The sequence below is a fragment of the Bos indicus x Bos taurus genome, chromosome 1, assembly GCF_003369695.1.
Source record: "Bos indicus x Bos taurus breed Angus x Brahman F1 hybrid chromosome 1, Bos_hybrid_MaternalHap_v2.0, whole genome shotgun sequence".
Classification (NCBI taxonomy): Eukaryota; Metazoa; Chordata; class Mammalia; order Artiodactyla; family Bovidae; genus Bos; species Bos indicus x Bos taurus.
The window spans coordinates 21868743-22012921 of record NC_040076.1 but is presented as its reverse complement, the minus strand read 5'-3'; the positions used below and the strand labels follow the sequence as shown (position 1 = coordinate 22012921).

Sequence of the window (144179 nt, the reverse complement as noted above, 5' to 3'; positions counted from 1 at the left end):
GATTTGCTAAGGTTAAACTTGGGCACACACACTACACACATATACTTAACATAATCATTATCTTGGGAACCCCAAATGACCAATGATAGAATGCTATGAAATCTTCTATGTCTCTGCTGCTGCTGTGGCTGCATCGCTTCAGTCGTGTCTGACTCTGTGCGACCCCATAGACAGAAGCCCACCAGGCTCCCCCATCCCTGGGATTCTCCAGGCAAGAACACTGGAGTGGGTTGCCATTTCCTTCTCCAATGCATGAAAATGAAAAGTGAAAGAGAAGTCGCTGAGTCTTGTCTGACTCTTAGCGACCCCATGGACTGCAGCCCACCAGGTTCCTCCGTCCATGGGATTTTCCAGGCAAGAGTACTGGAGTGGGGTGCCAATGCAGACCTACATGACTATTACTGACTTTTTGGTAGATATATTGAACCTGAAATTATTAACTTGAATTCTCCCTCTTTTCTACATATTTTGTCCCCCAAAATGCTATTATCACTAAAAGTTTAACTTAGGTTCAAGTCAAATTAGTTTTAAAAAAATAGTAAGAGGGAACCATGTGTTAATTTTATATGATTCTGAGGATTTACAAATTGCTCTTAAATAAATGAACTGTTATGCATGGAAAATTCTCCCACTTACTCTTGAGGTAACCTATAGGATTAAAAAGGAATAATATTGCCTGCTTTGCTTCCATTCCATGTGAGATGAAATATTTCTCAGCAACATAAAAGTATTTAAATTTAAATTTGCATGTAATTGACTTAGATTGGAAACTAGAATTTTATATTAGCTACATTTATTTTGCTGTTAAAGAGTATTTATTATCCTGGATTGATAGGGTTTGATACCTTAAGTCCATTAGAAAATATTGTCTCTGGCTTTAAAATATATTCAGAAGAAGAAAGCTCCTAATTGCACTTCTATTTCTACCATCCTAATATAAGCAAGAATGCAAAAATCATTTTTCTACTGGATTACCGTATGTGTGTGCATGTGTGTGTATGTGTGTGCTCAGTCTTGTCTGACTCTTTCTGACCCCATGAACTGTAGGCCACCAGGCTCTTCTGTCCATAGAATTTTCCAGGCAAGAATATAGGAATGGGTTGCAATTTCCTTCTCCAGGAGACCTTCCTGACCCAGGGATTGAACCCAAGTCTCTTGCATCTCCTGCATGGGCAGGCGGCATAAGGGCCTCCTAATCCTTCTCCCCGTTTCCATCCTTGCTTCCTCTACATCTGCTTTTAACAAAGCAGGTCAGGGAATCTTGTTAAACAAAGATCAGGCCATATTATAATTCTTCACAAAATCTACAAATGCTTACTTCTTTCACCCAGAAAAAACAAAATTGAAGTCCTTACAGTGACCACAAGGTTCTGCATGATCTACCAGTCACATGCACACACATTGTCACTTCACTCAAGCCACACGTGGTCTCTCTGTGGTTCTTGGGGGTAGACTGGGCTTGCTCTTACTTTAGAATAGTTACCCTGGTCAGACCCAGTGTCTGAACTGCTCTTCCCCAAGTTAACCACAAGACTAATCTCTCCATCCTTCAAGCCTCTGCTCAAATGTCACTTTCTCAAACTCCTGCTGTTCTGTTTGCAACCACATCTGACCCTAAATCTGTACTTCGATTGCTGAACCAAACTTGAGTCCACTTGCCCAAGTGCAATAAAGCCATCTACTGACACCGACTTTCGTGAAGTAATGGACTTCCCTGGTGGCTCAGATGGTAAAACGTCTGCCTACAATACGGGTGACCTGGGCTCAATCCCTGGGTCAGGAAGATCTCCTGGAGAAGGAAATGGCAACCCACTCCAGTATTCTTGCCTGGAAAATCCCATGGATGGAAGAGCCTGGTAGGCTACAGTCCATGGGTCACAAAGAGTCAGACAGGACTGAGCAACTTCACTTTCACTTTGGTGAAGTAAAGTACAGTGTTTATTTAAAACACTGCCACACAAGTAGTAGTGCTGAAAAAAGCCTCAAACTCCATGATGGGTTTCAAGAAAGCATTTTGAAAGGTCAGGGAAGGGGTGAGAGTCCCAGGTCATGCACAATCTGATTGGTTGACGGTGAGATAACAAGGTGGTGTCACAGGGGTTATCATTATCAATCCTTAGGCTCCAGTGGGCTGGGGCTATGCGCTCATGGCCATCAAGTAGTTATCATCTTCCATCTCTAAAACTATTCAGGAAATGTGCATCAGATACTATTATCTGAATACTTCAGAGAGGAGCTAAAGCTGGGTTTAGGAAAGGCAAAGGAAACACAGATCAAATTGCCAACATCCCTTGGATCATAGAGAATGCAAGGGAACTACAGAAAAACATCTACTTCTGCTTCATTGACTATGCTAAAGTCTTTGTCTGTGTGGATCACAAGAAACCATGAAAAAATCTTTAAGAAATGGGAATACCAAACTGCCTTACCTGTCTCCTGAGAAACCTGTACGCAGTTCAAGAAGCAAGAGTTAGAACCAGACATGGAAAAATGGACTGGTTTAAAACTGGGAAAGGAGTGCGTCAAGGCTGCTTATAGTCACCCTGCTTGTTTAATTTATATGTAGAGTACATCATGTGAAATGCTGTGCTGCATAAATCACCAGCTGGAATCAAGAGTGCTGGGAGAAATATCAGCCTCAGATACACATACGATATCACTCTAATGGCCAAAAATAAAGAGGATCTAAAGAACCTCTTGATGAGGGTGAAAGAGGAGAGTTAGAAAGTTGGCTTAAAACTCAGTGTTCAAAAAACTAAGATCATGGCATCTGGTCCCATCATTTCATGGCAAATGGATGGTGAAAAAGTGGAAGCTGTGACAGATCTTATTTTCTTGGGCTCCAAAATCACTGCAAATGGTAACTGCAGCCATGAAATTAAAAGATGCTTGCTCCTTGGAAGGAAAATCATGACAAACCTAGACAGTGTATTAAAAAGCAGAATCATCACTTTGTTGACAAAGGTCTGTATAGTCAAAGCTATGATTTTTCAAGTAGTCCTGTATGGATGTGACAGTTTCACCATAAAAAAAGGCTGAGAACCGAGGAATTGATGCTTTTGAACTGTGGTGTTGGAGAAGACACTTGAGTCCCTTGAACAAAAAGGAGATCAAACCAGTCAATTCTAAAGGAAATCAACCCTGTATATTCATTAGAAGGACTGATGCTGAAGCTACAATACTTTGATAGCTGATACGAAGAGCTGAATCATGGGAAAAGACTCTGATGCTGGGAAAGATTGAGGGCAAGAGAGCAGTGGGAGACAAAGGATGAAATGTTGGGCTGGCATCATCAACTCGATGGACGTGAGTTTGAGCAAACTCTGGGAGACAGTGAAGAACAGGCAAGCCTAGGGTGCTGCAGTCCATGAGATCACAGAGAGTCAGACATGACTTGGTGACAGAACAACCACCACAGTGGGGGAGGGTTTTTTCCCGTGAAGGCCCCCTAGAGACTTTCAAGTCCACACATGCCGCTCTTTCTTTCCTCCATAAGACTTAGCATTTTCTCATACTGTATATAATTTCCTTAAATACTGTGCATATTACTAATTTTCTCTTTCCCCCCTACGGTAATGTAAACTTTGTACAGATAGGAAAATTTTGTTTCTGTTTGCTAATGTAGTTCATGTACTATGGGATATTATAGGTACATCATAAATATTTGCTGAATGAGTAAATGAGTTTGAAATTTTAACCATTTATTAAAATTTTCTTAAAACACAAAACTCTAGAGGTAAGTTGATGCCATTAGCTTTGTCATTTAACAAGGTTAGGGTCCTAATTCTCTGAAATGTCCTTCTTTTCCTTGTATTGATTGATTGCCTTGTAGCTTCACTATGGCTGCTGCTGTTCCAGGCATTTTATCTGTATTCCAGGCAGGAAGAAGGGCTTCACCGGTGGCTCCGTGGTAAAGAATCCACCTGCAGTGCGGGAGCTATAGGAGATGTGGGTTCTATTCCTGGTTCAGGAATATCCCCTGGAGGAAGTCATGGCAACCCACTGCAGTATTCTTGCCTGGAGAATCCCATGGACAGAGGAGCCTGGCAGGCTATAGTCTGTAGGGTTGCAAAGAGTTGAACACCACTGACGCAACTTAGCATGCACAGACGTAAGGCAGAAAGAAAGCCTAAGGAAAAAGGACAGCTCTCCCTAAGAAATTAAAAGATTTCTTTCCTATAATATCCCCTGTAGACTTCCAATGGCTTAAATCTAGCTGACCAGAATTGGGTCATAATGTCAAGTTGAGCCATCAGTTCAGTTCAGTCACTCAGTCATGTCCAACTCTTTGCAACCCCATGAACCACAGCACACCAGGCTTCCCTGTCCATCACCAACTCCTGGAATTCACCCAAACCCATGTCCATTGAGTTGGTGATGCCATCCAACTATCTCATCCTCTGTAGTCCCCTTCTCCTCTTGCCCTCAATCTTTCCCAGCATCAGGGTCTTTTCAAATGAGTCAGGTGGCCAAAGTATTGGAGTTTCAGCTTCAACATCAGTCTCTCCAATGAACACCTAGGACTGATCTCCCTTAGGATGGATTGGTTGGATCTCCTTGCAGTCCAAGGGACTCTCAAGAGTCTTCTCACAATACCACAGTTCAAAAGCATCAGTTCTTTGGCACTCAGCTTTCTTTATAGCCCAACTCTCACATCCATACATGACCACTGGAAAAACCATAGTCTTGACTAGATGGACCTTTGTTGACAAAGTAATATCTCTGCTTTTTAATACGCTGTCTAGGTTGGTCATAACTTTCCTTCCACGGAGTAAGCATCTTTTAATTTCATGGCTGCAGTCACCACCTGTAGTGATTTGGGAGTCCCCCCAAAAATAAAGTCAGCCACTGTTTCCATTGTTTCCCCATGTATTTGCCATGAAGTGATGGGACCAGATGCCATGATCTTAGTTTTCTGAATGTTGAGCTTTAAGCCAACTTTTTCACTCTCTACTTTCACTTTCATCAAGAGGCTCTTTAAAAAAAAAAAAAAAAAGAGGCTCTTTAGTTCTTCTTCACTTTCTGCCATAAGGGTGGTGTCATCTGCATATCTGAGGTTATTAATATTTCTCCTGGCAATTTTGATTCCAGCTTGTGCTTCTTCCAGCCCAGCATTTCTCATGATGTACTCTGCATATAAATTAAATAAGCAGGGTGACAATATACAGCCTTGACGTACTCCTTTTCCTATTTGGAACCAGTCTGTTGTTCCATGTCCAGTTCTAACTGTTGCTTCCTGTCTTGCATACAAATTTCTCAAGAGGCAGATCAGGTGGTCTGGTATTCCCATCTCTTTCAGAATTTTCCACAGTTTCTTGTGATCCACACAGTCAAAGACTTTGGCATAGTCAATAAAGCAGAAATAGATGTTTTTCTGGAACTCTCTTGCTTTTTTGATGATCCAGCAGATGTTGGCAATTTGATCTCTGGTTCCTCTGTCTTTTCTAAAACCAGCTTGAACATCTGGAAGTTCACAGTTCAAGTATTGCTGAAGCCTGGCTTGGAGAATTTTGAGCATTACTTTACTAGCCTGTGAGATGAATGCAATTGTGTGGTAGTTTGAGCATTCTTTGGCATTGCCTTTCTTTGGGACTGGAATGAAAACTGACCTTTTCCAGTCCTGTGGCCACTGCTGAGTTCAGCCATAGGGAACCTGAAAAAGGGGTACAAGATTTCCACAGTAGATTTAGATCAATTATGAATCACCAGGTTTAGGTGAGAACATAGCCAGTGGATCCCTTAAGTTGTGCCCAAGGGGAAAGGATATGAGGAGGCGATGAAGACGCTGCCAGTCGTGCTTTCACGAAATTTGCACTTGACCTTCTGAGCCTAGAGTAACACAGAAAAAAAATAATATAAAAGAAGACAGGAAGTGTTTGTTTCACTGAAGCTCAGAGAAAAGAAACAAAATTACAAGAGTTGGTGAATTAAAAAAAGGTAACATAGAAAAGCTTTCTTGAGTTTGTTCTTGGGTAGGAGAAGACAAATCAGGAAGAGGTAAAATTGAAAGTGGGGATAGTAAAAGAATATCAGCTTTATAATAAATGTAAACTATCAGTGATATAGCAAAGTTAAATTATGGCAAGGTTTTATACTATCCCTTAAGGAAAGTGAAAGTGAAGTCGCTCAGTCATGTCCAACTCTTTGCAACCCTGTGGACTGTAGCCTCCCAGTCTCCTCTGTTCATGGGATTCTCCAGGCAAGAATAAGGGAGTGGGTTGCCAATTCCTTCTCCAAGCCCTTAAGGAAATATATATTTAATAGCAGAAGAGACACAGAGTAAATAAACCATATGTAACATATTATCAGGTTTCTCCAGTGGCTCAGCAGTAAAGAATCCACCTGCAGTGCAGGAGACTTAGGAGACAAGGGTTGGATCCCTGGGTCAGGAAGATCCCCTGGAGGAGGGTATGGCAACACACTCCAATACTCTTGCTAGGAGAATCCCATGGACAGGGGAGCCTGGCAGGTTACAGTTCATGCGGTCGTAAACAGTTGGATACGACTGAAGCAACTGAGCATGAATGCATGCAATCTAACATCCCCTGAAAGGAGTTGGAGCTTTTAAGGACAGGTTGATCCCCAGTAACCTAATCTAATATTTTGATTATAACCATTAAGAACTGAGGCCCAGATACGTTAATTGATTTTTCTAAGATACATGGTTACTTTCATGGCCAAGAAAGGACAGGCACTGAAATCTTTATATTCCATTACTATGTATCCCAAATTTCATTATAGCATGAATACAGTCCCTTAAAAGAAAATCACCAAACAGCAGTTTGTTACCAAATAGCAAGATCCTTATTTTTCTCATCCTGGCCTTCCTGAGTCCAACTCTAGCTGTGTTGCTAGTAAGTAACAAAAATGCCTGCAAGATTTGAATAGGCTCTTCCAACAACACAAGAGAAGACTCTACACATGGACATCACCAGATGGCCAACACCGAAATCAGATTGATTATATTCTTTGCAGCCAAAGATGGAGAAGCTCTATACAGTCAGCAAAAACAAGACCAGGAGCTGACTGTGACTCAGATCATGAACTCCTTATTGCCAAATTCAGACTTAAATTGAAGAAAATAGAGAAAACCACTAGACCATTCAGGTATGACCTAAATCAAATCCCTTATGATTATACAGTGGAAGTGAGAAATAGATTTAAGGGCCTAGATCTGATAGATAGAATGCCTGATGAACTATGGAATGAGATTTGTGACATTGTACAGAAGACAGGAATCAAGATCATTCCCATGGAAAAGAAATGCAAAAAAGCAAAATCGCTCTGGGGAGGCCTTACAAATAGCTGTGAAAAGAAGAGAAGTGAAAAGCAAAGGAGAAAAGGAAAGATATAAGCATCTGAATGCAGAGTTCCAAAGAATAGCAAGGAGAGATAAGAAAGCCTTCTTCAGCGATAAATGCAAAGAAATGGAGGAAAACAACAGAATGAGAAAGACTAGAGATCTCTTCAAGAAAATCAGAGATACCAAAGGAACATTTCATGCAAAGATGGGCTCAATAAAGGACAGAAATGGTATGGACCTAACAGAAACAGAAGATATTAAGAAGAGGTGGCAAAATACACAGAAGAACTGTACAAAAAAGATCTTCATGATACAGATAATCACAATGGTGTGATCACTGACCTAGAGCCAGACATCCTGGAATGTGAAGTCAAGTGGGCCTTAGAAAGCATCACTATGAACAAAGCTAGTGGAGGTGATGGAATTCCAGTTGAGCTATTTCAAATCCTGAAAGATGATGCTGTGAAAGTGCTGCACTCAATATGCCAGCAAATTGGGAAAACTCAGCAGTGGCCAGAGGACTGGAAAAGGTCAGTTATCATTCCAATTCCAAAGAAAGGCAATGCCAAAGAATGCTCAAACTACTGCACAATTGCACTCATCTCACATGCTAGTAAAGTAATGCTCAAAATTCTCCAAGCTAGGCTTCAGCAATATGTGAACCGTGAACTTCCTGATATTCAAGCTGGTTTTAGAAAAGGCAGAGGAACCAGAGGTCAAATTGCCAACATCTGCTGGATCATGGAAAAAGCAAGAGAGTTCCAGAAAAACATCTATTTCTGCTTTATTGACTACCCCAAAGCCTTTGACTGTGTGGATCACAATAAACTGTGGAAAATTCTGAAAGAGATGGGAATACCAGAACACCTCACCTGACTCTTGAGAAATTTGTATGCAGGTCAGGAAGCAACAGTTAGAACTGGACATGGAACAACAGACTGGTTCCAAATAGGACAAGGAGTACGTCAAGGCTGTATATTGCCACCTTGCTTATTTAACTTATATGCAGGGTACATCATGAGAAACACTGGACTGGAGGAAACACAAGCTGGAATCAAGATTGCCAGGAGAAATATCAATAACCTCAAATATACAGATGACACCATCCTTATGGCAGAAAGTGAAGAGGAACTAAAAAGCCTCTTGATGAAAGTGAAAGTGGAGAGTGAAAAAGTTGGCTTAAAGCTCAACATTCAGAAAACGAAGATCATGGCATCCAGTCCCATCACTTCATGGGAAATAGATGGGCAAACAGTGGAAACAGTGTCAGACTATTTTTCTGGGCTCCAAAATCACTGCAGATGGTGACTGCAGCCATGAAATATAAGATGCTTACTCCTTGGAAGGAAAGTTATGACCAACCTAGATAGCACATTCAAAAGCAGAGACATTACTTTGCCAACAAAGGTTCATCTAATCAAGGCTATGGTTTTTCCTGTGGTCATGTATGGATGTGAGAGTTGGACTGTGAAGAAAGCTGAGCGCCGAAGAATTGATGCTTTTGAACTGTGGTGTTGGAGAAGACTCTTGAGAGTCCCTTGGACTACAAGGAGATCCAACCAGTCCATTCTGAAGGAGATCAGCCCCAGGATTTCTTTGGAAGGAATGATGCTAAAGCTGAAACTCCAGTACTTTGGCCACCTCATGCGAAGAGTTGACTCATTGGAAAAGACTCTGATGCTGGGAGGGATTGGGGGCAAGAGGTGAAGGGGACGACAGAGGATGAGATGGCTGGATGGCATCACTGACTCGATGGACGTGAGTCTGGGTGAACTCCAGGAGTTGGTGATGGACAGGGAGGCCTGGCCTGCTGCGATTCATGGGGTCGCAAAGAATCGGAGACGACTGAGCGACTGAACTGAAGAAAGAAAGTGAAGAGAAACTAAAAAGCCTCTTGATGAAAGTGAAAGAGGAGAGTGAAAAAGTTGGCTTATAGCTCAACATTCAGAAAACTAAGATCATGGCATCTGGTCCCATCACTTCATGGGAAATAGATGGGGAAACAGTGGAAACAGTGTCAGACTTCATATTTTTGGGCTACAAGATCACTGCAGATGGTGATTGCAGCAATGAAATTAAAAGACACTACTCCTCAGAAGGAAAGTTATGACCAAACTAGATAGCATATTAAAAAGCAGGGATATTACTTTGCCAACAAAGGTCCTTCTAGTCAAGGCTATGGTTTTTCCAGTAATCATATATGGATGTGAGAGTTGAACTGTGAAGAAAGCTGAGCGCCGAAGAATTGATGCTTTTGAACTGTGGTGTTGGAGAAGACTCTTGCCAGTCCCTTGCACTGCAAGGAGATCCAACCAGTCCATTCTGAAGGAGACCAGTCCTGGGTGTTCATTGGAAGGACTGATGCTGAAGCTGAACCTCCAATACTTTGGCCACCTCATGGGAAGAGTTGACTCATTGGAAAAGACACTGATGCTGGGAGGGACTGGGAGAAGGAGAAAGGGACAACAGAGGGTGAGATGGCTGGATGGCATCACCGACTCGATGCACATGAGTTTGGGTGAACTCTGGGAGTTGGTGATGGACAGGGAGGCCTGGCGTGCTGCGATTCATGGGGTCGCAAGGAGTCAGACAGGACTGAGCAACTGAACTGAACTGAAAGGAGAAAGCAGAGACATGTATCAACAAATTCTGGGGGAAAATTGGATAGGAAAAGGTCAGTGTTTATAGAATGGAAAACAGCTTTGACTACTGACAGGACAGCTGTTACATCCAGAGCTTGTATCCCAGAAAAATACTCAATTATCAAAAAGACATTCATTCATTCACTAGCTGCACATTGTTAGAATTTTCTAAAAAAGGCATAAAGGTTACCACACTTAAAAAGATATTGAATGTTACTGTTCTTTTATGGAAATTGATTCTTTTACTGTTTATTCAACTGTTCATTCAGTTGAACTCACTGAGGAGAAGTGTACTGCGAATATCGAAACGGGCTCCTTTTGGAGACAGTGAATCAGCATAAGTAGGCGGGAGCTCCGTTGGCACAAGGCTGAGAACAAATACTCTGGATAAAGAGCCCAATTTCACATCCAGGACACCAGCTTCAAGGAGTTTCATCATCAGCAAGTCTTTCCAAGTTCATTATTTGTGCTCAAGACATATAAATGCCCCATTTTAAACTTCACAACAGCAACAAAATGTACTAAGAAACCAGTGTAGGGAGAGCGGAGGAAAACCTGAAGTCTGAAGGACTAGGAAATGAAGTCACCAGCCCGTTTTCCTCCTTGACCTCAGGCAAATGATTGACTTTGAAACTGACAATGGCAGGCTTAGAGCTATTCAGAGTGTCAAGTGCCACCTGGTTTCATGTCACTGAACAGGTAACAAAGAACAGGAAAAGAGAGGCTGAAGTAATGGGGGAAAGTACATATCAAATTACATCTCGAAATCTCCGTCTTTCCCAAACAAATGTAAACACTTAGATGCATCTGAATCATTCATTTCGAAAGTTCAACAGAGCCTTTCCAGGGCAAGTAGGACAGATTAAAGCAACAATAACTCCTGCTTTGCTCAACTGATTTCCTAGATTGAGCTGACAAAACTGTTCTTGCAGAAATCTGGCCTTGCTTCCTTTCTCCTACAGAATTGAAATGTCTCTCTTGGTTATAATGCTGGAGAACCACAGCAGAATAGCCTGATAAATCCTAGTGAGGGGTAGGGGGCAGGAATCCAGAGCTGAAAGGTCGGAGTTAGGACTGCATGTTGACAGGTTTTATTTACGGTATTATGATAATTTCAGAATGAGTCAATCATCTGCCAAAGAGCATCATCACCAGTGTCTGTGTCTCATCATCACGTCCTTCCAGGTATGGAAATGGAGAAGTTGGGGCAGACTAGATTAACTGAAGCTTTGCCTAGGAGAATTGAGGAGGCTTCTAATATTAGATCACTGGCTTTGAGAAGTGGTGGTGGTGGTGGAGGAGGGGCTTGGAGGGAGGTGGAGATAAGAATTAATCAGGAAGAAAGGGCATGCAAGCAGAAGGAATAGTAGGTATAAAGGCAAATAAGCATGGATGGTCTTGGTGTGTTCAGGGAAGAGTGGGAAAGATCAATATGTTTGGAAAGAGAGATGTATAAGGGAAAGGAGGATAGGGAAGAGATAAAGACCACCAGGGAGTTCAAGGAAACAAGACTATAAAGACAGGTCACTGTCCAAACTGCTTTTCTACCTACTGGTTTCTCAAACCAATGTGATATGGCCTCACCCTCACCACTCCTCTGAAAGCACAGTTGTCAAAGTTGCTAAGGACCTTCTTATGGCTGAATACATAGGTCACTCTCAGGCCTCACTTAACTCATTGTCTTCAGTAGTGTACCAAAGGCTGGAAAATGAAAGCTGATTGAGTACAGGCAATAAGTAGGTGCATTTTCTGTAAACAATTTAGAAGCAATAATAAGAACTAACAAGTTTGTGTGCTAATTCACTTTAGTAGTGTCCAACTCTGTGCAACCCTATGTTCTGTAGCCCACGAGGTTCCTCTGTCCATGGGGTTTTTCAGGCAAGAATACTGGCATGGTTAGCCATTTCCTTCTTCAGGGTATCTTCCTGACCCAGGGACTGAACCTGGGTCTCCCTCATTACAGGCAGATTCTTTACTGTCTGAGCCACCAGGGAAGCCCCCAAAATGCCAAGTCTGGTCATTTTTTATTATTGCAATATACCAGCAATTAATCAACAAAACTCCCACTACTTTATAGCACAGGAAATTATATTCAGCATCTTATGATATCTAGTATCTTATAATATTCCAATGGAAAATAATTTGAAAAAGAATAAATATGTATGTATATATATGCATGCTAAGTCACTTCAGACGTGTCCAACTCTTTGTGACCCCATGGACTCTAGCCCTATCATGCTCCTCTGTCCAGAGGATTCTCTAGGCAAGAATACTGGAGTAGGTTTCTGTGTCCTCCTCCAGGGCATCTTCCTGACCCAGGGGCCGAACTCACTTTTCCTGCGACTCCTGCATTGCAGGCAAATTCTTTACAGCTGAACCACTGCTGCTGCTGCTAAGTCGCTTCAGTCATGTCTGACTCTGTGCGACCCCACAGACGGCAGCCCACCATGCTCCCCTGTCCCTGGGATTCTCCAGGCAAGAAATTGCAGTGGGTTGTCATTTCCTTCTCCGCTAGGGAAACCCATATGTGTATACATGTATAGCTTTGCATACCTAAAACACAACATCGTGAATCAACTATGCTTCAATTTACATTAAAAAATTTTTTTAGTTTTTAAAAAAAGAATAAAGAAACACTCCTCCCCAAAGCTCTTTTATTGATCTAAGATCTATGCTCACATTTTAATAATATACATATTATCATATATGTCTGTTATAGCATATTTTATGTATATTTGTAGGCACAATTAAAATAAACACATTTTTCTTACTTATCTTTACCAAGTATCATATTCTATCTGAATGTGAATTTCAGTATCCATAATTAAACCATTCACCCCAGACACATGTGGACCCAAGAGTGAATCCATAACGATTCAGAATCATTCAGGCGTGCTTTGTTCATTGTGTCTCCAACCCTATAGTACACGTATTCCCATGTTTTGAATTTGTAGACTCAAAATAAATGATAACAGCACAGAGACTGCAATGACAAATAGAAATTGAGTTAATTCTGTCATCTTTATGTTCTACATGTTAAGAGTTGTTATTCGTGTTTAAAATTGAAAATGGCAAAGCACATTATATACTCTGACATATTATTTACTTTCTTGGTAAGTACAAATTTTAAATCATACATGAAATAGTTGACTGAGTTTGCATAGTATCTTTAAGACAAGTTCATTTTTTTTTTTAATGGTGCTCTTTTTAAAATTACAGAACAGATCAAGAAAATGAAGATAATTATTGATTCTTATATGATGATGACTGAAAATAATTTCACCATATTGGAAGAGAGACTCCACCCTGGGTATTAAATGTACTCATTACTGATCAAGGCAATATTCAACACTTATGATCACACTATATTTCTGTAAATAGTCTTTTCTTTTGGTTTCCATAATACACAATTTCCCAGTTTTTCTCCCACTGTCCAGTCTCCTTTGTCGGGTTTTCTTCTTCTCATTTCTTAAAATAACATAGTTCTCAGAGTTTAGCTCCAGGAGGTCATCTCTTCATAAACATATAAGGTTCCCTGGGCAATCTTTTTGACTTCAAAGGCTTCAGCTATCAACTGCATGCTAACCAACCTCTGAATCTATAAAATCTCTCTCCTGAAATAGCTAGTTTATCCAACTCTGGACTGAATATCTTCCTTTGAACATAGCTTGAGGTGAAGTGAAAGTCGCTCAGTCCTGTCCAACTCTTTGCCATCTGATGAACTGCAGCCCGCCAGGCTTCTCTGTCCCTAGAATTCTCCAGGCCAGAATACTGGAGTGGGTAGCCATTTCCTTCTCCAAGGGATCTTCCTAACTCTTCCCAACCCAGGGATTTAACCCAGATCTCTTGCGCTGCAGGCAGATTCTTTACCATCTGAGTCACCAGGCAACATAACTCAGACATCTCCAATTGATTTGTCTGAAACAATTTTGTTAACTTTACCAATCATTGGGTAAAGTCTAGAAAGCCTTAATTTACCTTTCTCCTTTTTCATCCATGCCTACTCAATTAGCAAGGCCAATGATCTATCTCATAAATATCTCTTGTATCATCCACTTGTCTCTTCCCTCACCATCATTACCATTCCCTATGCTACCATCTTGGCACCCCACTCCAGTACTCTCGCCTGGAAAATCCCATGGATGGAGGAGCCTAGTAGGCTGCAGTCCATGGGGTCGCTAAGAGTAGAACACAACTGAGCGACTTCCCTTTCACTTTTCACTTTCATGCACTGGAGAAGGAAATGGCAACCCGCTCCAGTGTTCTTGCCTGGAGAATCCCAGGGACAGGGGAGCCTGGTGGGCTGCCATCAATGGGGGTCGCACAGAGTCGGACACGACTGAAGTGACTTAGCAGCAGCAGTTGCAGCATGCTACCATCACCTCTTGCCACAACTGCTTCAAACAGCTGTCTCGTGCATTGTAGACAGAGACCTTTCCCTAAAGTGTAAATCAGACTACATCACTAAACAGCCGAACATCATTTAATACAATTTGTGTCTTACAAGAGGCATATGAAGAGTCCTCTTTTTACCTTCAGAGCCTCATGTCTCAGCCACTCTGATTCAATTTCAGTTATTTTAATGCTTGAAATTCTCTTCTACCTCCAAATTACTGAGTATGCTAGTTCCAGCCTCTAAATTCCAAACAAAGTATAATTTCCTCTGTAAAACCTGGCTGCCCCTCAAGTTTGGGTTAGATGCTTTCCTGCTGAACCCTATCACAGCACCAAGTCTGTCTCTCCTACCAGTCTTTAGTAATTAGACTTCAAATTCCTTAAGAGCAGATATAAATCTGTCTTACTGAATTTCTAAGATCTTACACAATGCTGTCACAGTATGAGAACTAACAATCATTTTGTTAAATGAATGAATATATGTATGAATCACTTTTCCCCTCATGAGAATTTCTCTCTCTACTTCAGGGATCATGGCTGCTTTGTCTACAGCTTACAGTGTCCATAGCTCCATTTTTACTTACTTCATGCCTAGAAAACTTTTCCTATGCTTTATATTTATAAAAACATTGGTGATTTATTTCAGAATACATTGTAGTATAAAACATATGACATGCTAAATGAAATCTGGCAAGTTTTTTCCCTTACTTTCAGGAGGAAAGTGTGAATGGTAAATATATTTAAAGTCTACCATGTGGGAATGGAATGCAGAATCTTGTCGATGGTGAACATTAGAATTGTCCTTTCAATTTTATTTATTTTTTATCTTTATAGCTCCACTATATATTACAATTATTTTTAAGTAGATAAATAATGATTTTTTAAGTTTAAGTTTCAATATCAAGCTCTCAAAAATTAATAGAATGAATAGACAAAAAAGTACAAGGATATAGTAGACTTGAAAAACAATCAGAACCAATTCAACATGGTTTTTCCTGTGGTCATGTGTGGATGTGAGAGTTGGACTGTGAAGAAGGCTGAGCGCCAAAGAATTGATGCTTTTGAACTGTGGTGTTGGAGAAGACTCTTGAGAGTCCCTTGGACTGCAAGAAAATCCAACCAGTCCATTCTGAAGGAAATCAGCCCTGGGATTTCTTTGGAAGGAATGATACTAAAGCTGAAACTCCAGTACTTTGGCCACCTCATGCGAAGAGTTGACTCATTGGAAAAGACTCTGATGCTGGGAGGGATTGGGGGCAGGAGGAGAAGGGGACAACAGAGAACGAGATGGCTGGATGGCATCACTGACTCAATGGACATGAGTCTGAGTCAACTCCGGGAGTTGGTGAGGGACAGGGAGGCCTGGCATGCTGCGATTCATGGGGTCAGAAAGAGTTGGACATGACTGAGCAACTGAACTGAATTGAACTGACTGAAGATTTACACAATTTTCACCCCAGAGCAGGGTACAAATTCTATTCAAGTTCCCATAGACTATAAACCAGGAGACACTGGAACATATCCAGGGACATAAAAGAAGGTGCAAAAATTTCATGATCTGAAGAGACTGAAATCATTGTGTCGATTCTCTTACCACTGTGGAATTATGTTAGAAATCAGTATCAAAAGATACTTATCCTTTCCATTTTAAATCTGTGTATGAACAGAGGTGGTCATTTTAAGTGTCTCTTGGTTCTGAGCTGCAGGGGAGAGTTTGTAGAGGGGATCTTTCCTGATTCCAGATGAAGAGTTACACAAAAATTACCAAAGTTGAGGCATTTTAAGAAAAGGATGAAGCATTCATCACTGGAGATGCCCAACTAAAGTCCAATGCTTAGGAAGAGAAAAAGAGGCCAAGTCATATTTTCTAGCCAGCCTGACCTTCTCTTCATGTTTTTGTCAACAGCAGTGGTGCCTTCTGGTCCGGTGTTTACATGGAGATGAGAGGCAACTGGATGGATTCTCAGCTCCGTGCTGCCCCAGGCAGGGCTGAGAAGCAGCAGGTAAGAGGCACCTGGACGGGACTCCCCACGGGTCATCAGGGGTTCTAATCAGCTTCTCTCAGCCAGCAGATTTTTAACAGTGGGTATGTTCCAAATGTGTCAAGGCCTATTTTTCAAACATCACCGCAGATTCATTCGTTATGTCTTGCCTTTTTTTAGACCTTGACAATAAAGAGACATTTTTAACCAAGGAAGGGAAAGAGAAGCTAGTGTACACTGATGTTTTATGACATGCTAGGATACACAGTGAGATTAACCTATTTCTTTGAGATCTTTGGGGCCCCATTATCTGTGACTCCTTGTTATTTTCCGTTCCAGCACTGCAATTATATCTCCAAAGGGAGAGGATTCAAACCGCACGTTCACGTTTATGCGCTCTGAATTCTGACGCATTTCGAAGTGTGTACCTTAAGGGGGACTTTGAGGAAGTTCAGGAATCTGGACTCTGCTCTGGGTGTTTGTGTGTATGTGTGTGTCTAACTTAAGATATAAATAACTCAAGTGTGTGAATCTTTGCTTTCTTACTCTCCACAGGACAGGGAATGCGTCATACTTAAATTTTCCCACACAGGTAAAAAATAAAACAAAACCTCCGAGATCTCTAATGTATTTTGTGTCTGTTTACTGTACCTACCCTAGGAAGATACTTGAGGAAGAGCATTAGGAGCATTAAAATGAACACCTTTGTATGATGTTTCATTTATTTCCTATGCAGCAGACAAATGGTGTATCTACTAGGCAACTTAAAGCAACAGTAATTTACTCTCTCACTGTGCTGGAGACCAGAAGTCCAAAGTCAGTTTCATTGGGCCAGGACTGAGGTGTTCACAGAGCTACCGTCCCTTCAGAGGCTACTGTCCCTTGCTCCTTCCAGCTCCTGGTGGCTACTGGCATGCCTTGGCTTATGGCTGCATCACCCCAGTTTTTGCCTTCATGGTCACATTGCCTCCTGTTCTATGTCAAATAACCCCTTGGCTTCTCACATGTACGAACTCTTGTGATTGCATTTCATATCTATCTGGATAATCACAATATCTTCCCATGTCAAAAGCCTCAACTGAATTATACCTTCAAATACTATTTTATCATACTAGGACATGTTCAGAGGTTCCAGGGATTAAGATACGGACATCCACATGGGGGCCACATTCAGCCTACCATAGGTGGTGAATGCATCACCTTACTAAAAACAAATTTCTCCTCGGGTACAAGCCATTCAGGGGAAATTAAAGATGAGAACACCCTGTCACAGCAAGAATCAGTCTCCAAAAAAGTAAAGATATCTTATCCTCACTCTGATTCAGAAGTCAGTGAGAAGAGACTCCCTTGGCAGTCCAGAGGTTAGAACACTGTGCTTCCATTGCAGGGGACACAGGTTCAGTCCCTGGTTGACCCCTCTTTCCACGGGATTCTCCAGGCAAGAATACTGGAGTGGGTTGCCATGCCCTTCTCCAAAGCAACAATATAGAAGCGTTTTAATAAATTATAGAATATCGACAGCATGGAATATCATTTAGCCATATTAAGTTGATGTAAAAATTGTTAGACATGGGAAAATGTACCTGTGAAATTTAAGTGAAGGAAATCATGACAATATATATTTTGCATGTGAATCTGTAATTTGGGCAGGGCTCCCTGGAGACATCTTTTCTCTACTCCATTTGGCATCAGTTACAGCAGCTCAAAGGCTGCAATCATCTGAAGGCTGACTTATGTGCTTGCTCAGTCACTCAGTGTGTCGGACTCTTTGCAACCTCACGGGCCCATGGACTACAGTGCACTGGGTTCCTCTATCCATACTTTTCTAGGCAAGAATACTGGTGGGTTGCCATCTCCTACTCCAGGTCACTTACACATCCAGCAACTGATGCCGTTGGTCAGAACACCTCCAGGTTTCCAAGGGCCAAGGTCCTAAACATGAGAGCCAGGCAGAAGCTGTGTCATCTTTTATGACCTAGCCCTAGAAGCCATGCAACATCTTTTCATCACATTCTATTGATCAAGGTAGTTGCAAGCCCCTGCCAATTAAACACAGAGGAAAAATAAGACTCAGTATGTTGATGCAGAGGCAAGGTTTTGGCACCAGAAGATATGTGGTAGCCACTTTTTGAAAACACAGTCTGCCACGCAAGGACATAAGCTATATACAGAGCATAGTCCTGACAATGTTAAATACAAATACATGATTACTAGTAGATCAGAAGAAAGTCGTAATACCTTTTCATATTAATAGGGATAACTGACAGTATTTATGTCTTGGTGGTAGAATTACAGGTGATTTTTGTTTTTTCCTTCATGTAATTTTCTGAATTTCCCTAAATTTTATGAATAAATATAATTATTATGAATGAAACCATCAATATCCTTTTTAGAAATGAGAATAGGGGAATAACAGTTTACACAATATTTTCATACATAACACATCATGTGATCCAAGCAATAATCTAGTGGTCAAGAGGTAGTGAACAAATTTTCAGGCCCAAAATCTGAAGCTAAGACAAATTCATGCTGATTTAATAGTGGATTTGAACTTCAGATTCCAGTCTTTTGATTCCATAGTCTTCCTTTCCATTGTACCCTAGTTTGCATGACTTCTCCTTTAAAGTGGGCTGGAAACTGCAATTATACTTACAACCTTCTAGGGCAAAATCTCTCCTTTCTTCTTGCCCCTCATTCCCACAGTGACAGAATGATGAATCCTTCTCCCCTCTTTATGCCATCTCTTTTGCTCTAGAGGTAAGTGTTGGGAAGATGTAGAAAATTAGAAACTCTTGAGAAGTTCCTGAAAATGTTCATGGAAAGAAAGAACAGGAAAGGCACAAGTCTGGGATGGGGACTTGGGAGAGTTCTCATGCAGTGGGAAACATCAAGCAGGAGTACAGGGGTGACTTCGGATTCTGTTGCCTACAGGCTCAAATAGCACAGGTAGGGGCTGGTTGCGTCTTGATCTTTACATGGTGATGCTGAGACTAGATAGATGAGAAATATGGAAGCAGGATGACTTTCCTAGGACATCAGTTTCTGTAAGGAAGAGGAGAAGCTTCTGAGGTTGGACAAATAAATGAGTGAGTACCTAGTTCTAAGGGGCTTCCCTGGTAGCTCAGTTGGTAAAAAATCTGCCTGCAGTACAACCCAGGTTCAATCCCTGTGCTGGGAAGATCCCCCAGAGAATGAAATGGCAAAGCACTCCAGTATTCTTGCCTGGAGAATCCCATGGACAGAGGAGCTTAGCAGGCTACAGGCCATGGCATCACAAGAGTCAGACATGACTTAGCAACTAAACCACCACCACCTTGTTCTACAAGTTGATCATAAATAACTAAAGGATTTTCATAAAATAGGTGCTGCTGTAAGATGTTATGGAAAAACCTGACCGAACCTTTTTGCCAACCCAATATCATGATACTCTTCATGTGGGTACATGTTATTACACATTCATCAAAACCTATAGAGTGTATAAAACAAAGAATGAACCCTGCTATAAACAAAAGACTAGTTAAAATAATGTATCAGTATTGGTTCATCAGTTGTAACAAATGTACCACATGAATATAAGACAGTAAGAAGGGACACAGAGTGGGCAGCGGTGTGGAGGTATGTGGGGGAGCTCTGTTCTTCCTGCTCAATTTTCATACAAACCTGAAACTGCTCAAAAATTTAATTTTAAAAGAAGCATAAGGAAAAAAGAATAATTTTCCTGAATTAAATACCAAAGAGCCATTCAAAGTACTACAAGCCGAATATAAAAGTGGTGGCAGGTTGTTGCACTGAGGTTGGTCTGTTGGGTTTGATTGTGGAGCATTGCATGCAAGAAGAGTTATGAATCAGTATATTATCCTGGGTAGGATGTGAAAAGAAATTAAACAAAATTCTTGGAGAAAGAAAATAGATTTAGGTAAACTATGTTTAATAAGAAAGAAGAAAATAGTCTTTCAAAATAGCATGTGGTTTAGTCCTCAGGGCCAGAAATGTGTCATCCTATGGTTAGGAAAAAATGCTGCAGCACAAAGTTGCTAAGTAGGTTACCCCGAAGGCAGGTGGCTTTGAGTGCATTTATTTGTTGATCAGAAAGATAAGGAGGAGGGATTTACTTTGGGAATGGCACCATGAGGAGCTCTGCAAACCCATTCTCCAGCAAAACAACATAACTGGTAAAATTCATTTTAAAAACCACTCTGAAAATTTTCCTAAAGGAACACAGCAAATGAAGAAACATTATGTAAGAAAATCTATTATCTGTTGCTAACAACATCTGAGCCATGGCCTACTCCTTCCCCACTCCTGCAGCTTGTGAAAGTGCTGACTGCTCAGTCGTGTCTGACTCTTCGTGACTGCCTCCCCCCCCAGGTCCCTTCAAGCTGGATGTGGTCAAGAAAATGAGGATGCCCCTCTCCTGCTCTGTTAAGGGTGTCATTATCTCCTTGAAAGGGCCAGGTCACCAGCATTTCTCATTCTTGGCAACGTTCTATAAAACAGAGGCTACTGTTGCCTGAAAAACAAATACACCAACTAAACATTGACAGTTCTGTTTTATTCAGCAGACAAGAGGCCTTAAGCCCAGGAGGCACTGAGGGACTGCTCTGAAGAGGTAAGGGAGGAGCCAGGGTATATAGGAGTTTCTGTAAAACAAAACAAACAAATAAAAGCCCCAGGAAGTCAAACCATCAAAAGATTAGCTAGTTAAACAGAAACAGACACCTCTGTGGAGTCAGCTGAGTAAATTTAGCACTTTTCTATATGGGAAGATGCGAGAATCGGGACTCCTTGAAATCATTCCATTGATAAGCACCTTGACTATCTAGGGCCAGTATCCTGTTTTTCTCCATCCTGAATCCCTTCAGGGTGCACAGTTGGCTTGGTGGCTGCTGGCTTGGTGGCTATAACATCCTTTGTTTACTGATACAGCAGATGATATTTTTTGTCCACAATGCCTTCAAGGTGAGTGCCAATGAAAGTCAAGGAATTTCTTCCTCTACTGAGATTCTTCTCTAGGGGCAGGCAATCAATTCTAAGTGTGGCAGGGAAGAATGCGGATCTTTGATTGCCTTAGCCCCAGCTCATTCATAGGGTAGAGGTTCCCCACTGCAAGTAGTCAACTGAGAAGACCCAAAGCTATCATCCCCACCCAGCACTCAGCTCATAAAAACAGAGATGTTACTCTTGAGAGAAACAGGCCACTGTCTTTGCCTAAGCAATGAAACAGTGGCTTGGGGAAATTTTAACCAGGGGATGCAGCAGACCATAAGAACAGAGAGTTCTGAAGCTCCCTCCTCACTTAGAACAGAGTGTGAGAAACTTAAAGTCTGAAATATTCTTGAAAACAACAAAGATCTTGGTGTTAGGCAGTTGAGAGAAGGTTGGTATTTCCATGAGAACAATGAGCTAAACCACAGGTCAACTAGTTTACTAGAGAGAATCAGAGACAACTATGAAGAGTCCTCTGGGGAACAGAACAAATCTCAATGACCTGCCTCAAAAAATACTCTTGCTAAAGGGCTCAATGAAATTGGGTCAGACAATGGAGATATTTATGCGCAGGGCATTATAAAGAAAAAAAAAAAAGAGTAATCAGAAGATAGTAGAGCCTAATACCTGGATATATCACCAGAAGAGGCAGACAGCTTAACAGATAGATCAGGGAAAGAGTCCTCCAAAGAAGACCCTGCTAACACCAACGTTGTCCCAGGGTGACTGTGTCGGAAGATGTCAAAGGAGATCTAAATAGGTGGAAAGACGTTATGCTCACAGATTGGAAGATTTCATTAAAATGGCAATACTCCCTATTTGATCTATACAAATTCAATACAATCCCTATCAAAATTCTGACTATCATTTTTGCAGAAATTCATAGCCTTGTCCTAAAAGTCACATAAATTTAAGAAATCAACAATATCTAAAACAATCTTGAAAAAGAAAAACAAATTTAGAAGACTCACATTCCCTGATTTCGAAAATGTCTACAAAGCTATAGTGATCAAGATTGTGTGGTACTGTAGATTCTTTACTGTCTGAGCCACCAGGGAAGTCCAGTTGGCATAGGATAATCATATAAATCAATGGAAGAGAACTGAAAGTCCAGAAATGAACCTCCACATTTACATTCCATTGGCTTCATACCCTCATATTGCATGTATGGCATTAGCCAAACCAAATATTCATTAGCTGTCTACTCTGTTTTTGATGAGTACAATAATAAAATTCATAGCACAATTATTCATAACAGCTAAAAATGAAAACAACCCAAACATCCATCAACAGATAAACTCTGGCATAGACATACAGTGGGAAATTATTCAGCAATAATAGAGAGGAAAGTACTGATACATGCTACAACATGGATAAACCTTGAAAACATTAAGCTTAAGTGAATAAAGCCATTCATGAAAGATCACGTATTGTATGATTCTATTTATACGAAATGTCCAGAACAGATAAATCTACAGACAGAAACAATATTAGCTATCTAGCGACTTTATGTGGAGAAGGCAATGGCACCCCACTCCAGTACTCTTGCCTGGAAAATCCCATGGAAGGAGGAGCCTGGTAGGCTGCAGTCCACGGGGTCGCTAAGAGTCGGACACAACTGAGCGACTTCACTTTCTCTTTTCACTTTCATGCATTGGAGAAGGACATGGCAACCCACTCCAGTGTTCTTGCCTGGAGAATCCCAGGGACAGAGGAACCTGGTGGGCTGCCGTCTATGGGGTCGCACAGAGTCGGACACGACTGAAGTGACTTAGCAGCAGCAGCAGGGACTCTATGAATATACTAGAAATCATTGAATTGTACACTTTAAATGGGTAAATTGTGCAGTACATGAATTGCATCTCCATAAATCTATTCCATATTTAGAAAAGAAAAAGAACAAGAGAGAGAGAAAGAGAGGAAAGAGGAAAAGGAAAGAATGGAGGAAGGAAATCAGGTAAGTCAGATGATGTGTTTGTGCTCTGGCTTTTATACCTGTTTCGGTAAGACTTCACTTGGTGATGATCAGAAACAATTCCTAAGTACCGCATTGTCCCAGTCACGTAGTTGCATCAATGTCACTGTTATTTTAGAAAGTTGCACTTTGACTATTCAAAGCCAATTATTGGCTTCTGGGAAACTTTCTCACATTACTATTAGTTATAATTTGGAACAAAAGGAAGTCCTAGAATTCAATTTTAGCATGATCACTCACCCTCACTTTTGCTCATTAAGGCCAGTTGGGTAAATAAGTATGTTTTGATGGTGTTAGGTTGGCTGTTTGGTTTGGTTTTAGGGGAAATGTTCATAAGCCTCTTATCACTCTATATTTCCTGGTCTGATATCCCAGTTCGGTAAGTCTACAACCTTACCCAAGGATGAAGAGACAGACCACACACACACACACACACACACACACACCTGATTTTAAATATCCAGACTCACAAGAAACTCACCTTTGATAAGAGTAAAAGTATGATTATATTCTATTAATAGGACTTCCCTGGTAGCTCAGACGGTAAAGCATCTGCTTACAATGAGGAAGGCCCGGGTTCAATCCCTGGGTTTGGAAGATCCTCTGGAGAAGGAAATGGCAACCCACTTCAGTACTCTTGCCTGGAAAATCCCATGGACAGAGGAGCGTGGTAGGCTAGTCCATGGGGTCGCAAAGAGTTGGACACGACCGAGCGACATCACTCACTTTCTCATTCTATTAATATAGTTCACATTAGAAGCTTTCTTGATTTGCTTAAGCTAGACGGGAGCTCACAGTAGAGAACAGCTTAGGGAGGGTCCCCTCTTTCTTAGTAAAATTAGGGACACTGTGCTTCAAACGTCCGCCCCCCTTCGAAATACATCTAGCTTTCCCCACAATTTCTCTAATTACAAAAACATTCACTTAAAAATGTCCCCTTTGTTTTTTCCCCCATGGCCTTGTATCAAATAGAGATCATGAGTCATCAGTTCTACTTGGCTAGGGAAAGGGAACTATTTCATCTCCACTGAAAGCTAATCTCTTTATCCTAAATATGCTCTATATTTGGTTTTTCCACTGCCATTTGGACATATAATGAGTAATTTCATCTAAGACTTTATTCTTTCACCTGGGGGTTGGAAACGCTAAGTGTGATTTTTCTGGACAAATAAAACACAAGTTAAAAAAAGCTTATTAGATCCATTTTGTTATCAGAATAAAGGGAAATTCTCTCTCAGCCCCCTCTCACCCATATGAAAGAGAGGGACCTGTTGTCACAGCGACATAACATACTTTCGTTAAGCACCTGCTGAATCACTGAGTATTTGTATTACTTTTCCAATACTCTTAGAACCTGGGAATGTGGTCTTCTAGGTACATTGCCACTGTTAGCCCTCTGATGAATGTGAACATGCGTGCCAGCGGCCTAGTTCACATGTGGCACCAGTCGCTTGCATTTCTACACCCATAGAGACCCAGATTTCCTTGAGGATCTGAAACAGTCTAATGCTAAATCAGATCCCACCCTGATGAGGATCTTATCAAGGAGTGAGGTGTACCATACTCATCAAGAGAGCATGTTCTACCTGGTTTTGATTCTTCAAGTTCAGGAGTTTGTGTGCATGTATTAGTTGCTCAGTCATGTCCAACTCTTTGAGATCTCATGGACTGTAGCCCACCAGGCTCCTCTGTCCATGGGATTCTCCAGGCAAGAATACTGGAGTGGGTTGCCACTTCCTTCTCCACTTAGGGAGAGTTTAGTCCTCTGCAACATGAACATATTCATGATTGGCAGGAAAGGCCATGGATTCTTGCCTCAGGTCTATGTCAGTGTGATGTTTGGAAGGTTTGGCAGCTTCTGCTCAAGGTAAAAATTCTAAAGCTTACTGCTCTTTGTAAGAAGATATCTTACAACAGGTAATTATACCTACATTGGTAAAATTGCCTAAGTTCCCTTCCGATTCTCAAAAACCAGCTCTTCCTGTCAGGAATTTCTCAGCTGATAGAATCCAGATTAGACAGAATGCTTGGCTTGGCCTATGGAGATCATGAGCCTTAGGGCTAGAGGTGGCCTAGAAGACTGGGCATTGCTTCAGGGAAACACATGAAGCTCTTTGGCCAAAACTTTGGCCACCCGACGCAAAGAGCGAACTCATTGGAAAAGACCATGATGTTGGGAAAGACTGAAGGCAAAAGAAGAGGTGGCCGAGGATGAGGTGGTTGGATGGCATCATTGACTTGACGACATGAATCTGAACAAACTCAGGAAGATAGTGGAGGACAGAGGAGCCTGGCATGCTGCAGTCTACGGGGCTGCAGAGTCAGACACGCCTTAGCGACTGAACAACAAACTACCTTGTTGTAACTACTCTTTTTCCCAGTCCAGGGCAGGGGAGGCAGCTTTACATTTTTTGTGTGAGGAGAAATCACTTTTCATTGATTCATTGACTGAGCATACATTTACCGAGTAACTGCTTTATATTAGGATTTGAACACACTTCCCACTTCTTGCCTTTACACAAGCGGTCTGAAGAACACATTGCCTGGTGGAATCACGGAAGGTTCTTTGAAAAGGTAGGTTTTAAAGATAAATACAAGTTTACAAGACTAAGGATGGGGAGAAGAGGGCAAAGAGAGGAGGTATTTTAGGCAGAGAATGTCAAATGGTTTAAGGTGCTGATGCAAAGTAGGCAGATGTGCTCAAGAAATTGAATTCTTATTGAGAAGGTTTGAACACTGTAATGACTGGTGGTGATGGGAAGAGAGGTGCTTAATTGTGGGAGAATGAGTTCAAACTGTGAACATGCAGACAGGGTCAGAAGTCAAGGGGCACCCAACAAGATGCAGAAAGGCTCGAGGGCACATCCAATTGGGTGTCATGAGTCTTGGAAGAATTTGCAGGTTGCGGGAAGATTGGCTCCAATGACAGCCAGAGACAACCCTTCTAGTCCTGGGAGAAATCTGCAGTTTTCTAATTACAAGAAAAGTCATCTCACGGTTCTGAGGCTCCCCCTCACGGCACAGTGGTAAAGAATCTGCCTGCAATGCAGGAGACGTAAGAGATGTAGGTTTGATCCCTGGGTCTGGAAGATCCCCTGAAGTAGAAAATGGCAACCCATCCCACTATTCTTGCCTGGAAAATCCCATGGACAGAGGAGCCTGGTGGACTGTAGCCCATGTGGGCATGTAGTCCATGGAGTCACAAAGAGTTGGGCATGACTTAGCGACCTAACAACATCTCACTGTTTTATCCTTAAATGACGGTTTCGTATCAGTTAGCTAGGGAAAAACACAATCTCAGACAACATACCGACACTGAAGGTCTACTCCTGGGCCCCACTGGTGTTCAAAAACTACAGGCCATGAAACCCAAGCAATATTAGGCCACTTCCTTTTCCAGATGTGACCTCAGAGGTGAATGCAATATCAGCAAAAAGAGCCAAATGGATAGCCTAAAAGGATCATAAATTTTTCTTACAAGTTCAAAGCACTTACCTCAAGAAGTTTAGTAAAAACAAAGACTGGAAAACAGAAGGTTCTCTAGGTCTTTGTCAGTAAGAACGTAAAAAGCTGTTTAGAATGCCTGAGAAACCCTCTTCTGACTACAGTCTACTATTTTAAAATTTGACTGTTGTTCAAAAGGCTTATGTATTTACTTTTAGATGCTCAAATAAGGGCATCAGCACTTCTCCAGGACTAGTTGATGGGATTTGAATTTTATTTCCAATTATTCTGCTACCAACTAAAGAGTACATTAACTCTGGTTTTTTAGAGCAGGGGTCTTGAACTTACCTATGGAGATGGAATTTTTAGTATGCTGTAAACATTATTATGCCAACCAATTTGAGAAATCTAGTAGTGAATTAATGCTAAATGAGGTCAACAGATTTCCTCCACCAAGCATTAAAAGGTGCTAGTGTCAGATACTTCTTAAGCTTGATGGAATAAACGAAAAATGGCATGCTTAACATTTAAAACCTATTTTCTATTACCAAATGGGTCATTTGGTGACAGCAGTGGTAGGGAAAAAAGAAAAAGAACTTTTTCAAAATTATTTCTTTGTAAAGGAGAGTTCTACATTAAGAAGCTTGAAATAGAACTTGGCATAGTGTGGGTGATCATAATTTGATTAGATTATTAAAAGTCATTCGCACTAATTTATAGTCAGGAAGAATTACTAACTGGGGTGGTTTTTATTACATGATGTACTTATTATGCCTTTTCACTGTTTAAATCAATAAACAAAACATGGCTATGCATCTCTGGTTCTGATGACAGTGTCTGTACAGACAGCAGGGCATAACTTTTCAACATTTTAATTATGTAGACCGGTTATATGTATTTCCATTGCTTGGATATTATTTTAGACAATGTTTATAAACTTGTTAGGGAGGAGCTGCAAAATTTTCAGATTTTAATTTGAAATTTTAATAGGCCTATTTTAGTGTCAGAAAATACAGATTCATCTCTGGGAAAATTATTATTAATGTATTTGTAAAAGTAACTTCCCTCCCCCAAGGTCATCCATTCACAAGTATAGAGGTTTTTCCCCTTTTTCTAAATAAACTGATGTCTATTACTTACTATGCACATACATTGCTTATCACTCTCAACTCATTACCTATATACATATATTAACAGCATATAGTTATTTGATATATACATGTGTACATACACATATTCATTTTTGCAAAATGTTTGAAGACTTTTATTTAGAAAAAATTTAATGCCCATTGAAACTTGGATAAAAACCTAGTAACATCTTATCTTACAACAAGTTTGTATCAAATCAACTTTATTTTTGAATACTGTACAAGTTTTTCCCACTTTAAAAATCCATGATGACCATCCAGTTACACAAGAAACAGAACCAAGGGTGGGTAGGCTAGGCTGTGAGCCGATGGTCTTCCGAGCTATGCTTCCACTGCCCTGTCTCACATTAACTCTAAGACCATCTTCTTTTTTTTTTTTTCTTTATCTTTCCAAGAATGGCAAAGCATTCTTGAAGACTTGCTATTCTCATGACCAGAGACTTTTTATGTTTACGAAAAATCTGAAAATCAGAGAGAGCCCAAAAAGTAACAATCATTTCAAACCAGAGACCATGAATTTTTTCCTTCATTTATTCAAAGTCACTGCAGGAAGTAAACACTAAAGATTAAAAAACAAAACAAAAAAATTCACACTGCAGTATGTACAATTTCATGACATCACATGAAGAAATTAAATTTCTAATAAAAATGACAAATTATATTACTGAGCAGATTGCATCAAAATTGGTTGTGTAAACCCCAGAATTCATACCATGAATGGTAGTGTGCCTGTATTCCAGTATACTGGAACACTCCTGGTATATGTTTCCAACGGGATTAAAAAATTCATGAAAGTAGTTGTGTGAACTCTTTACTTTGAAAAGTGGTTGATTTGATTTAAAAAGTTTTAAGACCCTTGGATTCAAAGCATTCTTCCACAAAGCTTAAACCACAGAAGTCGTGTCCAGAAATGGAATACTGTTATGTTGGGATGAACATCTGATCTGACTTGTTAAGACATTTTACCAAATGCACAGATGCACAGGGTCCCCCATGCACTTTTCATGCAGCAGGTAATCACAACTTAAATAAAAGGCTTATTCTATACATTTGTCCAGACTTGCAACTGTATACATACATGCACAATTTTTAAACCTGTCCGATTATATTTACACTTGTACATGGAATATACAGAAACCAAAGAGATTAAAAGGCTTTTCTGTTGTATTAGAACAATACAAAATATGTATTTTTTCATTAAGGAAATCACTATTTACATCACCTTTAAAAACCAATTTTAACATCTTCATGTAACAAGTCAATATATATATATATACATATTATATATATATATATATATATAAAATATATACTCTCACCAGTTTACTCTTCTGTAAGATGCAGCAGAGAGCAAACAGGTAACGCTACCTTACTGATGTCAATGAGAGCTGTAGTACCCTTTCACAAGTGACTTTGTTGGGAAGAAATTGTCTAGATATCTAAAATAGTCCTTGAAAATGTGTGTATGTGCATCCTTGCATCTACATATGCATAAACGAAGTGCATTTAGGGATGTATGCCCTTTCTCGGCACTCTTCTTTAAGATCATACTAAACTCACATCGGGGACACGCTCTAGTATCAGAACAGCCTTCTCATGGTCAGGTTTATCTATACACGACATACCTTCATTTCTTTGCTGACAATATCCACCACCAAAAAACAACCAACCAACCAACCAAAGGAATGAAAAAAAAAAAAAAAAAAAAACAGTGTTGGCCCTTGATCTTCTTTTTCCTGACCTAAACTTCACTCCCTTGTAAAAGCCCATTTTCCCCTAACCAAGGGGGAACACTGGTAATTTTTCTAGCATACTTCTAAGGCTCTAGAACTTTCATAATGGCAGGAAAAAAAAATGACTTGTTTAAAAGCTTATATAGTGTAGACAGTAAGACTGTCACAGAATAAAGATGGGATGCAGATGAATATCTTCACTGGCCAGTGGAATTTTCATGACATAGCATAATATTCACTCCTATTATTTTTTAATATATTCAGTAACTATTTACAAATCATTCTGAGAAAAAATAATCATTTAGGGTTTTAGATCATATTAGGAAATAACGCCCATTTTTAATATAAAAATCTTAGAAACAACTTCAAGTAGAACAATTTCAAATGGATTTCCTTCTAATTAATAGTTGATTATATAACAGTTTTTTGGTAGGTCAGTTGCTACCTGGGTTCACAATTAAAACCAAATCTAACTGGTGAATGAACTGTGGATGCTAAAAAATGAACTGAAAAACATGGATGTGTTTCAAGACAGAAACCCCATGTGGTTCAATAATAAATTAAGTTCTTCTAAGAAAACATCAATGTTTACTTTTAATCACTATTTTAAAATAACAGATCTGATGGAGTGACTGTGTACAACTCTGCCGTGTATATGTGCCCTTTACTTTTTTGTTTAAGCAATCTGAGTTTAGTGCCTTTCTTGGGTGTGAAATATATATTTTCATCTTTGTCAGCACTGTTCTTAGGACAATGGTTTTCACAGAAGTTAAGGATGTATTCAGGAGGAGTTGCCAAACCATCCTGGAATCACCTGAGTTTGGTAAGTGGCCCTATTATTCCATCCCTAAGGCTAATTAAGTAGATGTTACTCATTAGAACACACAAGTAATCACATATTTTTCCTGAGATGTTGAGCCAGATATGAAAGTTGTCCCCTCCACCCAATTTTTTTTTTTGTCATAAAAAGGATTCGGAACCCGATTTCCAAAGACATAACAGTAATAATATGAAGTACAATATTGCAAATTTTGAGTTGACGTGTGACTATATTGGGGAAAATATAGGCATCAAATAGTTTGTTTACAATCCTGTTTTCTGAGAAAAGTCATAAGCAGTGGTTTCAATTTTCAAAATCCAAATTTCAGTGTGCAGAAGAAACACCTAGGGAGTGTATTAAGATGCAGAAGGAAGACTCCCAGGTCCACTCAGTAGAGAATTCTTGTTCGGTAGGTCGGAGCTGCTGCCTGGGAATCTGCATTTTAAATCAAGTGCTCTGGATGGTGCTAACGCAGGTGGTCTGAGTCCAGCTTTAAGAAACCCTGGTCGTCAGACTCACAGGTACCACAGAAATGGTGAGAAGTGGCTTTTATAAGACATGGTGAAAACTGTCCAAAGAAAAGCCATTTTGCTTGTTAAAAACAACTTATTTCAGTTATTTAGGAAACCATCTGAAGATAAATGTTAACCTTCCTAATTCTGTAAAAGGACGAATATTAATTTAGTAAAGTAGTTAAAATACAAAAATGGAAATCTGCCTTTTTTTAAGATCTATCAAACTTCCACCAATTGTAATCAATTTTTACCAAGTAGTACAAGGTTTAAAGAAATACACAATATTGAAAAGGATTGGGGAAGGGAAGACACATTGAGGAATCACAAAACCCCTTTCAAGAGTCAAAAATAATTTTCTTTTTAGCAAAAGTGAAAAATGTAAGCATATATTTTTCTAATTTGTTTTGGAATTGAATGAGAAATGAAACAGCACTAGGTTTTTTAATTCAATAATTACCCTTTAAAGAGTTATTATTTAATACTGTGGACTTTAAAAAACGTGTTATGTAGGTTGCTTCTGAAAAGCAAAATCAAGTACACTAATAAAGGCAGCAATGCATTAATCTGCTGGATGGAGATTTATATTTTAATTTATGCCTATTATCTGTGATTAAAAAAAGAATTATCATTCATGGGCTACTCACAGTTGTTGTCTGATGCATACAGAAGGTGTCAACCAACCAATTGCTAGTTCAGCAGCTTCCTCATGACATTTAACATGAAGCAAAAAGTAGTCTGCATATTTAAACATCACCATTAACCAATACTTTTCAAAATGAAAAAGTTTCAATTATACCATGCTTTTCTCAAATCATGCGCTTATTTATACAGATCTCAAGTTCATTAGTTTTAAAAAGATCCAAAGTTGGATGGCAGGTCCATTTTATTCTGATTCCTTTTTTATTGTTAGCATGTTTCCCAGAAGTCCATAAACTTCTCCGTTTGCGCTGTGTGGGCGAGAAGCATTATTTCCCATATGGCTATTATAAGTGCTCCTTAAATTAAAGAAAGAAGCTTTAGTTTCTGCAGGAGGAAGTAACTCTTCTTTGATTGTAACCTGTGAGATACTTTCAGCAGATGAAGGCTCCCTCCACATGTCCCTGTCCTGTGTTTCTCGACTGGTAACAGAACTGCCTCCTTTCTGGAGCATGTAATAGAGTATTGGGTTAGTTTTGGTCAGTCTCGGAGAGTCTTTCTCATACTCATTCTTGTCCACATCTGTGATAACCCACTTAATGGGTCCCTTCTCACTGGGCATGGAACACCCATTCACAAGCCCAGCTTCTGGTCTAGACCCTGTGCAGCCCAAGTGCTCAGGGAAAGGAGGACTCCGGGGGGCCTTTCCGACACCTGGGTATGGAAATGTCCTGCTGACCATGCAACTGCCGGGCTGAGTGGCACCGCACATCAGTCCGTTTAGAGAAGCAATGCTGAATTCAGGCTTGCTGTTGGTCACACTGTTTCTGTGTCCTTTCTTTTTACTGTCAGCCACAGAGTTACTCCTGTGCTGAGACAAATCTCTCACACAGTTTTCTGAGAGAAGCAGCTGTTTCAGGACATTGAAGCTTTTGCTCTCTCTGGTCCAATTCCTGGGTTCACTTTCGCTGGCTGAACCATGACTGGCAGGATGCTTAAACTCAAGATCACTTCTGCTAAGTTTCAGCTCTTGCTGGTTAAGCAAGGACCCGTACAGCACCTCCGGAGCACTGTGACTGTTTGCAGCATCGACTATGTTATTTTTCATCTTTTTAAAGGGGTTTTCTAACGGCTCGGTGTAAAGCTTCCTTTTCTTAGGGACCATGCAAAGGTTCTTCGATTCTACAAGTGTCAGTTCACTATTTCTGTGACTGCTGTCCAGCTCATCAGCCAGGTGACTGTCCTGATTTTGTCTCAGCAATCGACTCAGCAGACCATTCTTTGAGAAAGAAAAATCCTGAGGTGAGCCAGGCTCTGGTTTCAAGTCCTCGGATGTTGGTAAGGCAGGTGCACTTCTCTGCATGGGAGGGGCCATCCCTAAGAAGGGGGCTCCCGGAGCCTCATGGCTCAAGTGCGTGCCCGTGGCATGCGGATGCAAGTCATCACAAGGCTCAGATTTTATTTTCACCATCAATATTTGTTCACTTAAAGCTCTATCTGTATGTTCCTGAGTGCTCTCATCTCTTAAGGGCATCTTCTCTTTCTTTTCAGTCTTCCCTTTGTTGGGATTTCCCAGCAGTAACTGGAGGACGGTGCGCCTTTCAAGCAGATTTTCTATTTCAGACCCAGAAAGTCCTGGTTCAGGACCTATTGTGTGACTGCCGAATGCTTTCTTCTCTTCAACTGCACTTGTTTTATTGGCTAGCAGAGGGCTATTCAGTCTATCAATCATACCTGGAGGTTTATCTGTGTTTACACTCAGCAGCTGTTTACTGGGTCTCTGCTCTTCCCCTGACACGGAAGACTGCATTCCACATTGCGCTAAATTTTGTAACAGTTTACTGGCACTGAACGTGGCCGAGTTTTGTGCACCTTCATTGTGGATGGCTTTCTCCCCCTGCGATTCTTTGCTTTTTGTAAGGTCCATCAGGTGGTTCGAGGCGGTATTCGCTGGCTTTTCAGGCTGGGGACCACAGGCATATGGTGGGGAATTCCATTTGATGACCAGAGAGTGTTGGGAAAGGTTGATGGGAGAGTCGGCTTTGGTGGATGCAAGCAATGGAGGAGTGCTCACGGGAGTAGTCCTGTTGGTGCTGGGGCTTTCTATTACAGACGTCCGGGTGTAATTCTGTGTGCTGAACTTTGTCTCATCGCTGTGTGCTTCCTGAGGGCTGCCGTTTCTTTCCATGTTTTCTTCATTCTTATGGCCAAGCAGCAACTGAAGAAGGGTTACTTTCTGGTGCGAATTTAGCTTAGAATTCTTTGAGGTATCTTGATCTTCTTTGACGTCAACTTCGGGGACTTTTGGATCCCAAGTGTTTAGCAAGGACTGAGTTAAGTTATCCAGAGAAACAGGCTGGTCGGGTTCGGGTTTTTCTATCCGGTGTTTGCAAGACAAGTCTATGGGAACACAGTTGGAGTAAGAACTTTCATCGCCACTGCTCTCATCGGTGAAACTAGGATTGGGATCTGAGTAGTCATCAATAGTCGTAGGTGTGCTGCTCTCCTCAAAAATGCTTCCTCTCTCACTGTGACTGTGTCCGTTCATCGGCTTAGGTATGGTCTGGCTTTTAAGAAGATGTAAAAGCAAACTGTTATTAGCAGCCTGTTTTATATTGTTTCTTTCCAGGGAGTTCTTATAGCCTGCATTTTTGGGGGAAGAAGGGACAATACCCACTGGATTCTGAAATGCTGTACTTTTGCTAGCCATTAGTTTGTTTGATGATGTTCTTGCCTGACCATTAAGATGGCCTGATATGCCTTTTGAGAGCTGGAAACTGCCCATGTCCTTCTGGCCATTTTCTTGTAATCTGGCCATGGCAGCAAGTCTTTCGCTTGCTGCCTGATTTGCATTTTGTGTCTTTAAAGCATGTTCTCGAGAATACTGCTGTAAATGGGCTTCACTGGAGAGAAGTAGTGCTAGTTGGCTACAGGCAACACTGGGTTTGGGTGAAGTGGCAGGACTAGCCCTTTTCTCCACCATGCTTGCGACAGCCTGTAATCTTGCAGCACATGACAAGGGTTCGCTCACGACCTTTGTTCCGCTCTGCCCAACGTGATGAGGTGACTCTATGAACCTGTCTCTGATAAGGGTTTTCGTGACATCAGGGATGTTGGTATCGGGCTTTTGATCTTTAGCCTTGCTTTTCTTCAACAGAGTTTTTAAGTGACTTGATGCAACCCCATAGCACCTTAAATCTTTCTCCACTTTTAAAGAATTATGACTCAGGGCGTATCCTTGCTCCTTGAGGCTCTGCCTGATTTGTTGTGACAGGGCAACAGTCTGCAGCCTAGAGCTGAAAGACTGAAGCAGAGAGGCCAGTACCTTGCTGTCCTGTTTGCCTTTAGGCGCACTGTCAGCCATGCCAGCCAGCAGAGCCTCCTTCTTTACGTTTAAATTTACGATGGAATCAGACAGCCTCTTCCGCTTTGCTGCGTTCCAGTCCTCAGAAGACTGCAAGAGTCTGGCTTTTTTGAGGTGCAGCATGCCAGATCCCTGATACGTGTGTGTGCTGAGAACTGGACCATTACGCTGACAGGTGGGAAACGCGCTACCAGAAATGTTAAAGTTCTGATCGTCTTCATTACGCCCGGCAGACGCTTTGTCGACGGCAGTACCTGACCCCTCTGCTGCCTGATGCATTAGTAATCCTTCTAGGTAAGTTAGAACAATAGAATCCTGGTGCACATCAGAGCCCAGCTCTTCTCCATGAGTCATGTTCAATAGAAGTGTTCACGAGGGCTTGGTTTCTATTCACTTTGAGGAATGGTTTTCTGCAGGGGAGTGAGATCTAACTTTAGTGAGTGACTGTTGGTTTATCACCTTCCACAGTAATTAGACAGAGGTATACGGTTCCATTCTGACCAGGATTACTGCTGGCTGGCAATGATGAGACAAAAGATAGGCAGGCTATGACGCAGTCTGACCTCAGAGCTGGGAACTCCCAAATAAGAAACAGCAGCAGAATTCCTCTACACACAGAGCTGAGGTGGCAAGCAGACAAAATCCTCAGTGAATATATTGCTTTTCCTTCTTCATCTTCTGTTCCCCAGTAAATGCAAATATCAGTGTTCTAAAAAATAAATAGAAAATAGTTAAGAAGATGAATTAGAATTATGCTATGATACCTATAGGCAAAAAAATACAGCACTTGTAAGTGTCTATGTGTGTGTGTGTGTGTGTATATATATATATATATATACACACATATATACAATATACATATGTATGCATTACAGAGCTTCCTTATTAATTTATTATCATTCCTATTAAATTGGAAATCTCTACTGGAAATCCTATGGATTAATCCATATTGTTAAAAATATCTAATCAGTTAGAGAAAATACTTTAATGTTCTGTAACTGTCTTACAAAGCCCACCAAGTTTTTGAATTTTCATTAACACTTTTCTGCAGTGGTATGAATGGCAAGTTTCTTCTACAGCACCACAGCTCTATGAGGGGCTGGAATGAGCTTCCTTTCATTACTAGGAGCTTTGGAAGGAACAAGAGAAGTGTGAAAAAAGGAAAAGAGATCCTTGTGATGTGGACTCATCAAATGAGTTTGATGTGGGGTTGAGCATCAAAAGAATTGGCGCTTTTGAACTGTGGTATTGCAGAAGACTCTTGAGAGTCTCTTGGACTGCAAGGAGATCCAACCAGTCCATCCTAAAGGAGATCAGTCTTGGGTGTTCATTGGAAGAACTGATGCTGAAGCTGAATACTTCCAGTACTCTGGCCACCTGATGTGACTCATTGGAAAAGACCCTGATGCTGGGAAATATTGAAGGCAGGAGGAGAAGGAGAGGACAGAAGATGAGATGGTTGGATGGCATCACTGACTCAATGGACATGAGTTTGAGTAAACTCCGGGAGTTGGTGATGGACAGGGAGGCCTGGCGTGCTGTGGTCCATGGGGTCACAGACAGCCAGACACGACTGAGCGACTGAATTGAACTCAATTAGGGTACTTGCAACATTTTTAGCTTAGAAAATATGATTGTGTGCTCAGTCCTGTCTTACTCTTTGCAAGCCCATGGACTGTATAGCCTGTCAGGCTCTTCTGTCCATGGAATGTTCCAGGCCAGAATACGGGAGTGGGTTGTCATTTCCTACTCCAGGGGATCTTCCTGACCCAGGGATCAAATCCACGTCTCTTGCATTGGTAAGTGGATTCTTTACCACTGAGCCACCCTGAAAGCCTTGTAACACATAAAAGACTATGTGTATACACTTTACCCTGTAGAAAATTGGACAGGAAACAAATTTAGGATAGAACTGAAGAGGAATAATTGCTTCTGGAAAACTCTAAGTGGTTACTTTTCATTAATTTCTTTGAAAAGAAAATTCTATAAACAGCACCGATCACATGAAGCAAGCAAGATCAAGAACTTTTCATAGAAACCTGTATTTTCAACATTTTAAGGTTAAAATAATTTGATTTAAAGCTAGTATTAACCTGGCATTTTCTTTTTGTGGAAAGGTAAGCACATTATTTTCGAATCACCAACATATGGCTGGCTTGCTTGATTTTATACATGTTACTTAACACTGCCAGGTGCTGCGCTCTACCTGAGTATAGTCAACTACAAATAACTCAGCGTCAACACACATTTAAAAATTAGGTTTCTTTGGAGATTTACAAGCAACATATTTAGCAACTAGAATATTTTATAAAATGCTGTGATTCATTGCCTTGTCAGTGAACCTAATGGTTTATTTTTAACTTCAATAGCGATTTTATTAGAGCTTGTATACATGTCGTTTTTAAAATAGTCAACACTCTCTTCATAAACAAAATAAGGAAGAAACTTGACTTTGTATGGCAAATACTTAAGTGATTTCTGTGGAAAGGGAACAGAATCATCCAAAACATCTGGTTTATGGAAGGTAATAAGGACCAAACAAAGGGGGAGTAAAAGTACTGAGGGGCAGAAGAAAACAGGAAAAAACAAAAACAAAAACAAATGAAGGATTCACAAATTTTGCAACTCTCAAAAGCTTTAGAAGGAAAAATTTAGTTTAGAAACTAACATATTAATATATTAATACCTTCTTTAAGCATTAGGTTGGTAGCAATGACAGGCAAAATGAAGATTTCTTTAAGGAACACATATTTATATATGTGAATGGGGTAAAATAAAAAAACTACCCATTGATGAATTAGAAGCTGGATGAAGAACATCTGTTTTAACTTAGTTGCCATCTGTATAGTGTGATTCCATTAAATTTTTAGAAAAATATTTTCTGGTTTTAACAAAAAAATTAGTGTAACACTTACTATGCCAAGAAATGACTTAATTTTGATTTTAGAACTATCATTCTAAATCAAAATCAGCTCTTTATACAAATTCATTTAACCTTCAGTATACCAAGAATAATAGTCATCACCGTTTACTGTCTGGGTCCAATGAACATTTAATTACTATTTAAGTCAGTTTGTGAATAATTTACAGGACAATGAAAAACAACTTCACTAGAATTTTTCATGAGAATTTACAGAGAGCAAATCCAATTCTTAATATCTGTATTTTCCTGGTTTTGAAGGACAACATATCTGAAATGGGCAAGGCAGTTTGGAACTGATAGCTTAACTACTGTCACGCATGAACCTGTAAGTACCTTGTAAATACCGATTCTAGATTTCAAAAACATGTCTAAAAGGTTCTAGACTTCTTTTTGTATTTGTATCAATATAATTCACAATGTGTTAACTTTGGAAACTTTGACAACTCAAAAGTATGCTGAGGACAGGAGGACAGATATCTTCCTTGTTACAGAATTGGAAAATATTTTTTATTTTCAGATTTATTAATACCAATTATATCATTTCCATGTCATTTATTTTCTTCCAATTTCTTTTATTACACATCAGCCTTGTGTACTTGTCAACTTCTGAACTGTTTCAAAATATGTGGGTGTGTCAGCACCATAAAAGCAAGCCAGGGCAGGTGAGGTTCCTGTCACAAAATACTGAGTGATGAAGTCCTTGCTATTAAGCAACTAACTTAATACTGTAGGAGGAAAATACTGTATTTCCTTTTTGCTTTAGAACTATACTGTTATAGCGACTAGGTGAAGTGTTGGATATGTTAACTAATCTTACTTTGGTAATCATGTGCATAGCAAATCACATTATACCCCTTATAAAGTGTGATATATCAATTATATATTAAGCTGGGGGAGAAAAGAACTATACTGTTCACTCACTGACCCTTAGGTTTGAGAAAATTCATCTAGGATGCTGTCATCTGAAGACAGTGGTTGGAGATGTTGCTTATACACTCAATGTCACCATCATCAGTTGTGTCTGGAATGTTACTATCAGTCTCTGCATTCATCCACTAATTCATCTAATTGAAGCATCTTCGTAGGCCAACTTTCTTCTCTTTAACATTGGGGACAGAAAATAGAAAATACTGAATTCTCTACTATATTTGCTAAAAATTCAAAACAAAAAAAAAAACAAAGATAGTCTCCAGACATTTTCTTTTTACATTCTTGTAAGATAATACAGTATTAATGGGCTATGCTATTAAAAAGTTGAAGATAATACAATAAAGATGACATTTCACTACTGCATTATCCTTTTAGGCACTTTCACTAAGTTCCTTTGGCTTATTATTTTAGTCTTTATATCCCACAGTTGGAAACAAATGATGAATTAATTTCCATAATCATAAAAGGTCAAAATGATGAAAGATGCATAGGAAAAAAACAATCATTAAGATTCCTTAGTATATGTTCGATTTATAAAAAGTTCTGATGAAAAGTGAAAGTTAAGTCACTTAGTTGTGTCGCGACTCTTTGCGGCCCCATGGACTGTAGCCCACCAGGCTCCTCCATCCATGGGATTCTCCAGGCAAGAATACTGGAGTGGGTTGCTATTGCCTTCTCCAGGGGATCTTCCCGACCTATGGATTGAACCCATGTCTCCCGCATTGCAGGCAGACGCTTTAACCTCTGAGCCACCAGGGAAGCCACATCAAAAGTTCTGATAGACACATGTTAATAGCAAGATACAATGTTTTTTCCTATTAAAAAACACATTCAGTGAAACTTTAAAAAAGAATAAAAGTCATGTAAAACAATCCTTCCCACCAAACAACTTCAAACTAAAACTGGGTCCAAAGAACCCTGATAGTATACCAAGGATTAATACATTTCAAGATAATTTAATAAAATTCATGTATAACCATTTACAGTATTAAAATTATAAATGAAATCTTTCTCTTATTAATTTAAAATTGTTTATAACCATAAAAAATCTCTTAAAAATTGAGATTTTACTCAATGTTCACTAGCATACAGTAAAACAATTATTGTCGTGGCAGGACATAATTAAAAAATAATAATAAAACCAAACTAAACCATAAAAGAATTCCATGGAATCTTGGCCCTATGCATAGATAAATTTTTGTTTAGAGTTTTAATAGACAAAAGACAGTTGTAAATAATATGCACAGTAACAATTCCCAACTAGGTGTACTATTGATTCTCTGAAATAAAATATTTCCACTGAAGCACCGGTTTACATTTTCCATTTGAAAATTAAGCAAAGGGAAAGTTCACTGAATTTTTAAACACTTTTAAAAATGGTAAAATCCAAGTAAAAAGATTTTATTTTTATAAATGAAGAATAGTCTTTCTCTAGCTGTTTTTAAGGAAGGGATTCAGTATCTCATTTGCAATCAAATTCTCCATTAAAAACACATTTCAACGATTAACACCTATGAAGTCACTTCGTATCTATTTAAATGATATCTAATGAATACCTCATGACTTCCAACTGTTTTCATGAAATCTCCTCCAATTTCTTCTGCATTATCAAGTGACACCTCTTTGAGTATTGAATTTAAAGGTATTTCTGCAATGCCACTTTAATGAGCACTTGGATTCTTGGCTCAGGTTCCTGGAAATGCAGAAGGAATTGAAAGGCTACTCCTATTGGGTAATATTACCTAAATTTCACTGTAGATGATTTTGGCGATGAAATTTATACAAAAGGAAAGACAAACAGTAAGATGTTTCAGTAAGCATTAGAAGAAAAATATGTAAGTATTAAGACAATTGCAAAGCCCTAATTATTGAAACTTTTTATTTAAACAATAAAAAATCCAGGTAAATGATTCAGAGAACTCTTGGTGTTCTCCAAGGTCAGACTTTGAAAGAAAGTTTTAACAGTTGAACAGGGGGAAAAAAAAAAACAAAACACAAGAAAAGCTTATCAAGAAGTTGTAACTCCAAACATTTTATGCAAATAGATGACATTAGCTTTATAAACCAAGGGTCAATGAAAAGATCAGTTCAGTTCAGTTGCTCAGTCCGAATCTTTGGGACCCATGAATCACAGCACGCCAGGCCTCCCTGTCCATCACCAACTCCCAGAGTTCACTCAAACTCATGTCCCATCGAGTCAGTGATGCCATCCAGCCATCTCATCCTCTGTCATCCCATTCTCCTCCTGCCCCCAATCCCTCCCAGCATCAGAGTCTTTTCCAATGAGTCAACTCTTTGCATGAGGTGGCCAAAGTACTGGAGTTTGAGCTTTAGCTTCAGTCCTTCCAATGAACACCCAGGACTGATCTCCTTTAGGATGGACTGGTTGGATCTCCTTGCAGTCCAAGGGACTCTCAAGAGTCTTCTCCAACACCACAGTTCAAAAGCATCAATTCTTTGGCGCTCAGCTTTCTTCACAGTCCAACTCTCACATCCATACATGACCACTGGAAAAACCATAGCCTTGACTAGAAGGACCTTTGTTGGCAAAGTAATGTCTCTGCTTTTGAATATGCTATCTAGGTTGGTCATAACTTTCCTTCCAAGGAGGAAGCATCTTTTAATTTCATGGCTTCAGTCACCATCTGCAGTGATTTTGGAGCCCCAAAAAATAAAGTCTGCCACGGTTTCCACTGTTTCTCCATCTATTTGCCATGAAGTTATGAGACCAGATGCCATGATCTTCGTTTTCTGAATGTTGAGCTTTAAGCCAACTTTTTCACTCTCCTCTTTAGCGTATATAAAATCCAACACTTAGTATCACAGAACAAGAAAAAAAGGTACAATTTCAAATAACGGTCCTGGGATGTCACTGAAAGGTGAAAACTACAGTGTATCTTCCGTCATAAATTAAAAGCTTTTGGGAAAAAATTTAAAAAATAAAATAAATGCTCAATTATTGCCATTTTATAGCTGGGAATAATAATGGGCACAGTAAAGGTGGAGCCTGGAATTTTACTTATCAGAATATACTTATAATTTCTTGAAAAATAAATAAAAACTACTGTATATATTTAAATTGCAAGATAATTTTTCTTGTAGTAGTATCTATTGAAAGATGGCTGTGTGATTGTTCAATTTGATGGGTGCCAAGAAAATCAACTTACCTAAACACATTTTGCTCAACTGAGGGCCTCAACATTTAAAATTAGACCACAAGAGCTTCTTGCCCTTTCCCAGGGGTTCTCGTTTCAGATGTAAATACTCTTCAGAGATCCGAAACAGAAGCGACGGACACTCATGAGTAAAACAGCTGCCCAGATTGCTCTCCACTGCAACCTGAGGGACTTACATATTTTGCCCAAGGCCAAATCTGCTCATACCTTCCAGGTCTATCAGCTTTAACTTGCTGTCAGCTGCTTCCATAGGAGTGCAATAGTGTCACTCACATTCCCTACTAGGAGACTCACTAGGAGACTCTAGTGCTTGACTGACACAAGTGTTCAACAGAAGGACATACGAATCTGAGGACCTCTTCAATTCTAAAATTCTATTTCTATGACTCAAAGTAATTTATCAAATTACAGTTGATAAAAATGACAAGCATTTTAACTAGAAAGATGATATGCTGTCATAAAAGTTGTAGAAACAGCCCTGTCCAATATGTTTTATAGTCTTTTTAGTGAATTTCAGGGGAAGGAAATGCTTCTGAAATAGCCATACACCCTACCCATTCAATCCTCCAGTTATTTATCTTCACTACTTTCTTTACTGGGGAAAAGAATTTCAAACAGATGTTTATTTAAAAACTAAACATGAGCTTATATTCAAACTGGAGCTTGTGCTTATCTCCTAAAGACTATATACTGAATAAAATACAATAGTGAAGATTTAAGACCCTTGATGACATAGATAAGTGCATGCGAGAGGTAAAATAATTGTCCTGGCAACAGAAACAAGTATCTCCTGTAAATGATACAGCAAAATAAAGAACAGTTTCTCTGTTCTGAATTATTCTCAGAAGGCTTATGCTACAAACTGCATTCAATAAATCCACTATTCATTTTATTTGTCTCTCTAGTTTATAGAAAAATGAAATTTACAATCAAAATTAAGAGTATCAAGTTAGAGATTTTAAGTTAAAAAAGTTCATAGAATCACAGGAGCTAGAGAAAGAGCTTAGACAATTTCTGTTCCAAAATGAAACACCCTCATGGATGCTGTGCTGCATTATCTTGCAAACATGGAAACTAGAATATTTTTAAAGAAAATTAATTCTAACTCTAGGTTTTTAAAAATCCAGGAGGATAATTATGATAAAGAGTACCTGTGATATTTATTTAGAATTAATATTAATAATGTCTGTCCACTGTCTTCAGTTAAACAATAGTTTTTCTGAAGAAACATAATTATTAAGAAATTATTTGGTGGTACATAAGTGTAGGAAAAAAACGTTTAAATGTAAAACTAACAGGGTAACTGCTGTTGCTGCTAATCTTTTCCAATTGCTCTTCAAAGTAATGGGTGCTTTCTATCAGATTTGAAAAGCCTAATAATTTATAATCTCTATCCAAATATGAAATATAATGGAAAATGGTGCTTTCTTTTCCTGAAATTGTTTATAGTGTGTATACACACACACACACATATATATATACATCCTTTGAGACTGGAGCATGAATCCTATTAAACTCAACTATACTCTCCCCATTCCTAAAATAGATTTGACATACAGACATAAGCACAAGGTCAAGGTCATAGATCAGTAAGAAAGATTACCAACAGAACTGATGTAACAGCTGGCATTTGATCAAAGCTCCTGGGGTTTTTAGTATACTGAGGAGACACTCTGCCTTTACTCACAGGGTACACTCTGTTTTAAAAATGTTCCCAATCTTTGAAGACAAGATCTTTATGCACTTTTTGTTACAAAGTATGTTCTGTTAAAAACTGTTGTATTGGATACGGAATAAAAAAAAGAACTAGTGTATGTATGTTTCAGAATCATGAGTTTTTAGGTGTATGTATATTTATGCTTAAATATTTATGTAGTCATGTTATAACTGATCCCTGCCACATGACAAATTTGAAATTACTTTAACTTACAGGTTCCTGAATCCACCGTGCTCCCCTAGGCCTCCAAGCCTTTGTACCAGCTAAAATGGAAACTGTCTGTTGCTCAACATCTTGGGTCGCTTCTTCTCAAATACAGATTTAACTAATAAAAATTGGTTCAACTAGAAAAAGTTTACAATGTATCCATTGTCTTCCATGATAATTTCCAAATTATCCGTATAATCTTTGGTTAACAACAGCAGCAACAAAAATGATTCTTAATGGAGTATATTAATAGTGTGATTAATAAAAACATGCCTTTTGTTTCAGCTGTTCAAGCAAAAAACTTAATTTATCTTAAATTACATTTATGAAACCAAGAGTTATGTGATGAATGTTCTTACTGAACCATTCTGATCAAGAAATTATTTTTAAGAATGCATAAAATGCATTCTTAATGTTGGGGTAAATTTATAATAGAAGTGCTTTTCTTGTTAAATTAAGTATCATCTGCTGTAGCTTTATATAATTTGAAAATTATGATACATGAATATATAAATGTTCTCAGTTATCAGTTTTTCATTTTGCAAAATTGTTTTTGAGAATAAGTAGATTTGAATGAAAATACCAGAATTGTACTATCCTAGAAGATCTGCTAGTTTCTTGATAACAAAGAAAAAAGGACAAAAATATTTATCAAATTAAATACCACTGCAAATGGAACTTCCTTTATCAGGCTGAAGCAGACCATGAGTTTATCAAAATTACCAGTAATGGGCACCAATTTGTACAACAAACTTTGATAACAAAATCTGTTGACATATTTTCTATTTTAAAAGAAAACAGAATTCCTTGTAAAATATACTAAAGTCTATTTAGAGGAATCACTCATCAATTAATAAATATGTCTTGGGTCAAAGTGTTGCCCTGCTGGGTGAACTTTGATTTTCCAGAAACAGTATAAACATCACAATATCCCACTTGCCCATAATGGCTCCAAACACAAAGTTTTCTGGATTAAGGGTTTTAGTCTGTGGCAGAGAGCTATCACTACAGACACAATCCACAGACAGAAAGACACAGTGATGATGTATATGGGAAGGGAAAAAGTCAATGAACCTAACAGGTTTCTGCCCGAGGGGATTAATAAGCAAAACAACAAGAATATGCACAATGTACCTGGAGAATTTCCATGTCTTTAAATATTAACAGGTAACATTAAAATAGGGTTTTTCAACTAAGTAGATGCAACTACTGGCATGCTGTTGGTGTGCTATTTACTTTCAAAGGTTTCATTCTGAATGTGAAACCGTCACCCATGCCTTTCCACAATGACTCTTTTGCTCATCGGTACACATAAGGACGCAACTTAGCAACTAAACAACACACAAGCAAATGTCTGAAGTCATGTCTGAAGTCAGGCACTACTGAAGTCAAACTGCCAGTAACTGCCAGTCTGAGACCCAGCTTTGCTGGTGCCAAGGTCTGGGGCATGCTCAGTCCATGAGCCGGGCAGTTGGTATAGCCTCAGCCATGGCACCTGACACTCAGCTAGAGACTGGGGTGCAGGCAGTGAGGAGGCTTTACAAGAGGCTCCTACGAGTTGGAGAAGAAACAGGGAGAATAGTCTAGGTCTGTGCCTTCCTAACTTCATTTATTGGACTAAAAATATTTCAGATCATTACCTTTTAAGGTAATTAAGAGCATTAGAAACAACTGCTACTATGAGCATTATTTAATAAAACTGAAACATTTTAACACTGAAAAATGAACTACTTTAGCTTTGTGAGGATTTCTATTATATACCTCATTTTTCTTACTTTCTGTCTTTTCATTTTGGTGGAGACAGGATGGTGACATGTGCACTGGCACATACAGATACCATCCTGACACTTCTGTTTAGTAGTTTGTTCAATGCCAATATCAATTACTTACATTCTTATATCAATATTTCCTCTATTTATATTTTATTTTACTGTTCTGATATGGATCATGCTTTCAACTGTAGAACTTATGTAAAATGAATAATTTGTTTTGTTGTAGTTAAATTATTGTTATTACACGTGTGTGCGTGCGTCCTCAGTCATAGTCAACTCTTTGTGATCCCATGGACTGCAGTCTGCTGGGCTCCTCTGTCCACAGTTTTCCAGGCAAGAATAATGGAGTGGGTTGCCATTTCCTACTGCAGGGGATATTCCAGACCCAGGGATCAAACCTGCATCTCTTGCATCTCCTGCACTGGCAGGCGGATTCTTTACCACTACACCAGCCGGGAAGACCTGTCATTACACATGAGACATAACAGTGGGAAAAATAAGAAAGAAAAGAACCTTTTGCTCAGAATCCTTTCCTCTTTTCACTCACACAATTCCTGCCATCATCAACATTTGATGATAAAATATATCGTGATTAAAAATGTATCATAGAATGATGTTCCAGTGGCTCACAATCAAGCTGAAAGAATCAGGTATCTTTTCTATTCTCTAAGTCTCACCTGAGGCCGCACCCTCTTCCTCCTTGGGCAACCTTCCCTAAACTACATAGGCTGAAGCACATTTCTCATCTCTGGGACTTCACAGACTCAGTAGATCTTTCAATCATCTCATTACAAAACTATTTTGTGTTGTTTATGCATGGCCTTCAGCTGGAATGTAAACTTCTTCTAGACAAGGATTACACTTTTGTCGTCTTACATCCTAGCACCTGGCAGAGACAGCACTCCGAGCAGAACACGCAAGTCAAACTCCTAAAGCCTCAGACTATAAAATGGAGGGTGGGCTGTCATAATTGAAACGTACTTAGTACTCTTGCCTGGAAAATCCCATGGACGGAGGAGCCTGGAAGACTGCAGTCCATGGGGTCGCGGAGAGTCGGACACGACTGAGCGACTTCACTTTCACTTTTCACTTTCACGCATTGGAGAAGGAAATGGCAACCCACTCCAGTGTTCTTGCCTGGAGAATCCCAGGGACGGGGGAGCCTGTTGGGCTGCCGTCTATGGGGTCACACAGAGTCGGACACGACTGAAATGACTTCACTTCACTTAAGATTGAAGACAGTATGATAATGCTATTATAATGTTTGGTTTCAAATTCAAGACATCATCTCCTCTCCTGAATGTAACAAAAACTTTTACAAAATTAAAGAGTAATAAAGTATTTTATTCTATACAAGAAGTTCTGTGGTTTTGGAAAACATGCACATTCTGTTAGAAAAATTCAAGATCTAGATATTTAGAAGTGAATCTTTAACATCTGTTTATAAAATAAAGATCATTCAGTTTCCTTTAATCAGTGTCTTCCTGGCTAAGGTTTATAAGGCTGCATGGGCGCAGGAGGGCCTAGAGGAGCTATCCCACGTTGAAGGTCAGGAAGGGCGGCGGTGAGGAGATACCCCTCGTCCAAGGTAAGGAGCAACGGCTGCGCTTTGCTGGAGCAGCTGTGAAGAGATACCCCACGCCCAAGGTAAGAGAAACCCAAGTAAGATGGTAGGTGTTGCAAGAGGGCATCAGAGGGCAGACACACTGAAACCACACTCACAGAAAACTAGTCAATCTAATCACACTAGGACCACAGCCTTGTCTAACTCAATGAAACTAAGCCATGCCCGTGGGGCAACCCAAGATGGGCAGGTCATGGTGGAGAGATCTGACAGAATGTGGTCCACTGGAGAAGGGAATGGCAAACCACTTCAGTATTCTCGCCTTGAGAACCCCATGAACAGTATGAAAAGGCAAAATGACAGGATACTGAAAGAGGAACTCCCCAGGTCAGTAGGTGCCCAATATGCTACTGGAGATCAGTGAAGAAATAACTCCAGAAAGAATGAAGGGATGGGGCCAAAGCAAAAAGAATACCCAGCTGTGGAAGTGACTGGTGATAGAAGCAAGGTCTGATGCTGTAAAGAGCAATATTGCATAGGAACCTGGAATGTCAGGTCCATGAATCAAGGCAAATTGGAAGTGGTCAAACAAGAGATGGCAAGAGTGAATGTCGACATTCTAGGAATCAGCGAATTGAAATGGACTGGAATGGGTGAATTTAACTCAGATGACCATTATATCTACTACTGCGGGCAGGAATCCCTCAGAAGAAATGGAGTAGCCATCATGGTCAACAAAAGAGTCTGAAATGCAGTACTTGGATGCAATCTCAAAAATGACAGAATGATCTCTGTTCATTTCCAAGGCAAACCATTCAATATCACAGTAATCCAAGTCTATGCCCCAACCAGTAATGCTGAAGAAGCTGAAGTTGAACGGTTCTATGAAGACCTACAAGACCTTTTAGAACTAACAGCCAAAAAAGATGTCCTTTTCATTATAGGGGACTGGAATACAAAAGAAGCAAGTCAAGAGACACCTGGAGTAACAGGCAAATTTGGCCTTGGAATATGGAATGAAGCAGGGCAAAGACTAATAGAGTTTTGCCAAGAAAATGCACTGGTCATAACAAAAACCCTCTTCCAACAACACAAGAGAAGACTCTATATATGGACATCACCAGATGGTCAACACCGAAATCAGATTGATTATATTCTTTGCAGCCAAAGATGGAGAAGCTCTATACAGTCAGCAAAAACAAGACCAGGAGCTGACTGTGACTCAGATCATGAACTCCTTATTGCCAAATTCAGACTCAAATTGAAGAAAGTAGGGAAAAACACTAGACCATTCAGGTATGACCTAAATCAAATCCCTTATGATTATACAGTGGAAGTGAGAAATAGATTTAAGGGCCTACATCTGATAGATAGAGTGCCTGATGAACTATGGACTGAGGTTCCTAACATTGTACAGGAGACAGGAATCAAGACCATTCCCATGAAAAGAAATGTAAAAAAGTAGAATGGCTGTCTGGGGAGGCCTTACAAATAGCTGTGAAAAGAAGGGAAGTGAAAAGCAAAGGAGAAAAGGAAAGATATAAACATCTGAATGCAGAGTTCCAAAGAATAGCAAGAAGAGATAAGAAAGCCTTCTTCAGCGATCAATGCAAAGAAATAGAGGAAAACAACAGAATGGGAAAGAATAGGGATCTCTTCAAGAAAATCAGAGATATCAAAGGAACATTTCATGCAAAGATGGGCTCAATAAAGGACAGAAATGGTATGGACCTAACAGAAGCAGAAGATATTAAGAAGAGATGCAAGAATACACAGAAGAACTGTACAAAAAGATCTTCACGACCCAGATAATCACGATGGCGTGATCACTGACCTAGAGCCAGACATCCTGGAATGTGAAGTCAAATGGGCCTTAGAAAGCATCACTACGAACAAAGCTAGTGAAGGTGATGGAATTCCAGTTGAGCTATTCCAAATCCTGAAAGATGATGCTGTGAAAGTGCTGCACTCAATATGCCAGCAAATTTGGAAAACTCAGCAGGGGCCACAGGACTGGAAAAGGTCAGTTTTTATTCCAATCCCAAAGAAAGGCAATGCCAAAGAATGCTCAAACTATCGCACAAATGCACTCATCTCACACGCTAGTAAAGTAATGCTCAAAATTCTCCAAGCCAGGCTTCAGCAATATGTGAACTGTGAACTTCCTGATGTTCAAGCTGGTTTTAGGAAAGGCAGAGGAACCAGAGACCAAATTGCCAACATCCGCTGGATCATGGAAAAAGCAAGAGAGTTCCAGAAAAGCATCTCTTTCTGCTTTATTGACTACCCCAAAGCCTTTGACTGTGTGGATCACAATAAACTGTGGAAAATTCTGAAAGAGATGGGAATACCAGACCACCTGACCTGCCTCTTGAGAAATTTGTATGCAGGTCAGGAAGCAACAGTTAGAACTGGACATGGAACAACAGACTGGTTCCATATAGGACAAGGAGTACATCAAGGCTGTATATTGTCACCCTGTTTATTTAACTTACATGCAGAGTACATCACGAGAAACGCTGGACTGGAGGAAACACAAGCTGGAATCAAGATTGCCGGGAGAAATATCAATAACCTCAGATATGCAGATGACACCACCCTTATGGCAGAAAGTGAAGAGGAACTCAAAAGCCTCTTGAGGCAAGTGAAAGTGGAGAGTGAAAAAGTTGGCTTAAAGCTCAACATTCAGAAAACGAAGATCATAGCATCCGGTCCCATCACTTCATGGCAAATAGATGGGGAAACAGAGCAAACAGTGTCAGACTTTATTTTTCTGGACTCCAAAATCACTGCAGATGGTGACTGCAGCCATCAAATTAAAAGATGCTTACTCCTCCGAAGAAAAGTTATGACCAACCTAGATAGCATATTCAAAAGCAGAGACATTACTTTGCCAACAAAGGTCCGTCTAGTCAAAGCTATGGATTTTCCTGTGTGGTCATGTATGGATGTGAGAGTTGGACTGTGAAGAAGGCTGAGTGCCAAAGAATTGATGCTTTTGAACTGTGGTGTTGGAGAAGACTCTTGAGAGTCCCTTGGACTGCAAGGAGATCCAACCAGTCTATTCTGAAGGAGATCAGTCCTGGGATTTCTTTGGTAGGAATCATGCTAAAGCTGAAACTCCAGTACTTTGGCCAACTCATGCAAAGAGCTGACTCACTGGAAAAGACTGTGATGCTGGGAGGGATTGGGGGCAAGAGGAGAAGGGGACGACAGACGATGAGATGGCTGGATGGCATCACTGACTCGATGGACGTGAGTCTCAGTGCACTCTGGGAGTTGGTGCCGGACAGGGAGGCCTGGCGTGCTGCGATTCATGAGGTCGCAAAGAGTCGGACACGACTGAGCGACTGATCTGGTCTGATCTGATACTCACAGACTATAAACAAGAATGAGCAAACGTTTCAAAATTCTGGTATCATAAAGCTTTTCATCATTTTCCTCTCCCAAACTACTCACTGCAAAGAAGTTGAATAAAATCTATTTATATGAAACATTTCATTGTTAAATTTTATTACAATGAAGGCTGTATTTAAGAAAGAAGTATCATATTGAAAGATTCAATCCTTAAAAACTCAGAAAAACCAAACTCATCCTAAAAAGGACATAATGATATGGGGAATGAATTAACTTTGCATCATATATTAACCACAAGTGAGAAATTATTTCTTTTTGGTCATTTGACAATTAAACCACTGAAGTAGATAATAATTATATGCCACACAACTTGAACCCTTTAAATTGTGTGACAGTGAAAGATGATCAGTCTTGTCCAATTCTTTGCGACCTCATGGACTATACAGTTCATGGAATTCTCCAGGCCAGAATACTGGATTGGGTAGGCTTTCCCTTCTCAAGGGGATCTTCCCAACCCAGGGATCAAACCCAGGTCTCCCGCATTGCAGGTGGATTCTTTACCAGCTGAGTCACAAGGGACGCCCAAGAACACTGGAGTGGGCAGCCTATCCCTTCTCCAGGGGATCTTCCTGACCCAGTAATCCAACCGGGGTCTCCTGCACTGCAGGTGAACTGTTTAGCAAATGAACTATCAGGGTGTGATAAAGATTAAATCAAACTGGTCAAAGCTATCCTTAGGATGATCTTTTTCATCTGAACCTGTATTTGCTGAAGTGTTTCAAGTATGAGCTTGTACTGTGTCTGGCTAAATAAAAACAATGTCGTGCCAGAAAGTGATTCAATTAGAATATGTAAAAGTGGTCAAATTATTTTTAAAAGACTTTATACCTGAAAATGTGAAAACCAATTAAACAAAACAAACATTATCCAAGCAGGTCTGGAATACTGATGCAAGAAGAGTCAACGTGTCACTGTCTTTTCTACTTCTTCCATATCTGCACGCTGCTATTAGCAGTAATATCAAATCAAGGGAATTCCCTCCTTTAACCTGTGTTAAAGGATTAAACTTCCCCCACCTGCCTCATGCAGGGTATCAAATCTAAACGAGGTCTTTCAGGTCTGAGGAGGCTAATAAGTCATGTGGGTTCAGAAAATAGCTAATTTTGATGTAGATGGAGACAAGTCTGAAAACATAATTTTCTGAAATGTACAGTAAGTCTTTAATATGTACTAAAAACAAAAGGTATCATACTATGCTCCAAAAGCTACTAAAGCATTTGTTTTAAAGTAATTACATTATGAAATCAAATATCCTTGCCTATCATAAAATATTGTGGGGATTTGGGGGGAGATACTTTATTCACTGGGACTACTGACTTCTTTTCAAACCTAAACTGACAAATATTCTAGCCTCCATAACACTGGGAATACAAACTTATGAACTTGTATAAAAATGGCACAGCAGCTCATTTTTATAGAGAAATCTATCTTCTTTTGATGATTCTACCACTAGCTATCATTTTCCTAAGAGAAAATGGATTCTACAAACATAATGGGACCAATTAGGAAAGAGTTGAAAGGTCACCTGCCTAACCAATCATCCCATGTAATGCTTAAACCCCATTAATAACCGGTATGCTAACACTGGTTGTCTAGGTTACTTCTGAAAACCTCCAGTGACCATGGATTGTATTCTAAGGTGTATTTTTTAGAATCAGATGGCTCTGGGTTTAATTTCTGGCTCTTTCACTTAGCCAGCTGCATGACTTTGGGCAAGTTAATGACTCTCAAAAGTTTTATTTATAAATAAATAAAAACCAATACCAACTTCATAGCACCTGTGGGGACTAAACCTCACAATGCTCATGCAGTGCTCAGCACAGTGCTGGGGCTCAGGGAGGGAGCTCAGCAAGGATTACCCACTATTCAGAGAACTCATCCCATGTTCACACAACTGCAACAGTATGATATTCGTCCTTGTACTGGACTATAATCTGTCTCCTTTACACTGATCGTTAGTCCTTTGGGGGCCACAGAAAAAAAGGCTAATCCTTCAATTATCCTTCAAACATTAGAAACATTATTCCACTGACTAAATCCATCACCTTGTTAAGGTCTAGATAAGACAGTTAAATTCCATTGTTGAAGGAGTCTGCTGCTGCTGCTGCTAAGTCGCTTCAGTCGTGTCCGACTCTGTACGACCCCATAGACAGCAGCCCACCAGGTTCTTCTGTCCATGGGATTTTCCAGGCAAGAGTACTGGAGTGGGTTGCCATTGCCTTCTCCGGTTGAAGCAGTCTAGCAAAGGACAAAGCAATACACACACATATGCACCTGGGCACCCCTCTGCCAGGATGACATTCTTTATAAATTCCTGACGGGCCAAAGTAGCACATAAATACTCCTGGGAGCTCTCCACCACAGACTGCTGGCTCCTACTCAGTTTGTTGTTTAGTCTCTAAGTCCTGTCTGACTCTTTGCAACCCCATGGACTGTAGCCCACTGTGCTCCTCTGTCCATGGGATTTCCCAGGCAGGCACACTGGAGCGGGTTGCCATTTCCTTCTCAGGGCATTTTCCCAACCCAGAGACTGAACCTGCATCTTCTGTATTACATGTGGATTCTTTACCACTGAGCTACTAGGGAAGCCCGTTACTGAGTTTACTGTACATTAACAAAAACAAAAAATTCTCTCCCCCAAGTGCTTTAGGCCTTATCTTCTTCTCCAATGAAATACCAAGTTATACTTTCTTTGATTCTTTTCCTGAGGTTGGTTAATATTATATTGGTATTACATTCATTCCCATTTTAACATACAAGCAATTGAGTAACTAGCCAAACTAGCCAGTAAGTGGTTCATCCAAAACCAAGTGAGGTTCTTCTGAGCTCCAGCCTTCCCTGTGAGTTGACATTGCCATGGACTATAACGATGAGTTTGAAAACATTTGGCAAAGCAAATGACTTTATAGCACCTGTAGAACTCTAGATTACTTTTCCTACTCTAAAATCTGTGTCTGTTGTTGCTCTTGCTTTTATCAGAAAGATCGCATAGCACGGTGGTTAAGAGAACAGTCATTGGATTCCTGACTCTGGCATTTGTCAGTGGGTAGCTCTGGTCAAGACCCTGATGCTGGGAAAGATTGAAGGCAGGAGATGAGATAGTTGGAGGCATTACTGACTTGATGGACATGAGTTTGAGCAAACTCTGGGAGTTGGTGATGGACAGGGAAGCCTGGTGTGCTGCAGTCCATGGGGTCACAAACAGTCGGACACGACTGAGCAACTGAACAGAACTGAACTCTGGTCAAGTGACCAATGCACTCTGGGGCTTGGTTTCTTTAACTGTAAAATTGAAATAATATTATCTACCTCCTCAAGCTGTTCTATGATATGGAATGGAATATGCCTGGCATTTTCTAAGCACGAGATTAACATTAAAATTCTACCAACAGAGCTGAGGCTAGGGGACTTTATCAAATTGTCTTCACTTTCCAGTCACCCCACATAAAGCTCCTTGTGAGCTGAGACATCGTCTTTGGCATTTGTATCTCCATGCCTGATATTGTCTGTTAAATGCTTCAACATATTCTATATATATCCTGAAAAACTAAAAAAGTAGTTTAGATCTGCATTTTAATAATCTAGCTAATAAACTCTTTAACTTTGTGATTCTGTAAGACATGTTTACTTAAGCCAAAGGGTCATTCATTTCATGTACAAAACATGCCTATCATTTTTTCCTTCCCTGGACTTTTTCCATAAAGAATCTACTCCCTGATCCCTAGCCCCAGGGAATGGACCACGTTGAGAATGTGTGACTAAACAGGACCAATTCCTTTCATCTCTTGGGATATGTAATTCACAGAGACTGAAAACCTTCATTTTGGGGTTGCTTTAATGAGGCCATACTTCACAGCTCATACAGAGGAGTCAGTATACTGAGAAAAAAGAATGAAGGAGGTGCAGAGACAGAAGCAGAATGAGGAAGGCAAAAAGGGAGAGAGAACAGGCAGCAAGGAGCTGATGAACGGTTTTCCAGTTTCAAGGAAGTGCAATGCTCTCCTATCACTGGACTCCTGAAGAGCCTACTATATGCCTCTAATAAATCTCCCTCTGCTTGAGCTTTATTGAATAGGCTTCTTTCTGTTCCATGCAAAGGCGGCATCCCTAAGCTACTGCAGTAATACTATGTGAGGCAAACCATGCCCTCAAATCCATGGTTTGAAGGCCTCTGCAAGTATCAACACTCTCTTCCCTCACTTTTCCTACAGAACCTCCGTCTCATGAACTGGGTCTACGTCCACGGCCTATCTCTGATTTTCAAATGGGGAGAGCGACACAAGGAGGTAAAGAAGATGTTCAAGGTCACACAGAGTTTGCCAGGGCTGAGCTCATAACAGGATTTCAGATTTCTTATTCCCTAGGGCCTGAACTAACCGATAAACCAGCTGCCTCCCTTGATGAAACTAAAGTATGCCAATTATCCAAACTGTGTAGGAAACACTGACCAAAACAGGGGTTAATTGGACATTGGGTGTTTTAATTCCACAAGCAGCTCTTTCCCTGAGTTACCCTGGGAGTGAATAACATATCTTTTCGGGGATGGGAAGGAGGCCAGCACAGGCCATCTGGCTGAACATGTCCTTTCGTCAAGGTATCCGTGCAGTGGTGTGAAACTTACTGATGTTGAAGAACTTTACAGTTAAATTTATCATTTTCCTACTCTATTGAATTTACAAGTAGATAAACCTTTATTCTCATATTAGCCAAGAAGTTTAACTGACTTTAAAGTTATTTAATCTATATGAATGTATATATTCTACATGGTGTGCAAAGGAGACTGAAATGTTCTGACGTTAACGACAATTTCTCATATTCAAAAAGAGAACAATTCCTTTAGACCATTAGAAAGGAAATGAACACTCATTTTTTTTTCTCATGAAAAGTAAAACAAAATATTAAGCTTCCTTCAATCAAGGAAAAAAGGAATCATGAAAGACACAGATGAGCCAATTTCCTTGTCCATCTTTCTGATTTCTTCCATTTTGTAATTTTGCTAAGACAACACATCTTAGACTATTAGATTCAAGACTGCTTCCTAAGACCTCAGAGTCAGAACCCATCAACTGGGTTCAGCTCATGACTGTAGTGCCACTAGCCAAGGGCATAATCAAGAGCTGTTCCAGTTCTTAAATATGTATTTTTTTTCCCTTTATTCCTTCTTTCTTCTTGCCTTTCTCTACCCTTCCCAACCTCTCAAATGGTTTACTTTCTTCTTTCCCTCTTTTAACTCCTAAGTGTTTAATTATACCTGATTTATTCATGCTGCTGCGGACATTGAGAACTACAAAGGCTCCTGAGACTGACATTAAGACCATATTCATATTCTCTATGTTGGGAAATGTGGATGGGATGGGGTGGGTTACTAATACTGAATCATGCAAGTATCAATGCCCAACTCTGGGTGAGACTAGGACTGTCCAAACCCTGAGTGATGAGCCTTGAGCAAGGTTCAAGGCCATGAGAATGAATGGATGAAAGAAAGGCAAGCTTAGAGAGACTGCCTTTGCTTAATGTACAAACTAGGTACTACACCTATTAGTTAGAAGAGGGTATGTGTCCATGCTAGGAAGCTAAGGTGGGAAATAGATAAGCAGTAATAAAATCTCAAGGGAGATGCTGGTATTCCAACTCTATGTATGAACAGACTGGAAAATAAATTCTTAAAGTGGAACCCAGCACAAAGGCAAGTAGATGGGTTGTAGTGAAGTTGGCAAGGAAATAAAGACCAGATGGTTCTTGCTCAGAGGGCTAAATAGTAAAATATCACATAAGGGGGATCTTGATTTGTCTAACTCTACCATCTCTAACAAATTATGCCCCTAAATAGGCAAAACATCTAACTGTAAGCAGCATCACACTCTTTACAGTGCCTGCAATCGAAGTTCATTAGTGAAGCTGGGTGGGTGAGAAGCCGGGTTACTCTGGGTCAGGTATGGCCAGGTTACGTCTAAGGTTCCAGGTGCTTCTTTAATTCATTTACTGGGTTTCAACTGGTCTCCAATTCTTCTTAAATAAACTTGGATGGCTCCTGGCCCTAGATGACAGCCTTGGCTCCAAAAGTTTCAACAACCGCCCAAAGGAAGGAGTCAGAAATAACAAATACCCCATGGTAGAATAAACGAGAAAAAGAGGCAGAAGGTCCCACTGCTAGTTCTCCAACTACATCTGGTTCAAATCCTTCCTGCATATGAGGTGAAATACTTCTTTTCAACAAGAGCTGGGTGGGACCACCAGAGAGAAGACACTGGACTAACTCCCCAAACTCTAGGGCTATGAGAGATACAGAGGAAAGACAAAAAGTAACCATGTGTTATAATTTTTTTTTTTTTGTGCCTCACTTTACTTGTTGAGAAGTATTAGGCTCAACAAGATCCTCTTTAAGATTCTATTGCATTTCCCTGGAGCTAGTCATTTTAGCTCCTTATTTTGAAGCCCTTCTTGAGAATGTTCTTGGTATGGCTGAGTGCAATCACTCTGCCTTTCTATTTCTTCTCTGTCATTTAGGCCTGATGCTCCTTTCAGGGCTAAGTATGTATTCCCATTCTAGATAGAATAAAATGCCTTCTTTCATCCTATCCTCCCCCTTTGACCCACCAAAGGAAGACTTTTATAAGTTTTGTGCATTTTGATACAGGAACAGAAATGGTTTATAAGTTTCTGTATTATATTTACACAAGAGAGTATCATTTAAATTCCCAAATCAAAAAGTCAGTGTCTCTCTGCAAAACATCGAACTTGTAAACACAGGTTTGTCACAAAATTACTACTGAAATTGACTTCCCAAGTAAAGCATCTTCCACCTACCCCCTTAAAAGTTTACACACTGTAGGAATACTCAAAAGAGTGATGTACAGAGGAAAAAAAAATTCACCTGCTAAAAAGATTCTCAAATTTGGCAATTTTTTTGTTCTAAATGTATTATTCAGTAGCATAAACACTGTGAAGTAGAAATGGTTGGAACCCATGTTCAGAATAAAAGGGCTAAGTGGAGTTCTGTATAACCTGCAAAATGGAAGAACAAAATTACACATTAAAAATTGCATAGTGGAACAAAACTAAGCAAGAATGTGCTTTGAATCACTACTGTATAATCAAGAAAATGGTCATCAGACAGTTGACATGACTCAAATCTTATTTGTAAAATTATGTCTGAGAAGGTATAAAAATGGTTAAGCCATCTTAAAAATCTCTGTTCAATAATCAGTTTTTACCTCTTTAAAAAGAATGCCAGTAAAAAAAAGCACTTCTACTATTACAGAAGGTAAACCATATATTTTGCGGTGTTAAGTATTTAGACCTTTTTGTTATCACTGGTGGGCCTGGTAACAAAAGACTGGATGTAACCAACTAAAATCAAGAATGGTAACAACAAAATATCAGGATTGAGAAGCTCGACTTCATAAACTATTTTACAGTCTGGTATTCCAATCCCAAAGAAAGGCAATGCCAAAGAATGCTTAAACTACCACACAATTGCACTCATCTCACACGCTAGTAAAGTAATGCTCAAAATTCTCCAAGCCAGGCTTCAGCAATATGTGAACCGTGAACTTCCTGATGGTCAAGCTGGTTTTAGAAAAGGCAGAGGAACCAGAGATCAAATTGCCAACATCTGCTGATCATGGAAAAAGCAAGAGAGTTCCAGAAAAACATCTATTTCTGATTTATTGACTATGCCAAAGCCTTTGACTGTGTGGATCACAAGAAACTGTGGACAATTCTGAAAGAGATGGGAATACCAGACCACCTGATCTGCCTCTTGAGAAATTTGTATGCAGGTCAGGAAGCAACAGCTAGAACTGGACATGGAACAACAGACTGGTTCAAATAGGACAAGGAGTACATCAAGGCTGTATATTGTCACCCTGTTTATTTAACTTTTATGCAGAGTACATCATGAGAAATGCTGGACTGGAAGAAACACAAGCTGGAATCAAGACTGCTGGGAGAAATATCAATAACCTCAGATACGCAGATGACACCACCCTTAAGGCAGAAAGTGAAGAGGAACTCAAAAGCCTCTTGATGAAAGTGAAAGAGGAGAGTGAAAAAGTTGGCTTAAAGCTCAACATTCAGAAAACGAAGATCATGGCATCCGGTCCCATCACTTCATGGCAAATAAATGGGGAAACAGTGGAAACAGTGTCAGACTTTATTTTCCTGGGCTCCAAAATCACTGCAGATGGTGACTGCAGCCATCAAATTAAAAGACGCTTACTCTTTGGAAGGAAAGTTATGACCAACCTAGATAGTATATTCAAAAGCAGAGACATTACTTTGCCAACAAAGGTTCGTTTAGTCAAGGCTATGGTTTTTCCAGTGGTCATGTATGGATGTGAGAGTTGGACTGTGAAGAAGGCTGAGTGCTGAAGAATTGATGCTTTTGAACTGTGGTGCTGGAGAAGACTCTTGAGAGTCCCTTGGACTGCAAGGAGATCCAACCAGTCCATTCTGAAGGAGATCAGTCCTGGGTGTTCATTGGAAGGAATGATGCTAAAGCTGAAACTCCAGGACTTTGGTCACCTCATGCGAAGAGCTAGCTCATTGGAAAAGACTGATGCTGGGAGGGATTGGGGGCAGGAGGAGAAGGGGATGACAGAGGATGAGATGGCTGGATGGCTTCACTGACTCGATGGACGTGAGTCTGAGTGAACTCCAGGAGTTGGTGATGGACAGGGATACCTGGCGTGCTGCGATTCATGGGGTCGCAAAGAGTCGGACATGACTGAGCGACTGATCTGATCTGATCTGATTGGCTACTCATAGGACCAGACACCACTCCAATCTACCCTCTGTCAATCTCAACCATTTATGCTGAAGAAAATCTAAGAGTTTCATTTTCTACAGCTTATTTCTGAAAGGTGCTCTTTTATACCTTTCAACAACCTGTAAGATAAAAAATTCCCTCTAGTTTTTATTTCTAAAGATACCACAAGCTTTACAAATAAAAACACTAGGGCTCATCCACCAGTTCTGTAATTCTAGGTAAAACTTTTTATGTCTCCGTTTAATGTGGACAATACCAACTTATCTAGTAGGAGAGTTGTGAAGATTAAATAATACATATAAAACATCCAACACAGTAAGTCCTCTAGAAATGCTATTTTTCCCCTCTTTATGCTCCTTATTGCTATGGATACTAACTTATATAATTGCTGTAATATAATTTTATGTTAATTAGGCAAAATCTGTCCTTTCCAAAATCAAGTAGTATGAAAGTCAAAGTGAAGTCGCTCAGTTGTATCCGACTTTGTGACCCTGTGGACTGCAGCCCACCAGGCTCTTCCATCCATGGGATTCTCCAGGCAAGAATACTGGAGTGGGTTGCCATTTCTTTCTCCAGGGGATCTTCCCAACCCAGGGATCCAACCCAGGTCTCCCACATTGCAGGCAGACGCTTTAACCTCTGAGCCACCAGGGAAGTAGTACCACATTGCAAATGCTTTGGATACTCAGGTATTTTAAATGATCTGTTTATAAGATAACACTGCAAACCCAGAATCTGGCATTTCTAATTCCTAACTAGCTGACTCTGCAATTTAAAGTGGACCCATATACAGGTATTTTACTATGACTTGATACTTTAAAAAATGTGATGCTGCTTAGTAACCACATGCTTATTGATACCACCATCCTACTGTTTACAAGATCACCCATTAGAAGCAAACTGCCAGGTTTTTATGCTGCACAGAGAGCTTCCTTCAGTGCTACCTGATCTTTAGTTTCATTAACTAGAGGAACTAAAACAGCTTGCCAAAAAGTATCAGTCCTGTCAGTGATAAGAGAGAAATCAATTTCAATTCTGCTAAAGAAATATCAGTTTAAAAAATTTTAAACATTTTTACTTGAATTTCAAAAGTCCTTTGATTTTTATAATGAAAAATACTGTTCACAGTGTCATTGATCATAACGGGGATACTGTGAAGATACTTAACTTCAAAGATACCTAAAAATGGGTAACATACTAAAGCTAAGCGTTCAGGTTTTGAATCTTGGTTCACCAACTAACTTAACTTTTCTAAGACTTTGGAGATAATGTTATCTAATTAATAAAACCATGAAAAAAGATTTCACGAACTAAGACCTGCAAAGCACATAGCATTATATATAGTGTCCCCTAAGTACTCATAAGTGGAAGCAGATTCTACAGCAAATAAATTTCCCTCTAAAGCAAAACACTAAAAGCAATTCAGGAAAGAAAAAAAAAAAAGACATCTGAACTATACTGTCTTGCATTTTTTCAGTACTATGAAAGATAATCCAAAACTTGTACTATCGTAGTAAAATAAGAGCAAAAAGCCAAAGATGAAGAATTATTCCAGTTTTATACAAATTAAAAGGGGAGAAGGCAATGGCACCCCACTCCAGTACTCTTGCCTGGAAAATCCCATGGATGGAGGAGCCTGGTGGGCTGCAGTCCATGGGGTCACGAAGAGTTGGACACGACTGAGCGACTTCACTTTCACTTTTCACTTTCATGCATTGGAGAAGGAAATGGCAACCCACTCCAGTGTTCTTGCCTGGAGAATCCCAGGGACGGGGGAGCCTGGTGGGCTGCTGTCTATGGGGTCGCACAGAGTCAGACACGACTGAAACGACTTAGCAGCAGCAGCAGTGCAATTATAGCTTCTGAGTGAAATAAAATATGGCAAACCTAAGTCACATTCTTGCACAAATATACACACATACACAATCTATATATCCATAAAAGGAGTGTTTCCATAAAAGGGTATCACAACATGTACCTGAAAGAACTAAGTTTCAGCCTCAGGCCTGTCACTACCCTATAACCTTGGCACCTTTTTAATTACTCTTAAGTGTCTCAAGTTTCTTCACTTCAAAAGAGAGAGAACAAACTATCATAGAGAATAGCTGGGAGGGTTAAAGGCTATATAGGCCTGCAGAATCTGTGCTGTCAGTAGCTTCTATCAAATCATCACAGTATCAATAACCTCAGATATGCAGATGACACTGCCCTATTGGCAGAAAGCAAAGAGAAATTAAAGAGTCTCTTGATGAAGGTGAAAGAGGAGAGTGAGAAAGTTGGCTTAAAACTAAACATTCAAAAAACTAAGATCATGGCATCTGGTCCCATCACTTCACGGCAAATAGATGGGGAAAAAGTGAAAACAGTGACAGATTTTATTTTCTTAAGCTCCAAAATCACTGTGGACAGTGACTGCAGCTATGAAATTAAAACATGCTTGCTCCTTGGAAGAAAAGCTATACAAACCTAGACAGCATATTAAAAAACAGATACATCACTTTGCCAATAAAGGTCCACATAGTCAAAGCCATGGTTTTTCCAGTAGTCATGTATGGATGTGAGAGTTGGACCATAAAGAAGGCTGAGTGCTGAAGAATCAATGCTTTTGAATTATGATGCTGAAGAAGACTCTTGAGAGTCCCTTGGTCAGCAAGGAGATCAAAGCAGTCAATCCTAAAGAAATCAACCCTGAATATTCACTGGAAGTACTGAGGCTGAAGCTGCAATACTTTGGTCACCTGATGCAAAGAGCTGACTCACTGAAAAAGATCTTGATGTTGGAAAAGACTGAGGACAGGAGAAGTGGGTGACAGAGGATGAGATGGCTGGATGGCATCATCAGCTCAATGGACATGAGTCTGAGCAAACTTGGGGAGATACTGAAGGACAGGGAAGACTGGTGTGCTGCAGCCCACAGGGTCGCAAAGAGTGGGACACAACTGAGTGACTGAACAACAAACTATCACAAAATATCACAGGTTTGACAAAAATTTTAAAAATCTTTAAAACTATAAATGACTTTAAAGTATCACTATTTTCATGAATTACAGTATTTCGGGAGGTAGTAGAAATTTAATTTTGTAAGATTTTTAATATTCCATGAACAAAGAGGAAAGAGAACTCCTACACATGTAAACCCTAAACCAACGCCTGCACCCATAGCTTAAGAAACTCCATTGAAACAAAACTCACTGATGATTAGATACTCTATTTTGTGTAACATTCTCTGACAGCTGTTGTGATGAATGGTTCAGTGCTGTGTGTGTTGTACACTACTATATTAGCTTTCTAACTGGCCCCTCCAACACAATCTTTACACTGTAGCCAAGGCTCTTTGTAAAAGGTAAATTCCTTTGACTGAAAATGCATTATGGTTTCCTTCTCACTTGAGATAGTTTGAATTCCTCTCTAAGGTCTACCAGGTCCTGCATAATCTGGCTCCAGAGAATCTAACCAACCTTATGTCATTTAGTCCCTTGTTCATTATACTCTAGTCAGGTGCTGTCTAACAAAATGTAATGAGAATCACATGTGGTATTTTAAATTATCTAGTACTTTACTACTTTACTTGAAATTTAAAAGAAAGTTAAAATTAATCTGAATATATTTTAACTCGATATATTTAAAATATTATGGCATCAATATGAAATCAATATAAAATCCTTAAGATGTTTCACTTTTTTTTTTTTTTTTTGATCATACTAAGACCACCTGACCTGCCTCTTGAGAAACCTGTATACAGGTCAGAAAGCAATAGTTAGAACTGAACATGGAACAACAGAGTGGTTCCAAATAGGAAAAGGAGTATGTCAAGGCTGTATATTGTCACCCTGCTTATTTAACTTATATGCAGAGTGCATCATGAGAAACGCTGGGCTGGATGAAGCACAAGCTGGAATCAAGACTGCCGGGAGAAATATCAATAACCTCAGATATGCAGATGACACCACCTTTGTGGCAGAAAGTGAAGAAGAACTAAAGAGCCTCTTGATGAAAGTGAAAGAGGAGAGTGAAAAGGCTGGCTTAAAGCTCAACATTCAGAAAACTAAGATCATGGCATCCAGTTCCATCACTTCATGACAAATAGATGGGGAAAGAGTGGCTGACTTTTTTGGGCTCCAAAATCACTGCAGATGGTGATTGCAGCCATGAAATTAAAAGACGATTACTCCTTGGAAGGAAAGTTATGACCAACCTAGACAGCATATTAAAGAGCAGAGACTTTGTCAACAAAGGTCCATCTAGTCAAGCCTATGGATTTTCCAGTGGTCATGTATGGATGTGAGAGTTGGACTATAAAGAAAGCTGAGTGCCAAAGACTTGATGCTTTTGAACTGTGGTGTTGGAGAAGACCCTTGAAGAGTCCCTTGGACTGCAAGGAGATCCAACCAGTCCATCCTAAAGGAGATCAGCCCTGGGTGTTCATTGGAAGGAATGATGCTAAAGCTGAAACTCCAGTACTTTGGCCACCTGATACGAACAGCTGACTCATTGGAAAAGACCCTGATGCTGGGAAAGACTGAGGGCAGGAGGAGAAGGGGATGACAAAGGATGAGATGTTTGGATAGCATCACTGACTCAATGGACATGGGTTTGGGTGGACTCCGGGAGTTGGTGATAGACAGGGAGGCCTGGCGTGCTGTGGTTCATGGGGTTGCAAAGAGTTGGACACAAGTGAGCGACTGAACTGCATTCTTAATTGGTGTGTAGTTTACACTTACAGTGCATCTCATTTGGACAAGCCCCACGTGGCTCAAGGCTACTATACTGGAGAGCATCTGGAGAGCATAACTCTAAATACAGAGATCTCCTTCAACACCAGAATAGACAGTTCTTTCTGGCCCCCTAGCCCCTGCGTGTGTGTAGGTGCCTCTCCCAGGAAGACTCTTCCTATAGCTGCTCCTTTGCCTTCTTCCACCTGCCTATGTGTGTGTGCTAAGTCACTTCAGTCTTGTCTGATTCTGTGACTGTATGGGCCATAGTCCTCCAGACTCCTTCTTCCAGGGGATTCTCCTGCCAAGAATTCTGGAGTGGGTTGCCATGCCCTCCTCCAAGGCATCTTTGCAACCCAGGGACCCAACTCGTATCTCTTAGTCTCCTTTTGGCAGGTGGGTTCCTTACAATTAGAGACACCTGGGAAGCTTTGCCTCCTTCCACAACTCAGCTTAAATGTTACTTCCCAAGGCAAGGTTTTTCCAATGGCCTTCTGTAAATGGGTCTCCCCATTTTCCTCTAGCAGAGAAATCAGGAGACCAATTGTCATAGGACTTCTCTCATTCTGTAACACTTTTTGCTTGCTTTTCCTTGCTGTTATCTTTAATACTTATTTATTGCTTGTCTTCTACCACTACAATGTACTTATTGTTTCGTGAGGACAAAAATTAGTTTTATTCTGTTTGCCACAGGCATATCTGAGACACTGAATTTTTGCTGAATAAGTGGATGTCTATACATATTCTAGTTTCTTTCTAACTGCTTAATTCTATACATAATACCAAAAAGCAACTGGCAGCATAGGAAATATATATATATGTATACACACACACACACACACACACAGACAAACACAATTACTTGGGGTTTCCCTTAAATTTAACATGTTAAGCCAAGTAAAGATGATTACAAGGTATAACTTTAAGAAATCCTTTAGGTTTTCAAGTAATATGCTTTGATAAAGATCAAAAGAAATAATCACTTCATTTAAAATTACAAGTATTGTACTGTATAATGAAAAGGCAAAATTTTATTTAAACAGGTCAAATCATAAGAAATCTCTAATATTCCTCTATTTTGTGCAGTCCAGAGAAAACTGTTGTGTTAATTGCTATTTATTTGGCATTTACATTTGTTAACAAAGATCACCCCAGTGTCCTAAGGATCTCCAAAAGTCTATCAATGCTAAGTAATTTCTATAATTAAAGGGACAAAAGTCTAGAAACTAAGAGAGGCATTTGAAGAAAATGAAACTTTTAAGCTAAGATTCAAGCAAATTAAACTTCACCTTATCAGTTCTGGGTTCTCACTTTCCAAATTATTTCCTATCATTCTAAAGTGAGGCACATGATTCAATTATCAATAGTTTATACTGTTAGATGGAAAGGTGGTTATTGAAAATTACACACAGTTTTTGATACATATTTTAATAAAGTCCACACAAATAAAAATCACATAACTAATCAAGACAAAGATATGTAGTTTGTGAATGTGAATCATTAAAGTTACAGACTTTTTTTTGTTTGACATATGTGATTAAATTAACAGGTTAAAAAATAGGAATAAGAGTTTAGACCTGGCTTCACCACACTGAATACACAAGATGAAAAGAATGCATCATTCATTTCGAGATACCCAAACAGCTCTACCAATCATATTACGGTTACCTAGCCAAATCCTACTGTTAACAGTGGTATAAAGTATACATCTGCAGCATGACTATCTGACACTCGGACACACACACCTCAAAACAAATAACTACCAGATACATATAATGGTTCAGGCACTATACACTGTCTTCGCATTTATCATCATGATAACCTATCAAGTTTGATTTTATACTAATCCCTACTTTGAAGATGGAAAGAGTGAAGTTTAGAAGGTGAAAGAGTTTGCTTGCAAACCTTGGTCTGCCCAGCTGCTGAAGCAAAAAGCTGGGTGTGAAGTTTTGTTTCATTTATTCATATTTTTTTAATCTACTAACGGGAGGGAAGGGTTTAGGAACAGTTTACTGCCATCTCCCCATCCCCATACCTTACATACTTTATATAAACTTAATATTGAGCATGACTCTAGTTCTTAAACCACATCTCCACTGCCCACTAGTCTCCCCACTGCCCCTATACTTGGTCAACTTGATTTTCTGACATCTCTATTTACTTGTTTATTTCTCTTTTGGAAATAAAACCAGCCCAGTAGGATGAAGGCAAGTCCAGTCTTGTCAGGAACTGATTTTTGGAGCGACCCTCTCAGACTTTAACTTGGATACCCATCTGACATGTACTGTTGGGACTTATTTGCAAACCCAAACTCGTAGCCCCTGGATGACTCCATGATCAATCTTTCCATGAACAATCTGAATTAGAGTGTTTCTTGAATTTGTCAATTCAGCATTTAATTATGTTTGAAGGGGGCCATGCCTGGTCAGTATACCTCCTTGGAGGTCTTTACCTAGCAAAGTCCCAGTTGGCTGCCCACTTTCTCTACTCAGCTTGATTACACGATTAAAGAAAATATTGCTATAAAATATTAAATATTAACTGAAGCAGAGACATCACTTTGCCAACAAAGGTCTGTCTACTCAAAGCTATGGTTTTTTCAGTCGGCATGTACGGATGTGAGAGTTGGACCATAAAGAAGGCTGAGTGCCAAAGAACTGATGTTTTCAAACTGTGATGCTGAAAACTCTTCAGAGTCCCTTGGACTGCAAAGAGATCAAGCCAGTCAATCCTAAAGGAAGTCAACCCTGGATATTCACTGGAAGGACTGATGCTGAAGCTGAAACTCCAACACTGGCCACCAGATGCAAAGAACTGACTCATTGGAAAAGATCCTGATGCTGGGAAAGGCTGAAGGCAAGAGGAGAAGGGGATGACAGAGGATGAGATGGTTGGATGGCATCACCTACTCAATGGACATGAGTTTTAGCAAGCTCTGGGAGTTGGTGATGGACAGGGAGGCCTGGTATGCTGCAGTCAATGGGATCACAAAGAGTCGGACATGACTGAGCTACTGAACTGAACTGAAATGAATCAGTAATTCTGTGTGTGTGTATTTCATTACCAGATTGTAAATTAAAGCAAACTGAAACTGTATCATTATAAATATGTATAATGATATATATATATAAGTATATATAATGATTTAACATCCATTTGCTTAAATTTATAGAACATTTAGTTATGAATTAAAATTACTGTGGCTACAGGTATAACTACTACTGGCTAGTATCAACATAATTATTTTAGGAGAATAATATTAGGTAAAGAGTTAACATCATGTGAAAAAGTGATCACTTTTTATAAAGATAGCAATTTGTATTTTTGCTTTGACTCAGCTACTAAATAGTTTTATAACAGTGACCATGTATCAACCTGTCTAAAACTTAGTTTTCTCATCTGTTAAATGTACCTTTATATGAACTGATCTATAAGGTTCTATCAGTCAAAAACTCTGGTCTAAGCCTAATGTTGAAAACTTAGCAATAAAAAATACGCTCATTAACCTGAGTTGAGGGAAGTATCACCCACATATTTAAAGTTGTCCTCATGAATGACTTTCATCTCATGCCTTCAAGTCATAGTCATAATGATAAGTCAAATGATTGATTTCTCCATAGATTTAAATCTCTCTGACTAAAGTTATAATGCAGTTTTCTTGGATGTTCAAAATCATCTGTTGATGTCAGCATAACAGACCTAGACTCACAGAATGCATCTAAGACACAGACTTCAGTGCTTGAAAAATGTACCATCACAGCAGACCAGCATATGTGGGAAAAGGGTATCCTGGAGGCAATGTGAGCTGAAGAAAAATCCTAAGTATGATTGTCTATCTGTGCTTGTCTGTGTTGAAAGGAAGGACAATTTAAGACACAGTTGGGCACCTGAACTACTCTGAGTGAAAAACAATTCTGCGAAAACAGTTTCTACTCTGGTTCTGAAACACTGAATTCTAGTTCCTTCAATACCTAGAATGCTTTCAGAACAGAAGCAGATGCTGAAAACTACTACCATGAGAACAGCTGAAAGTGTAAATAGAAAAAGTATAAAAACCAAGTGTGTAGGGTAGCTGGATAGACCGGTGGAGTGTTCTTTATCCACTTGACTAACAAGTATTTATTGAGTAGATTCTAGATGCCAAGTAGAGTGCTAAGCATCGTGTGTAATTTAGTAAACATAGAACATAGCTTTTGTCTGTAAAAAACAATCTCCTACTCCATCAAAAGAACTACAACCACAAGAAAACAGAGTTTAAATATAAATCTCTTCTACTTGATATTTCCTTCATTATCTTTCCATTCTGAGTTGGTTATACATTAAATATACACATTCCATCTCTTCTTTTGTAAGGGTGAAAGATAACAAATGTTTCAAAATTTTTAAGGTAATTACAAATTGAAAACTAAAAATTTTTTAAATTAAAAACTAAAATTTGAAGGATAAAGAGTTTAGGACATGTTGTATTTTGGAAAATAAAATGTTTGAGTCTTAGTTCTATGGTTTATTTTTTCTCTACATTTTCTCAATTCACATTTTTTTCAAAAACAAAAACAAAAAAAAACCTCCAATAAAACTCAGAGTGTAAGAATGAATGCAGTACCAATAATTTTGATGGTTGACATTCCATTGAAAAAAATATTTAATAGTCAATTTTGCCACTGAATTAAAGAAGTTCTTTGAAAATATCTTCTTTCCTTAATAAATAACATGACCTCAACCAATTAATGTTAATCAATGATTTGTATCAGAATTCGGTACTGTATTTGTTGTTTAATAAATGCTTATAATCTTGCAAGTTGTCTAGACAATCACTTGGAAATTTAATTTCTTGTGTCTCATCTTTACTATAAAAATAGTTACATTCATTCCTTATTTCTCAAAATTATTGGTAAAATTAAAGAACTTGTTGAATAAAAACAAAAAACAAAAAAAGCAAATGCTTAAAAACCCTTCTCCATTCACACATTTGTCTCTAAAAGTATCTGGGAATAAGTTGAGACCAATGTCTGTGGTCTCTGATTTCATCAATCTTCAGTACTGGAATGTTTGTACAATGTGTAAGTAGTACATACAGAACAATTATTTACACATTTAAATGGGGGGAAAGTGTAATCAAAAAAATATTAAGCTATATACTGATTTTAAGAACACAAAAGTAAACAATAGAAAACAACTTTAATCCACCAGTGAACTGTTTTTGCTTCCTCTCTCTCCTAAATCAAGGGCTCTGATTATAATCAAAGATCACGACAGGGACAGAGGAGGCAAAGGGCACCTGCAGTTCACATGTGGCAAGAGACTTGGACAAGAGGAATTTCACCTCTCCCCTCATGGTACAGATTTTCACATAACCTAAAGCGTGTGGCTCCGGCAATACCTCATGAATGCCTGGATCCCAATCACAGGGATTTCGATCATTTTGTGAAATATTAAAACATTTGTTCAATTCATATTTAGAAATCCCAAATTTTACACTATAAGTCTCTATCTGAAAAACATTCCACAAAATTAATTAAAAAAAAAAACAACAACTAGGAGAAACATTTCAGTTTCCTTTCCCACAGCAGAATCAAATAGTATAATGTTTATACAATGAAACTAGTAAAAGAGTAAAGTTAAAATTACATTTCTTAATTTTCTTAATATAGTTTAAGGTGGTAGAGTGGTTACTTTTTCTTTTAAAGAAAATCTCTTTCCTATTCTCTTCATCATGTAATGTAGGACCTTTAACAATACAATGTACTGGAAAATAATTAAAAATCATTTCCTAAACTAATTAGGTTCGGAACCACCTCCCTGGTTTCTCCCATTCATCTTGTGCTTATAACCTTATAATATTAGCTCGAATTTCATCTCTGCCTGACACATTTCAAGCAGTGAAACAGATTAGTGCCTCAGAACACTTTATAGGGTTTTGTTTATCAATCAGGTTATGTTCCCAGTGATGCTTTCAGCAGAATTATCTTATTCGAATGAACTCTCATGGACTGAAGTAAACAAAGCTATAGCCCACTCCTCTTCCATACTTCCCATTCATTTATTTCCTTTTTTTTTTTTAAAAACTTAGACTTACAGCACGTGCCACAGAAAGAGAGCGTGTTAAATATTCCTGGAGTGTCACAATATGTAATACAATAAAACAGATTACAACCCTACCTTTCTTTCACAGCAGTGGTGCCAAGCACAGGTACACCGGAGCAATCAATTTGTTCTGCAGACAGTAAGGCTTTCATAGAATACTAATGTAAAATCTCTTTTCTTTCTCCTTTGCCTTGACTCCCCAATGCCCAGGTCCCGACCAATACAAGGAGGAGGGCGGTATGTCTTCTGCCGCGATAACCACAACTACTAATCAAGTCTACGTGTACAAGGGCACAGGATTAAACCTCCACCAAGCTTGAGTCAGGGTTTGAGAGCGGCTAAACACACGCACAGCACGGTCAAAATTAAACACACACACACACTCATACACCACGCACAAGCCACGAAAATACAGATGTGCCTACTTCAGTGAACTAATTCATCACACTTTTACCACTGATAGTTTTTTACCTCAGGGGTATGAAATTAGCTCCTGTTGAAGTGAGGGCTTAGATTCAACAGTACCTAACAATAATTAGCTTTTTTTTTTTTCTCCCCAGAAAATAAGAATCATGATCAGTATTTTTTGCATTAAACTGTCCTTTGTTTTTAAAACAAGATTTACACTATCCAATACAGTTTATATGGACTTAATCTCTCAAGTATTAACATAGGGTTAATAGACTCAGCAGGGATCCTTAAGATTTTACACTTTAAAAAGGTATTATATAGTTCAAATCTACTTATCCAAGATGAGCTTGTGTATTACCAAAAATGAAAAGATATCTAAAAGATCTTCATTTAGCTTTTAGCTTTTACATTAAATATAATTCCAAGATATTAAAAAATATTTTTGGGTCTCAACAATTACTTAAAAAAAAAATCTTTAAAATTTTACACTTATGCTGTGGTGCTATTTTTGATCTCCTAAGTCTAGAGTTTTGAGGTTCCTTTCAATTAAGCACTTTTCACTTGGCTTATTCTCCTTTTATTCGAAATATGAAAAGGTGTGCCAATCACTGAGTTAGCATGAGAACGGAAGTTGTTAAATGTTTACCAATATACAATACCTCATTTTAATTTGTCTGCCTTAATTTTCAAATAAGTCTTGAAAAACGCTAATAATCAAGGGATCACAAACTAAGTAAGAATTAGGAACAAACCATTCCAGATGACTGGAGAAACTTATGAGGAAGCTTTCTAAACCAGCTCTGTGCTCATGTGCACACTTGCCTTAACACTGCTAAAAACATGTCTTATTTTGCACTCTTCCTCTTTCTTAAAACGAAACAAAACAGCAGAACAATTAAGAAATACCAGGCTTTCAATGAAGTACTGCAATAATGTTTAACGGATACTGATGCCTCCGTCCTTGACACGCTGACCATGTCATCAGGCTACTGTCATGTGATATCATGTCATTTCCCCACCTGGCTGGTGACCTTGTCCTCTAAATGACCTAAAGCTTCCCTCAAGTAGCAGGAGGCCCCTCCCCGCTGTCTCAGCAAGGTCGAATGGGTCAGCGTGTCCTCATCTATAATCCACCACCATTTGTCAGCAGGGAGGCTGGAGGAGGCAGGCTTGCTACAAGGGGAGAATGCCCAATTAGGCAGCTGTCACACAAAGCATAGGCTGCGAAATTATCCCCTGTCAAAAGAAAGAGCAGCTGCGGGTGCCAATTACAGCAACCTTTCAACCCTTTAGGTACTGGAAACTACACAGAAGTAAATGAAGAACAATTAGTGATAACAAATCGATGAATTAGGACAGTAAATTAGAAATGACTAGCAGGTGAGCGTGGGTCATACATGACAGAAGGGCACACCAGACTCCAGGCAAGGGCAGGGATGCACAGAATCACACTGCCCTTTCCTTGCAGATAGATTTCCCCTCCAGGCTTTTCTTTTGGCAAACCTAAAATCCTCTCAAACAGCCATAACCTAAAAGTGTATATACCTTTTTACTTTCCTGGGAGGACCCAAAGATACTGCTTCTTGACAGGAGCAAAATGGTCCAGAATAAGAAGTCTAGACAGTTCTAAACTGTTCTTCTAATACCATTCATCATGGCATCCCTGGAAGCTTCGTTATCTGTGGGCCCCAAAGTCCAACGTATCAGTTCAAATAAGCACAGTATGTTATGTCCACCTTCCAGAAGTATGTGCCCTGGTTCTACTTTAGCTACACTTACAGGGAAGCATCTTCTTTAAGAAAGAAACAACCAAATTCCAAGAAAGCTTTATGTTAGTATTATAATGTTGAATTTTCTCTCCAGACATGATTTTGTGCATAAAGAAATAACTTCAAGTGCTTCTGTACCCAAAGAAGTATCAACTATAAAAATTTCTTGGATTATTTGGCTCTAATCCTACAGAGGTGATACGCATTAAGTCTCAAGCTTAGAAAGCCAGTTTATTTGGACTCTTTCCAACTGATGTCCTGTAGTTAGCACTCACAGGCGACAGAAGAGGAACAAGTCCCACAGAAGAGAGGGAAGCCAGTATGGCTGTGAAGTGTTTACGCACACAGTTTCATTGTGCCTTACAAAGTCGGTATGTTGACAAACAACTTTCTTAGAGGCTATTTGAAATGAAAATTGCTTTTCTCCTTCCTGAGGAAAAACACATGTGTCTTTTTATACCAATTCTCTGAAAGTTGAGAAACTGAATGATAGGTGATATATTTTCTCAAGAATCAAGAATGGCTACCCACTCCAGTATTCTTGCCAGGAGAATTCCATAGACAGAGGAGCCTGGCGGGCTACAATCCATGGGGTTGAGAAGAGTTGGACATGACTGAGCGACTTTTACTTTCAAGGTAAATTGATTTACTAAAATTCCGAGTCACACATGTAAAAGTGAAGAAGAGAAGGTGAGGTAATAAAGAAGTATTTTTTTCAACCCTCCCCAACCAATTAAAAATAAACCAATTAACAGCAGAAAAAGTTTCTAATTCCTGCTTCCTCAGTCAAGCCACTTGATAAAATTTCCAAGAGGTGAATGGCATGGGAAGAAAACTTCTCCTATAAAGTTTATCCAAGAATTTTATTTATAAATTATGTTTCCTCCTTAAAAAAAGGGGGGGCATTTATACATTTTCTTAAGTTTACATTGCAATCTTCTAAAGGAATTCAAAGTAATGGCAAGGAGACAGGAATGAAGGAGTTAATGCCTTTAGAATTCAGCTTCCATCATACATGGGTGACTATCTCTTTAAATAATTTAAATCCTCTCCATCAACTACAAAGCTGTTTTGAAGCCATTTAGCTTTGTTCTTTACATGTGTTCTAATTAAGAAATGACCTTGTCATCACACACACCAGAAATCCAGGATTATTTCCTACAGCAAAAATTCACAGAGCCCCCCACCAAAAAAAGAAAAACAGGGGGAAAAAATAGACTTCTTCTTCACTTCCTCACTAAAGGAAGTTGTTGGTTGGCTGAATGCTGAAGCAGTTTCACCGCATAATTTTTTGTTGTTGTTGAATGTCACAGGGCGGGTTAGTGTGACCTTGAGCCGCATCAGCAGCACAGCAAGGGTCGAGATGCCTGCAGGCGCCCTTGTACTGGATTTGCAAGACAAAAACCTTCAAACTGGCTGAAGGACATCTTAAATCTCTTCAAAGGTTTTCCGAACTAATCTGGGCTGCTCTTAGCAGGATCTGTGCCAGTGTGCAAAGCAAAATTAAAAACAAGGTCTTTGACAGGATGTTGTCTCCTCTTAACCCTTCCCAAGCAGAACAGAACAAATCACAAGCTTTTGGGAGACAGTTTACCTAGAAGCCTTTCTTCATAACAAATTATGGAAGCAAGCAATCACAAAGCATGAGGCAGCTATTAGTCCTTAAAATGAAACCCTCCCATTGCAATCAAAGATTTTGGGTGGGATTTTTTTTTCTAGATCATATTGTAGTGTAGAGCATATAAAACTTAAATTCTATTTGTTTATCTTTTAGAGTTGCTGCAAGTGATATGTTAAGACTAAGGAAATATTTTCATTGACATTAATCTCTCAATTTCAATTTATTTTTAAAGAATAAGCTTTCAGCTGGTTAAGTCATAAACTTCATGTTGCAAACAGCTTACTAAAATTAAAATAAGTAAAAAAAAATGCATGATATGTTTACTAAAGTTCTTATTCCTAACATGATGAATACACTGGTAAGATGAGGAAAATATCAGAATAGTGAAAGTGAACATAAGTAAAACAAGATAAGGCAGTCTCAGCCTTGTTATAAGAAGTCAGCAAGACATCTTTTTTTTATTGTAACGTTATAGTATTTCCAATGTAGGCCAAAAAAGAAGGTATTAATGCCATCAGAGGGTGCGTGTCTTCTCTGCAGTACCCTTCAAATTTAATTTAGTAGCTACAGCTCTCAGGAAATAATCTAGGCGAAAAAAGAGCTATAATAATTAAACTGCAATAACCTAAAATCAGTGTAACCTGTGACATGTTAGTTTTTCATCATATATAATATATGCCATAATTAGTTATAAAGAGTATTTAGTATAAGGTATAAAATGTATTAAGGTCCAATAGATTGCAAATTATACCTGTCTGAAAAAACAGACTTGAGTTCAAGTTTATGCTGAGTGGCAACCAAACTAACTCACTTGAATTTGGATACGCCGGGGGTCCCCAACACCCAGGCCATGGACCAGTACCAGTCAGTGGCCTGTTGGGAACCAGGCCTAATTGCAGGAGGTCAGCAGCAGACAAGTGACTGAACCTTCATCTGTACTTACAGCTGATCCCCATCGCTCTCCCATTACCCTAAGATGGGACCACCTAGTTGCAGGAAAACAAGCTCAGGGCTTCCATTAATTCTGCATTACAGTGAGTCGTATAATTATTTCAATATATATCACAATGTAATAAAAATAGAAATAAAGTGCATAATAAATGTTATGTGTTTGAATCTTCTGAAGCCATCCCCCCCCCCTTACCCCAGTCCATAGAAAAACTGTCTTCCATGAAACCTGTCCTTGATGCCAGAAAGGTTGGGGACCACTGAGATACGGTTTCCCAAATGGGGCAGAAAAGGGTAAAGTATACCTAGTAAGTATATAACATGAGAGTGAACAAGTGAAGTTTTCTTTAGTCATTGTGCAAAAGGAGACAGGGTGTAAGTGCTAAATGTTAATGCTGAGGTTTGTAAGTCCAGCAGGAACAGAGTGGGCTGTAACTACGTTTTCAGCTGTATGCCCAAGGTCAGGCTAAGATCATGGCATCCGGTCCCATCACTTCATGGGAAATAGATGGGGAAACAGTGGAAACAGTGTCAGACTTTATTTTTGGGGCTCCAAAATCACTGCAGATGGTGACTGAAGCCATGAAATTAAAAGACATTTACTCCTTGGAAGGAAAGTTGTGACCAACCTAGATAGCATATTAAAAAGCAGAGACATTTCTTTGCCAACAAAGGTCTGTCTAGTCAAGGCTATGGTTTTTCCAGTGGCCATGTATGGATGTGAGAGTTGGACTGTGAAGAAGGCTGAGTACTGAAGAATTGATGCTTTTGAACTGTGGTGTTGGAGAAGACTCTTGAGAGTCCCTTGGACTGCAAAGAGATCCAACCAGTCCATCCTAAAGGAGATCAGTCCTGGGTGTTCACTGGAAGGACTGATGCTAAAGCTGAAACTCCAATACTTTGGCCACCTGATGTGAAGAGCTGACTCATTGGAAAAGACTCTGATGCTGGGAGGGATTGGGGGCAGGAGGAGAAGGGGACAACAGAGGATGAGATGGCTGGATGGCATCACCGACTCGATGCACATGAGTTTGGGTGGACTCTGGGAGTTGGTGATGGACAGGGAGGCCTGGCATGCTGTGATTCATGGGGTCGCAAAGAGTCGGACATGACTTAGCGACTGAACTGACTGATGCCCAGGGTGGTGATCAGTGATGGTTAAAAAAATGAGGCAGAAGAGAATGGCAGTCACTGTAGGTTCCAAAACAGCACTCAAAGGCAGGGAACTACTTAGTGGGATACAGGAAGCAGTGGCCCAATGTGACTAGAGATTAGGCTGAAAACACAATTGGGACCAAGGACTCTGAATCAAGGTCATGTCAAGAAGTTGGCATTTATCTGGCGAGCAGCAGGAGGTCTACAGGCAATGGTGTGACTAAATTAATGTTAGAACACAAAAACAAAAGAGAGTTGCAGAGCTGCTGATGGCTTGGAAGGGAAAGAAATTGAAACAAATTAGTGCAGAGAAGAAAACAGTCAAAATAAGGTAGGAGCAGGAGAGGTGAAGAAAAAGACAACTCTGAAAAAAAATGAAACCTGGTTTAAATATTTAGATAGCAATATATCTAACATAAATTAGAGTGTTACAAAATAGGGTATTTTCAATAGCAAGTTCATTAAGTAAAAAAAAGAAAATAATTATGATGTCTCAAGCCTAGGTTTGTAGAATACATGGCAATATGACGTACGAATGTACAAGAAAACTAAAGGTATTTAACAAAGAGTCAGAATCAGATTCTGTTGGAGAGTCGAAGTTTGTATCTTTCAAATAGGAATCTTCACTAAGTATCAGGCAAGGATTTTGCTTATAAGGCAGCAACATGTACTTTTTCAGTAGAGTGTGATAGCAGAGTTCCCTTGGCTATAAAAGACAGATGTGCATGCTCAGTCACTCAGTCATGTCCAACTCTTTGTGAGGCCTGTAGCCTGCCAGGCTCCCCTGTCCATGGGATTTCCCAGGCCAAGAATCCTGGAGTGGGTTGCCATTTCCTTCTCCAATAAGGGAGAGAGGCCTGGCTTAAACCATAAAGTCATTGTTGGAGCTCAGAGTTTCATCAACACTAATGAAAATAAAATTAACTTAGCAAACATTTACTGACTGCTTACTATGTTTAGGACACAGAATTAAAAAATAAAAAGTCCCTAACATTCTGTCAGCTTTGTGCTTCTAGTTTGTCACTCATAAAGATAAAGCCCCAAATTACAGCTCACACGATGACACCAACACACAATAAAAAGACTGGTGAGTAAACAGAATAGAGCTGTCAGTGAATTAACAGGAGTCTGAACGAGCAGCCATCTTGGTGCTCCCATGCAGCTGACAGGTATATACAATGCATGCCCAGGACACTCCCGGAAGACCCAGTCCCCTTGTACTTTGAAGAGAGTCGTCAAATACTCTAGGAGACTGACTGTCCTGCTAAGACCTCAGAAAGAATTTAACAGAGTATCAGCCAAGGTAAGAGGGTAGAGAGTGACAAAGAACAGAATTCACTAGGGCCAAGTCACTATCTGCCAGAGAGCAGACTGTACTCCCAGAAAAGGACAGCCAGCATCGGGGATCATGTTGAGGCAAGTGGAGGGGAAGGTCAAACAAAGGAGAGAAGAAGGAAAGGTCTCGAAGGGAAGACTTCCCACTCCACTGAAAATGGTATAAACTTTACTTTGTGAAATAGGAAAATGACCAAACCTCTAAGCCCTCTGGAGTAAGGAGAATCATCACAGAAGAAGTATTTGGAAGTTCATTAGTCATAAAAAGGGCTAGCACGTAAAAGCCAGGGTACTGACAGGGCATAACTAGGAATGACCTTACTGAGTATCCACAAATAAAATGACTGCTCCTTGAGTAAGCATCTCCTTCTTACAGCTGCCAACACTGGTAATAAGCTCCAGCACATTCTATGTCTAGACATTAATAGAAGAGTGGGTAACATGATAGACCTCACAGATACTTCAAAAAAAAATTATTAATCTATAAACACAAAAGCTAGGTTACAACACGATCAAAATTAAAAATACAGAATATTCTGCTGGCAATTAAAGTGAATTCTTGTAAAGCAGCAGTTCCCTAAGTGTGGTCCAGGGACTCCAAAGCAACCCATGATCCATTCAGGAGGCACATGAAGTCAATGCTACTTTCATAACACTAAACTGTTATCTGCTTTCTTGTCTCTTTCTCTTCTAAGTCTACAATGGAGTTGTCTAGGGCTATAGGATATGTAAGCACTCTGTTGATGACTCTTGGAATGCATACTTGTGTAATCCTGTGTTTTAAAATTTTTCTCAGTTTAAAATTTCTAATATGGTAAATATTGGTTGATATGACCCTCTAAACAAAAACTCTCTGGGGTCCCTCAATATTTTAAGAGTACAAAAGGATCCTGAGGCAAGAAGTTTGAAAACTGCTGCTGGTTTACTAAAGCAAAGAAGTACTTCTTGAGAAGCACAATCTTGGTTTTAATCTTCAAATGAAATCTCTACTTTCTAATTTTCAAGAATTTACATTATAACTGTGACTGATAAACACTGTTCTCTGTGCAGAAATGATTCCAAAACACTAGGGGAAAAATTAAAGGATGACCTTTTAAAAAGACCACAGGGGATATATTCTTTAATTTATAAGAAGCAATGACTCCACATATATTTATAAAGAAGCTGCTATGTTGAGAGCTGAAGATAGAAGAGTAACTAAGTAGTAGACCAGCCTTTAGTGGAACCACAATATTGCCAGAAAAAAATATAATCAGTGACATAATGAGATACTACTATAAGAGAAGGCATGAACAAAGTGTAAAAAGCATGGACGGGCAAATTCTCGGGAAGAAGATGGGATGAAAAGGCAAGCAACACTTTTTTTAGTGAAGACACTCCACAGACGTGGTATGCAAATTGACTCTAACACAAGCAAGGCTTTGCCAATTAGAAAAGAAGCTAAAAGCATCCTAAAAGTAGGAGAAGCATCAGTTTGAGCAGGGTAGCAGAGCAATATAGTGTGTTCCAGAAAATAGGTAATTCACTTAAAGAACAAAAATTACAAGTAATTCTGTGCTCAGTTGCTCAGTCATGTCCAACTCTTTATGACCCCATGGACTACTGCACGCCAGGCTCCTCTATCCTTGGAATTTTTCAGGCAAGAATACTGGAGTGGGTTGCCATTTCCTCCTCCAGGGGATCTAAACTTTCATACAATTTGACAAAGTAATTTGCTGTCTTTTGAATTTAATGATCAAAGATTTGGATGTATAATTTGTATGTATGTTTCTTAATTTTCAATCTGCCTTAGATAGAAGCTTTTTAAAAGCACAGTAAAAGTAAGTTACTAACATAATGAAGTGAAAACAACCAAACAAAAACTAGTACTCCACCACAAATATTTTGAAAGGCTTAGCACACAAGATGGTGGGGATGAAGGGCAGCAATAGCAGGAAATAAAAATTTCAGGCTAGAAGCTTACATGGCTTCCCAGATGGCGATAGTGGTAAAGAACCCACCTGCCAATGCAGGAAACATAAGAGACGTGGGTTCAATCCCTGGGTCGGGAAGATCCCCTGGAGAAGGGCATGGCAACCCATTCTAGTATTCTGGCCTGGAGAATCCCATGGACAGAGGAGCCTGGCAGGCTACAGTCTATGGGGTCACACAGAGTCGGACAATGACTGAGTGACTTAGTATGCAGAAGCTTGCACAGATTATACTGTCAACAATTTCTCTAAAGGTAAATGCAAAAAAGAAAATAAATAGGGTTTGAAAATTACTAGCATAGCTCTAATCTAGAATGGAGAAATTCTAATTATCTAAATAAAGTATATAATAAGCTCTACTGATAGAATCACACCAATTTCAGATATACAAACCACAGGCCAAATGGTTGAAGGGCAAAATGTACCAGAGAATCAAGGAAAATATCAGATTGAAACAGTTAATTAAAAAAAAAAAAACAGGATCTGTGTAAGAAGAGAAAGTGAATTGACACTTAAATCAATACATGTTAAAAGTATTTTAATTAATTCATTTAAACCTTTCATGGTAGAGGGAAAAAAACCCTTACTTGACACAGAGGCTCAGTATAGTGGGAATTTTCCTCCTAAAATACCGTTAGTGATATCAACTCAAGTATTAAGTAAAAAAACTTAATGGAAAATCAATTTTTATAGACATCAAATTCAGAAAAATGTTAATTATATGAATGTTTCCCATTGTAATGGTAAATCAGGATTGATTGAAGAAAGTCTTGCTATTTTTTTTTATGGTCATTTTGCTACTGGCATAACTGAATTATTTTGATCAAAGAAGTAACACAGTGGAGTGGAGTTTTGGAAAGATCTAGCACCTGTGAGAGACTGCAACAAAGACATCGGTATGGAGGCTTAGCAGCACAAGAGCTCCAGATGAGAAAAGAACTCTGAACCAAAATGCTGGTCATGGGAAAGGAAGCTAACGATTAGGTGGAAGCTATGTTGGGAACTAACAATGGTTTATTTGAGCGGAACATCCAAATTTTCTTGCCCAGGGCATCCACGAAACCAGGGAAGCATAAGTGAGATAGCCAAGTTAGTTAATGGCAATGAAATTCAATCAACCCCAATGACTCACCCAGATTCTGGACTGATCTTGATTTCACCAATAGCAAATACAAAGGTTTCTCACTGAAACCTTTGTGTAGAAGTTTAAATACTTTTTAAAAGCAGTATTTCTTAAAAACCTTACTTTAAGGAGCTATATAAAGTTAAATAAAGCTTTATAAAGTTCAGGGAAGATTTCCCATGTTGACAATTAGCCTCATATCCAACCTGGTAACCCAAACTATTACAATCAGCTAAATTACTGGCTCACATTTTTGTTTCTTCATATAGATACTATACATGACAAAAAAGTTTTTAACACTTTAGACATCTGTTGAAATAGTCATCAACAATTTAACCAAACTAGGAAAAAAATAATGTACAAAAAAGCACCCTTCCCAATGAGAAATCATGAGATATAACAATAAAACTCTACTTAGAAAATGAGTATATTCAGTGTTTCAAGCTAAACTGAATTATGGCCAATAATCCACTTCTACCCAAGATATTAACTTTTATATTATCAATATTTATCAAAATTAGCTTATATATGTTACACACTAAGATGAACAGAGCAGAGAAAATACATGGAACCCTTTAAAATACAATAAAGGGTGAAATCTTGATCTAAGACATTAAGAAGCTTTATAAACACTCATGTTTCATATGGTTTACATTATTATTAATTAAATACTTTTCCTTTTTTCCTAATCATCCTCTTTGACTTCTTATTTAGGACATTACTATACTTAAAAATATAACATGACTAGTTTCAAAGTGGAGCTGTATTACAGACAAACCATAATAAAACCTTATGAAACATTAATATATTAGTTCAGAGTCTTCAATCTATTGTGTCATATATTAGATATATTCAAGATCTTCCTTATTGGAGACTGATAGTCCATGGGCTAATGGAAGGCCTAGTGAATAGGTATTTTATAATATGATTCAACTTCTCCCAAACTTATTTGGCCATGAGTTCCTCATTCAAAAGGAAAAACTGTTCAACAAGACATATTATAGAAACAATACACTTAACATATTATTTTTAAAATCTTAAATATTTGAAAACATATATAAATGACAGAGATAATCACTAATAATTCAAATTTAATTGCTTTGAAAGTTGTTCACTGTGTATTCTAAGTAATCTATCTGCTATCTAGAACAAAGACCTAAATTTGGTCATTTTTTCAAGGACAATTTATTGGCTATGTATGTTTACCATCTGGCTATAACAATTTATTTACCAACTGTCAAAAGTGGTTGGAGCTTACCACAAAACAAGGGTGATGACAAATTAAGAGCAACAAACAAGACATAATTATACCTTGATGGTCACAAGAATATGAATGATTAGAATTTTCATTTAAAAAAAAATAAAAATCAAGAATTAGGATTTAATATCAACTATGTTTCTACAAATAATAAGAGCATATTTCAGACTATCAAACAGATATCAACACATAATTATACCCGAGTAAAAGAACTTTGAATATTTATAAATAAAAGTTAGGTTGAGGAAAAAGATAAGTGAATATGTGAAAAAATGACTAGCAACCAATAACCACTAATAATTTTATCGTGTTTTTGTTTAATAAGTATAATGTTTTAAAGATTGCCTTGCCTAAATTACAAGGAAGAATACACACACTAATTAAAATAAAAGTAGAATAATTAAAAGAAAAACCTCATCACTAGATTTTCTGAACATAATTAAAACAGTGAAGAAAAAGGAATTAGTATTATCACTGTGCCAACCATATGATGCTTACAGGTAGAGAACAAATCTGGCTCAAAGCTGCCATCCCCCTACTGAAACATCATGGTCCATAAAACGCCATGAATTTAGGATAATCTATCCGCTATCTCTCTTCCAAAACAGAGTTTTCAGTTAGCTGAACTCTTCACAACTAATTATGAGCACAATAATCAGTCACTGTGCCTTTTCCCTGTTTACTTATTGTTCTTCTGTCCATATGTATAAGTAGCGTAAGGTCCAAGAACTTAAGACATGACAAATTCATTTAGGTTGTAGCTATACTAGAAAACAAGTAGGTAAGTCCTAGGAGAGTAAGCCACTCACTTATCTCTTTCTGCAGCACTGCCAATCTACTTGTAATAATTTAATCAGATTTTTAAATCACTTCTCAGAAATGCTAAAATACTACTATCTGCCTTGGAAGAGGTAACCATTTTATATAATTCAAAAAGTAATCACTGACTTATACTATAATAAACCCACAAAAACCAAACATAGTTCTATTTTTCCTCCAAATGATAATTAACTTTTTATCTGAAATCAGATTGCTATTTATATTAGCTGTCCATTCTCTCTGGTTTCTGGTTAAAAAAAACAATTTTTTTTTTCTGGTAAAAAAAACAAAAGCATCATTAACAGAAATGCTGTTCTTTTAAGCATCTCAATTACTCTCTCCAGAAGTAATCCACACCTCTGAATTCTCAAGAATGTTGTGTGTCTTTCTTATGGTATTTAACCTCTTCCTATTGTTTGATGATACTTATTTACCTATATTTATTCTTTCCCTATAAGTTCCTTAGTTATAAGATCATATCCTATTCAATTAAAAACACACATACACACACACTGCATAATAGAAGTTATTTGCACAGATAAAGCACAAAACACAAATCTAGTAACTATAAGCTCATTTATAACTAAAAAAGGACTGTCTGAAATATACTGAAGTCACAATGATTAAGCTTAAGAACTCAGGAAAAATATTCTCACCGTCCATCTCCAAGGTTGGAGTCTCTGCTTTCTGAGAAAGGAAACTGAGAAGGCTGCTGAAAAGTAACTCTGATGTCATTTGGAGTCTTCAGATTCCCGCTCCTCCTTCAATCTAGTGAGTGTCTTAGGAAAAGGAAAAAAAGAGTTTGGCATCTATTCCAAACCAGATTCTGGAGTATCTTTTGTGAAGTTCTATAAACTTCTCTGAGTATTTTTTCTTGTTCAAGTTCAATAGACTCATTTCACAGAGAAATATGAGTTGTTTATGAAATACTAATTTACCACTAAAGGCAAGCAACAGATTTTTGCTTCTTAGACAACACATTTACTTGATACAAGTAGATGATTCAAGAAAACAAACTGTGAAAAAGGTTGATAGTTGCTAAGAAGCACTTAGTAACCTATTAATTTCAAATTTCTATCAAGTTAATCCAATAAAGTTACATCTAAAAATTCTAAATACTCCCAAAGATATATTTCCAAAGTTTCTTAAAAAGAAAAAAAAAATGCTAGTTTCATATTAAGCTTTGTCTATTTCAATATATTACCTACGTAACCTTCCCAGCAAAAAATGTGGTAATAAATATCAAATATTTTACATATATAGAAAGACTTCTACACCAATGTCCAAAGCAATTTTATTTTTAATAGCCAAAAACTGGAAACAACTCAAATTCCCATCAATAGGTGAATGAATTATGGTACATCCATACAATGGAACATTTACTACTCAGCAATCAACAGCAAAAAATGATATACTGTTGATATAAACAACATTAATGAATTTCAAAATAACTGTGCTGAGTACAAGAACCCAGACAAAAAGAAAAAAATAGTGTGTGATTCTGCAAGCATAAAAATGTAGTAAACGCAAATTAATCAACAGGGAGAGTAAATAGATCAGTGGTTGCCTGGGAATAGTTGTGAAAAGTCACAGGAAGATGGGATTACAAAAGAGCATGATCTTAATTGTGGTGCTGATTTAATGGGTATACACGTATGTCAACATTTATCAAACTGTATACCTTAAATATGTGCAGTTTATGTCAATTACATTTCAATGAAGCTAAAAACTTGTATTTCTTAAAATGTTGTATGCCCCTTGATGTAGCAATTCTAAGTACAGAATTTTTCCTAATAAGAAAAAAAAAGAGGATATGTACACATATTTAGCCATAAGCATGTCATTACATTCTACATAGCCACTAAAATATATATAAGGGAATTAAGTTTCAGGGAATAATATACAATATTATATATTAAGTGATAAAACAGGAAACATTATGTTCTGTGTAACTGAATTTTTGTTTTAAAATTATACAAAAATAAATATAGTAATTATTCTTCCAGGTACAGGTAACTTTTATTTTTTATTTTTTCCTTATCTGTATTTTTTAGTTTCTTCACAATAAATGTGTATTACTTTTATAATAAATAAAACAAGTTAAAGGATGAAATATCAACAGTCTACCACTGTCTAATCCCTTGTATGTGTATAAAGCAAACACTCGTAGGAGGTAGTGTACAGTACAGATTTCTGGGTTATCATGTCACCCTCACCAGTGACCTACCAAACAAGAGTGAGAAAGGGCTGGTCTGACAGGATGAAAGGGTGTCATGCCAGTTACAAAGCACTTTCATGGACATGACCTCATTGATTATTCGTAACTCAGTGAAACAAGCAGGGGAGGCCTTATCCCATTTTACGGAGAAGAAAGCAGTGCTGGGTAAGAGTCATGCCCCAAATGATAGATCCTGGACTCAAACTAGGCCTTGAGTATAAATCCTGATAGGAATTCTGAGACAGGAATAATCACTTCTGATAATTTATAAGGCAGTGCTTTATACTTGAACTTAAAAATAACCATATTTACAATCAACTTAGTATTCCTATTAGAATATTCCAGAGGCCTTCCGAATTCCCTAAACTCCCAGTCTACCAACTAGGAAGCTACCCCCAAGACAACGCTATCCTGCCCCTTGTCAATGTTATAACTGTTCAATTTTTAGTTCCATTTCTTTTTTTTTTTCTTGAAAAAGAAAAAAAAATTATCTTTCAAGTTGGAAAAGAAAGTAATTACAACTATATTTTTGAGTACAATAACTATAAGTTAATGACAAAAGGTTTAACTTAATTTACTTTAGAATACCACCTTTTGGGCCATATCTTTTTTGGCACATGGGTAGACAAGAAACAGTTTCGAAACAGCCATATTCACTGAAGAATATGACCAATTCTTGACAAGAGTAAAAGTAAACATCTTCAGAGGCTTTGCTACCACTCTCACCAGCACTCCCAGGACTATGAGAGACTCAACAGAAGGTAAAGATAGCTTTCATTTACTGGATAGTTACTATGCATCAAGTACTGCACAAAACTCTATACAACCCTATGAGATGGAGGAGCCTGGTAGAATACAGTCCATAGGATCGCAAAGAGTTGGACACAACTGAGCAACTTCACTTTTCTACAAGATGATGATTATAATCCTCATTTTATACGCGAGGAAACTGAGTTTAAGTTACCCCGAATTCCCGAATTACAAAACTAGTAAGAAGTTAAAAGTGGAATTCAAACCCTGTTATATTTTACTTGCAAATAAGACAAGGCCTTGACAGTTCTCTGGAGCATAATTCCAGACTTTTTTCTAATACTACTCACTTCCCATAATCTCAATTCAGATAGTGCTAAATACTTGGTAATAGTACATAAAGTTCATGAGTCTACATTCTTTCATGTAGAGAGGAAACAATATTCAGTATCCACAGTTCACGTTTGATATTTTGCCACATACTAGAATTGTTTTACCTATTAAAGCATTATTATAACCTTTCTGAGCTAAACTTATGACCAAATGAAGAATAAGTTAAAAGAATACTTAAATAAAAATTAGTAAAGATAGTATAAAATCAACAACTATCATAGAATATGAATAAATGGAAAAAATAGCCTTAAATCCAAATCAATGAAACAATATGCCAGATGTGTTGTAAATCATGAAGGAAGGAAACATGACTATGAATAAAAAAAAATAAATAAAACATTCAAATGATTTCTTATAATTATATTGTAAAGTATTATGCAATTGTTAAAATATATGTTTCCAAAGGATAAGAAGATATTAAGAAGAGGTGGCAAGAATACACAGAAGAACTATACAAAAAAGATCTTCATGACCAAGATAACCACGATGGTATGATCACTCACCAAGAGCCAGACATCCTGCAATGCAAAGTCAAGTGGGCCACAGGAAGCACCACTACAAACAAAGCTAGTAGAGGTGATGCAATTCCAGTTGAGCTATTTCAAATTCTAAAAGATGATGTTGTGAAAGCGCTGCACTCAATATGCCAGCACATCTGGAAAACTCAGCAGTAGCCACAGGACACTTTTCATTCCAACGCCAAAGAAAGGCAATGCCAAAGAATGTTCAAATTCCTACACAATTGCACTCATCTCACACACTAGCAAATAATAGTCAAAATTCTCCAAGCTAGGCTTTAATAGTACATGAACTGAGAACTTCCAGATGGTCAAGCTAGATTTCGAAAAGGCAGAGGAACCAGAGATCAAATTGCCAACATCCGTTGGATCACAGAAAAAGCAAGAGGGTTCCAGAAAAATGTCTACTTCTGCTTTATTGACTATGCTAAAGCCTTTGACTGTGTGGATCACAAGAAACTGTGGAAAAGTCTTAAAGAGATGGGAATACCAGACCACCTGACCTGCCTCCTGAGAAACCTGCATACAGGTCAAGGAGCAAAAGTTAGAACTGGACATGAAACAACAGACTTCATTTCAAAATTGGGAAAGGAATAGGTCAAGGCTGTATATTGTCACCCTGCTTATTTAACTTATATGCAGAGTACATCATGAGAAACACTGGGCTGGAGGAAGCACAAGCTGGAATCAAGATTGCCGGGAGAAATATCAATAACCTCAGTTATGCAGATGACACCACCCTTATGGCAGAGAGTGAAGAGGAACTAAAGAGCCTCTTGATAAAAGTGAAAGGAGAATGAAAAAGCCAGCTTAAAATTCAACATACAAAAAACAAAGATCATGGCATCTGGTCCCATCACTTCATGGCAAATAGACAGGGAAACAATGGAAACAGTGAAAGACTTTCTTTCCTTGGATTCCAAAATCACTGGGGACAGTGACTGCAACCATGAAATTAAAAGATATTTGCTCCTTGAAAGAAAAGCTATGACCAACCTGGACAGCTTATTAAAAAGCAGAGATATTACTTTGCCAACAAAGGACCATCTAGTCAAAGCTATGGTTTTTCCAGTAGTCATGTGTAGATGTGAGAGTTGGACCATAAAGAAGACTGAGTACCAGAGGACTGATGCTTTTGCACTGTGGTGTTAGAGAAGACTTTTCGGAGTCCCTTGGACTGCAAGGAGATGAAATGAATCAATTGTAAAGGAATTCACTCCTGAATACTCATCGGAAGGACTGATGCTGAAGCTCCAATCCTTTGGCCACCTGATGGAAGAACTGACTAACTGGGAAAGACCCTGACACTGGGAAAGACTGAAGGCAGGAGGAGAAAGGGATGACAGACGATGAGGTGTTTGGATGGCATCACCGACTCAATGGATATGAGTTTGAGCAAGCTCCGGGAGATGGTGAAGGACAGGGAAGCCTGATGTAATGTGGTTCATAGGGTCTCAAACGGTTGGACACAACTGAGCAACTGAACAACAACAAAAAGAAAATGTCACTGTAACTTGACCAGAATGTGACTGTCAAGAAAGCAAGGTACTAAACTATCTATCTGCTGTCTGAACAAATTGTAGGGGCAAGGCACTGTGGGAGACATTGGAATTACAAAGTAAACAAATCAAGTGCAGTACCAAGTGCTGAACACCTTCCTGTTCCCTTTATTCTTTGTGTGACTAAGGCCTCCAGGTTGTTTAGAGATCAGCTTTTTGTCATCTCAGAGAAGATTTTCCTTTTCACTATATCTAAAGTAGCTTTTTCTCTCTCTCTCATTGTTTAAACCCTTTGTTTTCTGTTTTATCTTTTTTGTCTTTGTCTATTGAGATAATCATGCAGTTTCGTCCTACATTATTTTAATATGATACATTAGTTGATTGCTTCAATGTCAAATAACCCTTCCTTTCTGGGACAAAAGCCTAAAAGTGATACCATGTTTACTGGAGAAAGACTGAATACATTCCCCTCTCTGACATCTGGGAAGAGGCAAGGATGATGGCTCTAGCCACTTCTATTCAACACTGTACCAGTGACTCTATTCAGAGCAATTAGGCAAGAAACATAAAGACATGCAGATTGGAAAAGAAGATAAAAACTCTTTATTTGTAGGCAATATGATCCTGCATGCAGATTATCTTAACCAAGCAAAAAAAAAAGTGCTAATAAAATTAAGAAAGTTTTGAGAGATTGTAGGATACGAGCCATGTATAAAAATTAAATGCATTTTATATACTAGCAACAAACAAGTCAAAAATGAAATTTTAAAAATCTCCACTTACTCACAATAGTAGCAAAAAAGAATAAAAGACTTAAGAATAAATCTAAAAAAATGCAGGGATTTCCTTGGTGGTCCAGTGGTTGAGACTGAGCTTCCACTGCAGGGGGCTCAGGTTCAATCTCTGGTTGGGGAATGAAGATCCCAAATGCTGTGAGGTGTGATACAAAATTAATACAAATTATTTTTAAAAAATGCAAAACCTGTATACTCAAAATATAAAATACTGTTAAGAGAAATTAAACATCTTTATTTAAAATTATTTAAATAAATAAACAAAGATGCATTTCTTGTTCATGAATTGGAAAACTCAGTATTGTTAAGATGGCAATTCTCCCCAAAGTGATCTATCAAAATCTCACACTGCTTTTTTTATCTGTAGAAATCGATCCTAAAATATATATATGATAGTCTAAAGAACCTCAAATATCCAAACAATGTTGAAAAAGGAGATTAATGTTGCCAAGACTTTACCTGGTTTCAAAACTTAAATAAAACTATAATAATCAACATAGTGCGATACGGGCACCAAGATGGACAACTGAATAATGAAACAGAATAGATAGCCCAGAATAAACTGTCACATTCATGGTCATTTAATTTTCAACAAATATGCCATGGCAATTCACTGAGAAAAAAAGTCTTTTTAATAAATGGTGCAGGAACAGCTGGATATTCACATGTAAAAATAAACTGATGAGTATAAACATTTACCTCACAACATACAAAATTAGTAACTCAAAATAGATCACAGTCCAAATTTTAAGAAATGAAACTACAAAACTTCTAGTAAAGAGCATAAGGGGAAAAAAATCTCATAACCTTAGGTCAGGGAAAGATTTATTAAATATGACAATAAAAGTTCAACCCATTAAAAAAAAAAATCAGTTCAGTTCAGTCATTCAGTTGTGTTTGCCTCTTTGCCACCCCATGGATTGCAGCATGCCAGGCTTCCCTGTCCATCACCAACTCCTGGAGCTTGCTCAAACTCATGGCCATCAAGTCAGTGATGCCAGCCAACCATCTCCTCCTCTGTTGTCCCCTTCTCCTCCTGCCTTCAACCTTTACCAGCATCAGCATCTGGACTACATCAAATTTTTCAAAAGATACAACTTAGAAGACAAGCCTCATGATGGGAGAAAATATTTGTGCAAATAGTATATATGATAAAGAAATGGTATCCAGCATATTAAAAGCCCTTAGGCCTCTGAAAGAAGATGATAAATCAATTTTTAAAAATAGGCTAAAGACTTGAGAACTTTTCACCAAAGATACATGAAAGTTTGGTAAACACACAAAAGATGCACATATCATGACTTATGAGAGAACTCCAAATTAAACTATGATATTTCACTATATACCCACTAGAACAGATATATATATATATTTAAAAGACTGAATAATTCTAAGGTTAGGGAGGATAGGAAGAAACTGAAACCTTTATACATTACTGATGCGACATAAAATAGCATAGCCTCTTTGGAAAACAGTTTGGAAGCTCCCTAAAAAGTTGAGTTACTACTAAATAACCCAGAAATTCTTACTCTGAGGCTATAAACAGAAGGGAAAAGAAAACTTATGTCCACACAAAAACTTATAATATACATGCTTGTAGTGATATATAGTGAAGTTGCTCGGTCGTGTCCGACTCTTTGCGACCCCAGGGACTGTAGCCTACCAGGCTCCTCTGTCCATGGGATTTTCCAGGCAATAGTACTGGAGTGGATTGCCATTTCCTGCTCCAGGGGATCTTCCCAACCCAGGGATCGAACCCAGGTCTCCCGCATTGTAGACAGATGCTTTACCGTCTGAGCCACCAGGGTAGTGTACATGCTTACAACAACACTATTCATAACAGCCAGAAATCAGAAACAACCTATGTGTCTATCAACCAATGAATAACAAAATGTAATACATTCAATACAATGAAATATTATTCAGCCATAAAAAGGAATGAACTACTGATATATTCTACAATCAGACAAATCTTGCAAATTATGTGCCTAGTGAAAGAAACTAGTCACAAAAAACCATGTATTACAAGATTCCATCTATGAGAACTGTCCAGAATAAACAAATTCAGAGACAGCAAGTAGATGAGTAATTGCCTAGGGCTGAGGATGGAGCAGGATAAGAATGGGGAGTGAAGATTAATGGGCATGGGATGCTTTTTAAGAGTCATGAATATGTTCAAAAATTCAATGGTGGTGTTGACTGAGCACCTATGTGGCTATAAAGAATTCTTGAAATGGGTGAATTTTATGGTAAGCAAATTATTTCAATAAAGCTGATAAAAAAAAAAAAAAGAAAAAAGATGACTATCTACTTAGTACTTATTAAAACATCAAAAGTAATTCCAGAGTAAAAACTTGGACTTCTAATCTTATTTATCTGCTTTTGAGCATGTCTGACATTTCATCTAAACAGATTTTAGTATTTAACTCATTGTAACTAAATATAAATCACATAAAAAAATCAACTGTTTTTATACACCAGTAACAAACAGAAAATAACATTTAAAAAATATCCAACATGAAAATATACCTGAAGAATTAACTTGTAAACATTGCAAATTCTGTATGGAGACAGTATTGGAAGATGACCTGAATAAATGGGATGACATACCATGTTCCTAATAGAAGACTCACTACTACAACATGCTAATTCTCCTCAAAGTGAACCAATACACTGAATGAAATGCAACAGAATTCCAAAGGTTTAATAAGTTGATTCTAAAATTTACAATGGACAGCAAAAGCCCATAGGAGACAAGCCATCTAACCAGATAAAGCATACAGTACAGGAACTTGCTCTATCTGTACAGAGACTTATAAAGTTTTAGCCATTAAGTTAGTGTGCTCCTGGAAAAGAGACAAACTGACCATTGGGAGAAGAAACAGACCTTCACATATATGGAAAATGATATTTAATAAAAGTTGCATGGCAGATTGCTAAAGTAAGGAGGAATTTACTCAACAGTGTTGAAACAATTGGTTATTCATTTGGGGGAGAAAAAGAAATTTAATCCCCAATGCATAATACATAAAAAATAAATTCCAGAGGAAGTCAAGTTTTAAGCAGAGAAAACAAGTGTCTAATATTTAAAAATAAAATATAAGAGATATCTTTATGAACTCTGGGTAGGGAAGGCTTTCTTAAGAGATAGAAATGGTTACCTATAAAGCATATGATTACTAAATTCAACTGTATTATACTTAAAAATGTCCATTCATTGACAAATACAAAAAAAATGATAAACTACAATATCACAAACTATATTGCCAAAAATTTGGAGTATAGAATATGTGTGTATCTTGCAACATTTTACCTAAAAGTGGGCAAAAGAGAAACGGAGCATTGCTAATAAGGGGTATCAGGGTCCAAGCAGGATGAGGCAGATGTCCATAGTAAAAGGAGGAAACACTGTGGTGTGGAGACAGAGCCCAAGCGCTGGAATGGTGGTTAGGTGAGCAGAACTCACCGTGGCGGTGCTCCAACACTGGGTGTCAATGCCTGAGCAAGGTGCAATAAAAAGATGCACCATGCTGTGCAACGCGGGAATCCAAGTGGGCTGAGGAGGGCTTCCACGTAAATGGTTGTGAAGTTCAAAACAGAATTGTGAGGTGGCGGAGGGTCAATGAAAATGGCAGATCAACCACATATGGGAGACTGACCAAATTTAGGATAATAATAGGCAAGTTCTTCACTGTTAGAGGGGAGGTGCCAAAAAGGGAGAAAATGTGGTTAATCTCTGTAACGTGGGAATGAAATTGGAGGTAGCAATATGGTCGAGGAATGACATGTCAAAAAGACCCAGAAGCCATCTTGAAGGAGACCCCATTGGCTAACTCAGGGTAAGATAAGCATCCAAATAAGTTAACAACAGTAATGCAGTATAGATCAACTGAATAAAATACACTCATGAACTCACAGTGACATAAATTAGTTCATTAATTAAATAAAAGTTTGATCAGGAGAGGGATATTTACAGTTTCAAAGCACCTTCACACAAAATAATTATTAATTACAGAGGAAAAATGAGTAACTTCACAGTAGAGAAACCTGACAAAAACTGATTCTCTGAATCTAGTAATCTAAGTGAACTTCAATAGTAATAGGTCAAAATGAAATCTTGTGCCACCTTATAAGATGAAAAAAGACACAGGATAACATCTATGATATTCCTGCCAAATATTCATAACCTACATTCTATGAAATAACCAGCCTAAATAGTCCTCAAAGTGCCAAGATCCTGCAAGTGCCAAGATCCTGAAAGTCAAAGACTGAAGAACGGTTTCAGATTGAAAGAGACTAAAGAGACGTGACAAGTAAAATGCAAGGTGTGATTCTAAACTGGATTCTCTTATTATAAAGAACATTTTACTATAAGGGACATTATGGGGACAACTTGTGAAAACTGAATGAGATCTGAGGATTAGATGATAGTAATGGACTGTGAAGAAAGCTGAGCGCCGAAGAATTGATGCTTTTGAACTGTGGTGTTGGAGAAGACTCTTGAGAGTCCCTTGGACTGCAAGGAGATCCAACCAGTCCATTCTAAAGGAGATCAGCCCTGTGTGTTCTTTGGAAGGACTGATGCTAAAGCTGAAACTCCAATACTTGGGCCACCTCATGTGAAGAGTTGACTCATTGGAAAAGACTCTGATGCTGGGAGGGATTGGGGGCAGGAAGAGAAGGGGACGACAGAGGATGAGATGGCTGGATGGCATCACCGACTCGATGGACATGAGTTTGGGTGAACTCTGGGAGTTGGTGATGGACAGGGAGGCCTGGCGTGCTGCAGTTCATGGGGTTGCAAAGAGTTGGACACAACTGAGCGACTGAACTGAACTGAATGCACCAATATTAATTTCCTGATTTTCATGGTTTTATTGTGGTTTATATGAAAATGTTCTTGTTTGCAAGAGATCTACACTCATTTATTTAGAGATGATAGAGCATCAGATCAAACCTTTAGGGGAAAAATTTATCTTTATTGCACTTGCAACTTTTCTATATGTTATTCTTTTAAAATATAAAAAATAGAGAGCCTGATTCCAGGCTTGACAATCAGCAATCTCTCACAAACTAACAGAACTTTTTCCTGACATGATTTTTCATAATGAAATAGTTATACATATCCTTGCCCTTCTGTAAGAGGTTATTTGACAAATGGCTTACTTCCTCCTTCTCTATACTTCATACATTGAAAACATTTCTTTCCATAAAAAGGTCTAAGCAACATAGGATAGTAGGTACAAATCTGATTCTCTCTGGAATCAGCTATGTGAACATCAGCAGATCACTCAACATCTATTACTTAATCTTTCTGGATCTCATTTGCCTTCTCTATAACATGAAGAAGTTGGACCAGATTATTATAAATATATGGTGGTGCTAGTGGTAAAGAACTTGCCTGCCAATACAGGAGACATGAGACGTGGGTTTGATCTCTGGGTTGGGAAGATCCCCTGGAGAAAAGCATGGCAACCCAGTCCAGTATTCTTGCCTGGAGAATCCAATGGACATAGGAGCCTGGTGGGCTACAGTCCATGGGGTCACAAAGAGTTGGACACGACTGAAGCGACTTAGCACACACACACATAGTGATTGGATATACCCTACATGCGGACTTTATTGACTCAACTAAACCATAGGCTCTCCACAGATTAAAACTTTTAGGAGAAAGAGTTTTGTATATGAAAAATTAATTTAAAAGGATAGGGATGATACCAAAGACAGGATAGTCAGAAGAAGGAGCTAGGTATTGGGGAAAGGGAGAACTTAATTTTTAGAGATTGGATTTGAGATGATATTACAACATTTTTTACTGGCATGCAATAAACAATAGAAAAAGTAAGTGAATCAGGCTCTCTGTCTGCCTCTCTGTGAACTGGACATCCACTGATATCCTACTAAAGCCTCAACCACTAATATCCTACTAAAGCCTCAACCACAGAAGCCAAAGTAAATTTAGTTAGGAAACTTATGATTTGGGTGATATCACCAAATCCATTGTGTTGCTCATTCTTTTATGACCTATGCCTCAGGTCAAATAACTGGATCTTCTTTAAAACTGAAAGGCCCTTATTTAGTAGAGAAAATTTTATATTTATTCGAACCCAATGAATAAAAATATATATCATTACGTTCATTAATTACAGTTTATGATGAGATTCTTTCAAAGCTAAATACATCAGTAAGTTGTTTGATTTGTGAGACTGAATCAGCCGGGCTAGCTTTTCTCAAAATTAGGACTCAATACTTAAACACACAAAAGCCTAAAACCAACTATTCATTCCTTGTGCTTATAGACTGTATAGCATTCTAAACTAAAAGAAACACTAGCTCTATATTTCTAAAGTAACCAGATTAACTTAATAAAATGGGCGATACTGAGTTCTTGAGCTTATCCTCCATTGGCAACACATACATGGTAGCACTTCAGAGTATTACTCCAGTTTTAGGGTGGAAAACTCTTCTTAAAACTGTAACAACTGCATGATTTTCTTATCTGTAGCATAAGAGTTAAGACTACAATCTTTAGAAACTAGAATATATAGGTTGAAATCCTCTTTCTACCATTTACTAGCTGTGGACCCAGGCAAGTTATTTAATCTCTGGGCCCCAGCTTCCTGATTTATAAATGACAAAATAATACATCAAAATTTTGCTATGATGATTAAATAAGCTTATAGAAGTAAACCATGTAGAGCATTTGGTATTACTGCTGTTATAGGTGAGAAGAGACATCATTTGGCCCAGAAGTTTTTAAGTCAATCTCTATGTTTTTCATTAGCTTGGACCAGCTAAAGAAACACACCAGACAGCCATGTTGATCCTTTGGTGTTAGTCACTCAGTTGTGTCTGACTCTTCCTGACCCCATGGACTGTAGCTGCCAGGCTCCTCTGTCCAAGGAATTCTCCAGGTTCTCCACAGTCTGAGCCACCAGGGAAGCATATACAAGCGTAAACTCAGACATTAAAATACTATGACAGTATTCATAGATGAGATGGTTTTATTTTTCAGAAGACCTTGTGTTTGCAATTTTGCCTTGTCTTCACTAGATGGATTACTAATAGTTGAACTGGGTACAGTTAGAGAGTAAAGAACTTGGGAAAGCAAAATTAAATGAATTTTTCCATGAATAGCAACTCATACACAGTTTCCCTTTTATAAAATGAAATAAACTCTTCACTTGAAACTGCGTTAAAAAATATATATATAAAAAATAAATGCATTTAATGCATAGTTTTAAGTACATAGTGGACAAAACACATGAACAAGCATTTTGTTCAAAAAAACACAAGTGTTGAGTACCACGTGAAAAGATGTTCAACCTCATTAGCAATCACAGAAGAACAAATTAAGATAAGATGCCACTACATTAGGAAAAGTTAAGAATTCTGAGAATTCTGAGTTTTGGCAATGATTTGGCTCAACAGGAGGTTCTGATGTATGACTAGTGGAAGGTAAATTGGCCCAAAGGTTTTGGAAAACAATTTGGCATTACTCCAGAGAGCTGAACATTCTCTATGCTTCTACCGTTAGATATGTATCCTCAAGTTTGCACATGTACACTAGTACACATATAAATGATGGCTGAATCACACATAAACACACACATCTGTATCAATGCATAGATACATCAAAACATATATCAAAAATGAGTAAAACAAGCAAACTGAAACCCTCCAACAGTAACCCAGATGCCCATCAATAGGATAGCAAATAGATCCATGCAATGGAATATTAGTCAGCAGTGAAATAAATGAACTACAATTACATTCAACAAAATAAATAAATGTCAAAGAAACACGGTAAACGGGGAAAAAGAGCCAAGTCCCAGAAGACTTACATAGAATGTTACCAATTTTAAAAAACTTAACAAAAAAAAACAAGCATATTATTTAAGGAACCACATGATAAAAACCAGTAGTATTAAAAAGAAAGTAAATGACGAACACAAAATTGAAGAGTGGCTGGGGGTCAGGGAAGGCAGTTCGGGTAGAGACAGAGGCAAGGAGAGGCACACGCTGATAGAGGCAACTGTGTTAGTGAAGTTGTGATTCCACGCTGGTTGGTGGGTTCTCAGTTCATTACTTTGATTTTGCGTTTCATGATTTAAATTTATACTGGATTTACATTATTCACATTTACATAATAAAAAGTAAGCTGCTATGTTTGGCAAATCAGAGTTTTACTTTGACAAGAATTTTGTTTAGGTAAAGCATCTTAATAACTTGTACACATGAACAAATACTAACTGCCAGACAACAGGTTTTGCTAACTCTTTTTAAAAAACAAAAACAAAACAAAACAAAAACAAAGAAGTATATAAAGAAATGCAGTCCGAAGAACTTGAAAGTAAATTTGCAGATTAAAAACTTACAGCCTGGTCAATCAAAGAATGAGGCTAATTCATATCTACCATCAATTTGGTCTCAAATAAGATAAACACAAATGCTAGGTTAATTACTGCAAATTTGCAGAACACTGGTCATTTTGGAAAAATTACTTAACACAGGAAATAGGTAAACTGAAGCAATTCAGTACACTTCAAGTTCTGAACAAACAGATTCCCCCTCTAAATACGCACATTTCCCCTCATTGGTCATATAGGCCAAAGGTCATATATTCACCAAGCTCGTGCAAAAGCGTGAAAAGAAAAGCCTAATCCAAGTTAAAGAGCAGCATTTCTTTGCTCGCGAAATAATTTCTTGTATTTATTCCATAGTACTTTTACCTGACAAAACAATTAGAATTCAGTTTTCTCAACAACCTCATATGAATAGAGCACATTTTATCAGGCAATGTCTACTTCATGATCCATAATTTTAAGTTTTTAAATAAATTAGAAATGATAATGTTCTAAGTAAGATTTTCCACCTAAATATTTCTTGAGTACCTATAACACAAGTCAAAGGTACCTATAAAAAGGTACTTGACAAGATGCTTCTCAGCATTTTATGTGATGCATGCAGTTTGAAAATCGCACCTCTGTGTGGCATCCTTGTTAAATGCAAATAGGTGCAATAATCTGGTTAAAAGATATCTTGGACTAATTCCTCTTCAAAAGAAAAGCCATTCATCCTGATAAACTCTCCTTAAGATGTAATGTATTGATCTCTCTTCTGACTTTCTCACTACTGAATGATATACCTGCGCATTAACTAGAGGCTGTATGATACTGAGGAAGCTGGGTCGGGGGAAGATAGCCTGGACAGTTAACAATGCATGTATTTAGAAGGATCATCAATTGCACCATGTTCAGAGGAAACAGACGTATCCTAAATTTTTATCACTGGTTTTTGTGGTGTATTTCTTTTTTTGATGTGTGCTTTTAAGAAGATTTGGGGTTTCAAAATTGGGGTACTGACACGAATAAATATATTTAACATGCAATTTTTGAAACTAAAATATAGTAGGCACTAGATAAATGCTCAGTGTATAAATGCTTCTTTGAATATACTATTTTAAAACCAGTTCCAGTGTTTCCCTGTATTTGTTCAATGGAATATAAAATATCCCTCTGCCCCGCTCTGGCCCCCCTGCCACATAAACCTTTAGTTCCCCATTTTGTACTCTCTTCTTCCTTACTGTTGTTTTTTTTTTAATACATACATTTTTAAAAGCCATTTCCTATTATTAATGGCCAAATTCATCCTTTTAAAAAATACATATTGATCTGTCTTCAAGAAATATTTATACAATTATTTATTTGACATGTCAAATTTAAATGTGTCAGTAACTGAATCCCTGTTCTTCTAATCTCAGTTAATATTAACTCCATTCTTTGAATTGTTGAGGCCCCAAACCCTGGCTGCCATCCTTGCCTCTCCTCCTCTCATACCTCACATCCAGTTCGTCAGCACATTCTGTGGGCTTTGCCTTAGAAATATCTAGAGTCACTACTTCATTCAAGTTACCCTCTATCGCCTCGATTATTACAATAGATTCCTAAGCTGTTTCCTTGCTTCTGTTTTTGGTCTACTTTGGTCTACTTAATGCAACTGCCACAGTGATTCTGTAAAAATGTTACATTGGGTCACTCCTCTGGTCTAAACTGTCTCCTGGCTTTCCCCTCTGACCTCACTTCCTGTGATCCTCCTTAGTCACCCCATTCCAGCCAGCCACAGGGCATTTGACAAGAACACTCATCTCCCCAGAGAGCTGCATCATCAGCTCCCATACCAACACAGCCTTTACTCAAGGCATCTTCTTTCTGAGTGAGAGACCTTCCCTGGACAAAGTCTGCAACTTCACGTACACCCCATCCCAGACTTTCCATGCTCCCTTCTCTACTATAATTTTTATCTATCATTTGATCATAAGATAGCATGAATTAAATTGCTTTATATTTTTGTCTATTTCATCATAAGCTCCAAGGGGGCAGCGATTTTTTTTCCCTTTTGTTCACTTCTCTACACTCAGGGCCAAGAAACGGAACACAACAGGCATTTAAAAATAAATATATTGAATGAATCAAGTCATGAGTGCCCTATATTTCACAATCTCCTAAGAAAATTTGGAGCAATTACTAAAATTGTGACATTCCCTAGCTGTGACAGACCTGAGGCAACCTTCTCAAAGACATACCTCCTCGTTTCTTACTTGCTGGCAAACGCTCACCTTTTTATTCTTAGAAGGTGAATATTGATTAGGTCAAGCTGCTTAAGACAAGCAATGTTTATTCTGCCAAAAAGGGGTGTATGCACAGGCATATGATGCAATTATGGCCAATGAAGTTTACTAGAAAAGGTTTTTCCACCACCTAAAAAAAAAACTAGCATGGAAAAATAGCTCTCTTGGAACCATGAAGAGTGACATTGTCAAAACACTCACGATGGTAGAGAAGAAATATGGAAAATACCTTGTGGGTCCTTGATAACATCATCATGACAATTAAACACCAGTACTCCAAACTTCCTGTTGGGTGAGATGATCTACTGATTATTTAAGCTATTTTAATAAAGTATTCTATTACTTATATCTTAATCAATACAGAAACGTTTTTCAAATATTCAGTTTCCTGAAATGTGTCAAGTCAAACTAAAGTGAAAATGGATGTCAGGTGTTTCCCCTCTTTTTTATGCTGCATGCCTAGAGAGTATGTCATATGACAATAAATAAGATCTCTAATGAAAGTCATATTTTCTCATCAGAATAATTGTATAAATAGTGTTTTTGTTCTTAACTAAGAATTGAAAATAAACGTATGACCATGTTGTCAACTGCATGTTTAACTTAAATGCAGAGTACATCATGAGAAATGGCAGGCTGGATGAATCACAAGTGGGAATCAAGATTTCCAGGAGAAATATCAATAACCTCACATATGCAGATGACACCTCCCTTATGGCGGAAAGTGAAGAGGAACTAAAGAGCCTCTTGATGAAAATGAAAGGAGAATGAAAAAGCCAGCTTAAAACTCAACATTCAAAAAATGAAGATCATGGTATCTGGTCCCATCACTTCATGGCAAATAGACAGGGAAACAATGGAAACAAGTGACACACTTTCTTTCCTTGGATTCCAGAATTACTGGGGACAGTCACTACAACCATGAAATTAAAAGATGCTTGCTCCTTGGAAGAAAAGCTATGACCAACCTAGACAGCTTATTAAAAAGCAGAGACATTACTTTGCCAACAAAGGTCCATCTAGTCAAAGCTACGGTTTTTCCAGTAGTCATGTGTAGATGTGAGAGTTGGACCATAAAGAAGGCTGGGCACCAAAGGACTGATGCTTTTGCACTATGGTGTTAGAGAAGACTTTTCGAAGTCCCTTGGACTGCAAGAAGATCAAACAAACCAATTGTAAAGGAATTCAGTCCTGAATATTCATTGGAAGGACTGATGCTGACGTTCCAATCCTTTGGCCACCTGATGCAAAGAGCTGACTCACTGGAAAAGACCCTGATGCTGGGAAAGACTGAGGGCAGGAGGAGAAGAGGGTGACAGAGGATGAGATGATTGGATGGCATCACCGACTCAATGGACATGAGTTTGAACAAACTCCGGGAAACAGTGAAGGACAGAGAAACCTGGCGTGCTGCAGTCCATGGGGTCACAAAGAGTCAAACACACAACTGAACAACGACAACTTTTACAGATGGAGGAACTGGAACTCAGAGCTGTGGAGTGAGTTGCCCAAAGTCACACAACGGGTAAGGGTACACCATGATTCAGATTCAGGTCAGTGTGCTGCTATAATGCGTTCCACAAACCACTACCCATTAAGTCTCCACAAGGTCAAAGTAATTTCCTTGGTCAATTAGTGTGATCATTTCTTGAAAATTTTTTAAATGACCAAATTTTCTGCACCCAGAGCTATGCTGAATACACACACATATATACACTAGTTCTTACTGCCTCCACTAGCCTCTTTAAACAAAAATATATTTCTAGAGTAGTCTGTGTGTTGTGTGTTAGTCGCTCAGTCATCTCTGATTCTTTGCGACCCCACGGACTGTAACCTGCCAGGCTTCACTGTCCATGGAATTCTCCAGGCAAGAATACTGGAGTGGATTGCCATTTCCTTCTCCATATATGCAGGGTGAAAAGAAAGTGAAGTCGCTCAGTCGTGTCCGACTCTTTGCGACCCCATGGACTGTAGCCTACCAGGCTCCTCCGTCCGTAGGAATTTCCAGGCAAGAGTACTGGAGTGGGTTACCATTTCCTTCTCCATAGAGTAGTCTAGCTTTTGGCAATTTTTATTAACAAATTCACCAAACACAGTTGACCCTACGTTCAGTTCAGTTCAGTCGCTCAGTCGTGTCCGACTCTTTGCAACCCCATGAATCGCAGCACGCCAGGCCTCCCTGTCCATCACCAACTCCCAGAGTTCACTCAGACTCATGTCCATTGAGTCAGTGATGCCATCCAGCCATCTCATCCTCTGTCGTCCCTTCTCCTCCTGCCCCCAATCCCTCCCAGCATCTTTTCCAATGAGTCAGCTCTTCACATCAGGTAGCCCAAGTACTGGAGTTTCAGCTTTAGCATCATTCCTTCCAAAGAAATCCCAGGGCTGATCTCCTTCACAATGGACTGGTTGGATCTCCTTGCGGTCCAAGGGACTCTCAAGAGTCTTCTCCAACACCACAGTTCATGTGGGTCCACTTATATATGGATTTTTTTTTTCAGTAAATATATTGGAAAATGTTTGGAGATTTTATAATTTGAAATAGCTTCAGACAAACCACATAGACTAGAAATGTCAAAAAAATAAGAAAAAAGTACGTCATGAATGCATAAAATGATAGACTGGTGATAAGGTGAGGGATATTTAAAATAAAATTAATGATGTGTTAGTTTTAACACTTCTTACAACTTTGCTTTCAGAGAATTATATTACTATATAGTATGTCCACAAACATAAACCTAATAGAGAATGCCATAAAAATTGTATAATGATTCATTCATTAGTGTATAGGTTGGGCTACTGTGAAATAACTGTATTGATTACATGAGGATACCATAAAGCAATCATACTGGTCTTTGTTATCAATACCTGAATTGTTATACCTGTGAGTAAATATGAATTTTTCTCATTATCTTTTCATGCCTGATGTCTAGTGTTAATGCACATAACATCTATAGCGTTTTACGTCATACAAGACAATACTGACGTAGACAGACAATTCAACTTAAGAAATGATGTAAACATACCATATGGATGAATATAGCACAGATTTATGCACTTTCTCTTCCTTATGATTTTTTTAATAACATGTTCTTCCCCTAGCTTACTTTATTGTAAGAATACAGTATATAATACATATAATGTACAAAATATATGTTAATTAGCTATTTTGGCAGTAAGGCTTCTGGTCAACTGTGGGCTATTAGTAGTTAAGTTTGGAGGGAATCAAAAGTCATATTCAAATTTTCAAATGAATGGAGGTAGGCGGTTGGCACTACAACTCCTGTCTTTTTGAAGAGTCACTGTACACAGTTTTGGTTACTACCACAGCATAAGCATCCTGAATTTTTCTTACTGGAATAAAGCCTGTTAAAACTTTTTGCAGGAAAATCTGTATGACTTTTTAAGTATCAAAAAAGCTGAGGAAATGTTGGTACTTTAAAATAAAATCTTGACCCAGTAAGAACTGGCACTAGGCCTTGTATTTTCTTGCAGTCAGCAAAAGTACAAATCTCTAAAAATTCAAATAGTAGTTAAAGGCATGCATTTTGAAGTACCTACATGTGTGGTGAGTCACTTCACAAACTCACACTTACTAAAAAAAAAGTGCTTTTTAAACCTGAATGTGTGAACGGAAATCACTTTTAAAACTATAAATGCTAGACAATTAAAGAAAAAGTAAGTCCATGTGGGGTTTTACTAATTGTTCTCTAGAGGGAAAAATTATTACTGATTGCTACGCACCTTGCTTTATAGGTTAGACGCATTTAGAAGCTGCTCTTTCTAACCCTATATTAATCCAGATCTTTGGAAAAATCAAATTAAGGCCAGTTTAATCACCCAGCAAAAGCAAGCAACTGTGTATTGCAGAGGGCCGGATTAGAGGAAGTGGAGAGAATTGGGTCAGTAGGTGGCAGATGTTAACTGGTTCAAATTTGAAAGGCATTCAAAAGTATGACCAGAGTTTACAAACATTCTTAAAGTAGAGGAGAAACAACAACAAAAAGAAAAATGTATCATGTATGGAAGAAAAAGTTCTAATTTAGAAGGGTGTTCTACTGAGTAAACAGTGCTTATCTGTAAACTTATTTCTTTTGAAAAATATAGAATTAACAACATTGTCACATTCTCTTTCTAGAATGTTACACTTGTGACAGGAAACTTTATTGCCTCATTTATCAATACTTGTGGAATATTCCTGTGATGTAGATTGTATCCCCATTTTGAAGTGAAGTGGAAGTGGCTCAGTCGTGTCTGACTCTTTGCAACCCCACAGATTATACAGTCCATGGAATTCTCCAGGTCAGTATGCTGGAATGGGTAGCTGTTTCCTCCAGGTCAGAAAACTGAGACTCAGGTTAAGCAATTTGCTAACAATCTGCGTGGAGAGCTATGGGTCAAATATAAATCTTATGGTTCTCAGACCAGCATTTTCCTCATCACGTATTGAACTGTGACCATGATGGTGGCTATTCTTTAACTGTCTGCATTAGAGGTAACAGAAAAATATATCCCTTGGGTTAATTATTTTGTTTGTAAAACCAAGAAAGAAAACAAACTACTTCTGTCTCCTCCAATGAGAAAATGGGAATCCTATCCCTTATAGATGTTTTCTTTTAAAATACAAGCTTATAAGCTAGTGACTGGTGATTATGTGATAAGGCTGTCAGGAAAAAAAAGTCTAAATCTTGAAAGTTGAATGTTTTAAATAGTTCACATATATTCATTTCAGACTTTTTCTAATGGAAAATAGCATGATAATCTGCATCTTTCATTAACATAACCAAGAGGAAGAGAAGCTATGCTATTATAGAAGACTTAAGCAAAAATATAACAATAATATTCTGTGCTCATCAGACTAGCGTTAAAGTGTATGTGACTTTCTAACAAATACTGTAATGACATTTTCACCCTTAACAGAAACTCATGGGAGTACTTAAATAAAACAAAAATGTTATCCATTTCTTACTTCCTGAAATTACCATGAAAATGGCAAGTTAGCAAGAACTCAGCATTAATACAATAACTCCATGCATATATTTTGAATATACTTGTCAATACAACTTTAGTAATTTTCTCTCTCAGGTTATATCCATCTCTATTAGAATAGATACAGACTGTCTTTAAGAATTTTTGTCTGTAATATAAGTAGAAAATGCTTAATATTTTCTAAACTTTATACCCTAGGTAACAAAGTAAGGGCCCTCTATACTGACTGCCTAAATACACCTGGGCGGCCTATAAAGTTAACCTCCCAAGCCTATTTAGTTGCCGAAAGAATGTTATTCAGCTGCATATAGTTTGTTATGAATAAGAAGACTTGGGCTTCCTAGGTGGCTCAGTGGTAAAGAATCCATCTGCCAATGCAAGAGACACAGGTTCGATACCTGGGTCAGGAAGATCCCCTGGAAGAGGAAATGGCAATCCACTCCAGTATTCTTGCTTGGGAAATCCCATGGACAGAGGAGCCTGGTAGGCTACAGTCCATAGGGTGGCAAAAGAGTTGGACACAACTGAGTGGCTAAACAACAAGGAAGACTTAGAGACCACAATCATTCCCTCTTCTTACTAATACAGTCTCTGTCACTACTTTGTGTCACCAGTATCTGAGCATTTAAATAAGAAGACCATAATGGGTCCACATTTTCAGGGCCTATTCTATGTGTGATGACAGTGCCTGTGTGTGTGCTAAGTCACCTCAGTCATGTCTGACTCTTTGTGATCCTAGGGACTGCAGCCCACCAGGCTCCGCTGTCCATGGGATTCTTCAGGCAAAAATACTGGAGTGGGTAGCCATTGCCTTTTCCAGGGGATCTTCCTACTCAGGAACTGAACCTGCATCTCTTACATCTCTTGTGTTGGCAGGTGGGTTCTTTACCATGAGCACCACCTGGAAAACACTGTGATGACAGCATTCGTGGTTTAGGATGCTGGTCCCATGAAAATTCATTTCCCCTTGAATGTCGATCTCTCTTTCTTTAAACTAATTTATAGCTATTATCAATGTATACATAACACTCAGATTTTGCTTTTGAGGGGTAAAAGATCTCTGAAAGGCAGAAACTTGTGCTATTCCAAAATACTTCTCTTAGCACTAGAACTATATCACAAAGGAAAAAACTTTCCCCAAATTCAGTCCTATTAAAACCTGCACTAGCCAGGTAAGCTGTTTAGTCTTAAATACTTCTAGGAAACAGAACTGACACAGATGGGGTCACCTTTAGGAAATTTATGGAAATCTGTGCAAAGATGTCCTTAAAAAAACTGTATTTAACCCTAATGTAATTCAATATGAGGAATTAAGGATCAATTTTGTAAAGTTAACAAGATTTTTAAATTCATTCATCTTTGAAACTAATCATTCTAAAAAGGTAATTCATTACTTTCACCAAAGGCATCTGTATTTTCATTCTTGTTTCAGGTGAACAGTAAAGAAACTTAGAATACACAATCAGCTAACATTAAATCAACCTTGCTGTCATTCAGGTAAGGAATATTGCACAACATTCTATATGCTTCACATTAAGACAAAGAAATTTACATGCTCAACAAAATTCAGTGTGGGGACTATCACAAACACTTGTGTCAAGCTCTGGAACCGACAGATTTCTGACACACACGCTATCATTTCATCTTCACACAAACCGCATGCAAAAACTACTGCACAATAAGTTTAAATAACTTACATAATATAATGCAGGATGAATTTTTAAATCCTTTGATTGTTTTTAAAGCTCCAGGGTATATACACCCTGAAGTTGTTTTTTCATCAACACTTTAACTTACTACCCTGTATATGGGAGGCATCAAGCTAGGTGCTTTGTATATCCCAAATTTATAAAAGAAATGGTCCCTTCCCTTTAGAAGTTTACAATCTCACTGAAAAGATCAATAAAATAATGCTGTGTGAATGGTACTCATCAACTCCTGAGAGAGAGTGGAAGAGGGCGCTTGTTCCTTTCTCTAGGGTGATCATATGAATCACAGGAAGCACAGCGTTTTTGTAGAAAAAGAACTAGAGAGACAGAGAGATCACAACACAAGTAAGATGAAGACAGCCACGACCGTGGCAGTATAAGAAGTGTGCAGTTAACATGCTCAAGGATGAGGCAAATGGAATACAATGCAGGACCGGGCAGAAGTAGAGCCCGGCCTTAATCTTGTGGGCAAAGGTCTTTGTGTTCAGGGTAATGATTATCTCTTCAGAAAGTTTTATTGTGCTGTAGTGTGGAGAACATATTAGATAATAAACACTAAAAGGTAAAAGAGTGGTTAGGAAGCTACTACAGTAACTGTATAACAATCATGAAATACTAAAACTTGATTTAGCAGATGGCAGTGGAAAAAGTAAGAAATCAAATCTCATAATTCTTTCTATTCTAATGAAAATGATTACAGAAATACTTGTATATATGGTCACCAGTTATAATGTGTTGAATATATAAAGGCATAATATAAAACTCAAAGCTTGCAAATAGACTTGCAGGAAAGACTGCTTAACTCATCTCATAAAAGCTACCAACACTAAAATGGAATAAACACTTAGACCACCTCCTTTGAATGTATTCTAGAGTAACAAATACCATTCCTCAGTACTATAAGTCTTTGATCACTTTATTACAGATGACCTAAAACTGAAACTTTCCAAAACTACATTAAGAAAATATCTATATAAGATGGAAAGACAACCTTTAATTCACCATATAGAAATTACTTCTTAAAAATCATCAAGGTCTGCCTGATTCATAGTAATTTTAAAACACAATGAATCTCTATATTTTACAGAAACACAAGGTATCTCTTATAGACGTACTTCTTAAGCTGATTACCATTATTTTATAACAAAATGGAAAAATGCATGTTTGTATACTCAAAAGATGAAAGACCTGATCATAATACTTACACTCTATTTTTAGAAAACTTCATATCTACATATTACTCTTAATTGAGATATACATATCAGTTTGATAAACTACTTTTAACTAATTCAAATTATCAAATGTATTATTACAAATATAATTGAAGAATTTGTTTTCTCTTCCTTCAAATACTCCCTGCCTCAGAAAGTCCATAAGGCAAAATTTGGGGAGTGAAAAATACACATTCAATAACTATTTAGTCAACAAACACTTATAAATACTTATGAGCTCCTTCTAGACATCCAGCATTCTCTTAAACCACTTTATTGAGAAAAGATTTAGCTAGAAAAAGCTGTACATATTTAATGATGAGTTTGGAGGTGAGTATACATTTGTGAAATATTGCCACTATCAGGAACCACATATACACACACACACACACACACACACACACCCCCTTATATTAAGAACACAAAATAACTGTTAACACATGCAATTATGGAAAGTATTGCTTAATAAGCTTTACTACTTATGACAGACTTCCACAAATGACCACTGTCATAAATTAGTATTTCTTTATTCACATTCCAAATTCTGAACACTAAAAAATTTAAAACAAACCAAAGTGGTAGCAAAATCTGACCCAAGTTCAAGTAAGACAGCTTACAGATCTCGCGTCATCTCACTTGGCAAATATATTCATGAATAAACATTAACCCTCAAAATTTAGGTATTCTTTGAATATCCTAATTAATAAAAAGTCATAGATACATTTATATGCATACAGCCTTTTCTGAGTTGCCCTACTGGAGAAGGAAATGGCAACCCAGTCCAGTACTCTTGCCTGGAAAATCCCATGGACGAAGGAGCCTGGTAGGCTACAGTCCATGGGGTCGCAAAGAGTTGGACACGACTGAGCAACTTCACTCCCTTCACTATTCTACTTGGAAGATAGTAAAGTTACATCATATGTCAATTTATCACCTTAAAATTAAAACAGCCATGCTTAAAAAAAAAAAATAAAATTCTACTAGCATATAATCTAGAGGAGGAGAGACAATGTGGATCTGACATTTTGATTTTACCGTTGAAAGACACATTTTTCACACAAATGACCCCAAAATGCAGGCTAATTGCATTAATCTCGTGTTCAATTTTAAAAATGTTATTTATTCCTATACTGAAGGAAAAACAGGTTGTTTGAGACCTACAGAAACATAACCAAATTAGCATCTGCATGAAATCTTTGCACTGAATTTTTAGTATATTTTAATGGATATGAATTTAACTAAAGAAGTATCTTTATTAAAACATCCAAGATGTAACTTTATAACCTTACTGTTCACCAGACACATGTGGCTACTGAGTACTTTAAAAGTGACTAGTCTGAACTGCAATGAGATACAAAGTGAAAATACACCCTGAATGTGAAAAATTTAGCATGAGAAAAAGAATGTAAAATATCTCATGATTTTATACTAATTAAGCAATGAAATAGTATTTTGTAGATATCGGTATAAAATATTTTACAAACTTCATCAGCTTTTCACTTTATTTAATATGCCTTACTAGGACTTCCTTGGTGGCTCAGACGGTAAAGAGTCTGCCTACAATGCGGGAGACCTGGGTTCGATCCCTGGGTTGGGAAGAAACCCTGGAGAAGGAAACCGGCAACCCACTCCAGTACTCTTGCCTGGAAAATCCCATGGATGAAGGAGCCTGGTAGGCTATAGTCCATGGGGTCACAAAGAGTAGGACATGACTGAGCGACTTCACTTCACTCACTAGAAAATTTAAAATTTGAGCTAACATTATAGTTCAATAGAACATCTCTGCTCTATAAAAAAGACTGAGAAAAAGATTAATATAAAATTTCTCAAGTACCTATGTTCTAGAGTGAATGATTTCACTTAATCAGCAAGCAGATTAATATAAACCCAGATAAAGGTCACAAGAAACATTCATCATAAATGTGGAAGTACTACTTTGTTACTAAACATATCCAAGATTTTAGATAGTCAAAGAGGTTACTAAAAATTCAACAATAAAGTAAAAGGCTTCATTATATGATGTGAGCAATTTGTTTGAAAATCCATTTCAGTATTTCCTTAGTTATAAGTATGTACAGGAGGGTTCTGTGTCTTACTTGCTTTCAGTGGGGTTAGGACAGATGTTAAGTTTCATGAACCAAACACATAATGGAATTAGAAAACTGGCTACTTAATTTTAACAGATAGGAAAATTTCATAATTCTTAGAAAAACAACTTTAGAGTTCACATAAAGCTAGAGAAAAATAAGTCCACTTCATAATAAGAGCTATCATTAGTAAAAGATACAATGATTGACAGTTCCTAAATATCCTTAAAAGCACTCTAGGTATCTATTTACTATTAAGTTAGACACATATATTTTGTAACACAGGAGTTCCATCCCTGTGCAGAAATGATCAGAAATGAATGATGCTTATTTCTACCAAAAGATTTTTAAAAGTTCACAGTAACCTTATTTTAGCCCCAAACTGGTAAGATATTCAACGTCCATTTACAGTAGAAGAGATAAAGGATAGTATAATCATACAATGGAATATACACGATTGGGCAGTGGGGAGGGGGGGTGACATATACATGGATGACTCAAAGACATAATGTTAATCAAAAAAGTCAGACACAAAAGAGTTCACACTATATGATTCCAATTGTATCAAGTTCAAAAACAAACGAAACTAATCCAAGGTATAAGATGCCAAAGATCAGTTTCTGTTGGGTGGAGGCAGTACTGACCAGGACAGATCCCAGCGACCCTTCTGGGGTAGATATAGTTATGCAGGGTGGCAGTGGTGGTGTAGTCATTCATGTCAAACTCTTGTGACCCCATGGACTGTTGCCTGCCAGGCTCCTCGGTTTACGGGATTTCCCAGGCAAGAATACTGGAGTGGGTTGCCAAAAATCTTTGAACTAGCAAGTAGGAGTGCCAAGTTGAAGTTAGACTTCAGTAAAATGGGTTTTTTAAAAAATATAAGAAATTATTTTTAAAAAAGTTTGACGTAAGTTATTTTCAAAAGAACGACTTAAAAGCAATTTCTATTCAAAATTTATATAAGAATTTCTCTGTTCAACCCTGCAACTAAATTTCTTTGCAATTTCTTTTTAATAAAAGCTAATAACCAGTTCAATTCTATTCAACCTGCTCTTAATTTTGCAATTACTTGATGAATTTTCATAAATGGATAAATTACAATGGCTTTAAAAAGTATAGGAAACCTCTCTATAACTAATACTTATGAACTATTTGAATGTTTATATTTTTAAGTATGTAATGTGCTTTTAATTTAAAAAGATAACTTTAAATTTCACAAAATTCAGGCTTTCAGATCATATCCTCTTTCACTGATAAAGTATATATAAAAATTAAATTTAGTATTTGAGAGTTCACTTAGAAGTTCTTTTACAGTTCTAATGTGTTTATTTAAATTTACTATTTGCTTTTACCCTCTCCATCTGACAGGAACAGGGAGAAAATGTTGTTTTGCTAATAGTGAATAACCTTAAACCTACAAAGTTCAATACACTGTGCTATAGAAATATAAAAGACGATATTGATCCAATTCTACAAATTCATAGTGCTTGACAAGTGATCACATAAGAAAATCTGTAAAACTGACTTTTGTGTTATTTCGTGTGAATATAAATGAAGACTATCCAGTTAATAGTCATATGGATTCAAAGAAGTTGACACTAGAAGTTGACCAATCTTCAGTTAATAGTCACATGTAATCACTACAACCTTAACAAATACATTATCTTATTAAATGTATTAACGCATTCTTCCTTTATCAGCTTCTAGTCTAGCAAGACAGCTGCCAAGTCTTTTAAAAGACCACCACAACACTTACAGGAGATATGAAGGAGGACACCAAGAAGGAAATCTGGGATATGACTGAAGGGGACCTGTGTTCACCACTGACCTCAGCAAAACTGGCTGGTATGTCCTCATGGGGTCTTGGGGTTGTAAAGGACAGAAACACAAAGCAGGTAAGTTTACCAACTGACAATCTTAAAATCCTTCCTTCCCAGGAATATATCACATGTCCTGAGACTCAGGGCCTATGGAGCAGATGAATTACTATGTTGCACCAACCTACACACATGTGATAATGCAGAGGGAACTGAGCAGATGGATGTTCAGAGGCGGAGTCAGGTGACCTGGTTGTTTATTTCCATGGACCCTGATGAAAGACTGATGGAAATACAGATGACAGCTGGTCCCTATTCTAGAAGGTAGAACTTTATGTAGGCACAAAGAACTTTAAGACTGCCTGAATATTTAACATATATTTCACACCGTTTCAGATAAACGGGAATTTTTTACAACTGATTTTCAAATCAAAACATTCTTTAAAATAGTACTGTGCTCAAAAGGTAAAATGTAAGTATCTCAGATGTTTAAAAAAGGCAAAACTGGTTCCATCTAAACCAGATTTCTTGTACTCACACAAAATTCAGAATTTACCAACACTGAAATATATCCCTCTTCTCTGTTACAAATGTCAAGCAACTCAGTTAACAATCTCTGAAGCATAAGAAACATAAACTAAATACGGCATAATATTCTTTCTTTCCTATAACTGAAAAGGCTTAACTACATTTTAAAAAGTGGAGCAATGAGGCAAAATACATACCTTCTGGATGTGTTTCTCCCCAGTATTAAAGTAATGGGTCCTGAGAACAGAGTTCTTAAATCGCTCACAATCCAAGCACTCTCTGAAAATTAATAAAAAGAAATGTTACTTCAAGTTCATCTTATCTCAAAGAATTTCAACAGTATCTTTTACAATTAAATCTTAACTACTGACTGAAAAAAAATCTGAAAAAATGACCCCCCCCCAAAAAAAGATGTATTGCAAGTAAAAAATATTCTTAATTATAGACGTTTTCCTTGGGCATGGTTATTGATCACATCTGATTAAAAAAATATGCATTACAAAATTATTTACATCAAAACATACTATTTATCTGTCTATACACTGTGTAAAGACTCTTCCATCAATTCTCAACTATATATAAGAAGTAAATGTCAATGACCAAGGGGAATTATGATCAAAGATTCTGGGAGAAAAGTATTAGAATTACTTGGTAGTTAACACAAGAGTTGAAATACCTCATTTCCACCCCCCCATCCCCCCGCCCAGACCATTAGAAACAAAAAATACTAAACTTGGAATCAGAATCATCCTAGATATAGAATGACATCAACATGGGGAACAGTTTATACTTATAAGAACAAAAGAGTGTATGAAAAAGTTCTAGGCTAGCAAGACCGATAGCCCCCGTTTAACACTGCGGTGGCTGAGAAAACTGTATATTGACCGACAGGCCAATGGACAGTGAGCCCAGTTAATGATAAGACAAGTATGGGGCATTCGCCAAGACTCCTCACTCCACTCACACTAGCCACTGTATATATGTCAGGTTCACATTTTCTACAATTCTCAATTTCTACCCCTGGGCTTCCCTGTTGTCTTGGCAGTACAGAATCTGCCTGCCATGCAGAACATGAGGGTTTGAGTCCCGGGCAAGCTACAGTCCATGGGGTTGCAAAAGAGTTGGACACAACCGAGTAACTGAACAACAACAACAATAATCCCACAGTCAATTACTGGTTCTCAAGGATTATAGCTTAGTTTACAAATAAAGAAATAAACCTAAACCTTAAACTCCCCAAATAAAGCATTTTCATCATTATTTCATTAGTGCCCTTCAGTCTCCTTAAAACCATGCACATTTCTTTGAGTGATGCTTCTGTGATATCCTAGGGAAGCAGGCTCTCTAACCACCTTGCCTCTGGGTCACTTTGCATCCTGCTTCCTGTTACTCCCCTGTGACTGTGAGTCTTTCATTCATCTCTGTATCCCCCAGTACCTAGTAAGGTGCAAGGCACAGAGCTGATGCTGAGTAAAGTCTGCTTTATGAGTCAATGAATCTCAGAGACTTGATCAACTAATACATCATGCTAAAGTAAAAATAGGATCAGCCAACAAAAGCAGGTAGTTACATGAGCCAACCACAGTGGAGAACACTCAGCTTTTTAAAAAATTTCATGCTTCATACATACACATACTCAATTCCCATTCTCAAACGCTCTCCTTCTCCCTTTTCTCAGTTCGCCTTAGCAACACTCTCCTGGCATCTAAGTCAATACTCTCCCAATCCCTACTAACACTCAGCCAACTGGGTGGCAGGGCTCTTTTCTGCCCTAGTGAATTGGGACTCTGCACCAACTGGCATGGTAACAAACATTAACACAAACTCTCTTAGCACACTCTTTTAGCACACTCCTAAGATCAGCAGCTCCTAAGCTACCCTCCATCAGCAGCAAGGAATGTCACCTAATGTGTAACTCAAAAATACCTCGAATCATAACTAAAGGCAATATGTTCCCCAAATTTTATTAGGAGACAAGTACTTATTACCTTAAAATAGAGAGAAAAAAAAAGAAACAACAACAATAACAAAAAACCCTGAAGAGACTGCCTAATGACTAAAAACAAAAAAGAGCATTATCATTTCCTATTAGGACACTACTTTTTCAGCAGCTAAATAAAAACATTACCAAATCATTTTATGTAATAAAATTTAACCTTACTTTGACCTTCCTCATACAGCAAACAAACCTCTCTATCCAATAAAGTTCCATCTGAACTATGTAAGATGATAAGCAATACCTTAATTGCATTCATTTACATGACTTTGAAACTATTCTGGGCTGAAGTCACTGACTGCAAGGTCACAGAATACAAAAAAGCAAAATGTACGCCATTTACCAAGGAGGAGTGATGCACTTAGACAGTGGGGAGGCCTTCTCCCTGCCTCCTTAGGAGCGACCCAATGCTTAATGCAGTCAACAGGTGCAGCCATCTCTAACATCTCTATCTGAAATGTATCATACATAATTGTACACACTGATCTTATAAGTACACATACAAAATATAATAAGAACATGTATTTGCTAAATCCATCTGATATTATGGCTCTCTTCTTAAAGGCCATCTCCCTGAACAGAGGCAAAGGACAATTCTATGCCTTATCAACACTAAAGATCAAAACATGCAACAGGGCTATTACTATTTCCAATGTTTTAAAAAAATGTCTAACAACTAAAAGTCAGGTTATAAAGCTGTAACAATTTTTAGGACAAGAACTGCAAACACAGAACGCTAAGTATATTAAGCATTTCTGCTTTCATTTTTCACAACCCAAGCATATATTCAACTAATTTGCTTAGAGGAGCAGACTTTTTACATATCTCAAAGCCAATAATACCACATTAGTGAAAGTAAAGAAATAAAACTGGCTGATAGAAACTGACTACCAGAAATTACAAGGGACAATGTGTATTCTTCAAAACTTTATCATTTAATATCATAACAGACAAAAACAAGTTAATCCTACAAAATATGTCTTTAGTAAAATTGTAACACAAACTAGATGTTATTGGCACTTGAATTTACTGGAGAAAACAGAAGGAAACTAAAAGGTTAGGATCTAGAGACCTTTAAAATGTACTATCAATACAAATATAGAACCTCAAATATTTGTTTTAGGTTTAATATATCATCACCAGGAGATTCATTTTAGAAGCTACTGTCCATTAAATTAGATAAATCTCTTACATTTAATGTATTAATACTATTATACCAAAGCACTTTTATACTACTCAAGCCAAACCTCTGTAATTTAAAAACGATTAAGCCAAAAAAAAAAAAAAAAAAAAACCAGAAGAAGCAATAATATAAAATGTATGCCCCTTCACCTTTTCTCCCTACCTAAAAGGGCAGGACTCTTTCCATGTAAATCTATATTAGATCCCAATCATTTCAACTGATGTTACTCCACAAAGAACATAAAGATGAAAACATTTTTAAGTACTGTATTCCTAAACAAACTCCAACACCTTGCTGTCACTTTGTCCTTTTAAAATGATAAATAACATATCTCAACTTCTCTCTATAAGTTAAACCAGTTCACTTTGGAATAGTTTAGTAGCAAAAATAAATGCATACATGTATTTTAAAATATACTAGTTACTATTATGATTCACATATAACTTTCAGTGACCATATCTTCTTTAGATATTTTAATTCTAAAATAATTCAGGATTTAACGTGGGCATGGCAACCCATTCCAGTATCCTTGCCTGGAGAATCCCATGGACAGAGGAGCCTGGTGGGCTACAGTCCATACAGTCGCACAGAGTAGGACATGACTGAAGTGATCTAACACACACACACACACACACACACACACACACAATCTGTAACAAACAATTCATGGTTCATATATTTCAATAAGGATAAAATACTGGGGCCAACCCCATCTTCAAATATTATTTCCAGTGCTCTTGGTCACATTTTTAATTTCAAATCTCAGGCTTATGATAATTTCTGATAAATAGGACAACATTTTGTTATTTATCAAACACTTCCCTCTGCCCATCCAAAAGACCGAATGCTTCATGTTCTTAAAGCTCACTAATTATGATCATAATATCTATCTAAAGTTCTATTTCATACATATAAAATTAGGTTTTCCTTTCCTTGGATATTAGACTATATTAAAACCAATTTTTATCACCACATTTTAGCCTTTGTATGTCTTCATATGAGCTACAACCTTGAACTGAAAATGAACTTTTAAAGGCAGCTCTCTTATAGTTCTCAAAACTGAAGGAAAACGTCCAAGCCTAGGTTGGGACACACTTCATGTTAACAGCATGTACCAGCCTCACAGTTTCCCTTTCATTTCTCTCTTCTTTTCCCTTACCTCTCCCTTGGTCAGTGAACAAAATACTACACTTTATATAAGTAAAGAAATACAACCAGATATATATATATATATATATACACACATACATATATGGTATGGAGGTAAATGATCCATCTTGTCCAAAAAAGAGATACCTAAAAAAAGAAACATCAATTCTGAGTATAAAATTATATCCTGCACTGATAGGTTACTTAGAGAACTCTAAAAAAGGACACTGTAACTCAAAAACGGTAAGGAACAGACCAGAAACCCTCCATAAGATGAAAAGTATGTAGAGTAGTCCACATCTCCATTTGAAACACTTGCTCCAGAACATGTTAATTGACAATTCTGTCTTGGACATAGTTTTCTTCCTCTCTCACCTGTTCGTTCCCCCACCCATCTTGCATTCAACGCCATAAACAGCAGTTATTCCCCCATTATAAAACAGTTGACGGTTAAAACAATGAGCCAACGAAGAAAGTACAATATTCTATAACTGACGTTTACTGCACTGGCCTTGGACTTCTAATCTTTACCAGACGGGCACACAAATCAGTCCATCAGCTCATAAAGGTGTGCTTTTTTAACCTCTAAAACAGATGGGATTGGCCAGAAGTGTCTGGCATGTCAAACTGCTAATCACTGCTGCCCTTTGCACAAAATAACCCACTTAAGTTGAGGCATGGTTGCACTGTAACCGACATTAGTCTGTGGGAAACCCATTTAACTGTCACACACTCCTGCCACTCCTGCTCTCCCTTAATTAAGCCTAATGCCTTATGCTTCGACCTTTTGTTCTAGCCTATTAACCCTATCTAGTACAAGTTCAATTATGTTAAACTAAAAACTTTGCTGTAAAATATTAAATGCCACGCTCAAAAACCATAAGGAACATCCTCACAGCCCTTAGTTCTATGCACCCTGCTACTCAATGCATGTGACAGTAAAACCTCATTTTTGAAGTGATACTGATTCTGACAGAGTCAAGAAGAACCAAATCATCATGTTGGTCCAACCCCCTTATTTTATAAACTGAGACCAGAAAACAATAAATGACTCACCTATTTCACAGCTTCAGCTGAACCACACTGAAACTTATCTAATCTTTAACGCTGATCCTCTATTCTCCATGTCTCTGATTTATAGCCAAACCACTCTGGAGCATGTTAAGGATACTAATATTTTTAACGCATTACCACTTGTCACCACCCACTAAAATTCACTACACAAATAAGCTTAAAGCAAACTCAATGAGCATATTGACATCAGTTTTGAGATAATCTTTCTTTTCCACACCATAACTTCTATCCACTCACTATTTCTTTTCTTCTTTTTAAAAGGAACAATGGTCATCTGAGGGAACTGCTAAATTCTGCAACACTCCCAAGGCAATAGGTACGAAAACAAAGTTTTTTTTTGCTTTACTGATGCTTCATTTAAGTATTGAATCAAGCAAAAGACTTAAGCTACAGAAAGCAACTACAACTGGCTACTTATCCCCATTGGAAAAAGCTGATTATCTTTAAAAATATCCTTTTTACACCTGTATGTAAATGGACTGCTATTCAAGTGCCCAAAAATAAAAATGGCATCATCAGAAAGAAAATACACAAGGATGTATAAAACGTAATATATGCAGGTAAACGAGCATAGCAAACGGAAAACAAACACCGAGCCGACTAGCAGCAAGCTAATGATTCAGAGTCACATTCACCTTTTTTACTGCAAAAGATATTAATGCTAATATTATATATATATATATATATATATATATATGCATTCTTTTTTATATTCTTTTCCATTATGGTTTATCCCAGGACACTGAATAGGATCTTGTTATCCTTAATATTAATTTAAATGAGACATTATGCCTTAATTACAAGAGTCAGTTCATAACACAGAAATTAAGTTTGGGTCTCAGACACTGAGGAATTCAACAGTGGGAAAGTTACACTAGTGCACAGTATTCACGCGCCCTACAACACACTGATTGACACTAAGGAACAATGAAAAGCAGTTGGGCACTGATAAAAACACAAAGTAGAATACACCACATTAACAGTAAATGGGCTAATTTCTCTACTCTCTTGCTTTGGACAGTGGTCTATTAGCCTGTATATCTTCTTCACTATGACTTATAAGCTTAGGAATAGAAAACTATGCAAGTCCTGACAGATATCTTCTCTGCTTACAAAAGACATCTACTTCTAATTATGCATAAAGTTTAGTACACATTTTTTGTCTTCACAGGCAAGAAACTGGATTAAAGTCATTTTAAGAGCATTTGTTAAATCTCCGTGCTGGATATGTGTATACCAGATAACCTACACATTTTCTTTAGTATTTGAAAATTGCTAGTCTAGAAATTGTGACCTCCATGCTACAATAATTTTATTTTCTACCTTAGCATTGATAATCTAGTTGAATACGATAATGTTATAACAGAAAATTCACCTCTAATGAAAAGCAAATCCTAATTTTTAAAAACAAAAGAGCTTCATAAACTACTTAAGTTCTATGATTTACAAGGTTTTGAACAAGTCCTTCTTGATACCTCTTAACTTTCAAGATGACTGAATGCCAAAATTAATACTAGATATGAGATTGTAAGATGCCTATAGTATCCCAGGAAGTCAAATTCAATGCAATTAAATGTGCTGAGCTGGTAGATCTTGATGACTACTGCAGGTGAGGTCAAGAAAACTGCCCATGAGGCTCTAGAAATATTTTCTTTTTTTTGTCTTTAAAAAAAGTAAATGTTGCCCCCAAAGATTTTGTTGAACATGCATTCTAATATATTATAAATTGTGTATTTTTTAAGAAACTTAGTATACAAAACAATTTCAAGTGCCAAGTAATTATAATGTCACCAGCAGTTTCATGGTTTCCTTCATAATAAATATGTCTGGAAAGAAGATGATACATTTTAAAGAAGAAATATTATTCCTTTTAGAAGTTCTAACTTAAATAGACTAAAGAAAAAAAACGGTACAACAGCAGTTATTATGCATAAGTTATTCATAATAATTAGCAGCTGTTATGTATTAACGCATAAAGGCTCCATTCCGAAGCCCCCAAAAGCCAGATGTCACCAATAGTGGAGACTGGTACAGTAAAACGAATGTTTTTTAGCAACCTTCTATGTAACAGGCACCTACAGCATGGATAATGCATTGATGGATAAGCTCCTATTCATGAAACTGACAGTCTACTGAGGAGGACAGACATTCAACAAAGGTGGGACTATTATAATCAGGGGTTCAAGGAACTGTGAGAGACAAATCTGATCATTTTAGAGGTGTGGAGACCACGATGAGCACCTACACTCTCTTGTCTTCTGTCCCATGAGTAAGAGTATTCCATTCCAATTTGCTTCACCAAGGTCAGAAATGTGGTCAATCTGTGGCCCACATCAAAGGCTACAATTACGCTTCTTCTCTTCTGCTCTCTTTCTAGAGGTGGATCTTGGTGCAGCTGGTTCAGGGCATTGGTCACCCCTGGTCTACACGGTGTCATCTCTGATCTGGTACCTCTCCTCAGGAGAATACAGGAGTGGGGCCCATAATCTTTGCACTATGTTCCCAATAGAACCAACAGACCCAACCACCTTCACTAGTGGTTTTAGATTATTACTCTTTGGTAGTAAGCAGAGCTGGCCTGTGAGTGTTGTGATCACACTAGTTAACTACAGTTACCTGACTCTGCTGCTGCTGCTGCTGCTAAGTCACTTCAGTCATGTCCGACTGTGTGCAACCCCATAGACAGCAGCCCACCAGGCTCCCGTCCCTGGGATTCTCCAGGCAAGAGTACTGGAGTGGGGTGCCATTGCCTTCTCCATACCTGACTCTATTCATCTACAAATAAAATTCCCCTTATCGTTATTCAGTTGCTCAGTCATGTCCGACTCTTTGCAACCCCATAGACTGCAGCATACCAGGCTTCCCTGTCCTTCCCCATCCCCTGGAGCTTGCTCAAACTCATGTTCATTGAGTCACTGATGCCATCTCATTCTCTGACATCCCCTTCTCCTCATGCCCTCAACCTTTCCCAGCATCAGGGTCTTTTCCACTGAGTTGGCTCTTCCATCTGGTGGCCAAAGTATTGGAGCTTCAGCTTTAGCATCAGTCCTTCTCAATGAATATTCAGGGTTGATTTTCTTTAGGATTGACTGGTTTGATCTCTTTGCAGTCCAAGAGAGTCTCAAGAGTCTTCTCCCAGCACCACAGTTTGAAGGCACAAGTCTTTTTATTGTCCAGCTCTCACATCTGTACATGACTACTGGAAAAACCATAGCTTTGACTGTACAGACCTTTGTAGGCAAAGTAATGTCTCTTCTTTTAAATATGCTGTCTAGGTTTGTCAGTGCCCTACTGAACTTTAAATATAATTCAAAAATACATGTAATATGTAGAAACAAGGTTGCCGCATGAACAGATGTGCACCTGTACTGTAAAGCTTCTCTTTTTTAAACTCTCACCCTAGAAAATATATTCCAAGTTCTAGAATATCAAATGAATCATAAGACTGTCCTGAAGACCATATTTTAACAGCATGAGAAGAAAAAACAAGGATGATGCAATTGACCCTGCTCACTCCACTTCTTAAGATCCAGTCCTGATTATCACAGGTCCTCCCTTGGGGTCAGCTTAGACTTAGTATATTGCTGGATCCATCATCAGAGGTTATTAACTATTCCTTAACACCTGGTACAAAACTCTGTATTTCTGAGGTTACCTTAGCAAAAACAAACAAAAAAGAGTGAAATAAATCAAAACTTGATTTCCCGTCCCTGGGATTATTCTTAGGTGCTCAGTATCCTCCTGTGTAAGATACAGACAAAAAAATGTTTTGGAAGTTTTAAATTAACAACGACAAAAATGTTGGAAAATGAATAAGCATTTACCCTACTGTATCACATGGATACTCCTAGCAATTAAAAAAAAAGAAAGAAAAAGATTTAAGTGAGAAATGAAGAAAACAAAAGGGAAAATGGGGGAAAAAAGGAAACAAAAATAGAGAAAGGAGGAAGATCAAGAGAAAAGGAAAAGGTGTGTAAGGCTAAGCAGTAGCACTGATCACTATTTGATTTACAGTCTACACCAACTACCTAGCCTATGTGCTTTTCTGTTAAGCAAGATGCCTCTAACACCGACTTGTTTGATAATGAGCAAGTAGGACAAAGTATTCCTAGAACAAGTACATTTATACTCAGAAATTTCACAGTTTCTGTCAAATTCCTTTCCAACCTGATAGCTAAGGCTCCTATGAAAGTACTTCAGCTCCTGAAAGCCCAAGCAAAAGCAAAAAAAATAAGAGAATATAACACTGATTCAGCTCAGTTGAGGATTACCAGGACAGGTGCTGCTAAGTCACTTCAGTCACGTCCGACTCTGTGCGACCCCAGAGACGGTAGCCCACCAGGCTCCCCCGCCCCTGGGATTCTCCAGGCAAGAACACTGGAGTGGGTTGCCATTTCCTCCTCCAATGCAGGAAAGTGAAAAGTGAAAGTGAAGTCGCTCAGTCGTGTCCGACTCTTAGCAACCCCATGGACTGCAGCCTACCAGGCTCTTCCGTCCATGGGATTTTCCAGGCAAGAGTACTGGAGTGGGGTGCCATTGCCTTCTCCAAGGACAGGTGAGAGTAACATTTTACTAGCAGAGTGAACAATGTATTGCTTTGAGTTTTGCCTCAGTAACACCAAACATTCAGGGGGGAAAAACAGGCAGTGAATAAAACTGTTCATCTTCAAACTCTGACCTCATGTAGATTTAGTCTATTTCAATTATTTTTTTTTTAAGTGTGTCTGAATTTATATACATATATGAACTCAGGAAAGATTTTCTTATACTCAGATTGTTTGCTTACACAGTTTCTCACTTATTTGGCCAGAAACAATACTCTCTTAATAAAAAATCATAGTCAAACATTCTTTTGCAGCTTTTATACTAACACTTACGTTTATCCAACATTTACTCGGCAATTCAAAATCCAAAACACACTAAAAAGTATGTATATGAACCTTACTACTCAATCTTATATATTCAATATCGTTTCAATTTGACTGCCTTTTAGTGTATAAGGAACCACTCAGCTTGATTCTTTTGGGTTCAAAATTCCATATATTTTAAATGAGGCAAGTAAAAAGAGGTGGAGAGGTTTATAACTCCATTTCTCACGGTTCCAACAATAAAAGAACATGCCTCATGTGTACTTAAAAATACATGATGTGCTGCAAATCTCCCTAACTCAAAAATTTCTTTCCTGACCATGGTCTACTTCCCAAATGTAGCCACATACTCCCCGTCTCTCGATTTCTGCATCCTCTTGATAAATTCACAAACGCACTGTCAGTTTCCTTTTTGTATTACAGAGACTAGTTCATTAGCATAGCACAGTACTTATAATTATTGGGGGTAAACACAGGACAATAAAAATAAAAATCATGTTAAGAGCCGTAATAGCCAAGAGATTTAACTTTTCAACCAGGAAAAGCTAAGGCTCTGAATCTGCTGCAATGGCCCCTTGAAGTGCACAAACATAATTAGCCTTGGGAATACCTAGATTAAGACCATGCCAAGCTCTTTTAATGAATTATATCAAGAAACATAGTAGCTTTCTCTGCCTCAAAGAACACTGTGGTCCATTTCACCAGAGCTCAAGAGTCTGCATAACTGCTCTTGGTGACTCCATCCCCTCCTGCAAGTGCAGAAGCAGGACGTCAGGTGACAATTCACAGCCAACAGTGGCAGAAACACCTGTTGGAAGCAGGGTGCCTTCCCCGTGGGGCTGCTCTTTGAGAAGCCAGGCTACCTGAGTCCCGTGGCTATTGAGCTGGGAGCACGGTTTTTTTTTTTTTTTTTTTTAATGATTTTCTAAAAATCAGGTAGAAACTGGTTTTCTCTTCAAAAGATGTCATATTCTCATAGAAAAGCGAATTATTATCAATCAAATTAGTTGTATGACCTCAGGCAAGTCACTCAGGCCTCTCTCAGACTAGGTCTCTTATCTGTAAAATAGAGAAGTATTAGGCACTCAGTCATATCCTACTCTTTGTGATCCCACGGATTGTAGCCTGTCAGGCTCCTCTATCCATAGAATTCTGCAGGCAAGAATACTGGAGTGGGTAGCCATTCCCTTTTCCAGAGGATCTTCCTGACCCAGGGATCAAACTTGGGTCCCCTGAATTGCACGCAGATTCTTTACCATCTAAGAGACCCCATGGATTATAGCCTGCCAGGCTCTTCTGTCCGTGGAATTCTCCAGGCCAGAATACTGCAGTGGGTAGCAGTTCTCTTCTCCAGATTTTCCCAACCCAGGGATTGAACCCAAGTCTCCCTCATTGTATATTATTTACTGTCTAAGCCACCAGGGAAGCCCAACATAGAGAAAATGATGCTTATATGTCACAGGAGAACACTACAACAGCCAGCCCTATGCCTAGCATAAAAGCCAGCCTTATGCCTAGCATAAAAGCAAGTGCCCCCAAGCCTCTTCTTTCCCTACCCCTCCTCCTCTCAATAAAAAAGGAAAAGGCAACAGACAAGTAACTAAATAACTTTTTATATTTCAAGTTTGGACTCAATCATCTCTACTTTCAAAGCTACAACCTTGAAACCTTTACTGTTTCCTGTCAACAACAACATATATTGATAGTCAGGGTTTCAGAATTTCGAAATGAAATCTAACCTCCCTGTTCTACAGAATCTACAGATGTTGCCCAGAGAGATAAAGGACTTCCCTTTCATCAGTTATCACACATTGATTCAGTAGCACAACTTAAGCTAGAAAGTATGTGTGGAATAATAAAACAGAGATGCTTTTTCAAAATATGTTTTTCAAAAGTCAAACCTGAGCCTACGTGACCCATTGTGCAAATACTCCCTTTGGCGAAAAACTGCAAGTGTGATTAATTTCATTTTGAGGATATTTCTTATATCCCGTTTGGTAGTGTTTCCTGTGCTTTCAAGCACTTTTTCTTGCTGTTCTCCACCTTCTTCTGTTCTCCTTCCTTTCCTTAATTTCTTTTCCAGGGTAAAAATCTACCACTCTATTGGAGATTACTATAAATTCGGGAATCAAAAACAAAAATTCTTTAAAATGTGTGCTTTAAAAGAAAAAGATATAATCTCTTAAATATTTCATATCTTTCAATATCTAGAAAAATTCCTCAAGACAGCAGTCTCTTTTGAAATTTCTAATTCTCAAACTTTGCTTGTGTCCTGTTACATGTCAGGCTCTCTTATCCACATTGTCATTAAATCATCACAGTTATAATAATATTCTTATTCTAAGATGGTATACAAACATAGTTTCCTGTTACTATTGTAATGCTAAACTGTCTTACTTTTTTTTAACACAGTAACATAGGTAACATGTTCCCATATTATGTTCAGTACAGAAAATTCAACAATTACAAGTACACGACTACCAGAAGTTATCTTAGCCACTATGTGATTTAGCTTCTCTCTTATGTAAAGAGAAAACTAGGTGCTTTTACCTAGTACCCTCACATAGCTGGTAAAGAAGCTAAAAGTAAAATCATCATAGCCGACTACAAAAAACACAGGTCCCACACTTGTTAGGTTCCTGAGCTACCCTCAATCTATTAGCAAAGTACAGATTTGAAAACAAGGAGTAGCCCTGTCTATCATTTAACAGGTGACTGAAAAATGACTTTCTTAATTGCAGGTCCAAGGGTGAGAGCCTCCTTTTCACAAAAGGTCTGAATAAACACCAGCATCAGGTCAGTCACAGCTGTCCCGGTCCCAGTGGTATCCTACGCTGATGACTCAAATTCCCAGCAGGCTTCTAGTTGAGCATTTCTTGAAACTCTAGGCTTAGTCACACAGTGACCCGGAATTTAAGGCAAATAAGGGTCTCTTCCTTCCATCCTTAAAAGTATTTTTGCTGAAGGACACCAAGCTAAAGAGGCAAGATGGGTCTAAAGCTTTTTAGAGCTTTTACTCTTTGAGGTGTACCAAGTTAAAAAAAATTGGGGAGAGTGATGGATGCTAGCTTTGAATTTCAAATGCAGCTCTTGACTGTCAGAGAAGCAAGTTCATTTCCAAGTTTCTTAACAAAATGCTTTTTTTTAACCCCAGTGCTATTTATCCAAAGGGGAAGGAAAGAATGAAAGGAAGAAAGGGAGGGAGGGAGGGAAGGATGAAGGTTGGGAGGGAGAGCAGGAAAGAGGCTGGCTGGCTGGCTGGCTGGATGCATGCATGCATGGATGTCACAAGCATCTTCCTAGGAAAAGTTTCAACATATTCTGGAGTTCTTCTTGAATTTATTTTGATAAAAAAACATGTAAATAAAATTTCTTTAAGAAGTAATTATCCACACATTATCTTCAATAACAATTTATCTTAAAATCTGGTTTAGCTTAAAAAAAAAAAATCTTAGCAATACTAAGTAAACACAGTGGGGTACTTTTTCCCATAACTTCAAAGAGTAATTTTTTCTACATTTCTGAGATATCAGTCTTCTGAATCCTTCAAATCCATTCCTCATTACTCTTAGAGCTCTAGGCTAAATGTTATCCCTAGCATGGTTCAAGAGTAATTTTAACAAAATTCTAACACAGTGATAAAATGTAGCATATTTACCTTTTCCTCATTCTTGTTCTCAATGTTTTATGAATTTAAGAAAAATTACATGTTTCAGGCATAATAATACCCTAAAACATCACTTTTTAAAAATAATTGTTTGTAATATTTGCAAGATTGTGTAGGGATCAATTGGAATTTTAAGGTTCAAAGTACAGAGTATGTAATATAACAGTGACAACAATTAGTATATCATCCTGCTTCCCCGGTGGCTCAGATGGTAAAGAATCCACCTGAAATGCAGGAGACTGGGTTTTAATCCCTGGGTAGGGAAGATACCGCCCCCCTCCCCCACCACCCAACCCACTGCAGTATTCCTGCTTGGAGAATCCCATGGACAGAGGAGCCTGGTGGGCTACAGACCATGGAGTTGCAAATAATCGGACATGACTGAGCAACTAACAGACACACACACTTATCTCAGTAACCTATATTTATCATGAAAAATTAAAATTATTCATATCTGTAGCAAAATAAAAGGGAACGTCTCTTCTAAACAAACTCTACTTTTTAGAACTCTAAAAATTCAATTTGAACATTACATTTCAAGGAATAAAAAAACAACAGATGGACATCTATATTACAGTTCGCAGAAAACCCTGATAAGGTTTCAGAGGTCTCTTTGGTCCCAACTGTCCCCCTACCCTTGAATCACCAGATAATGTGCTTAAATAAAGCATTCTTTCTGGGGCTATTTACATGAACTTATCCTTATCAGCAATCTCATGAAAGAATTCCCCAGTTATACCACCCAAACCTCAGCACTTTGTTTTCCATGTTTAATAAGACCCCTGGAAAACACCATCTCGCAAAAGAATAAAGAAAAGATGGTCTATTTTTAATTCATTTCCTTCAAAATAAACTATTACTCTCTAAGTCCTGTTTCTATGCTGGTATCCAATTTTGACCTTCTACTTTATAGATATATTTAAGAGACATTCAAAAACAGTGCACACAGGCACAAGTGGGGAACTTGCCATTTCTCCCTCTCAAACCACCACTATTTATATAATATTGCTGCCCTCATAAAAGGGACTTCATTACCATCAGCAATTCATGTCCCTGCTTCAGTACCAGATGCAAAACAGGATACAGAAACAAGATCTCTCTCCTCCATTTACTTTTTTTTTTTTTTCATTCCAACCTCTGGATATAACCCTCAGTTCCATGCCACTGGCCCGCTTCATCATCTGACACTCTCGATTTTTACCTTCTCAAGTCTTAGTGACCCTCCTGGAGTAATATTGTGTCAATCCTGATTATTGTGTCAATCTAAATATTACAGAATGAGTTTGCTCATTTTCCCCTCTGTCAGTCCCCTCACAAAACTGCCACTTAAGGAAATGCATCTTGAACAATTCGCCAAATCAAACTCATGATCTTGAAAGTGCCTCCAAGCACCACCCCCCCCATTCTGTTCAGAGCATCTCTCTGACTTTTCCATAGTAATCAAAAGTTGCTTTTCATAAAAATATTTCTCTAGTTGGAAGACGGATACAAAGGGCTTTGTTAGAACAGCAAAATGCTTTTCTCCCCAGTCTGCACCCATGGAACACTAAACCACTATGAAACCAAACCAAAACAGAACCCACCCTCATTGTGCATCAGCCATGTGAAGGGGTATCTGGAAAGAGCACAAGTGTAAAGAACCTTTATGCCAACACAGCCAAGAAGCGAAGCTACAAATGAAGGCAAAGTTAAAGGGAGAAAACACCCACAGATGTCGAAGCTACTCATTTTAAAGAAGGAGATAAGAGAGCAGGAAAGCAGTAAGCAGAGAGGAAGGTGGGGTGAAGACCAACTGGAACACTTCCACCTATACTTTAAAACCTGACTGTATCTGGAAATCTAAAGTTTGAAAAGCAAAACTCAACTTATCACAATTTAAAGAGAATAATTTTTTCTTGATAAAAATGAGCTGTTTCAAACTTATGTGGGGCAGAGTTATTTTTTAAACCTTATTCACAAAGCTATCATTGCTCTTTCAGGACACTTAAAAATGACCTTTTAAGTTTCTTACAATTGTCAAGTTTTAAAACCTAATCCCTTTAACATCATATATCCTAAGCCACTCTGATTTAAACCTACTTCGGTGCCATCTTCCAGTATCGGTTTGCAATGGAATCTGTACAATTAATAATAACCTTCCTCCTTCTCATCTTTTTAGGGAGCCGAGAATGACACATCTCCTTATCTCCCTATTTGCGCCCTTAGACTGACATATTTTGCCTCATCTGTCACTTTCCATAAAACTCTGCTTTCAGATATGAGTTAATTCATTTTTAGTTGTCCTCGATGTTCTAAAATAGTGATGTTTGACAGAATTAATACAGTGCTCTAGTTCTCCCTGTTCAACTGGTATTTAATTAAAGATCTTGGAGGCCATCTTTCTCTCGGGTTACACAGTTTAAAGAAGGAATGTTACTTCCTCCCTGGACAATGTGCTAAACCACATGGCAACAGAGCTATCTTCTTAAGGTCTCCCATCCTCCCATTTAACAGATTGTTTTACTATGTAAAAACTGCCAGCAGGACAGATTGCCACTTTATTTCACAGTGATGCTTACTTTTCACATCTTCAAACTGCAACTTCACTATAGCCTACCTTCTCTCTTACCTTTAAAGTTTCTAGAATTTCTGGAGTTGTGATGCTCCCTTATATTTTTATTTGATCACTGCTTTTGTTTCACTTGGACCTCAAAAAAGTCCTAATGGTATTAAATTGTAAGATGTCTTGAATCTCTGGTAACAATGCAGAGAGCCTTTAAGCAATCTGAGCTACCTAAGGCACAGACACAAAATTTCTTAAAGTCTTTTGAATTAATATCTTTTGGCGAATAGCCCACTTCACTTGGTATGTCATCATTTTCTATTGTAAAGGTAGCATGCATAATTTAAACTGGCACCTGCTATTTATCATGCAAACAATCATTCTCTTGGATTGCCTTTTTAAAGTTAGCATTTCTTAATAATTCTTCGGCTGTATCAGAACCACAAGAGGCATGTCCATTTAAGCAAACTTCAGGAGCAATAAACTAACAAACAGACTCTAGGTGGTGGTATAGGTTATTTTTTATCATGATGTTTTGCTCTTAAACTGCAAGAGTCAGAGGAGCCTTCAGCCTCCTTTACAGATGTCTTTTTACTGCAAACTTGCACAATTTTAGGGTGGACAATTAGTAAAAGTTTGGAGACCCACACAGGAAGTGGGTCCAAGCATTAAACCTGGTTTTCAACTACCTCAAAGGCACTGTAGAGAGCGCACTGGAGTAAAACCAACAATGAGGAGTCCTCCTTTTTGTTTGTTTTTCGTTAAGTATTTTACTCATGCTCCTAGGGCACTTTCAAGGGGTAAGTGTGGAAAGAGGTCTTTCCCCACCAGAGTGTAGGAAACAGACTAAAGTAACAATCCTGCAGCCCGCAGGATAATGGCTGTTCCACTGCTGGAATCTTGTCTTTAGGAACTAATTTCAAGCAGAGAAAAGTTAGCACTGGTGATGAAGCCACTACTCTCTGAAACCAGTTAAACCCAAACCACATTACCAAACCGCTGGGCAAAACCAGAGCAACTTACTTCAAAGCTGAAAACATTTCAACATACTCCAGGCAGCAGCCCACACTTTGGTGCCAGGCAGATGAAGCACCATTTGTTTAAAAAGTCCACTTATTTCAGTGTCTCTTCAAAAACAAAGGTGGCAAACTAGTGATTAACCATTGAAGAATCACACCGGGAAGATGCCACCCACTTGCTAAAGTCATGATTCACTAATAAGCAGGTTCAATGCAATTCATAACTTTAAAGAATGAATTACCAAAGCCCTCTGCTTCACAAATCACTCCCTCACCAAACGTAAAAAACAACCATCATCTATAACTCCACAACCATTTTTTACTTTCACCCTCTGGATGGACTCTCTTCCTCTAAGAACAGTCCCCCCCCCACCACCCTCACCCCGCCCCCCCTCCCCGCACAATCTCACATTTAATCATTTATATTACCGGAGACAAACTCTAACTCAGTTCCACCAACTGAGTCAAAAGTCCCTGTGGCTAAGAACGTCTTACTTCTTTTCTAACATAAAAACGCCCTATTAATTTTTTTTTTTAAACACAAAAGTACTTATACTGTTTTTCTTCTATTATCTTCAAAACTCAATTCAATAACGAGATAGAAGGTAAAAACTCCTGCAATACTTCAGAGATCAACATGTGTCACAGACTCCGAGCTTGCTCGCCTCTAAGACATAGTTGATTCCTTTGTTCCTCCAGACGGAACAGCAACTCTTGATTAAAATTTGGAAAACTACTTTGGAAGGGTTGTGACGGTTTGCAGAATATTTCCCGGGAAACCCTTCATAAGACAACATCCAATAGTAGTAGAAGAGGACACACAGATGGAAGAGAGAAAAAAGAAGCCTCCCAGGACCTGCACGGGGTTCACTCTAGAGGTGAACCCGGTTTTCTGGCTCCGGAGAAAAGTGATGGTTGAGGCCTCGGGTCCCAGGGGCCTCGCCCTCGGGAGGGAAAGGACAAGTACCAACGGGCCTGGCTGGACCCGAGGGTCGGCTGGGGGCCGGGAGCGCGGTCCCCTTGCCTACCCACTTTCCCCAGCCCGGGATCCGGCCAGCTCAGAGCAGGGAGGCACCCGGGCGAGAGGCGGGGAGCTGCGCCCGGCGCCGCCCAGGACGCCTGGGGCAGCAGGACTGAGAACGGCGCGACGAGAAGCGCCCGGGGCTCCGGGCCGAGGGGGACAGCCGAGCGGGGGCGCGACCCGGCCCCCCGACCCGGGTCCCGGTCCACACGGCGGCCGCCTTCCCCCCCCCGGCCCAGGACCGCCAAGAACGCGCCGGTGAGCCCTCGGGCCAACTCCACAACTTACCGGCCCCGCTGCCCGGGCCCCCGGAGTTCCCGGGGAGGTTCGGAGCCGGCAGAAGAGGCGGGATTTGCCCGGAAGCCGTCCCCCTCCGCCGAGCCCACCCCGCCGTCCGCGTCCGCTCCCGCCGCCCCGCAGCGCGGGCCCTCCGCCGCCCCGACGCCCCCCGAGGCCCTGCCCGCCAACGCCAAAGCCGCCGCGGGCCGCGCTCCCGGCCGTTTCCGGCGGCGACGGCCGCTCGTCCGAGCCCCCTGGCCGCGGCCGCCACTCACCAGAGGCCGCCGCGGCTCCGAGCGCCGGGGCTCCGGCCGGCTCACTCCGCGAAGGCGCCCCGCTGCCCCGTCCTCCCTCAGCGCCCCGGCGAGCTCTTCCCTCCGATCGGCAGCGCTGCCGGGCGCAGCGGCCGACGCGAGGCCACGGGCGGGCGCGCGGGCGAGCGCGGGGCCGGGTAGTCCCTCCGCCTCGGCCGCCGCCGCCGCCTCCTCCTCCGCCGCCGCCGCCTCCCGAGTTCGGGGCTCTGCTGCAATGTCTGCGAGGCTGACTTTGAGCGCCTCGCTCGCCGCCCGCCCGCAGCCGCGCTCCTCCCTCCGCCGCCGAGGCGGCCGCGGCCCAGTCCCTCCCCTCGCCGCTCCACGCCATTCAGCTCTTCAGCCAAGTTTCTTAACCCTTTTTTCCCCTTCTCTCCCATTGTCACCGGGGCGGCAGGCACGCGCTCGGGTCCCGGAGGCTCGCGGGAACTGCGGGGCCCCTCGGTTGGCTGGTTTTCCTCCTCGCCCGCCCTCCGGCCGGCCGGTCCGGGGCTGCGGGGGCCCCGAGGCGGTGGGAAGACCACGGCGGCCGGGAGAGGTGGGTGCTCCAGGCGCCCCGAGCCCTTCCCCGCGGCTCCCGGCTCTGTCCAGCAACCCCCACCGCCGCCGGAGGCGCCGGGACAGCTCCTCCTGGGGCTCCCGGGGCGGGGGGGTGGGGACCAATCTCGTGACCCAGGCCAAAGGCCCGCGAAGGGGGCTCAGCCTGGGGGTCGGGACGCCCCTGGTCCCTTCCTGGGTGCCGACGTCTTAGGCTTCCTTCTCCTCCCACTTCACCCCACGACCCGTGTCTCCTGGGCTCCCTCTCGCCCACCCCCCAACTTCCACCACCTTGTAATCTGTGTCTTGCTTTAGTCGGGGGGGTGGAGTGGGGGTGGGCGCTAACTGCGGGTCCCTCTGATCCCGCGCCCAGCATGTAGAAGGCACCCAGGGATAATCGGGGAGTGAGTCCGAGAAGAAAACTGGGAAGGAGACCTGAGGAGCGCCGGGTTCAGCTCCTCGGACGGGAGCAGGGTTTATCTTCTGCTGCTTTGTCACTGCGAAGTCTCCAGCGGAGTCATTCCGCGAATCGACATCGTCCTCTGACCGAACCTGACCCTCCAAGACAAGGCAGAAGACACCCAGCTGCCACTTCTCGGGCAGCTCTCCGCCGATTCAGGCTCCGAGTAAGAAATAACAATTACATCACGAGGCCAGGGCGGCAGCCCCGGAGAGCCTCCTGGTTTCCTGCAGCCTGATCTCCCTGAACCCGCCTCTAAATTGGGGGAGATACGGATTGGTGAAGAGAGAAAGTGGAGGGAGGAGAGAGTCATCCGAAACCATCATTTCCCCCTTCTCCCTGTATTTGCTGTTTTAAAATCTTATCCTCAAGGCTCTCCCCAAACATCAAACTAGAACTATTAACACCCCCGCAACACCTCCCCAGATGTCAGGTTTCTTTTTGACTCTAGCATCTAGCATTTAGTAACTCGCCATGAAAAAGAAAAAAAAAAAAAAAATTGCCAGGGGAAATGAGGACCGTTGCAGAAATTGTTTTTGCTTGCTGCAAAAACGCTGAAGTACAGCTTAGCCTCACTGTAAACTCCGAAATGGCATGCCTGTGTTTAAACACTTATTACACAAAACAAGTGAGTGGATAAGACACTCCATTCCTGTGTGTAGGTTTTCAGATCCTTAAGGATTCGACAGCATTTGAAAAGAAAGTTGCTAGTGCACTTAAAAAAAAAAAAGAAGAAGAAGAACTATCCAAGTCATAAAACAGTATTCTATGCCTGTTATGTAATGGTTGTGTTGTGCGTGTAAAATGTCATTTAACCTTTAAAAATATGAATGAGGATTTGGGAACACCTTCACAGTCTTAAAAGGGAAAGCGATTTTTCAGATGAATGCTTAATAATACAGCACCTAGCACAGTGCTGGGCACATGGCAGGAAGATTTTGCTTCATGGTGATAGTGCATTTTAGAACAATTATTTTACATCACCCTAGAGATTTCAACTGTGTGGTCTGTTGCCATCTTATATATTTCAACCTCAAATGAAAGCTTATTATTTGTATCTACCACCATTTGAAATCTGTTCAAGGCAGCTTAGTAAAGTCCACTGTTCTGCAGGACGACGTTTATCCAGGATTGATTCAGAGCCAACTGTTTCAATTAAGTGATAGGCAGCATTATTGGAGTGTGGCCCTTTAAGGAATCAAACTAATTTTCTTTAAAACTGTTTTTAACTGTTGTACAAAGATTTTCTGAAACGTATTATAAATGTTTCTATTTTCTTAAGCCATTTTTTTGGCTTTTTCTTGAAAATTCAGAGTTAATTTTGATAGTAGGTTGTAATGAATTTAACAACTACATCAAGTTCCTGTTCTCTATCAAGCTCCTTCTTAGGAGTTAGGGATGCTCCCAGGGTGAATAGAAGCCATCAGTCCTCACCCTGAAGGACTCCAGGATACTATGACCCAGTGATCATCTCTGTCTTTTGTAGTTGCTCTCTCTCCCCCTTCCCTAACAATCTGCTGTCTTTTCTCTCTCTTGCCGGAGTGCCTGTCTCTAACATTATCCTCCTCTTCTGATTGGCAACTGCTAGTCTGGCGCAGACCGAGATTCCAGATAGCCTCATTTGTCACCATTCAGTCTAAAGTAAAACAAAATAGGTCCCATATAAGGAACTGATGTGCTCACCAAGGAGAAAGGCAGGTGAACTTTAGTGCATCGACCTTGTGACAGATATTTGGATTACTCGAATGATGCTTTAAAAATCATTCTTTTTGCTTCTTAACTGGGTTTTACATCATTGTGGTTGGTAGATAAACAACGTCCTAGTAAATAAGATTACACAGTTAATCCAACAAGCCAAATACAGGTCCTGCCCTTTTTAACATTCTTGTTAAAAAGTCTACTGCAAAATGTTAGATAACTTAACAGAGCTCCTCACTTAATTCTTCATCTATCTTCTCAAACCCACAGAAATTCAATCACTGAAAGCCTGAACTCTTTTTGATACCTCATTAATGTTAAGTAAATTGCACACCTTTTGTGGAATTCATTTTTAATCATTCTAATTGTGTTGGGGCTATTTTGTTGTACTTTGTTTTTCAAAAAAATCAATACCTAAATTTCCTGACTAAGAGAGTCATTGTAAGGATACTGGGGCATATATGTAATAGAAGAATGCCTATTCTGGAATTTGTATTTTGCAGGCAACTCATTTTAACCAATTATGATGTGAAAAAGATGCTCTTGAGCTTTTATACTTACCACACAACTAATTTTTAAATTCAGGGTTCCTATGGGATCAGATACATATAGTTCAGGCTCAGTGTTTTTATCTGCCACAAAGAAGTTGTCTGGGAGAGGCATGCTTATGATGTGCTCCCTGAATCTGTCTGTGATAGCATTTTTCACTTCAGTTGGTGACTGGGTATTTACTTATCTGTATCCCATTCTAGATGCAATCACTACAGGCATAGGGTCCATGCCTTTTGGTTCATGTCTGGATATGTCCCCACCTATCCCTGTGTTCTGCAAATGGTAGGCATCCAGTAGATATTGGGCAAGATACTTTCACAGTATAGAAAAGGTTTGTATAGGCAAAGCTATGGTCATTTCAGTAGTCATATACAGATGTGAGAGTTGGACCATGAAGGCTGAGTGCCGAAGAACTGATGCTTTTGAACTGTGGTGCTGGAGAAGACTCTTGAGAGTCCCTTGGACTGCAAGGAGACAAACCAATCAATCCTAAAGGAAATCAGCCCTATTCATTGGAAGAACTGATGATGAAGCTGAAGCTCCAAAATTTTGGCCACCTAATGCAAAGAACCAACTCATTGGAAAAGACCCTGACAAGGAGAAGGCAGTGGCAGAGGATGAGATGGTTGGATGGCATCACTGACTCAATGGACATGAATCTGAGCAAACTCTGGGAGATAGTGAAGGACAGAGGAGCTAGGCATGCTTCAGTCCATGGGGTCACAAAGAGTCAGATACGACTTAGCGACTGAACAACAACAACTTTCACAATCCAGAGGACAATCTGTATTTCTAGTTTGGGTACAAGTGTGGAGTAAGGGAGTTCAGAAAAAATTTTACAGAGAAAATGCTTTAACTGGCTATTAAAAGGTAAGAATTTGCCAACTAGGCCAGTGGGAAAGGGTTCTTAAGAGAGGGAAAAGACTGCCTAACAGTAGTAAGGTGTGAATAAAACAGAAATATGTGTTGAGAAGTATTGAACTTACCTTATACACTATGAACTAATGACTAATGAACTATGACAGAGAACAGAAATCTACGCAGATAAAAGTCTACTATAGTTATGCAGTTATAGTCCTTCAACATCAAGAGAAATGCTGTCCAATAAAAATATAAAGTCAGCCACAAATGTGAGCTGTGGATGTACCTTTAAATTTTCTAGTAGCCACATTTTTAAAAGTCAAAGGAACAGGTGAAATTAATTTTAATAATTTAAGTGTGTATACAACATAAAAACTTTTCAATAAACATTTTATATTCTTTCATTCAAAGTACTGTTTCAAAATCCACTGGGGTTTTTACACTCCTGGGACATCACCTTCAAGTACTTAATAGCCACGTGTGGTTAGTGGCTACTGTACGGGACAGTGTGTCTCTAGAGGACAGATAAAATCTTTGACGGTACAGTTAAAGGAAATTTTGTTAAGATGAAAATCTGAATCTTGTGTAATCTATGATTTTAGTTGTGTTGATTACTGGTGTTTAACTCTGCTATGTTATAAAGACTACTTTCTTGTGTCTAGGCTTTTATGCCAATCAGAGAATCAGCGAAGTTTACATTTTATGTACTGTTACTCCATTAACCATACTGTAGTTACAATTAATTTTATTTCTATTAACTCTGGTGATGGACTGTAAATGTAACCTGACTGTATAGCTTTAAAAAACACTATAAATTTGGAGTTGAATAAACTGTTAAAAAGTCTTCCTTAGAGCACAGAACTACTTTGTGAGTTACTGTCAAACATCATCCTGGCTATAGAAGCCCAGGGTTTTGCTCTTCAATTCTTCCAGGCCCACGCACTTATGGAGAATATTAGATTGGTGCAAAAGTAATTCTGGTTTCAGACTGTGAATTTTAAATCATTAAGGAAGTTGGAAGTGAAAGTGTTAGTCGCTCAGTTGTGTCTGACTCTGTGACCCCATGGACTTTAGCCCACCAGGCTCCTCTGTCCATGGGGTTTTCCAGGCAAGAATACTGGCATAGTTAGCATGCCCTCCTCCAGGGGATCTTCCCCACCCAGGGATCAAATCTGGGTCTCCTGCATTGCAGGTAGATTCTTTACCATCTGAGCTACCAGGGAAGCCCTTTAAATCATTATAACTAGGCTCAAACATCTTTATTAATCAAAATAGGAACCATTACAATCAACACATCTTTGTCAACAAGAAATAAGTTTGTTTATTCCTGCAGCGTAAAAATTTGTGCTTTGGAATTCAAGTACTCTTGGAAAACATTTTCTGCCTCATGCTAGTTGTGGAAGCATTTTCCCTGCAAGAAGTTATTGAGATGCTTGAAGAAGTGGTAGTCGACTGGCAAGAGGTCAAGTCAAGAGGCAAAGCTTTGTGGCCTTCGTAGCCCAATTCATTCAACGTTTTAAGTGTTGGTTGCACAATGTGCAGTAGGGCATTCTTGTGGAGAAGAATTAGGCTTTTTCTGTTGACCAATGCCTGCTGCCAATGTTGCAGTTTTCAGTGCAACTCATCTATTTGCTGAGCATGGATTCAGAAAGCTATAGTGGATCAGAGGGGCCACAGACTACCAAACAGTGACCATGACATTTTTTGGTGAGAGTTTGGCTTTGGGAAGTTCTTTGGAGCTTCTTCTTGGTCCAGCCACTGAGCCGGTTGTTGCTAGTTGTTGCATAAAATCCACTTTTCAGCTCACATCACAATCCGATTGAGAAATGGCTTGTTGTTGTGTAAAATTAAAAGAAGATGACACTTCAAAATGACGATTATTTTGATTTGCGGTCAGCTCGTGAGGCACCCACTTACCCAGCTTTTCGCCTTTCTGATTTGCTTCAAATGCCTAATGACCATAGAATGGACTACACTGAGTTCTTGGGCAACTTCCTATGTAGTTGTCAGAGGATCAGGTTCAATGAACCTCTCAATCAGTCAATGTCAATTTCTGATGGTCGCTACTCTTCTCATCGTCAAGGCTCTCATGACCCATTTTGAATGCAAATAAAAAAATTGCTCAGGTTTGCATTTTGTCTAACATCATTTCTATAGTCTAAAATAAACAGCAAGTAATGTCATTAGCAAAAAAATAAAGTAAGAAATGCACATTAAAATGATGTATAACAGAACCACATTTATTTAAGAATATATTCTAATATCAAACAGCAAAGTTCAACCATGCAAAACACAATTAAATTTGCACCAATATTAATAGTTTTTTCCCCACAGATTTCTTAATAATTTAGAAAAACAGATAGAGTCATCCCTTGATATATGTAGAGGACTGGTTACTGCACCCCCCACAAAACCTAAACCCTCAGATGCTCAAGTCTCTTGTAAAATGGTAGTAGTGTTTGCATCCTAGGAACATCCTTTCTTATATTTTAAATAGTCTCTAGACTACATATGGAGAAGGAAATGGCAACCCACTCCAGTACTCTTGCCTGGAGAATCCCATGGATGGAGGAACCTGGTAGGCTGCATTCCATGGGGTTGCTAAGAGTCGGACACGACTGAGCGACTTCACTTTCACTTTTCCCTTTCATGCATTGGAGAAGGAAATGGCAACCCACTCCAGTGTTCTTGCCTGGAGAATCCCAGGGATGGGGGAGCCTGGTGGGCTGCCGTCTGTGGGGTCGCACAGAGTCAGACACGGCTGAAGCGACTTAGCAGCAGCAGCAGCAGACTACATATATCGTGGAGGGGAGCATGGCAATCCACTCCAGTATTCTTGCCTGGAGAATCCCAGGGACGGCGGAGCCTGGTGGGCTGCCGTCTCTGGGGTCGCACAGAGTTGGACACGACTGAGCGACTTAGCAGCAGCAGCAGCATTAAACTGACATATCATCAAAACTGACAGATTTTCCTTAGCTTCATTGGGATTTCTTGGGTTTTTGGATCCCTTAACTATACTGCATGTTTTCTTTTGGAGGGACTGAGAAAGCATCGTCCATATTTGCCTTTCATAAAGTGTCTGCTTCTCCTCCTTCCACACTTTCAGCTGCTTGTATGCAATCATTTTCAGTTGTTGTTGTTTTTTTAAGATCCAGTTTTCAGGATTCATTCTAGTGAATAAATTGAGTGCCCTGGTTTTGCCAGTCTTTGGCACTCATGCCCCACCAGAATAAAAGGGCTCCAATCTCATTACAGAAAACTGCACAGGAACCTACAGACAGAGTGTCTAAATGTCTTAATCTTAGCTCTTCAGACCTTTCATGGTACTCAGAATGCTACAGTACATGCTTACTGCTGCACCTTCAAGCAGGTGGCTGCCTCAAACAAAGGCTAATGTGGATTTTATTAATATACACGTATGTGTATGTGTGTTCTTGTTGTTTAGTCACCAAGTCATGTCTGACTCTTTTGTGACCCCATGGACTGTAACCCACCAGGATACTCTGTCCATGGGATTTCTCAGGCAAGAATACTAGAGTGCGTTGCCATTTCCTTCTCCAGGGGATCTTCCTGACTCAGGAATTGAACCATGTCTTCTGGATAGGCAGGTGGCTTCTTTACCTCTGAGCCACCAGGGAAGCCTAAATATAGATAGATAGATAGATATAGATATCTCCAGAAAATTGCGTGTTGAATATTAACTTTGGCTGCTTTATAATTCTTAAGTGACACAGAATAGTAAGGGTGAAGGATGGTTTTTTCAGGTAAGCCCAAGTGTCAGTAATTTAGTGTGCAAAATACTAAGTATGTGTGTGTGTGTGTGTGTGTGTGTGTGTAGGTATGCATGTGCACACAAAATCTTCCACTGATGCCCATATGAAAGTCCAGAGGATTTCCTGGATAATTCTTTTCTGACCTAGGAAGAGAATTTTTGATAAGCAGTATAAACTCCTCATGTCCCAGGAAGACTTACAGCAGATACATAGCTCAATAATTTACAGTAATAATCACTCCAACCAAGCTTTATTCTGTTAGGTAGGTCAATGATTTATCCTGTTAGTAGCTCAGTGTATTCTATTTCCTAGAAGCCAGATATCCAAGAAATCGAATCCCAGTTTCCATCAGTTAGTTAACTGCATTTTAGCTCCTGGTAACAGAAACAAGAACCAACCGTGACTTAACCAGTGTGAAGGTGATTTCCCTCCATTGTAAAAAGTCCACAAATGGCATTTGGGGGCCGCTTTGATGATACCATCATTACTAAGCACCTGGATTGCTTCTATTCTGTCACTGTGAGCTCTTTACTTCCATTCTAAAAGTTGCCTCATGATCTTCATTGATTGCTGGACTCCCACTCATCAAATTGCATTCCAGGTGGGAAGAACGTGGATGGCCTACCACCTTTTAAAGGAGTTTTCCTGAAAGGAGCATCCTAACAATGATCCTGCTGACATCTAATTGGATGGATTCAGAAGGAGTGTGAGGTATATCGTATTTTTGCTAAAAATAATACTCAAAATCAAGATTTTGTTTCTAAGGAAGAAGATGAGACTTGATATTGAGCGAGTATATCAGTTACCTCGTGCTAAATAACAAATCACCACAACAATGAGAAGCTTAAGACGAGAACCACTATCATCTCAAAGCTTCTGGTAGGTAAAGAATTCAGAAACAGCTTAGCTGGATTGTTTCGACATAAGGTCTCTCATGTGGTTGCAGTCAGGATATTGGCAGGGTCTGCCGTCATGTGAAGGTTTGCCTGGAGGTGGAAGATCCAATTTCAAGAAGGCTCCCTCACAAGGCTGTTGGCTGGAGGCCTCAGCTCCTCACATGGCTATTGGCTGGAGGCCTCAGGCCCTTGCTACAGGAACCTGTCCACAAGCTGCTTGAATATCCTGCTGACTCCCCCGTAGAGTGAGCTGTCCAGGAGAAAGCAGTGATGAAGTCCCAGTGTCCTTTATGACCTGGTTTCCTAATTGACACAGGATACTTCCACTTTATTCTATTAATTAGAAGTGAGTCACTAAGTTAATTCCACTCACCAGGGGAAAGTCATCCTAAAGGGAAGCTTTACAAATAATTTGTGGACATAGCTTAGAACCTGCAGATTAGGCTATAGCGATTTTCTGTCATGGTCCACCTCTTTGGTTTTCCAGACCCACATGCACCCCTTTGTTTCATAAATAGAATAGTCTCACTGCCTCTCCAAGGGATCAAGACCCAAGTGTCTCTCTGCTACTGGTGTTTCAGAAACAGGTATGCAACCCTCTCTAAGAGGCCCAGATGGGGCTTTTCTAGGTTGGTAACCAGTTAAGTAAAGATATATTTTCACCATAAAAAGGAATGAAATTGAGTCAGTTCTAGTGAGGTGGATGAACCTAGGGCTTGTTGTACAGAGTGAAATAAGTCAGAAAGAGAAAACAAGTAACATATATTAACACTTTTATATGGAAACTAGAAAAATGGTACTGATATACCCTATCTGAAGATGCAGAGCTAAAGAACAGACTTGTGGGATATAGCAGGTGAAGGAAAAGGTGGGGTGAGCTGAGAGTGTAGAACTGAAACATATATATTACTATGCATAAAATAGCTGTGAGAGATTGCTTAACCCAGTGTTCTGTGACAACCTAGAGGGGTGGGAGGTGGGAAGGAGGTTCAAGAGGAAGGAGACATATGTATGCTCATGGCTGATTCATGTTGTATGGTAGAAACCAACACAATATTGTAAGGCAATTATCCTCCAATTAAAAAATAAAAACAAATTTGAAAAAAAAAATAAAAAAGAAATATTTTCAGCTACCAGCACATGTAAGTTTTCAATGATGGAGAAGAAATGGGTCATTGCAGTTAGCCGATGTCCCTTGGCGACATTAGGTACCATTTCACAATAATTATCAAAACCTACTGAACAGGAATAACCAGGACTCTCTGCCCCAGCACTGCAGGAAGTTTCTTTGTTGGCCAACCTGGAAACTCCTGGTTCTTTCTCTGGAATGCTCTCCTTCGTTTCCTTGTCCTCTATTGCTCCTGGGTCTACCCTGAAAGGTTCATTCTTGTCAGTTTTCCTTGACAAATATATCTGAGGTGGGCACGGGGGTGGGGTGGGGTGGGATGGAGGGCAGGATGTACTTCTTGGAGACTTCATGAGATTTGAAATATTGGAGTTGTTTTAAAGTTTTAACAATCACAGAATGTCGCAGACCAAGTTTTGGGTTTCTTTGGGAAGATAATTCCTTCAAACACTAAGCAAACTTGACTTGTTTCAATTCTGTTCCAGGTACAAACTGTCATAGTCAAAAGACTTGCCCAGACATGGTTTTTGAGCCTGCAGATTCTCCTCTTTTATTTACTCGGCTCTGTTCTCTGCCCTTCCCTCTGGCCCTTAAAGTAATGGCAGCTACCTTGAGAGTATCTGAAATAATGGGCTTATATGGGGAAACAATACAATTCGTCATCTGTTGCCAGCCATATCACTGCTGCTTTATGACAAAGCAAGAGCCTTACCTCCTGCTAACACTGTAGTTTCATGGCTACAGCTTCAGACTTCTTCAAGTTCAGGTACAAAAAAGCAGATGAGTTGTTCAACACTGCAAGTTCTAAATCACTGCACTCTCCATCAATGCAGTTAGTGGGCACAGGCAGAGAATGCCTTCTTTAGCAAACCTTTACTTCTTTCCATCTCTACTGAGTTCATCTAACTCAGAAGATTTTGATAAAATTAGCAAAAATGAACCAACACCTATAAACACCTATGGATACTATGAGCTCATTCTATTATTTCCTTGAACACTATAACCTCAGGCAACAGCTATCTTGCTTTTAAAAGTAAACAAGTGAGAGACTAACCAAATATTTGGCTACCAGATAAAAACTAAATTCTGAGCCCTCACTCTCCAAAGCTTCTACTAAATTAGTGTTACTTGTACCTTCCAGCATCTCATTTCTGGTACCAATTACTACACAGGTCATGCATAGTTCTTGGTTTCAGAAAATAAGATTAAAATTTTCTAGTTTAAACAAAAATGAGTTTATTATAATGTAATAGATAATTTATAATGTTTTTGTTGGTACTCAGGAACCACTACCTTTGGAGGATATATAGGAGAAATATACCGCTGAACATTGGGGTGATCAAATGGAAACACCGTCATTATGTCACTTACACAAGTGAAGATACAGATTAAATTCTAGGTCCTCCATTAAAGTTCTATAGATGAACCAAACTCCTCAACCCCCTTACTTGCCAGAATAGCCCTGTAGATTCTCTCTCATGATGTTCATATCCACCTTTCTTGTCTTAAACAGGTGCATCTGGTTGGTGGAAACCAAGTAGTATGGGAAACTATACCTTTACCTGAATCTGAGAAATATCTATAACATTCACCTTTCCAATCTCTAGCAACCAGAAAAGCATGCTAGAAAGAGATAGAGTGGTGTTGGTGTGTTATTCTTCAGTATTTACTAAGGATCAAAGGGCTATTTCTGAGTTTTAACTATATTTTAATTAATAAACTTAATTTTATTTTATTTATGAGTAGTCCTCATAGTCAACAAAAGAGTCTGAAATGTAGAACTTGGATGCAATCTCAAAAACAACAGAATTATTTCCATTCATTTCCAAGGCAAACCATTCAATATCACAGAAATCCAAGTCTATGTCCCAACCACTAATGCCGAAGAAGTTGAAGCTGAAGGGCTCTATGAAGCCCTGCAAGATCTTCTAGAACTAACAACAGAAAAAGATGTCCTTTTCATCATAGGGGACTAGAATACAAAAGTAGGAAGTCAAGAGATACCTGGAGTAACATGCAAGTTTGGCCTTGGAGTACAAAATGAAGCAGGGCAAGTCTAACAGAGTTTTTCCAAGAGAATGCACTGAGAAAACACCCTCATCCAACAACACAAGAGACAGCTCTACACATGGATATCACCAGATGGTCAATACCAAAATCAGATTGATTATATTCTTTGCAGCAGCAGCAGCAGCAGCAGAAGGTCTATACAGACAGCAAAAACAAGACTGGGAGCTGAATGTGGCTCAGATCATGAACTCCTTATTGCAAAATTCAGGTTTAAATTGAAGAAAGTAAGGAAAACCACTAGACCATTCAGTTCAGTTCAGTTCAGTTGCTCAGTCGTGTCCAACTCTGTGCGACCCCATGAATCGCAGCACGCCAGCCCTCCCTGTCCATCACTAACTCTGGGAGTTCACTCAGACTCACATCCATTGAGTCAGTGATGCCATGCAGCCATCTCATCCTCTTTCGTCGCCTTTTCCTCCTGCCCCCAATCCTTCCCAGCATCAGAGTCTTTTCCAATGAGTCAACTCTTCGCATGAGGTGGCCAAAGTACTGGAGTTTCAGCTTTAGCATCATTCCTTCCAAAGAAATCCCAGGGCTGATCTCCTTCAGAATGGACTGGTTGGACCTCCTTGCAGTCCAAGGGACTCTCAAGAGTCTTCTCCAACACCACAGTTCAAAAGCATCAATTCTTTGGCGCTCAGCTTTCTTCACAGTCCAACTCTCATATCCATACATGACCACTGGAAAAACCATAGCCTTGACTAGACGGACCTTTGTTGGCAAAGTAATGTCTCTGCTTTTGAATATGCTATCTAGATTGGTCATAACTTTCCTTCCAAGGAGTAAGCGTCTTTTAATTTCATGGCTGCAGTCACCATCTGCAGTGATTTTGGAGCCCAAAAAAATAAAGTCTGACACTGTTTCCACTGTTTCCCCAACTATTTCCCATGAAGTGATGGGACCAGATGCCATGATCTTCGTTTTCTGAATGTTGAGTTTTAAGCCAACTTTTTCACTCTCCTCTTTCACTTTCATCAAGAGGCTTTTTAGTTCCTCTTCACTTTCTGCCATAAGGGTGGTGTCATCTTCATATCTGAGGTTATTGATATTTCTACCGGCAACCTGGATTCCAGCTTGTGCTTCTTCCAGCCCAGTGTTTCTCATGATGTACTCTGCATAGAAGTTAAATAAGCAGGGTGACAATATACAGACTTGACATACTCCTTTTCCTATTTGGAAACAGTCTGTTGTTCCATGTCCAGTTCTAACTGTTGCTTCCTGACCTGCATATAGGTTTCTCAAGAGGCAGGTCAGGTGGTCTAGTATTCCCATCATGACCCAAATCAAATCCCTTAAGATTACACAGTGAAAGTGACCAATAGATTCAAGG

At 38.9% G+C, this 144179-nt stretch overlaps 1 protein-coding gene across 3 annotated transcripts; it reads right to left on the bottom strand.

Moving 5' to 3' along the window:
• Positions 1–28051: 28051 nt before the first annotated feature.
• NRIP1 (nuclear receptor interacting protein 1) lies at positions 28052–83389 on the bottom strand. 3 transcript variants are annotated; one of them, XM_027547812.1, is made up of 3 exons: positions 83281–83389; positions 38792–38965; positions 28052–35652 (listed from the first exon to the last, which is right to left on the bottom strand). In XM_027547812.1, exon 3 carries the CDS (start codon positions 35295–35297, stop codon positions 31827–31829), a length of 3471 nt encoding a protein of 1156 aa, XP_027403613.1. In that variant the 5' UTR covers positions 35298–35652; positions 38792–38965; positions 83281–83389; the 3' UTR covers positions 28052–31826. The 3 variants fall into 3 exon arrangements, with proteins under 3 accessions (XP_027403613.1, XP_027403527.1, XP_027403687.1); XM_027547726.1 differs by lacking the exon at positions 38792–38965; XM_027547886.1 differs by lacking the exons at positions 38792–38965; positions 83281–83389 and adding an exon at positions 70291–70834.
• Positions 83390–144179: the final 60790 nt, after the last annotated feature.

Bases quoted from the DNA above. Each gene is read 5' to 3' on its own strand.
- NRIP1 (XM_027547812.1), bottom strand. From the start codon at position 35,297: ATGACTCATGGAGAAGAGCTGGGCTCTGATGTGCACCAGGATTCTATT.